General features: G+C 36.9%; 6 protein-coding genes across 6 annotated transcripts; 2 read left to right on the top strand and 4 right to left on the bottom strand.

Moving 5' to 3' along the window:
- Window positions 1-4,252: 4,252 nt before the first annotated feature.
- Window positions 4,253-11,018, top strand: LOC140158553 (uncharacterized). Its single transcript, XM_072181686.1, has 2 exons — window positions 4,253-5,297; window positions 8,566-11,018. The coding sequence occupies exons 1-2, from the start codon at window positions 4,709-4,711 to the stop codon at window positions 9,039-9,041; spliced, it is 1,065 nt and encodes a 354-aa protein (XP_072037787.1). The 5' UTR covers window positions 4,253-4,708; the 3' UTR covers window positions 9,042-11,018.
- Window positions 11,019-41,567: 30,549 nt separating this feature from the next.
- On the bottom strand, window positions 41,568-42,059 carry LOC140164542 (uncharacterized). Its single transcript, XM_072187848.1, has one exon. The coding sequence runs from the start codon at window positions 42,057-42,059 to the stop codon at window positions 41,568-41,570; it is 492 nt and encodes a 163-aa protein (XP_072043949.1).
- Window positions 42,060-95,857: 53,798 nt separating this feature from the next.
- LOC140164532 (kappa-type opioid receptor-like) lies at window positions 95,858-97,117 on the bottom strand. The gene has a single exon (XM_072187836.1). It carries the CDS (start codon window positions 97,115-97,117, stop codon window positions 95,858-95,860), a length of 1,260 nt encoding a protein of 419 aa, XP_072043937.1.
- A 2,306-nt stretch (window positions 97,118-99,423) lies between these two features.
- Window positions 99,424-104,591, bottom strand: LOC140164522 (uncharacterized). The gene is made up of 2 exons (XM_072187824.1): window positions 104,353-104,591; window positions 99,424-103,011 (listed from the first exon to the last, which is right to left on the bottom strand). Exon 2 carries the CDS (start codon window positions 102,628-102,630, stop codon window positions 99,424-99,426), a length of 3,207 nt encoding a protein of 1,068 aa, XP_072043925.1. The 5' UTR covers window positions 102,631-103,011; window positions 104,353-104,591.
- Window positions 104,592-112,474: 7,883 nt separating this feature from the next.
- Window positions 112,475-120,491, top strand: LOC140158516 (protein MAK16 homolog). Its single transcript, XM_072181639.1, has 7 exons — window positions 112,475-112,562; window positions 114,455-114,611; window positions 115,068-115,284; window positions 116,301-116,430; window positions 117,285-117,407; window positions 119,035-119,118; window positions 119,858-120,491. Exons 1-7 carry the CDS (start codon window positions 112,548-112,550, stop codon window positions 120,047-120,049), a joined length of 918 nt encoding a protein of 305 aa, XP_072037740.1. The 5' UTR covers window positions 112,475-112,547; the 3' UTR covers window positions 120,050-120,491.
- A 9,636-nt stretch (window positions 120,492-130,127) lies between these two features.
- LOC140164514 (calpain-A-like) lies at window positions 130,128-143,457 on the bottom strand. Its single transcript, XM_072187812.1, has 12 exons — window positions 143,373-143,457; window positions 141,792-142,074; window positions 141,193-141,330; window positions 140,193-140,324; window positions 136,023-136,219; window positions 135,257-135,431; window positions 134,861-135,033; window positions 134,266-134,343; window positions 133,188-133,288; window positions 132,174-132,296; window positions 131,223-131,359; window positions 130,128-130,409 (listed from the first exon to the last, which is right to left on the bottom strand). The coding sequence occupies exons 2-12, from the start codon at window positions 141,954-141,956 to the stop codon at window positions 130,128-130,130; spliced, it is 1,701 nt and encodes a 566-aa protein (XP_072043913.1). The 5' UTR covers window positions 141,957-142,074; window positions 143,373-143,457.
- Between the last annotated feature and the right edge of the window lie 722 nt (window positions 143,458-144,179).

Genomic DNA, 144,179 nt, shown 5'->3' with positions numbered 1-144,179 from the left:
TTTGCCTCACTGAAAACCCACCTATCGAAACACAATCGCTAATAAAAATTCCCTTTAAAAGGGAAGGCCAGCGTCAATGCAGAAGAGGTCTTGTAAATAGTTTGGGTCACCGTGAAAGGCATTTTTAGGATCACGCTTACATCCATGTTACATGACAGTTCACCAAACCATCAATGGTGAGAACATGCACACTGAAACAGCAAAACACATTAACTCCTATAACTCCTGTCAACTCTTTAATTCATTACTCCAAATTGTTCTGTATTTTTGTCTTTACTGCTTTTTACCCATGCTTATTATAAAAATCAAGAAATACACTGCAGTTGTTAGTTAATTCGCTATGTTAACTCAACTTACATGCACATTTTATTTTAAAATAATTTCATATTATTTCGCAATGTATAGTTTACTATAAAGTAGATAGTGGCAAGCACATGATAAAGGACTGATCGATCATTCACTACAATCTTCACTTTTAAACTGTATTTTTTGAATGTGTTGATTGTTAGTCCGAAACTCCTGCAAAGCTATGGACATGGCATCTTACCTACTCCATTCTGTAGTCTGCATTGTGTGTTTTCTCAGTCTTCAATCATTTTGTTGAATGTAATTTTATGAGTCAAATAAAAAAGATAGAAATTGGCCTCACTTTAGTTATGTGTCATTTTACAGTATTTATCATTTATAAAGTAAGACAATAATTTATTTATTTTCTATAAGTGCATGTCAAAATATGGGATATATTGTTCAATATTATAGCTAGCCCTAAAAACTTTATTTTCAATCGGATTTTTCCGTTGAAAAGACAAAACTGATGTTAAAGATAGCAATAATATCATCAATAACATTTTGAGTCAATTTTATCCATAAAACGATACAGGATAGGATAGATAATTACTTTGACTTCAATGTGGTCCATATAATGAAGATTTTGATTCCACAACATTATTAGATCTGTTATCAACATATCAATTATGCACTCACAGGCAACCAAACATCATGCTATGTTCAGTAGTCCACTGATATGACCTCGTGATCATTCCCCCGCTTTGACTACCTCCATGCTTTGACCATGTCATTTTTTTTTGATATGCTGATTGCTGAACAAGTTTATGTTTATATGTGTAGGCCTAACCTATGATAACTTTTAAGTCATAATTAATTCAAACATAACTTTGGCAATACTCAATCGTTTTCGTTCGTTGAAACGGCAAAGCATACCTTCTTTTCCTTGCAAATCGAATTAGCAGACATCAAAAACATTTCCACCACGAGAAGTAAAAAAAATAATTCATACCAATAGAAGAAGGCTATAATCTTAGCTAATCTTTAGTGTACACAAACCCCATCTCAGAATTAGGTACCAGCGCCCTATGCGCTGGCGAAAAGGTGTCCCAAACCGTGGCACAGCCCGGATACCTTCTGCACGGGGAGATGATCCTCCGGGGTGGGGGGGCTAAAATTATCCTTGATGAAGCGCCCGGACTATTCATGCTATTCTATAAATTTGCTCAGTCCATGCATATCAGAATAATACCGTACTAATAGTAGAGATAAAATCTGGATGTTGCTATTGCTTTCTGGGTTATTCGGCTATTACGTCTTCAGGGTAAATAATGTTGCAGACTGCATGCTCTGAGGTCATCTGAGGTCAATGTTTTACAACATAGTTCATCGTCAAGTTTATTTTACATAATTGGCATATTATGTGAAAACAGGTGCATATCCTCATAACTTGCCGATCATGATAAAAGAAAGGCGTTTTCTCCAAACTTTACTTATCATATATAGTCATGCTTAAAACAATGGGCTTTGGTGATGTAGTTTGACAATAGAATTCATCTATATACCTGTACCCTATTATAGCTAAAATACTCGAGAAAGTATAGGCTTTTCCAACCATTGACCAATACTAAATTAGCAAATACTGATGCAATGTATAATATTAGTAACCTAATTAGTATGCCTAATTAGCATATGGCCTAATTATCCCGCGATTCGCACCCCCGTGTAATTCGAACATTTACGTTTACGCCAGTGCCACGCATAGCCTCCAAATTTCTTCAAATGAAATAAAAAGAGAAAAAATTATCAATCAGCATGATCAATTAGATAAACAATCAATCAATCAATCAATCTATTGATCAATCAATGAATAAATCATTCAATATCAAAGTAGCAAATGTTTATGATTGTAATGTATACATGTACCTCCAATAAACAGGATTAGTTCTCGTACGTGGACGCGGTATGGTATGTGTGACGTCAAATTGATGATTCGAGCACAACAAAGTCAGGGTGACGTCACGCGTTTCCCACATTCCACGTACGGAATCCTGACATAGCCCCTCTCCACTGAACTCCATGAAACTCCCTACTTGTTTTATTGGTTGAAGGGGATGTGCAACATTTTTGGGGTTACCTTTTCAGCAATTTTGGTATATAAATAGTGGGATTTCAGTGGAGACCAATGCGCCCAATTGGGCGCATTTGGGGAAAGTGCCCTATGCTTTATTTGAGCAAATCAGTGTGCTCTCTGTGAAAAATTGGTATACTGACAAGTTACAAAAACAGCACACAGTACATAACTACATTGCAAAAATATTTTACTCAACATTGAGTAAAAAGGTCACAACTCAACAGTTGAGTAAAAGTTGAGTATTTTTTTACTCAACTGTTGAGTTGTGACCTTTTTACTCAATGTTGAGTAAAATATTTTTGCAGTGTAGGTAGAGAAAGTCAGCATCAAAAATTGTGCGAAGGCCCCCCCCCTACCATTAATAATCAGGCCCGTACGCAGGGGGGGGGGGGGGGCTTCCAAGTGGACATTTTTCGATGATGAAAAATAGTTTTCTTTAAAAGTGGCCTGAACCCTCTTGAAATCTAATTCAAACACAGTCGCGTGTCCAAATGGTTGCACAGAGAAAACAAGAGTTCCACCGCCGACCGGTACCAAAAAGGGGCAAAAAATCATTTGAATACGAAAACTGCCAATCAGAAGAGCCACTTCACACAACAGCATCGACCTATCCACATGACATCTGCACTCTCTCATCAGCTGTTTCTGCAACAAACTTGTGGTGCAATTTTGCGCGCCACCAGCCAATAATAAAATTGACACATTTTGTGTGTACCTCAAAGAATAATGTAAGAGTTGCTATATGATTAAATCAAGCGTATAACTTAATTAGGCGTCCATAGGTGATTCTAATCATTTCATAAACTGATTAAGGAAACTCTTCACACTTTTTAAATCGCCAAGTGATTGCTACAAGATTAAAGCACGTGACCCCTGCAGTGTAATATATTTACTCAGCAAACAAAGCGAACAATACATATTGCTTCAAGTCAATTAAGCAAGTTTTACTTGACAGGTACCATACTTTGCAACAACTCACACACAACCAAAAACTGTTCCTCTTATCCCTTTTTAATTTAAATAAAGAATTATGGTATATTGTGTGTATATAAAAGTGAGGTTGAAATAGGGGACAGTTTAAAGCTGTTGGGATTTATGTAGACTCGATTGTGAGATTAGCTCTAATCCCAATATTTTCCAGAGAGAAGCGGACCTGCTTGTTCATATCCTTGGGGTAGTAAGGGAAGCAGGCTACTTTTCGCAGTACCTATTCTTCGCGGGGAGAACTGTTTCAAATTGTAAGCCGTAGGCCGCCTTTGATCGTACCGTATCTGGCGCCTATAAACAACATAAGTTGTCTACTCGTTGAATACCATGACAAATAATGACGGATAGTTTTTCCTCACAATTAGCTCGTTCATAGTCTGAGGGTAATTGATCGCTCATATGGGAGTGTTCTTACTGCAAATGACTTTTTCATCAACATGAATACAAATTTTACGAGGGTATTCAAAAAGTGTTCCACCCCGCCAAACTTCTATAGGACTCTATTCAATACACTCAAAAAAATCTTTTGCCTGGTAATAGAGACTAACAAAAGATGAGCGGCTACTGGCTATTGCGCGTATGTACACTATATAATTGCATTTAGATTGCTCGATCGATAGGATCCTTAAAATTGGATTAAAGCTACACTCAAAGTTTTCTTACCATGCGACTTTCGGCTACGCATACCAAACGAAATTAGACGCCACGAACTCCAGTGACCAATTTTTATTGTGCGGTATGATTTTTATTATAACCAAACGCTAGCCGGAGTATTATGCTGCTGAAGGGGGCGGTGCATGCACGATATTGCTGTATTACTATTGGGCCAGCGTCGGTGACAGAAAGTGCCCGAGGAGGTTAAGTGGCGTATGTATACTTACTGCACTGACAATTGATTACTGACAGATTAGTTGAGCCTGTTAGTATACAAAGTCATCTTGTAAAACGCATGCTTCTTATTGATGTACTCACTCTTCACCAAGATAGTTAGCACACTTCTTCTCAAGTAAGCCGAGAGCTAACACACCACTGATCAGAGAGGAAATCCTCATCTGCAGCATCAACAAACCATCTCTATTTCAATGTTTATGTTTGCACATAACAGTCTCAACAAGTGATACTGATCTTGTATACTTGTAACTTGTTCACTAAAGCGTGTTTATACACACAATTGCAACTGGGACCAGTCTATGTTTACCCTGTGTATATGATTACACACTTGTGGATTTGATACACACAGTACACGTGTGTACTGACTGCTGCTGCTGACTGTGAAATATATCTATCTTGGTGCACATAGTCATGTCGAGTTCGACTCTGACTATTAGTACCAATTCAGCATTCTCCAAACCATTACATATTACTACTACCACTACCACTACTACCAGCAACATGCCTGAAAGTGCAAGAACTGAATGCAAGGAAAACTTATCCTTTAGTGTTGAATCACTTGTTTCACCAAAATCAAGACATGAACAATCGCCTGTTTCACCGTGTATCAAAGAAGCCACCTGCATGTCGCCCGGCGTATGTTCACCAGGCTGTATCCCGCCGCCAACTCAGCTCCCCATCTCACCTTCTGCTGGCAGTACGACACCTACAAGTCCACCGTCATTTTCTTATACAAGTCACAGCGTAGAAGGAATTCTTGCCAAACCAAGTAGTCATCTCCAACATCACCATCCATTACAACACCATCCGCATCACCCGCACCATCCCCATTCTCCACCAGTACCGGTTCATCATCAACACCATCCACATGACCACGAACATGATCATGATGAAGACCAGGCTAACTTGAAGTCCCCTTCATCTCCAACATCCAAAACATATACATGGAGTTCAGCTAGTTTTCCGTGGATGCAAGGAGCAAGATTATCTCCAACTCATGGTAAGTTGAAGAGTCGTTATTTTTTGGTATAGATTCCTCTCAGAAAATGAGAAAGAAAGAGATCGCTCAGCTTTGACTTTTGTGATCAACAAGATCAAACGCTTTCTCATCTTCTAAGCCATGTTGCTAAGTTCCATAGTTAAAACATTTTTTTCAGGGACATGTTGAATGTCTATATGCCATAAAAGCACTTTCATGAGAGTAGATAGCATTGTAAGCATTTGATCATGTTGATTGTAAAGTAAAATCTTAAGGTAAAATCTTATTAAAGGATAAAACTAGTTTTTTATAAATTTGAAAAGAGCCCAAGCAAGTATTTAAATGCAACATTAATATAATTTATAAACGCATAAGCAGTGAATGCATCTAAAACAAGAGTAAGTTGCTCTTCTTCAGCTGAAAGTTGCATCGTGTTCATTCAGCAGTTTGATTCTGAAATGTTTGGTAAATTTTAACATGAATACTGCTAAGTGATATAAAGCAATATTTACAAGTACTATAAAACATTACCTGAATGCAAGTTGTAAGGAAAATAATACTGTTTGTGTAATATTATTAGGTTCAACCTCCTGTTTTGAAAAGCATGTTTTACGTTTGAAGTGGTTTGACTTAACTTTGTGGGTACCATTTTCCTATTCAGCATTATGTGGGTACATAATTTGCACAAATTCTTCAGAACTTAGTAAGAGAACTTAGTAGTAGCTGCGAGCTGCGGTAAAGAAAATATTTAACTTAATTGTAGTTCTTTGAACACCATTTTAAAGAGTGTGAAATAGTAACAGTATAGGCAAGGTCCATGGCCGTGTGGTCATAAAGTTTTACCAATTCATGTCTCCGTTTTACTGATCATTTGGTTAATTCCCAAGATTTAATGACAATACATATCATAACTTTCAAAAGCCTCAAACGATTGTGCCGATTGCCTTTGAAAGACTGCCATTAAAAAGAGATTAGGACTTTCATCTATAAAAAAATGTCTGCGAGTGAAACATTTGCCAACTTTTTCTTCATAAATTGTCCACGTTCTTGTTCTTCAAAACAATCTGTGGTTCTGTCTTTATAAATATCTTTAGTAAATACTACAATGTAGTATACCACAACAGCAATTTCTCCTATTCCTGCACATGGTTGCTTTAGATGAGCCAATCTGAAGGCATGCACAATCTGCAAGTTGGTCATTTGAGTTAAAAATTATTGCATAATTTAGTGATTGCTGAATTCAATGACAATAAATTAGGCATGGAACTATATACTAGGCCCAATACCAACACACAACCCCAAATTATAACATCATCGTAAAACATCATGAGTTTGCAATCATGGTGTGTATTGTGTGTCAGTGCATTTGTTTGAGCAAAAAAAAAGTACTCGTACACCATTACTTTTGCAGGAGTAGTAATCGGGACTGTTACATGCATTATTTGGTGCAATAATCATGTCAGTCTATATGGCGACAGCAATAGAATTGCCATTGACTCTATCACGGATCTGCAATCATGCATTTTATTAAGCTCCCTAGAGAACAGCTATCAATCGCTCTCTGGTTACACCGGGGTTATTTCCCCATCTTCAGTGTGTGTTTTGGTAGATACGGAGACCCGATCAGTTCAGTTCTGGTGTCTTACTTGTACTTGACTCTGGATTTTCTTTGGTATGTTGTTGGCTTTTATGGATTTATTGAAGTATTGTAAACCTTGCCACTTCAAGAAGCATTATTTTTCCAAATGTACGTTATTGTGAAAAATGAGGTTGCCAAAAGCCTTCATGATATCCTCATTAAAATCTCATTTCGGTGAACCTTTGGTCATGGACCAGAATCGAATCCAAAAAGAATCCAACTGCAGTACAAAATTGATTGGCTAATCACCAAATGACCACTTGAATTTACAATGACATTCCGCTGTAAACTGTTGCAGACAAATAAAACTGGCCTTTATAAACTCTGTATGGAGTTATTAATTTGTCAAAACAAGGATTAAACCAATTGGCTTTTAACATACCAAAACAATTGTTAGGTAAAGTTCAAATGAAGGCCATGTATAAAAACCGTTTAGAATGGAGAGTCCAGTCCAAACTTTCTTTGAAAGTTAACACAGGATACTGCTGGTATGAATAAATTCTCAACAAGCGCAAGACAGGGTAGTAACTTAATAAATGGACGTTGAATTGCAAATATATTATTAGGCTATGTATTTTGAAATTACATATATAGGTGAAAAAGTACCGTGGATATCATCCCCTGTTACCATGGTTACTTCTCTCCATAAATAATATTATCAATCAAAAATAAACAAGATGAAAAGATAAACATAAGTTAACCTATCACTCACTCGGAGAATAATCGGTCTTATTTCAAAAAACCATCCGAACACATCAATTAAATTTGTTATTCCGAGTGCTAATTGATCTGCAAGTGAAATGAAACGAGATATTGTTAATGTAATTGCCCAACTTGTCAATACTGCCACATATATGTCACCATTGCATTTGATGTAACATTCATCATCAGCATACAAACTATATCTATTTATACCACAATGTATTAAATTCAATAAGATCATTTTATATACATATACATAGGAAGCGAATTGAACATCATTGTTAACGTACTAAATCATAAATTGAAAATTAGGAAAATGGATTAATGCAGTTTGTAGTGTAGTGTATGATGTGTTTATTTATTATTTTCAAATTTGTTCATAAACGTTAAAAGTCCAAAGAATTTGAATCCTGATATTCACACCCATACCTTACTAGCTGATATATAGAGTGAAAACTCGCTCTAGAGGCAGAAGAGTGAAAAATATATCATATACCTTGGTAGAGTGGTTTCCAACTTTCCACTTCTTTTATGTGTGGTTTTCACTCTTTTATAATGAGTGATTTTCTCTCTTTTCACTTTTCTCACGCTTTTGGAGAGTGGGGTTTTCACTCTTTTTCATTAGAGAGTGTTTTACCATAATTGAGCAAGAATATATCAAGTTCAAGAGATAATTAACATGAGAAGTCTAGACAAGATGAAGGAAACTCGGGAATCACGTTTGATAGAAATTTTGTTATTGGAAAGTAAATTGGAAGAAATTATTAAATGCTCCTGACCCAGATGCTCCTGACCATGCTGACTGAATGAATGTTCCTGATTCTGTTTTTGTATATGTATTGTGCTAACTATTAATATAATTTACTTTGGTTGTTCTATAATTTTAGACTATAATTTATTAAACATCTAATGGTTTTTCCTCCTTTCTTTCTTTCTTTTTTTGTCCAGGTCCAGGAGATTCTCCACGCTCGTCCTACGGTGGACCCAAAGTGCAATGTACACTTCGTAAGCATAAAACCAACCGTAAACCCAGAACTCCATTTACAACGTCCCAACTTCTTGCATTAGAAAGAAAATTCCGCCAGAAACAGTATTTATCCATCGCAGAAAGAGCAGAATTCTCAGCATCATTAAATCTGACAGAAACACAAGTGAAGATCTGGTTTCAAAATAGAAGAGCAAAAGCAAAACGTCTCCAAGAAGCTGAACTTGAAAAACTGAAAATGGCAGCAAAGCCTATGTTACCGGCAGCGTTTGGCATGCATTTTCCCGCCGCCGCAGCAGCGTACTACTCAGCCGGGTTGAGCCCGTTACATCGACCTCAAGTTCCCGGTGTTCTACAGCCCTTTCATTTTGCACCGTATGCGTACCTACCTACCTCATCACAGCCTGCACCTGGTACTAGTTTAGTATTTCCATATTAAACATCAAGCAACTTCTGACCAATCAGAAGATGATGGAGAAGAAATGACTTTTCTTTTTCTGTGTAACCAGACAATTCACCGTGGACTTATGTTTTGTGACATTATTATACCATCAATTGTGTAACCATGGTGCCCTTGACAGTTTGTCAATACTGGTATAAAAGAAACCCACCGTTTTCATGTCTTGTTATTTTTTTAATGGTGCTATCAATATTTTGGGAACATTTGTTATAGCTGATAAATAGTTTGAAAAATATTAGCGAAAACTTATACAACTGTTTCCTCTATGAAAAACTGTGTTCAACTGTGATTGGTAAATGTTTTTATTAATGCAATTAAATAAACTGGTATGAATTAATGTTTTGCAAACTTTGAAACAAAAAAATGCCAAGTGTGACAGCAACAAGCGAAGTAGAACCTTACATGTGACCCCATCACCTTCAGAAACAGCGATGTTGAATTATGTTGAATCAAAAATCTCTGCATGATCAGTGAGCTGGTTGATCTAACTTGGCATTTCAATTTTGTATGAATATTTGTATTTCTACACTCAATACAAGTTTGACAATTTGTATTGAAATAATTTGATCATTTATCATCTTGTATAAGAAAGAAAAATCCATAAAACAGAATTGAAACTAAATCTCACTGTTTGTGTTGGTCTCAAGTGCAAATTAGTTTTTGTGAAATTTGATTGAATCAATGATCAAATAGACAGCATTTTGCCAAGTAATTTGTCCCAATTTGAAAATCGTAACAGTAAACTGTGCTCTTGATGTTTGAAAAGTAATCATTTATCATGTTTATTCATTTGTGTGTAAATCTGTAACTTGCATGGTGGTTTTGACAAAAATATTTTATATGCCGTGTCTGGTAGTCGAAACAATGTGACAGCCAAGTCCAAACAGCAATTAGCCTATAGGAAACTCATTTCAATTTCGTATGTTTTACAATGCATCATTAAAAGTTACTTTTGAAGCAAAAGGAGAAGAAAGTTGTGTTTTAAAAGCAAACATTAGAACATTTTGCTCGTTCAGCTGCTGTCGGAAGCTTTTGATTGAGGCTTCATTTGAAAGGAGATGGAAAAACCCATTAATATAGCCAATTATGAATTTGAATCATTTAGATATAAAATAACCATTACGCCTAATTAAAAAACGTTCATTCAGCTGGTAATTGTTTGAAACCATTAATGATATATGCTGGTATACTCACGCTAAACATTTCGCTATTTATAGCGTCAACAAAGCTGTAAAACATGTAAGAAACAAATGCATGTCAGTAAAATGCAAAGTGGCTTGTATCTATAGCAATTTGAACATCAATGGTAAATTTTACGATAACATGTTTTTGATATAAAGGTGCAACTCATTTCAGCTTTTAAATGACAACAATTGTCAATAATACAGATTGAAAAACCGGGTTTTAATCATGATTATGTTTTATACGTGAATGTTTGATATCATTAGACATGACTATATTTTTGCAGGCTGACGTTGTACCTGAATGCATGAAGTCATTTTGATGTCACCTCAACATGTCAATGCTGCAACCAATGGACACTCTTGAATCACATCACTATGGCGTCATGCGTGCACATCCCGCTTTCACGTGCGAAAATCTAATCCTGTGTGTACGTTGACTTCCACGTGTTTGTCAAAAGGAAAATCATGTGTAACATTAATACATGTACAAGAATATATGCTGAACTTGGAATGTTTGCTCAAAATGTTGAAAGTTAAAACACCGAGTGTTCACCAAGTTGTAAAGAAAGATAGGCCTACTAGTAACTTATAGGCCTACTTATAGTTAGTGGTCACACGCGTGGCCTTTTCAGGGGGTATCGTGGGGTAAGCTATGGGCCATGCATGGGGGCATGGACCCACCAGATTATCACCATGATCACGGTGAACTGCACTTATTTCATACATTTTCCGAAACAGATCCAAAATGATAAATCCCTGTTTCCAAAGACACTGAAATGTTAGATAATTTTAAGGAAGACTATACGATCTATCAGTACTTCGAGGTTTTTGAAGGTACATGTATAAGAAATGTCAAATTTGCCACATCGTCATATGAAAGATCGTTTACGAACAGTACTAAACACATGCTGACAGACAAACTGAATCAGTCTTTGCAGAAAGCCTGTCCACCTAACCACTTAATGTTCAAGTCATAACATTGACAAATAAATGGAAGAACTTGATGATGAACAATTCTACTTTTAAAACACAACCATTTGATCAGTTTGATCAATTTTTCACAGCTCAAGCATTGTCAATACTGCAAAAACAGTGAGAAATTGAGGACAGGTTGGTGTTTAGAAAGTCAAATGCCTGGCATTTAAACACTTTAATGTTTAGATCCTAAACACATTTCATATGATTATGTGTTTAGATGTTTAAAATCTGAACATTAAAGCGTTTAAATGCTAGACATTAAACTTTTCTAAACACCAAATCTGTCCTCGATTTCTAAACACTGTTTTTGCAGTGACGTGTCGAAACATCAAAGCCATCCTAAAGAATCTGATGACAAAATTTAGGTCTTAAAAATGATGATGATCCCAACTAAATTGAAAACAAATTTTGCTGATAGCAATTATATTAAATAGATGACCAAAAGTTGGGTGAAACTACATTGATCTAAACACTGAACTATTTACGCTGTTTAAAAGTATGGTTTAAACGTCGCTGTTTTACGGGTGCACTGAACAACCAGTTGAAAATTATCGCGGGTTGTTTTAAATCCGTAAATAATCTAAATCTGCTAAGCACCTACCTATGGTTGTTCAGTTCAACCGTTAAACTGGGATGTTTAAAACTTTTAAGCGTTTTGATAGTGATGTATACATACGAAAAACATGAGAATGGTATTATTGTGTTTCTATTTTGTGAATTCTAATGTGTAATTTATTTGTACAGAATGACATACAACAGAGAATATTATAAGATGATGATTTGTAAAAAATGTCCGTATTAATTTGGATGATGTTCTTATTCTTGAATAAAAAGAGATGAACATAATCGATATATGAAAAAGTATCGCTTCACTATTGTCTTCATTAGTGTTCATTGCTTTAAAACATTTTGTTCTAATTATGACAAAGTATGATTGTGGAACAAGTTGAAAACTTAAAGATGCATAAGACAGTATAACTTTATTGTCTTTCTCTTATACCCATACGGCCATACCACACCCAACGTGCATGCAAATTGTAACGCCCTTCAGACTAGTGATGATCAGAGTATGTTTTTTAGATGAATTGAGCTTCTTTTCTTATCAAATCACCACACCTACAACATATCTTTCTGTCACACACCATCTGTCACCACCCCCTATATACACTGTACGCTACACCCACACATTAGCGCCAATCTAGCTTGAAAGGGGTGTGTGGGGGAGGGTTTTGGGGGAGGAGGCAATTGGCCTGAATTGTCAAAAAGTGACTGAAAAAAACAAAAAAAGGATTTTGCCGAAAGGTGGGGGACACGTCCCCGTCTGCCCCCTTCCCCGGATTGACGCATATGCCCCCACACAACCCTCACTCCACCCACACAATGACATGCAGCGTTACACCAATGTTGCAAGTAATGTGCGTTTTCCAGATTAAGGGTCTGCTTGACAATAAACTATACACATCCACAAACATTTCACTGTGCTTACAATGCATGCTTGTCTGTCTTTCATGTCTCTCTCTGTATAATGTCTCCGGTGTCTTTGCATTTGTCTCTCTTTTTTGTCAGTCTGTCTGTATATGTATGTATGTATGTTCTCTATCTTTCTCATTTGCACAGATGGTTAATTTGGTTATGCATGCAGTTTGCAGTACATGTTAATTGTTATTGTGTAATTTATGATTGCCGAATTTCAGTCACATTTTTAACGTATACCAGGTTCACATTATAATATAATGATCGTATATTTATATTTTTTCATTTTTGAGGATTTTATTTTTATTTAAATCAAATGTTAACTAGTATTCTAATCTTTTTCTGTAAATTAAAAGTGCTACGCCTATTTCACATTTGCTCCATCCAATTACGACCTATTTTTACCATCGTCCTTTGTATAACATTAACAATACACATAATCGTAATAAAAAGCCTACAAAATGCTAATCATATTCCATACATGAATAAAGAAACAGTTAAACTTGAACATTAAAATCATACATGAATTGGCTCTACACACTTCGTATGGCTAATTTCATTTACAATAACAATAACACAAATCTAATAATGAAAAGCCAAAATATTATTACATGCTCTATCGGTCATGCGTAACTTGAGTCATTCAAGTTTACCAGATTGAATTGAAGTCGATCCTTATCATCATATTATTATACACAGAGCGGGCTTAATATTTTGTGTATAATTATTACAATTCCGTATTAGCCTAGAAAATTGAAAACCTAATATGATTACATGCATGACGGCACTGTTATTGGTTTTTGACTTGTATAGACGCATAATTATGCATTTTAAGCAACTGATTTTCTATTCAGTTGTCAATTATACAATGTAGGCCTACCAGAATAATTAATGTATCATGTGTATGGGTCGTAAAACGAGCAACAAAGTACACATGATAGACCTATGTGCGCCAAATTTCGCCACAAAAGTAGGCCTGTTATACCAATATAGGGCCTACTTGTATATAGTTTGAACGGTGGAAACTTTATCCAAGAATATAAACTAATTAATATTCTGCAACAAAAGAGTGATGTTTCACCCAACAAACATGACAAAAGGGGTTTCATAGGGCATGATAGGGCACACAATATAAATATTGGGTAAAGTTTTACTCAACCGTTCTAACAGTACATAATATATTATTCTTGAATAACTTGACAATGTGCCTTGCTCCCACCATGCCGATGCTCCCACAAAACTCGGAACATCTTGACAGATGTATACTTTATATAAAACTTTTTTTCATGAAGAAATTAAAGATCATTCGGTTATAGGTCGGTAGTCCTAAATCATTAGTCCGGAAACGCAATGACTTGGTTATAAACCCTAATCCTTACCCTAACCCTAATGTAAACGTCACCATAACCCTAATAAGCCATGTAGCTCAGAGTAACTGTCATTCAGAGAAATATTGTTATCAAAGTATTGTGTGTTATTATTGTTGCCCATGCTAAATGGAGCATTGTTTTTACTGAGACGAAATAATTGAATCAAAGATGCATGAAGTGCATTTAATAAACTACGGTGTATGTCAACGACACTTTGACAACAATAAAAACGTTACACACAACTGAATAACGAGTGAACTGAACAACTGTTTTTACCAATTAATTTATTAATTTATCAATTATTATTTATTTATTTATTTATTTATTTATTTATTTATTTATTTATCTATTTATTAATTAATTAATTTATTTATTTATATATATTTATTAATTAATTACTTTATTTATTTATTTATTTATTTATTTATTTATTTATTTATTTATTTATTTATTTAATTATTTATTTATTTATTTATTTATTTATTTATTTATTTATATTTATTTATCTATTTAGGCCTATATATTTATTAATTAATTACTTTATTTATTTATTTATTTATTTATTTATTTATTTATTTATTTATTTATTTATTTATTTATTTATCTATCTATCTATCTACTTTTAAACTTCAGTCAATCGTCGAAAGGTTGGGATGTGGGTGTGCAGCATTAAAAATTTATTAAATAATTTATGTAAAACAATTCATAATTTTTGGTGATTTTTAGAATCCTATTTGTCACACGTCCCCGGTGCAAAGAAGGCCCTGCATAGGCCTATGCCCAAATCATGTATCTGTATCATCGTTTTGAAGAACTTCGTGACCTCCAGTCTTCATTGCTCTGTTTAATTCCTTTGTAATTTGTTCAAATTTTCATTTGAACAACTATAATAACTGGTGTTCTTTTGTCCAGTTCTACTACCACTCTACCCTGCCGGCCACGCAACTACTGGAAATTAGGTTTTGGATTTAGCAAAGTTTTCAAATCAAACTCAAAGCGTGTGCAGGATCAAGACGTCATTTGTGACCACGAGATACGTCTACACGATAAGGATATTTTATTGAAACCTTTCACAAACTTCTTAAAGATTTGCCCCATTACCATTGCTTTCAAATTGGATACAGAGTTGAAACTTAAATGTTCCTTGTAATAACCCTCAGTTGGTGATGAAAAAACTATAAGTCCTAGAGGTGGATAAGCGCCATGTCGGCAATGGGGCGTGGATGATAATTTCACGGCAGAAATAAGCAAACCCTGCAGTCAGAGTCGGCATGATCGGTCGGCAGGTTACACCCTTAGGATACCCATACCCTCTAGGTACCCTCATTTTCACTACTACCATCTGTTGGTAACTGTTGCAAATTTCTAAACAGATTTTAACACTTGATATGCTACAGGCCTTTCCAGGGTCTATGCCTTTTCTCGATGTTCCGATGGCTGTGACAGGTAACACTCCGGTAAGGCCGATAAAATATTGGGGAGCCCAAGGGCCTGGCCCAATTTATTTAGGGGCCCATGTGGGAGTCTATATGGTATTTGCCCCTGACCACCAAAATTATCCCCTCCCCCCGGTTTCCGGAACCACTGTAAAATGCTATTGTTCAGAGTTTATTATTATTACTGGACGAACCAATCGTCCAGTGCAGATAGTTCATCAATAGTTACGTCAGCAGTAGAAAGCGTCTTGTGCAGCATCTGTGAGTGCAGATAGTTCATCAATAGGAGTGTCAGCAGTAGACGTAATTAAATATGGTAGTATCGCACACGGTTTGTACGTTATATCTACTACCATTGGCTCGAACTGGAATAAGTCTTTCTTTGAATAAATTGTTATATTGTATCATTTTTTTATGAAAAAAATAATTTCACCGTGACGCTATAGAATGGAGTATCCAAATGGTTAGTAGCGAGCGAGTCTGTGAATGCAGTACACAGATTCAGTTGTCTGATGGCTCGATTCAAGATACGATCTATGTGATTGAGAAGTTCGTTGTTCCATCTAGGCAAATCTACAAGGCTGGTGGATTTCAGGGCGCCGTGGGTACTGGCGCCCCTTGGACCGGTCGGGACTCTCTTTTTGGTTAAGGGGTAGTAACTTAGATAGTCAGATGGTTAATATGTCACATGTTATGTCTGGTTTTTGTTATGTTTCAAGGGTTGTGGGAGGAAATATCATATCAAAGACATGAAAAATAATTCCGGTGTCTTTGAGAAAATAATCTATAGCAATGTTTAGTTGAAAGCCTCTTCACATTGGTTCCAGTAATTCTGTTGCTTTTTGGTTTTGCAGTTTTGAGTATAATTGCTTATGTTAATATGATGTTCATTATAATATGTGATCGAGCATGTACATCAGCTCTTGGTCGGCTTGAACAAATGATAAATAAGTTAAAGGTCATTTTAAGACAATAGACATGATGATAGACATGACGAACTGTGTTCAAAATCAAAGCTTTCGTTCAAAGGCAGTTTTGGGCTAAATCCAATCTGATTATCTGATAGACCACAGTCTTCTCTCTTTTCATTAAGATCCAGAACACATTCATATGCTGATAAATCAACGGGACTATATGAACTTCTATAAATTTCTCAAATTATGTACAACCTGTTAAGGATGAGTTGTATATCTTTTATTAAGTTGTAGTGGTGATGGTCATCAGCGGGCATTTCAATCCGCCTCCATAGATCATGTCTCCCACAACAGTCACGCAGCTCTTGATAAAAGCAATGCTGATTTACCAGATTTTTTGTCGGTTCATTTCTTATAGCATTAACTTTCATAGTTTCTCATAAAGTTTAAAGAAAAGACTATAGATCAGTAGATTTGTTTTCCCAATTCTACGGATTCAATTAATTTTGTGATCGAAATAAAAGATCACAACCGCTAGGGAAACTATTACTTAACTTTTAAACAAGTGCGCAAAATCCTGCAAAGAATTCAAATCCCTGTGCCGCTCCTAGCTGCTTGCTAAATTGATCTAAAACATTTAGCACTATTTTCACTATTCGCCGCTGACGCAAAATAGATTAAAGCAAAAAAACATCAAACCTCCTTTTCAAGACAAACAAATTGATGGTCTAGAGTGGAATCCTCGGCAATGATTGTACTTCAATTTGCTACTAATTTGAAATCGTTAACAAGACGATTATACAGTCGTCGCGTCGACGCCGCGATCTACTACAAATTTCACATACATTGTATTTCAATTTATTGTATGGTTAGGCCATTAAATCTTGCCACAGAGTGTCACAGTGAATTTACACATTCGAAGAACGATTCTAAAGCGTTTTGCAAATCTTTCAATGCTTGATTATATCCTCGTCTTACAGAGATTATTTCCGGATTTTCATAGTATTGATATTAAATTACAATGTCTAATTAACTAATTATTTTAACCAGGGAGTAATAATGCATGGGAGTTGTTGAAATTCAAAACATGCGCTTTTTTGCTTTCATGGAATGTAGAGTGATTGATGTACAGCGTAGACTCGCAGAATTATCAAAGTTTGTTTGCAAAGATAGTAGTAGCCTAAAGTTTACCGGTATCACTCATACTGCGACTTTTGAAGACGCCATCATTTTGTTTATGGTATTATCTGATTATCTGATCAAGTAAAACTTGAGGCGACAGAGTCATTCAGATCTGCTCATTATTATACTCATCCCATGGAAACTCTTGGAAAGGACTCGGGCAACTTTGATATTCCAATCTCCTGCAATGGTGTGTGCATGTAAAGCTGCATCATACTACAAATCCTGGAACTCCAATGCTCCGATTAGTCAGGTAGTTGCTGGTCCTCTGCTGATGATGCTAGCGCAGATGATTTCACAAGAGGACTCGAATGATTTACTGATATTCTAGACATCACATACAGTATCCTTGTCTAGCCTTATTCGTCCAGTTGGTCAAAACAAAAACAAAAAAATAATCTAATACTGGCAACTTAATACTCGTTTCGTTGACAAGACATTGCGTCCGATACTATCGTACATCGTCAGGTGACTCATTATCGTGCACAATCGTACTGAAACAATCACCCGACGATGTTTAACGGTATCGGACGCAATGTCATGTCAATGAAACATTTTTTTACTTCAATTTCTTTTTTTTATCGCTTTCAGTCCTCCAATCTTCGTATAGGCTGTTTTCGTTTTTGTGCGAATCAGTTTCGTAACGGTATCACTTCGTCAATTAATAATACCCACCAATTATGAAACTGATTCGTCGTGACCAATGTTACGCAATCTGATGATGAATCTGATGATTGGATAATGCCATGAACATGGTGGAGGCCTGTAATATCATGTAACAGTCCACGATGTTCATGATGACGCAACAAATTAGACAATTCGTCATTCATTTAGCGCCAAAAGAATCAAATTGATAATACCCGGTCTCTTTTATGTTAAAAAAACAAAATCGCATACAACTTGATACAAGCAATACGTAGCTCTTTATCCCTGTATATTTACCGTAAGTGTTCTCTTAGTTTTTTACTTAATGAATATTGCCGGGTTTACTATATCCATATTATTTATACAGTAGTTTAGACTTTCATCAGCATTCCCAAAGGGTGGTTTAGTAGTCAATGAATTTTTAACTTGATGTTAATTGGTTCACCATCGCACCACACGTCCTTCATCGTGTAATCCTATGGATTTCTACCACAAATACCTGCTAAATCTGACGGAATAGGACACGACTAATTCTTAGTGTAATACTTGGAATTATTCATTAACTGATGATAGGTTAACACATTAGATGCTAATTGGTTATTGGTTTGCAAGTTGTAAACAAAAATAAACTACCATTGTAGCGTATTATGAAGTACAACTTTTACCTTTTGTAAGTTTTAACAGATGACCTTGAAAAGATGCCACAAGTGATTTCTAAAGCGTAAGCGAGTTCAGATCATTGTCTGATTTTATATGTTTGTTTGCTTTACTATGTTTTGTTTTTGATGTAAACACAAACATATTTATAATTATGCGTGCTTCAAATCAAATGTTATATAAGCCAGTAAACTTGACAATCTATTCCGTCATTATATATTACCTGAGTGGTTCAACGGGTGACCATAATCATGGTAATCACAACCAAATTATGTCTCCATTTCATTTGGTTATATTGGCTATTTAAATTATGATTGTGAAACAGCAACCCAAATCTTGAAGACAATGTGATCAATTCCTTTAACAAGTAAGACCATTTCTTAGATACTAATCATTCTTGTATTGAAATTTAAAAGACTCATCACATGTCAACTATTGACGGAAATGTGCGTTTGTGTAAACTGAACGTTGATACTTCGGTTAAGGAGCTGGCAATTGCAAATTGAAACAAAAAAGCAGATAAACAAATCTATTTACGTGAATGGCGCTGTAATAAAGTGGTTCTGATTGCCTTCAAACTAAGGTTCTTAACTTAGAAATTCTGAAAACAAAAGGCAAGGGTTAAAGAACTCAAACACTATCAAATGATAAGATATAAGGAAATCTAAAGTCATGAAAAGTAATGAATAATGCGGAACTCCCGATGGCGTTGACTAAGCAGCAATTAACATGCACGTTGAAACAACTTTATTGGAAAACCTGCCCTACTAATGCATGGCATCTCATATCTCGTATAGTACAGGGAGGCTTATGCTAGATCTTCTCGCATCGGCCGATTCAAAAGGAGGAAAGTCAAGATGAAAATCCACCTCTTTTCTTCTCCATTGACAATCGGTATATGCAATCCGTGAATTACCAAGCAAATTTATATGGATGAGACAAGAGTGTTTGCCCGTTGTTGGCGGATGTTTGGACCATTTTGGTCGTCTCAGTGGAAAACTTGGATATCGATTTGAAATTGTAATTAGACTATAATGTAGAGATTGCTGAAAAAATTATACAGTTTAATAATGTTTTGTGTTTTTTTAAAAGGGTATTTTGTGGCTGTTTTTCTCACAAGCGTACCCAAGGGAACGCAGGGAAACGTATAGGAGGTGGTCAGGTTGGTTGGGCACCAATTATGCCAGATCAAAATTCAAGAAAAAGTTATCCTTCAGGTTTTGATTTTAAAGTTAAACATCATTTTCTCTGCCAAGAATTATGTTCGGTTTATTTCGGATGATAACGGTCAGGCTCTTTCAACTTGAACGCTAGACTTTCAAATGTTATCACTGAATTTGGAAATGCTACGTAATGATTCCAATGGCTGACATAGCGCAAACAAAGTGTCTAGTGGTTCTTGAGATTTAATTCTAATTCTATAGCATTTTTCGGAACATTTTCTGTCCAATCTGCTATTAATCTTGCTCTGAATTGATGCTAGCTATGCTAATAAAACAATAATAAAAATGGAATCTTCTCATCCACCAGATGCGAATATCCAAATTGTTGCTACAATCCATGAAAAAAAGGTTGGCACACTTTGCCTGTCTTTTGGTATATCTCTTCCCTCGTCCCCCCCCAATTCAATGTTGGACCAAGCCATGTTGCCAATTTGGATAGGGCACGCATTTCCATTGTTTAGTGCAAGTGTGCCAACTATTTTTTTCCTGGATTGTAGATTACCATGACTTTACCACATTTTTCTAAGCAATATGCTTGCAATGGGACTTTTATTTTCTATAATACTAAAACCAATGTTCATAAATAATTGTCGACAATGTTGCGCTTATAAAGGTTGTGCTCTGGGTTTACACAACCATAGCATCAATCATTGTCCGACCAGCTCTAGTATGTCCGACCAAGTGTCAGCCAATTTACGTCTACTGCTGACGAAACTATTGATGACCTATCTGCATATTTGGACGCTTCGGACAATGCCGGCAAAATGAATGTGTGGTCACTTTCAATCGTGGGATACTTTTAGCTTATTAAAAATGCTAATTAGGTTTGATTTAATATCCGCACTTATCAATTCCGAACTGGCATGGATAGGGCAATCAAAATTCATGGGGTAATTAGATAATGTTAGTAGCAAAGAAAAGTCAATACTCGTCATGAAACGTTTAATTTAAAGCTTGTGAACTTCTGAGCAGACTTTGTTTTGAATTTACATTAATAAATTAATGGGACTATTTCTTCTCATTGTGAGTGTTTGTTTGCGCGTAATGGCGCTTTTGTGTTTGAGTGATGTGCAATAAACACGATAACTGTCAATTTACCAGTTTCAGGAGCTCCGTCAATGAAATACCACCTTAACAATTGCGTTGAGTTGTTAGTGCATTAAACTGTAGGGGTGGGTGGGCAGGTGTGTGGGGGGTTGGGGTGTGTGGGGTACGTGTGTAAACGCGTACGATGTCCGTGGACCCACTGTATGTGCCAAAGCAGAGACATGCATCTTTAATACGTATGAACATGAAGACCCCTTAACCCAGCTTCATAAATTTGCAAGTAAGTTCTACATTCTGGATCGTTTCTTTGTTTGCTGTGCGTTTGTAACTGTGTGATATGTGCGGTTTGGGCAAGTTCTGAGAGTGGTAGGTGTTGTGTGTTTTGTTTTTTGTGCGGAGGGATGATGGTGTGTGCAGTATGTTTATGTGACGGTGTGCGATGCCTGCTGTTTTCTGTCAAGCATTTGTATTTTTATGGAAAATTTTAACAGCTTTTCGCAACTTTTCGATCAAGTTGCATTACCATGATTACACTTATATGCTTACTTTCTGATAATATCTCAGATGAAATTGTATTATGGTATAAATATAGAGTTGAGGCTTGTTGTTAGCGATGTTATCGTCGGTTTGTTGAGGCCTATTGTATCATGTGACCCACACAATAGACATGGTAGATATCAACATGCATCTTACAAACACTTCAGATAATTCAGATTTCCCAGCATCACAAACATTTGTTGTTTTCCATCATTATCGTCGTATAACAATAAGCATGGCCTATATATTAGACTAGAACATCTGCTTCGTGTCTATTACACACCCAATTTAGGTCAATTAGAACTAACCAAACCAAAGGCGGCTACTGAAATCAATGACTTGTAAATAGCATTGAATTAATCAAGTAATTAAAAAACATAATTAGGCTTGCATGTATTGTATCCGTACACAATCCGATCAACGTCCAGTAACTGAGCTTCTTTATGAATAAAAATTAATTCTCCCATCGTAAAATAGACTGAAAAGATAATTTACTTAATATAATTAATATTCAGATTCACTGAATTAATTGAGCATAAGTAGCCCTATAAAGTAGTTAAGTCCAGTCATGTCAATTGATTTTTGTGTTCTGAGACCACCAATATTCTTCCTCCGCCTGTTGTGTGTGTGTGTGAAAATGATATACCCGCAACTTCACTGCAGACAATAGGATGGTATATTATTTACATTGATTATGTCAATTACCATTAGTAGTAATGGTGATCTATTTACAAATGCTCTTTTTTATCAACGCTAATTAACCTACGCAACTACTCGTAAAATTAGGCTGCCCATCTAGGGTTGCAGATTCCCAATGAAATTTTCGAGTAACGATGACGCCGTAGCGCTTGGAAGGTTTTCAATACCTATTTGGGTTTGCTTATTTCATGCACTCTGACTCGAGTGAATTCTGTCGCCAGACACGGTATATTAAGAGATAGCGATAAAGTGCGAATGCTTTATTTGCGGAAAATGAATGGTTTTTAAAAACACGTTAAATGCGATGGGTATTTAATGATCCGTGTTATTAAACCATGTGCAAATACATTTTGTTCTTTTAACTTTCTTTACTTTATTTTGATTCATTACACCTGTTGAGAAAGGAGCCAAAATAATCAACATCTCTATTATGAAGCAATTGAAAACCACCGTGTAATTAATGCTTTGATTCAGTCCAACAAGTAAATGAGACAGATGACACATGCAGATAACACCATTGAAATTTGAAAGCGGGGGCAGCGATGGTATACATGGTATATAGTGTATAAGCAACAAGTATAGAAACATCTATACATGCAAATATTCGATCCTGTCTTTTAAACAAATTAAGAAATCATGGCCCATTCCATAATTTTATTTAATGTGTGCATTGCCAATGGCGAATTTTAGCTACAGGGTGTCCCAAAAAAAAGAGGCCCCACATTGCGCCCTCTTTTTCTACTATTAATGACAAGTTGATTAAATATATTTTGGTATGTAAAGAAACCATTGATCGTTAGCTTTAATAAACCAAAACAATTATTTCAATCGACTCACAACTTTTGAAGATATGCCCTTTTGAATAAAAGTACCCGTTTTTCACTCTGTCCACGGATAGCAAACAGAGTGGTTGGGATGGCTCATGCTGTGGAGTGGCCTGCACGATCACCAGACCTCACACCACTTGATTTTTTCCTTTGTGGCAAAATCCAAGATCTTCGCAAACGTATTACTGAATGTATTTGCAAGTATCCGGCGAACAAAGATGGTATGCAACGCAATTGATGCAATGAGGACCAGGGCTTAAACCTGAATTCGCCAAGGAGGCAACCAGGTAGAGGGCAGAGCAGCACAGTAAACTCACTTCAGAAGAACCAGAGACAAACCAAACAGCCTTGTAGGGCTACTTTTTATCCTAAAAAGAGAAACGACTTATGTTGTAAATAAAAAAGAAGGCAAGAAACAACAAAGTAAGAAAAAAAGAAACACAATAAAACAAAAAGGCATAAATAACCAAGAAAAAATAGTAATTGCAAGTAAAGCAAAAGAAGTCCCATTCGGCATCCATTTTACCCACAAATTAGTGACACAAAATCCATTGCCCATAAACCCACCGGTAAAGCCCATTCCATAAATAAAGTTATTTTATAAAGTTATCATTGAGAAATGTTTGATATTCATGCATGGTTGTGTACTCCTTTTCAATCTTTGAAGTAGCCAAACCTCCTCCGTGGAAAGAGTGAAAAACGGGTACATTTCTTTAAAAGAGCATATCTTCAAAAGTTGTGAGCCGATTGATATAATTGTTTTGGTTTATTATAGCTAACGACTTGAGGTTTTTTTACATACCAAAATATATTTGATCAACTTTTTAGAAATAGGAGAAAAAGAGGGCGCAATGAGGGGCCTCTTTTTTTTGGGACACCCTGTACATTCAACTTCGGATCCCACAATGGCCCGTTCCTTTTTATCAATTAATAATGTAGTTCAAAATAATAATGTGTTTATATTGCGTGTGACGATATGTTGGTAGTCAGAAGTAGTCCTGGTGATAAAACTTGTATTGGACTGTTACTTTAAACAGCAAGAATTATGAATTATAGAAACAATTGGTAAATCGTCTATTAGGAACAGGTTCTTTGCGTAGATGCGTTGTTGCATTGAATATAATGGGGTCATTTTTGTGGGTGTGTGTGGATATTGTGGGGTGTGTTTGTTTTCAACAACTTTATGTGTATTCATCAGTTTTAATACATGTTATTCAATGTACACCCCACCCACACACCCACAAACACCCCCCCACACACACACCCCACCCACATAATCTACATTATATTCTGAATGCAACACTGAATCTACGACAAAAACCTGTTGCTTCGACGTTTGTAAATTGGATACAAAATGATTGGTACCCATGCATCAGGTTATTTGAAAACAAACACACATCACACTCCCACACTACACACCCCGCGGTACATTCTTGCACCATGGGTACAAATCATTTTGATATTATTACATTGAATATTACATTGAATATAATGTAGTGCTTGTGTGGGGTGTGTTTGTTTTCAATAATGTACCCAATTACTTATGCAGTATGGTAATACAAATTAATGTCTAAGCAACAAGGTTTTTGTCTTAGATTCATTTGTGCATTGAATATAATGCAGCCTAGTGCTTAAGTTTGGGGGTGTTTGTTTTCAATAACTTTATGGATACATGTACCAATCATTTTGATACATAGGTTATCCAATGTACCCAATTACTTATGCTGTATGGTAATACAAATTAATGTCTAAGCAGATTTTTGTCTTAGATTCATTGTTGCATTGAATATAATGTAGTGCTTGTGGTTGGGGTGTGTTTGTTTCCAATAACTTTATGGATACCAATCATTTGATACATCCAATGTACCCAATTACATATTCAGTATGGTGATACAAATTCATGTCTAAGCAACAGGTTTTTGTCTTAGATTCATTTGTTGCATTGAATATAATGCCTAGTGCTTAAGTTTGGGGGTGTTTGTTTTCAATAACTTTATGGATACATGTACCAATCATTTTGATACATAGGTTATCCAATGTACCCAATTACTTATGCTGTATGGTAATACAAATTAATGTCTAAGCAACAGATTTTTGTCTTAGATTCATTGTTGCATTGAATATAATGTAGTGCTTGTGGTTGGGGTGTGTTTGTTTCCAATAACTTTATGGGTACCAATCATTTTGATACATCCAATGTACCCAATTACTTTATTGAATATAATGTAATGTAGTGCTTGTGTTTAGGGGTGTGTTTGTTTTCAATAACTTGATGTGTACCAATCATTTTGATACATAAGTTATTCAATGTACCCAATTACTTATGCAGTATGGTAATACAAATTCATGTATAAGCAACAGGTTTTTGTCTTAGATTCATTGTTGCATTGAATATAATGTAGTGCTTGTGGTTGGGGTGTGTTTGTTTTCAATAACTTTATGGGTACCAATCATTTTTTGATACATCCAATGTACCCAATTACTTTATGCAATATGGTAATACAAATTAATGTCTAAGCAACAGGTTTTTGTCTTAGATTCATTGTTGCATTGGATATAATGCCCAGTGCTTGTGTTTGGGGGGGGTGTTTGTTCTCAATAACTTTATGGATACATGTACCAATCATTTTGATACATAGGTTATCCAATGTACCCAATTACTTATGCTGTATGGTAATACAAATTCATGTCTAAGCAACAGATTTTTGTCTTAGATTCATTGTTGCATTGAATATAATGTAGTGCTTGTGGTTGGGGGTGTTTGTGTGCAATAACGTTATGGGTACCAATCATTTTGATACATCCAATGTACCCAATTTCTTATGCAGTATGGTAATACAAATTCATGTCTAAGCAACAGGTTTTTGTCTTAGATTCATTGTTGCATTGAATATAATGTAGTGCTTGTGGTTGGGGGTGTTTGTGTGCAATAACGTTATGGGTACCAATCATTTTGATACATCCAATGTACCCAATTACTTATGCAGTATGGTAATACAAATTCATGAATAAGCAACAGGTTTTTGTCTTAGATTCATTGTTGCATTGAATATAATGCCTAGTGCTTAAGTTTGAGGGTGTTTGTTTTCAATAACTTTATGGATACAAGTACCAATCATTTTGATACATAGGTTATCCAATGTACCCAATTACTTATGCTGTATGGTAATACAAATTCATGTCTAAGCAACAGATTTTTGTCTTAGATTCATTGTTGCATTGAATATAATGTAGTGCTTGTGGTTGGGGGTGTTTGTGTGCAATAACGTTATGGGTACCAATCATTTTGATACATCCAATGTACCCAATTTCTTATGCAGTATGGTAATACAAATTCATGTCTAAGCAACAGGTTTTTGTCTTAGATTCATTGTTGCATTGAATATAATGTATAGTGCTTGTGGTTGGGGGTGTTTGTGTGCAATAACGTTATGGGTACCAATCATTTTGATACATCCAATGTACCCAATTACTTATGCAGTATGGTAATACAAATTCATGAATAAGCAACAGGTTTTTGTCTTAGATTCATTGTTGCATTGAATATAATGCCTAGTGCTTAAGTTTGAGGGTGTTTGTTTTCAATAACTTTATGGATACAAGTACCAATCATTTTGATACATATGTTATCCAATGTACCCAATTACTTATGCAGTATGGTAATACAAATTCATGTTTAAAGGGGAATGTTGGAATGTCATCTTTCCCTGGGTAAGATCTGACAACAAGCCAGACCATGGCCAGAGGGTAACATGAGTATAGGTTTGTTTCAGCTTGAAGGCAAGGATAGTCTTGCAAATATGGGCTAACTTTCCCTGGGCCATCCAATATGCATGAATTAGTAGGACTAAACTGGTATCTGCTGGTCAGTTTATACTCCTATTTCCACATCTGTTATTTTTATGTACGCCTTTAAGCAACAGGTTTTTGTCTTAGATTCATTGTTGCATTGAATATAATGTAGTGCTTGTGGTTGGGGTGTGGTTTTTTCAATAACTTTATGGGTACCAATCATTTTGATACATCCAATGTACCCAATTACTTATGCAGTATGGTAATACAAATTAATGTCTAAGCAACAGTTTTTGTCTTAGATTCATTGTTACATTGAATATAATGTATATAGTGCTTGTGTGGGGTATGTTTGTTTTCAATAACCTTATGGATACAATGTACCAATCATTTTGATACATAAGTTATCCAATGTACCCAATTACTTTATGCAATATGGTAATACAAATTAATGTCTAAGCAACAGGTTTTTGTCTTAGATTCATTGTTGAATTGGATATAATGCCCAGTGCTTGTGTTTGGGGGTGTTTGTTTTCAATAATTTTATGGATACATGTACCAATCATTTTGATACATAGGTTATCCAATGTACCCAATTACTTATGCAGTATGGTAATACAAATTCATGTCTAAGCAACAGGTTTTTGTCTTAGATTCATTGTTGCATTGAATATAATGTAGTGCTTGTGGTTGGGGGTGTTTGTGTGCAATAATGTTATGGGTACCAATCATTTTGATACATCCAATGTACCCAATTACTTATGCAGTATGGTAATACAAATTCATGAATAAGCAACAGGTTTTTGTCTTAGATTCATTGTTGCATTGAATATAATGCCTAGTGCTTAAGTTTGAGGGTGTTTGTTTTCAATAACTTTATGGATACATGTACCAATCATTTTGATACATAGGTTATCCAATGTACCCAATTACTTATGCAGTATGGTAATACAAATTCATGTTTAAAGGGGAATGTTGGAATGTCATCTTTCCCTGGGTAAGATCTGACAACAAGCCAGACCATGGCCAGAGGGTAACATGAGTATAGGTTTGTTTCAGCTTGAAGGCAAGGATAGTCTTGCAAATATGGGCTAACTTTCCCCTGGGCCATCCAATATGCATGAATTAGTAGAACTACAACTGGTATCTGCTGGTCAGTTTATACTCCTATTTCCACATCTGTTATTTTTATGTACGCCTTTAAGCAACAGGTTTTTGTCTTAGATTCATTGTTGCATTGAATATAATGTAGTGCTTGTGGTTGGGGTGTGGTTTTTTTCAATAACTTTATGGGTACCAATCATTTTGATACATCCAATGTACCCAATTACTTATGCAGTATGGTAATACAAATTAATGTCTAAGCAACAGTTTTTGTCTTAGATTCATTGTTACATTGAATATAATATATAGAGTGCTTGTGTGGGGTATGTTTGTTTTCAATAACTTTATGGATACAATGTACCAATCATTTTGATACATAGGTTATCCAATGTACCCAATTACTTATGCAGTATGGTAATACAAATTCATGTATAAGCAACAGGTTTTTGTCTTAGATTCATTGTTGCATTGAATATAATGTAGTGCTTGTGGTTGGGGTGTGTTTGTTTTCAATAACTTTATGGGTACCAATCATTTTGATACATCCAATGTACCCAATTACTTTATGCAATATGGTAATACAAATTAATGTCTAAGCAACAGGTTTTTGTCTTAGATTCATTGTTGCATTGGATATAATGCCCAGTGCTTGTGTTTGGGGGTGTTTGTTTTCAATAACTTTATGGATACATGTACCAATCATTTTGATACATAGGTTATCCAATGTACCCAATTACTTATGCAGTATGGTAATACAAATTCATGTCTAAGCAACATGTTTTTGTCTTAGATTCATTGTTGCTTTGAATATAATGTAGTGCTTGTGGTTGGGGGTGTTTGTGTGCAATAACGTTATGGGTACCAATCATTTTGATACATCCAATGTACCCAATTACTTATGCAGTATGGTAATACAAATTCATGAATAAGCAACAGGTTTTTGTCTTAGATTCATTGTTGCATTGAATATAATGCCTAGTGCTTAAGTTTGAGGGTGTTTGTTTTCAATAACTTTATGGATACATGTACCAATCATTTTGATACATAGGTTATCCAATGTACCCAATTACTTATGCAGTATGGTAATACAAATTCATGTTTAAAGGGGAATGGTGGAATGTCATCTTTCCCTGGGTAAGATCTGACAACAAGCCAGACCATGGCCAGAGGGTAACATGAGTATAGGTTTGTTTCAGCTTGAAGGCAAGGATAGTCTTGCAAATATGGGCTAACTTTCCCCTGGGCCATCCAATATGCATGAATTAGTAGGACTAAACTGGTATCTGCTGGTCAGTTTATACTCCTATTTCCACATCTGTTATTTTTATGTACGCCTTTAAGCAACAGGTTTTTGTCTTAGATTCATTGTTGCATTGAATATAATGTAGTGCTTGTGGTTGGGGTGTGGTTTTTTTCAATAACTTATGGGTACCAATCATTTTGATACATCCAATGTACCCAATTACTTATGCAGTATGGTAATACAAATTAATGTCTAAGCAACAGTTTTTGTCTTAGATTCATTGTTACATTGAATATAATGTATATACCGTAGTGCTTGTGTGGGGTATGTTTGTTTTCAATAACCTTATGGATACAATGTACCAATCATTTTGATACATAAGTTATCCAATGTACCCAATTACTTTATGCAATATGGTAATACAAATTAATGTCTAAGCAACAGGTTTTTGTCTTATATTCATTGTTGCATTGAATATAATGGAGCCTAGTGCTTAAGTTTGGGGGTGTTTGTTTTCAATAACTTTGTGGATACATGTACCAATCATGTTGATACATATGTTATCCAATGTACCCAATTTCTTATGCAGTATGGTAATACAAATTCATGCCTAAGCAACAGGTTTTTGTCTCAGATTCATTGTTGCAGTGAACAGAATGTAGTGCGTGTGTTTGGAGCCGTGTGTATGTTTTCAATAACGTTATGGGTACCAATCATTTTGATACATCCAATGTACCCAATTACTTATGCAGTATGGTAATACAAAATCATGTATAAGCAACAGGTTTTGTCTAGCATTACATTGAATATAATGTAGTGCTTGTGTGGGGTGTGTTTGTTTTCAATAACTTTATGGATACATGTACCAATCATTTGATACATACATGTAGGTTATCCAATGTACCCAATTACTTATGCAGTATGGTAATACAAATTCATGTCTAAGCAACAGATTTTTGTCTTAGATTCATTGTTGCATTGAATATGATGCCCAGTGCTTGTGTTTGGGGGTGTTTGTTTTCAATAACTTTATGGATACATGTACCAATCATTTTGATACATAGGTTATCCAATGTACGCAATGACTTCATGCAGTATGGTAATACAAATTAATGTCTAAGCAACAGGTTTTTGTCTTAGATTCATTGTTGCATTGAATATAATGTAGTGCTTGTGTTTGGGGCTGTGTTTGTTTTCAATAACTTTATGGATACCAATCATTTTGATACATAGGTTATCCAATGTACCCAATTACTTTATGCTGTATGGTAATACAAATTAATGTCTAAGCAACAGGTTTTTGTCTTAGATTCATTGAATATAATGTAGTGCTTGTGTTTGTGATGTGTTTGTTTTCATTAACTTTATGGGTATACCAATCATTTTGATACATAGGTTATCCAATGTACCCAATTACTTGTGAAGTATGGTAATACAAATTAATGTGTAAGCAACAGATTTTTTGTCTTAGATTCATTGTTGTATTGAATATAATGTAGTGCCTGTGTTTGGGGGTGTATTTGTTTTCAATAACTTTATGGGTACCAATCATTTTGATACATAGGTTATTCAATGTACCCAATTACTAATATGCATTAAATTACTAATACTAATAAATTAATGTCTAAGCAACAGGTTTTTGTCTTAGATTCATTGGTGCATTGAATATAATGTAGTGCTTGTGTTTAGGGCGTGTTTATTTTCAATAACTTTATGTGTACCAATCATTTTGATACATAAGTTATCCAATGTACCCAATTACTTGTGCAGTATGGTAATACAAATTAATGTCTAAGCAACAGGTTTTTGTCTTAGATTCATTGTTGCATTGAATATAATGTAATGTAGTGCTTGTGTTTAGGGGTGTGTTTGTTTTCAATAACTTGATGTGTACCAATCATTTTGATACATAGATTATCCAATGTACCCAATTACTTGTGCAGTATGGTAATACAAATTAATGTCTAAGCAACAGGTTTTTGTCTTAGATTCATTGTTGCATTGAATATAATGTAATGTAGTGCTTGTGTTTAGGGGTGTGTTTGTTTTCAATAACTTGATGTGTACCAATCATTTTGATACATAGATTATCCAATGTACCCAATTACTTATGCAGTATGGTAATACAAATTCATGTATAAGCAACAGGTTTTGTCTTAGATTCATTGTTACATTGAATATAATGTAGTGCTTGTGTTTGAGGTGTGTTTGTTTTCAATAACTTTATGGATACCAATCATTTTGATGTATAGGTTATTCCAATTGTACCCAATTACTTATGCAGTATTATGGTAATACAAACGCCTGAGTAATTTCAGGTAATGTTCGTGTATAGAGGCATTTATGCATTGAATATAATGTAGTGGGGGTGTACGTGTGTGTGTGGGGTGGGGGTATGTTGTTTTCGATAACCTGGCGGTAACCCATCATTTTTATACATAGGTTATCCAATGTATCCAATAGAGAGTTCCCGTGTTTTGGGTTACCCGCCATCTTGGAGGGAAACCTAAACTCCGTTTACAATTTTCAGAATACCAACACTCGCGCAATAATTAGCAAATGTTATTTTGTAGAATGTAGCACCAATAGGGTCATTGACCAAATCAAAGGAATGAGGAATACGGCGGTGCGAATCACGTTATAAACACTATTGTAGTCCGTTCCGCTTGAAAACACGGGAACTCTCTATTAATACAAACGTCTAAGCAACTGAGGTTTGGTCGCCACTCGCCACTGTTGCATTGAATAGGATGTATAGGGGTATGTGTGGCACGTTATAATGGGTTATTGAAAAAACAACAGATGAAATGGTGTCCTCTTTTGGGGGGGGGGTCGCGTTCCGTTTCTTTCAGGGACACTGGGTTAATTACTTGTTTAGTTACGGTATGGTGGTGTGGTTAATATTGGGACGTACAGTGAATATTTAATTGAAATGAAATGCCATATTGCAAGACGAGTGTGGGTTGATTGGCCGGCTACAGCTATAGCCAGCACTGTCAGCAGAAAACCATGCGTTACGGGCCTGCTGTGACCAATGTTTTTGTAACTTATTGGACTAATCACTGTATAAATAATCGAGACAAATATGAATATAATTGGCCGTTTGATGTATAGCGAAAGTGTTAGTTTCGAGTAACAAGTGTCGTAAGTTAGATTCTCAGGTGTGGATACCTTCGAGTGCAGGTGGACTAAAAACCTTGGTAAATGGTATACAGAATCGCAGCAAATTGGTATAAACAAGCTCATCCGACGAGGCACAGTTCCCCAACCCCAGTATGTTTATGCACCAATAGAATGACACTTCCAGTATCATGAGTATGCTAGGTATAAAACCTCATTCACGAGTTGAGATCAACGTTTGAGGTAGGGTTACCCATAATGAAATTGACTTGATTGAACTTTGCCTTATGTATGAGACCATTGTAGCTCCTGAAGTGCTGCTCAACTGAATTTTGATCAAGATTAAGGATGAAGATTTAATTTTAAGTGAAGTTTTACCTGTATCTGGATCGCTGCACCTTTTTCACGTTTTTTTTTTTTTTTGTAAAGGGGCTTAAAGTCCCAAACATATAATTTCAGTTACAAGTAATATGAGCTTCGCAATATCATTTTCATGAGCCAGAGGGTTCCTACCACTATGTGTTTCCAATTAAATATTGTATGGGACCAGAGAGGAGACAGAGATTCAATGCTAAGTTTATAAAAAAAAATGCCTCAAGTAAATATCGCGGCAACGTATCACCCTCAACAGTTTCTAATTAGTTGGAATAACACAACAGACTGGGAAATTGTTTGATGTCTAGTTTTCAATGCGCTAAATCTAAACGCATCTTGACGTTGGCGTATATGGCGAACCTTGGTCCCCCTTGTTAGCCAGTGTTAACCGGCAAATTATCTGTGACGCCATGAGTCTTCTACGCAAGGCTGTAAAAGCACTCAGGGGGAAGCGGCCACAAACACTTGCCCCATCGTTATTCAACCGTCATTTATTTTCCCCCTATTTAATGATGATTAAATGGCTTCATTGTTGGCTCTACATGTGTATGGGGAAATACTCGGCAAGTCTGATTGATACTCAACACAGTAAAAGTACAGCCTGGAAATTGTTGACTGTATTAAACGATAGGTCTGGGTTGTATATCTTATTTCAAGAAATTGGATCTATATTAATCTTCTCCCGTATCTTTACGTTTTTACCATATCATGAACACGAATGATCATCTGAAAACAAAGATTTATCATGTTTATGGGTGTATAATGTGTTGAATCTTTTTGTTGAAGCATTTTCGGTATTTGAGTCTGGTAAGTTTAGGTCATGTGCAAATATTAAAAATAATCAGTTTTGCGTATTTAATAAGCCCAATCGCCATTCTAACTTCCGGTTTTTGAGAGCAGTTTTGGGACACTTTGACCTCTGACATATCGGGAAAATTGACGTAATTATTATAAAGTTTCTTATTATTGTCATATTGTTGATCATTAAAATACTAAATAATTAATTTATAAAATACTAATTTTTTTATATTTGTTTTAATTATTGTAAAACATTTAAGATTATATTTTGTACATACAAAAACCGAATATTTCTGAATTTTCTGATAGGTCAAAGGACAAAGTGTCCCAAAACTGCAAAAACTGTCCTACAATGCATTGCAAACTTCCAATGCCGATTTGACTTATTGCTATCGATATTTTCAGTTTGTTTGCATTAATTATACATGTAGACTGTGGTAGATACACCCTGAGTATGGAAAACGCACCTTACTATCAGCAGGCTTTAAGTAGCGTGACGCACCGAATGGGTGTGGTAGAGGAGTGGATGGGGATGTTGTATCGGGTGGGTATGGGGGTGCAGGGGGGATGCGGAGTGAGTTGTTTGTTTTTGGCATGTGTACGGTGGGGTGCGGGGTGTTAACATTGGTATTTGAATACAATCAAATAATGAAATCATCTTTAAAATAATTGTATATACCTAATTGCCAATAAATTAATCAAGTCTGTAAGACCATATGCACCGAAGCAGAAACACATTGATGTACGCCTATAAACAATACGATTTTTTTTTTCATTTTTATTCACCTGTACTTGGGCCTGGTGGAAGGGAAAAAGTTCATACAGACATGGTCCACCAGACCCCAGAACAATACGATTTCTACTCAGACAGAAAGGAACAAAAAGTACATGGGAAAACTTTGAGACCTCTTTAAAAGTTAAAACTGAGTTGTCTAAATTCGGCAGCTAACAAGGCGTCTGCTGACATACTCGCCGTTTATCCGGTCACTGCAATAGGGAAATTTCTTCTTTAGCGGTTCAGTTGTTGTCATGTATCAAAACTGTCATATATCGTATTTCTGCACCTCAATGAAAAGGAAAAAAAGAGGTTGGCTCCAATAGTTGTAAAAGACAAAATCGATTTTGGTTGAGGAATCCCCCAACGTGTAATTAGTAAATGGTTGTTTTTGTGGGGATTTATGAGGCAAAGCCAAACGCTAATACGAATACTTTGTTGTCCTCATCCATTTGGGAATTACTTATTACCTCGCAAATCGCGCGTGTATAACCATTGACACGATGTCAATAACAAATCGGACTGTTTTGTTATGCATTTAAAAACTATATTAAAGGTACTTTATTTGCACTAAAAATTAAAGTACATGGAACTTGGGTTCTTGTTAAATAATGATAATAATAATAATAATAATAATAATAATAATAATAATAATAATAATAATAATAATAATAATAATAATAATAATAATAATAATAATAATAATAATAATAATTATATAAATTAATCTTTCAACAAAAGCGGGAATTACCATTTTTGCTTCATAAACTCAAAATACATTTTAGAAGAAAGTATCTTGTTTAATGTTGTGCTGCATAAAACAAAAACCCAACAGCAACAGTCTGGCATAGGCCTATAAATGTGCTGGTATTTAATAATGCCAGAAAGTTTAAGACACGGTAAGTTGTCCAAAGCGTGCACAGTGCATATTAATAATAGTTCATTAATAGTTACGTCAGCAGTAGACGTAAACTGTTAAGCAGTTGGTCGGGCACTGTGTTCAAAGCGTTAATTACACCAAGGACACGCAGGAAGCGAGAAAAGCACCTTTGCACAGGAAAGGAATCTTTAGTTACCAGATAACTTTTAAGTTACAACGCGTCGTACCTGTTCAGTGTATAGCTATTCTTAACATCTAAATCCTGTATTACAAGTGAAATCAAAATATATTCTGTTGAACTTTAACAGATAAAACCATCAAAATAACTTCAGGAAAGATTCTTTTCCCGTCGCGAATTTTGACGTATTCGTGCGTGATCCTGGATACCAGTAACTGTTTCTAAACCACCGTGGCCGGTCGGGGAGGTAAAAAGGTAAATAAAATCACCACAGCTGGACTCTTCTTCAAAGCTCTGCGCCCAAAATACGAGCTGCAAGACTAATAGAACATAATTACGTAAAGGGCCTGTCAGTGATTGAAGTATTCCGAGCAACAACCAGCAGGAGAAGAGGACCGCGCGCGGCGCATTAAAGCAATTCGTAATTTCTCATCCTAATATTTATTGCCAATATTAATGCACAATATATTGAGCATATCATGCTGAGGTGTTTCGGCTCAACAAACTTGATGGAGTATGAAAAAAAAAGTTACTATTATATTTTTGATGTCTTCAACTTTCAGCCCAATTGAACCAATGGTTTCAGAAGCAGGCATCGATATGATGATGTATACTAGGTAAACTTACCTTTTTTGCTGAGCCCTTTTTACAAGCGTTCGTATAATACGTGTAGTTTGATATATGATACCTTAACATGAAAGTAATACTATTATTAAAAGTAATTGTATTATATCTTTATTGGTACTTTGCTAGGGAGATCTTTTTGCTAGTAGCCAAATATTTTGGGCATACAAAATCCACATGGCGAATCCTGTAGAGTAGCGTAGAACGAATACGAGGCGCCGTTGCTCATACCTCGGGGAAGCAATTCAACCTCGCCAATACTTGGTTCCAGACAATCTTATAATAAGTTTTGATACACTTACAATTATAGCGGTTTCTTTTAATGTACCGACTTTACATGCTCCAACGTATATACTTTGGCTTGTTAACCGACCGGGTTTAGCTCGGCTGGCCTATAGTTAGTCCTGCCGTGTTGGGACAAATATGAGCATACCTAACTCTGCGGTATCGGTTTTTACAGAAAGCATAGGCGTGTGGATTACCTACTGTGAACGTCCAATGTTGGCATATCGAGATGGGATGCGGCGGCTTACGGTTGTAGCGGCTCTTAATACATTTTCAAAACGGTAAACATTGATGTAGAAGTTGCCGCTAATTTACGCCAATTCGGTGTTCATGTGACGAAAATGATTACAGTTCACTCAGCTGTTTACTAACTCATTTGTTCAATCGTACTGCTACGACATTCTGCGCTAACGAGTCATTCTCGGACGAGTGCTGTGCTTATGAAGAACTTATACCCATCAGCCCTATGCTAAAATGATTTTCATACTCGAAATACTTACATAGTGATTACTGATATTAGAGAAATTATCTACAGTACACAAATTTCAATTCGGAAGTTGAAATTAATTGACCTAAGCGACTTACATCTCTTGAAAAATAAAAGCCCAATAACAGCTGATGCCTTATCGGTAAATGAAGTTATTTTCTTGTGATAGAAAACATCGTAAATCTTTCGAGCCACTAAATGTTGCAAATTTGTTCTACACCGAACCACAAGAGGTCGTTACCCTAACAAGCATGCAATCACTAGATTTATTTTGTTCGAAAGTTTATTTGACGGAAGTGTCTTCTTTAGACTTGTCAGGCATGTATAATTAATCACAATTCGCATTAGGGCAATGTATACAGTTGTAAAGAAATATTTTATTTTAATTGACTCGTTTTTCCCGTTTTATTTTTGATTTATGTTAAAATAAACAACATTGAAGGGTGCATAATTCGTTCAAATGTCTTAATCTGTTGACTTTCTATGCACATTCAATTGTGTCCAACCAAAGAACATCCAATTCTAAATAAATAAGAGCAATTGGTAAGACTGAGTCGCCAGGAAGTGGTAAAACAACTTTGTAATGTCTGTGTACACAGCCTAAAGTCAAACATTCCTCTTCGCCTCATCTTCCATCATCAATCTCATCATTATCAGATATCTTCTTCAATTTCTACTCCATCTCCAAAAATTAAGACACCAATACTACTGTTTCCTTCATTCAGTTTGTTTAGAAATGTTCTTCCTTCGCTTTCTTGTCCATGTTGTTGAATTACAACCCAAAACTCAATCATAAAGAGACTTTACAGCTATAATTTGATATCAAAGTTTGCTATCAAGTGCTATCAGAATCCTTCAGAAGGAATGTTCTACGCGTGTCCTTGGTGTGTAATTAACGCATTCAATGGTGTCTAACCAACTACTCCCCAGTTTACGTCTACTGTTGACGCAACTTTTAATGAACTATCGGCACTGATGGACGCACAGATTATAGAAGTGTCTGTGCTGGACGTTTGGACACTGTTAACCCAGGGCAGTTTGTTTAACCGTGCATCTTTAACTATGTGGCGATATGCCAAACTCTAGCCGCTATAGGTTTTTGTTTTACGATTATGACTGCCTCTACAAATTGAGAGAAACGGTCAACATTTAAAAAAAAAAGTCTCCATTTGCATAATTTCGTTCAGGACTCGTCGTGAATGTTGATAGATATTTTAATTGATGAGACCATTTATTTGTATGTATTCATTCATGTACCATTGTAAACCTATATCACTCAGCCAGCCAATATCCATCATGTGCCTCTTTCGTTTTCATGCTTCGCGATACCGGGGGCTTCAGGCAATTTTCAATCGAACCCAGTCGTGACGAGAAGCGAACAAGTGGTGAGTGATTTGGTACAAAAGAGACTGAGGAACGATCATGTTAAAGGGTTCACCCTTAGCTTAATGCTACATAAGCGCCCAATCAACAACTTTAAGCATCGTGAAATGTCTTGCAACCTGAAAAAAATCATGTCAAATTATGATATTTGACATGCATGCTTGGCAGTTGAACATGTTGTTTAAAATATCTCTTACCAGAATGTTGTTTGCAATTGTTGGGGATAAAACTACGATGTCCCATACCATGGCTGTCGAATTCCTGGCTACCGAAGCTTGTTACGATCACCACTCGTCACTGATATCGATGAATTACCTTCCTGATTTGAGCCTTAATTATGAGTAATACACTCACCACAGACGCCAATAACACTCTCAGATGAAACTTGGATCTATGTTCTTGCTCCTTTATATAAAAGTAACTCAAACGACGACTTTAAACTTGATTTAACGATATGATGATGTACAAAAAACTTTAGGCTTCCGAGGGAATCCGCAACCCCATTGCACACAAAAATATCACTCCATGTCACTCCAAAACATGTATGCTCACCACCACTGAGGGCGTACATCACAGATTGCAGTGGGAAGGCTGACTCAATGCCATCGGATTCCTAAAAATATCAATTAATCTACTCAATCCAATAATTATGAAACACTTGAGGAAATGGCACTAACATTCCGGCGCCTTAATTTATGCTGCCTGCATACAATTACCTATCAATAAACCTAAAGTGCCATTTACTCGGGCATTTACTATCTATCACATGAAACTCAATAATGAACTCAATTTTTAGATAACAACTCTACTTTTGAAAACTCTAAAAACTAAAGCAAATCTGACATTTCACCTGGAAGTGTCCATGAATCAACTTGAAATTTGACAAAAATATGTTAATTACTACAAAATTAGCCTGAACAATAATATTGATTCAATCAAGTTTGGAAAATTATCCACAAGCTTTGTACCAATTGGCTTATTTGGCTTCAAATAAAGTATATTGATCATGACTGAACATGTAACTTAACGTACATGTAATTATCTCAGAACTGTCTGTGAAATAAAAACAAAACTAAGTGATAAATCTCACTGACCTTTCTTTTGTGTGTGAGACTACAAGTGTGTTTCTGAAATACTGAGCAATGTCTCAAATTTTGAATTTCAAAACAACTTTGATGACTGAAAAGGCTAATAAAAGCACAATATGACTGTTTGAATGAAACAAACTTGACTTTTACAGCTTGAACTAAAATTCCTTTAAATGTGAACTTATGAAGAAATATAGCACACACTGACACTAATGTTGTTTATCAATTTAGCTCCTGATAAATACTGCAAATTATACTTGAAATTAAACAAATTTACACATAGAACTGCCTGGGTACAGCCATTGCAGCCTTATGGTCTCAAATACTAATGTAGTAACTATGGTCATTTATCCACTTGGAAAGTTGGCATGTGCAAATTGTGTTGGAATTTATCCAATAATGGCCCAAAACTGCAAAACATTAATTTTGGATTCCATGTGAAAGTGGTTGCTCACTCCAAATTGTAAAATTTCAAATCCTAAGGCAGGTCACGTGGTAAATGTGGCACTTAATGTTCCTTTGTGGTGATGCAGGTACTAATAGATTGCAGCGCTTCCATGTTGGTCACATCCTGAACAGCACATTATCTGGGCACAACCATGATAATATATTTTGAAACTATTTTGGAGCGTATACATGTAAAATGCTTAGTGTATCACCTGTGCACAACCATAGTGACACCTTTTCACAATGAAGCATACAATGCTAACAAAATTACCTGTGCACAACCATGGTAACTTTGAATTATCACCTGTGCACAACCATGATGATAAATTATTGCATTTAATTTCCAACTTTGCACATTTTGCCAACAAAAATGGGCCTTTTTCATTCCACTTAAAATAATAATAGCTGATCCTTTTTTACACGTTTAGTTTCATGCAGTCACTTCTGCAAATATAAATCAGCTATGTCCTTGTGTTGAAAATCTTGGTTCGAATCCAGTTGTAACTACCAACGCTGAAAATTTCAGTTCCTGACACAATCTAGCCATGCTGGTCACTGCTACCCTCGGTGTCGATCATCACACATGCTATCTGTTGAGCTACAGTTGAAATCTCTGGATTTCTCTTGGGGCTTCTGCACACGAGTGATTGATGCCTGATGAACCTCGATGACTGCTGGTTAACTGGAATCCAAACTGCTGGATGATAACTTCAGATTTTGAGAATTTCATTTCTCCTTCCTGTGAGTTGGCCTTTTGCCAAGTGTGAAGTACTGCAAGTGTTTATGGGACATTTGCTTCCCAAAGGACATCCGTCCAGGAGGTTACCAGGCGCCTCAGCTCGCCTTATCTAAAAAATCACACTGCTAGAGCAGAAACTTCACAATTTAACATTTGGCTCCACTCACATAATTGGTAATTGTCATATAGTGTTCACTTCATTTGTGCATGAGTTTTGTCACAGTTGAGATTGTAACAATAAAATTGTCACATAGACTTTCTTTCAGTTCATCATCTCAACTTCATCTCAAACATGCTGTGACACTTATTTGCTTTCATTCGCTGTTTGCAGCGTCTTTGTTTCTGGGTACTCTGCTTCAAGTAACAGGCACAATTTAGCCACTGGTCTGACTAATGTTGTAGATCTTGTCTTAATTTCCACCTGTCTAACAAATCCATTCTTGTCTGGTCTGGTTGCTGTCACCTTTCCCATTGGCCACATATTCCTAGGTTTGGATCCATCTACTACTAGTACGATGTCACCGACCTTAAGATTGCTCTTTGGAAAGAGCCACTTCTGGCGCTCTTGCTGCTGTACAAGGTATTCAGATGTCCAACGCTTCCAAAACAAATCAGACATGTATTGTACTTGTCGCCATCTCTTTTTGGCATACTGATCTGTTTTTTCTGTCAAAGTTGGTGGAAGTGTCGGTTTGCCTTTAAGCAAAAGCAGGTGATTGGGGTAAGTGCTTCAAGATCTCCCGCATCACTTGAGACTTTAGTAATGGGTCTGCTGTTTACTACTGCTTCAGCTTCACAAAAGAGTGTTTGCAGAGCTTCATCAGTCAACATCTGCTCCTTGGACACAGACATCATCACCTTTCTGATGGTCCTGATCATTCTCTCCCAAACACCTCCAAAGTGAGACCCTGCGGGTGGATTAAATCTCCAATCTACATGATCTTGTAGAAGCTCACTGTGAATCTGTGCTTGATTCCACTTGCGTATTTGTTCTTGTAGCTCCTTTTAGCACCTACTAAATTTGTGCCGTTGTCTGACCATACTTCCTTGACTTGGCTCTCCTTGCAATAAAGCGGCGTATTGCACAGATACAAGAATCTGTTTCAAGTGTGTCAGCCTTTTCAATGTGGATAGCTCTAACAGCTAGGCAGGTGAAGACCATGCCGTATCTCTTGACTACACTTCGTCCTCTCTTTACTTCTACTGGTCCGAAATAATCAACACCAACTCTAGTAAATGGTGCTTCTTCTGGGTTCACTCTGGATCTTGGAAGATCTGCCATTTGTTGTTCGGCGTCCTTTGCTCTCTGTTTTCTGCAAGTAACACAACTTCCAATTATCCTTCTGGCAGTTGAATTTGCGCTCACTATCCAGAACCTCCTTTGTAAGCGTGACAGCATATGATTACGTCCTCCATGTCCTGTAACTTCATGGATCTCACGCATTACCAGATCAGTTATACAGCTCTCCTTTGGCAAAATCACAGGGAATTTCTCATCTTCTGGCATAGCAGCTCTGGCAAGACGACCACCGACTCTTAGTAAGCCATCTTTCACAAAAGGGTTCAACTTGGATATTGAACTTATCTTCTTCAACTTCACACCGTCTTTACCTCTTCTGCTACCAGGACTACTAGTCTTGCTTTTCAAGATCGCTATCTCTTGTGGAAATGCTTTTCTCTGTGCAATTCCAATAGCTGCCTTTTCAGCGTCTTGCATGTCAGACACTGTGAGTGGCTGGATACAACCCTTTGAGTTTTCTGCTCCTGATCTTTGTCTGATGGTTGGCTGGCATTAGAGTCCTTTGTGCTCAAATGAGCTTTCTTTCTTTCTCTGCTCCTCTGAATGAGTTGTTTCTTCACCTTCAGGATCCAAGCGATTGCTTTCTTCAGGCGGTACCATGATGAAAAGTGTTTCATCAGCATTTCCACTCCATTCATTTCATCTTCAACTCTATCCTTCACCTTCTTACCTTTCACTTCATCATCATCCTTCACGTTCACAACAGTCTCTTCCTTCTGACTCTTTGTCTCTTTGCCATCTTGTACCATCATCACATTCACCTTCTTCACTTCCATATCATCTTCCTGAACACCCTGGCCAATATCTTGACATGCTGGCCATTCTTCTTCTCCACTCCAGAGAAACTTAGGACCTTTCAACCAACGATCAGTTGTGAGGAGTTGGTCAATTGAGAGTCCTCTTGAACTATCATCAGCAGGGTTGTCTTTAGTCGGGACATACCTCCACTGTGATGCATGTGAGCCATCATGGATCACTCCAAGTCTATTGGCTACAAATGTCTTGAAGCGTGCAGCCTCATTGTTGATGTATCTCAAAACTGTCATACTGTCAGTCCAGAAGACTGTCTTGTTGATTGGAATATCAAGTTCATGCTGGATCATAGTGTTCACTCTCACTGCAACTGTTGAAGCATTGAGTTCTAGCCTGGGTACTGTTACTTGTTTCACCGGTGCAACTCTTGCTTTGGCAATAACTAAAGCACAGTGAATATCGCCATCTTCATTCTCAGTTCTCAAATAACTCACAGTACCATAGCCCTTCAAGCTGGCATCCGCGAAGTGATGCAATTGTGTTGAGTTCACCTTGCCAAAATGTGGTGGCTTATAACATCTGTCAACTGTTAGATGTTCCAACTTTGGTAACTCTGCTATCCACTGTTGCCACATTCTGAGGTGTGCTCCAGGAATTTCTTCATCCCATCCAATCTTGAGCTTACATAATTCTTGCATCAGTTGCTTTGCTGGTAAGATTGCTGGACTGATGAATCCCAGCGGGTCGTACACAGAACTGACCACTGATAGTATTCCTCTTCAGTAGGTGGGCGGTCTTTCACTGTTATTTGATATCCAAATTTGTCAGCTTCAGGGGACCACAACATTCCTAGCACTCTTTCTGTGGGTAGATTTTCAGTGTCCAAATCTACGAGTGCCATGTCCTTGGATCTATCTTCCTCAGGTATAGACTGAAGCACTGTGCGGCTGTTGCTTGTCCACTTAGTCAAGTTGAACCCGCCGTCTTTACAAGCCTTCTTTAGATCACTCACAAGATCAACAGCTTTCTCTTCAGATTTAACTGATCTGAGCATGTCATCTACATAGAAATTATGTAGCATAGAACTTGTAACTACTTTGTCGTACTTGACTCCAGCTTCTTCTGCTGTTCTTCTGAGAGCATAGTTCGCACAAGATGGCGACGAGGTGGCTCCAAATAAATGGACCTTCATGCGATAAGTCTGCAAGGGTTTATCTACTTCTCCTTCCGGCCACCAAAGGAAACGCAGTAAGTTGCGATCACTTTCCGGTACCTGAACCTGGTGAAACATACTTTCAATGTCTGCTGTCACGGCAATGCATTCTTGTCTAAATCGCAGCATCACTCCTACTAATGAACTAGTAAGATCGGGGCCTTGTAACAACTCCTTGTTGAGTGAATGTCCCATATAGTTGACTGCACAATCATAAACAACACGCAATTTGTTCTTTCTGGGGTGGTACAACCCATGAGGTGGAATGTACCACGTTCTGCCAGATTCACCTATTTCTTCTTCTTCAGGCACCTTCTGGGCGTATTCCTTGTTTATCATGTCATTTACTACAGACTTGTAATCTGCATGAAACTCAGGGTTCTTGGAAAACCTCTTCTTCAGATGCGCTGCTCTCACTTCTGCTTGCTGTCTATTGTTGGGAAATTTCTTGTTGTGATCTTTGAGGGGTAATCCTATCTGGTAGTGACCTTCAATGAGTCTAGTTGTGTTGTTTACATCAGCTAGAAACTGTTGGTCATTCAAACTCTTCTCTGGTAGGTCTTCAGTGATGCGCTCTGTGAAATCATGGTTGAATAACTTCACCAGCTGGTGGTCGAGCGTTTCTTCCACTCTTGTTCTTGTTATGGTAAGCGGTGACGATGATTTATTGTTCATCCCATACACCGTCCAGCCAAGCAAAGTTCTGCATGCATATGGACCATCATTGCTGCTATGTATCACTTCCCAGGGTTCGAAGACTTGTGGCACATTATTCCCGATGAGCAGACCTATGTGTGCATTTGCTTCATCTTCCAATCTGGTTAGACACACTTTCTCTAAATATGGCCAGCTTGAAATCTGCTCCTGAGTGACAACATGATCCATACGTGCAGGAATTTCCTCCTTGGTGTATACCTTTGGCAGCATCACACTGTTTTTCGTGTCCATGTCATAAATTTCTAGTCCCTGTAGGATTCTACTATTGACCTTCCTGCTTCCAGTCATGGTCTGAATATCTAACGTAGTAGACCTTCCTTTAAGATTGAGTTGCTGGCTTAAATTCTTAGTACAAAATGTAGCATCGCTACCCGAGTCTAAGTATGCATAAGTTTCCACAGTGATTCCTGTAGAACTTGATCTGATTTTTACAGGAATGATGCACGGCGATGAATTATCTCCGGCGCCTGTATGATGACAATGACATACACCAGCATTTGTCACCTTTTCTTCTTTATCCTTGGGTGCTGTGTCTTGCTTCTTGGATGCTGTGTCTAGCCTTTCTAGGTGAAGCACTGTTGGGTGATTTTATTACACTTGTTGCATGATAATTTATTCGTGCACGCTTTACTGATGTGCTTTGCCTTTTTAAGGCAGCCAAAGCACATACCTTGCTCTTTCAGATACTTCAGCTTTTGCTCCGCTGGTAACTTCATTAATTTGAAGCAGTTGTCCAAATTATGGTTCTCTTTCTCACAGTAGTTGCAGGATTTTTATCTGCCTTCTGGTCTGCAGCAGTATTTGCAGCAAAACTTTCATCTGTACTTGTAGCAAAGTTCCTCTTCACTTTAGGCTTGCTATTTGCACCTTTATAATTATTATTACCTTCTCTATCACTTATTTTCCCAAATGCAGCATTGTTCTGGATTCTTGCTTGTTTCTCAACAAAGAGGAAAAATCCTCAAACCTAACCGGACGACCCACATCTTCTTCAATATAGTCTACTCTTTGACGCCATCTGTCCTTCATCTTGTAAGGAAGTTTGCCAACAAGCAGTCTAATATTCGCAGTGCTGTGCAGCTCACTAGTATAGCCAAGAGACTCCATGGTATTTTTACATTCCATCAAAAACAAGGACATCTCTTGTAAGCCTGATGAGTCTTCATTGGTGATATTAGGCCACGCCCTCATTTTTGAGAGATATGCTTCCGCAATGCGATGTACATTACCAAATCTCTTCTGAAGCAGCTTCTTAGCCTCTTGATATCCGGTATCATCTTTCATCTGCAAGCAACTTTTTACCAAACTGTTGGCTTCTCCTCTGGTAAACTGCTCCAGAAATAGTAAACAATCTTGACTGTTGGTTCCTCTGTTTTCAATAGTGTACTCAAAGTTCCTTATGAAGGAAGTGAACTGCAGGGGTCGTTTGTAAACGGCTGCAATGTTCGTTTTGGAAGGCTAGATCTCACATGTTGTTCTAGCAGCATCTTGGTAACCACATTGTTGTCAACTTGACTGTCTATTGTCCAATCTTGCTTGCCAGAAATAGGCCTCAATTGCAATGGTGTTGAAGTAGCAATCGGTGGTGCTGGAATTTCTTGTTGTTGACCTCTTGTCAGATCCGGCCTGCTTGGTGCTGGATTTATATGTTGTTTGCTTTTACTATACTGATTGCCAGTAAAGGGCCTTGCTTGCAATGGTCTTGTCGTTAAATTATCATGACGATTTCCATTGTCTGTTATTGAACCGTCAGCTTGCCTAGTGTTGGGTGGTGCTGACCGTACTGGATTTTCAAGTTGTTGACCTGGCTGGGGTGGTTGGTGTATTTCAACTTTTACCTCTTTCTTCGTGAGCGTAGGGCTAGGTGCTGTATTGTTTTCACTGCGGTTGCAATCCAACCATTCTTGTACCAAGTCCTTGGATTTCTTACCCTCATCCAGTGATTCTTCTAGACAACTACTACGTTTGTCCTCAGTTTCATATTTCTCCAACGCAAATAATTTGGCGTTTTCAACGTTTATTTCTGTACGCAACTCCAATACCTGACGTTGCTGTTCTAATTCTTTCATCTTGAGTCTTATACCCTCTTCATTTCTTTGAATTTTCTCCTGCAGCTTGTATTCTTCCATCTCAAGTGCTAACCTTTTTTGTAATGCTTCTTCTCTAGCTTCCATTTCTGCTTTCCTGGTAGCTGCAGCAATAATAGCACTTTCCATACTTATTGCTCTGCTTTTTATTGATCTGGAAAATGTGCTCTTTGAGCCTTTTGAGCTCCTATTTGTTGCCATTTTGACTCTTGCTTTTGTTGACGAGTCCTTTATTTTATAAATTCAGATGATGTTACCACAGCAAATCGAGTCTGGTACCGTCTGGCTTGCGTACTACATGACCTGTGACCTCAATCACAACGTGGGCAGCTGTAGGCTGCGTGACACATACGTGACAAAATGACACGAAGTTCTAAAATTGTTCTAATTTCACTTGGTGTGCTTCAAAGTTAAATCTAATCTGATACTCAGTTGCCTTATAGCTTATAGCTTCTTGTTGAATATCTTCGAGCATCCTATAACAGTTTTTGTACTAAAATGTTGGGGATAAAACTACGATGTCCCATACCATGGCTGTCGAATTCCTGGCTACCGAAGCTTGTTACGATCACCACTCGTCACTGATATCGATGAATTACCTTCCTGATTTGAGCCTTAATTATGAGTAATACACTCACCACAGACGCCAATAACACTCTCAGATGAAACTTGGATCTATGTTCTTGCTCCTTTATATAAAAGTAACTCAAACGACGACTTTAAACTTGATTTAACGATATGATGATGTACAAAAACTTTAGGCTTCCGAGGAATCCGCAACCCCATTGCACACAAAAATATCACTCCATGTCACTCCAAAACATGTATGCTCACCACCACTGAGGGCGTACATCACAGATTGCAGTGGGAAGGCTGACTCAATGCCATCGGATTCCTAAAAATATCAATTAATCTACTCAATCCAATAATTATGAAACACTTGAGGAAATGGCACTAACAGCAATATTTGTTGAAAACCAGATTTTCTCCACTTTTTTGACATATTGATCTCACGGATTTATGCGAAGCCACGATGTTCGGATGTTGGGTCAGGGCTAACCCTTCCATGAATAACAAGAACCTTTAAAATAATACGTTATCTTTTTTTACTCAACAAAAACACCGTCAATAGCAACAATACCGCCAGAAAGTTAGACACACATTTAATAGTCTGACATGTCCGAAGTGTCCAGTACAGACAGTTCATTGGTAGTTATTACGTCAACATTAGACTGGACTGGTATAACAAGTATAACAAGCCGGTCGGACACAGGATGATAGACGTTTACGAAGGATACGAAGAAAGCCCCCCCCCCCCTCCCCTACTTGCGTGTTTAAAAACTGGTGTTTTTGTATTGATCTTTATTAAATTCTGTGGTAAATCGTGCCTGTTGAGGCCATGGTTAATTTTTTTGTATTCAGGTTTAATTGCCAAAGCGTTCAGTGCAGATACTAGTAGTTGATTAGTTACGTCACCAGTTTATAGACTTAAAATGTTAAGCAGTATGTCGGACACTGTTGAATGCACTTTCAATGCGTTATTTAAACCAAAGACACGAGAAATCTAAGTAGGCCCTACATTTCCGAAGGAAATCATAGTAATAACGATAATGGGAACCAAGGGAGAACAGTGCCAGTGCATTGATTGGTCACCCCAGGTTAAATAAGAAATAAATAAATAAATAAATAAATAAATAAATGGTATTTGGTGTTTGTAATGTTTGGTTTTTGTAAAAGAGAACTTGTACAGCTCAGTCATATACTCGTTCCTCTGTTTAGTTAATATGGGTACTGTTATACCCAGCAAAATACAAAACGTTTTTAAAACGTTTTAAAGGGGTTATATTTTGGTAAAAACATTTTAATGACATGGTATGAAAACGTTTTGTACGAAAACACACTCGAGAACACTTTAAAATATTGTCAAAATGTTATCTAAAACATTGGTTGCAAACATTTTTTGCCAAATATTTCGTCAATACTTAAATAACATTATGTTAGAATATTTTGCAGTTCAGTTTTCAAAAATGTTTTTGAATGTTATGAACACGTTCTATAGCCCGACATTTAAAAGTTTTCTGACAACCTTTTATAACCTTTAATTTTGCAAATTATGTCAAAATCGTTTTGTGTTTGTTGGGTAGTAATAAGAATTGAGAATGAGAAAATAAAAGAATGGAGAATGAGTAAAAGAAGAATATGAAGGAATGTTGTGAGAAGAAGAAGAGGAGGATGAGGAAAAAGAAGAAGAAACAACAGCAGAAGAAGGGAGAAAATAATCATGATGACAATATACACGTTCAATTAAGTTCGCTAACCTTTGTGGTCCGCGGGCTGGTCAGACGAATATTTGCAATTTTTTACCAATACCAAATTTATATTTAAACATGACATCACAATATCAAAATGTCCTTATGTAAGAACTCATAGAGTTTATAATGGCGTTAATTTTGGGGTAATCTACAGGTCAGGAATCCCTGCTTAGCCAGTACCCAAAATCAAAAGACGGCACGCTTTTAATCTCGGCAAGCTCTGTGCTTCGTGTCATGCAATTTTAATATACTTACCATAAAATATCACTTTCTGATGATGCCAATCTAACCAAATTTAACGGTTTAATGCATGAATGCCGCAGATTTCATCATTGTGATTCATTATACCTGATAGACCGATCAACGTACTCTGCAACAGTTAATTAACGATCATTAATGCTTTCATTTGACATTTAAATTTTGAGACAAATCGTAAGATTTGAAATAATACTATCGATAATAATAATCACACTAACAAAATACTACGTCAACTTTCATGCTGGAGAAAAATAATTACGTCTCGAAATATTCAAGTGATGAAATCACTATCATTTTACTATCATTTTTATATTTATTTATTTATTCTATTTTTAGTTTTCAGTTATTCACTCTATCACCATGATCACAAACTGACAAACGGCGGCGTAGGAAAAAGGTGGATACGGTAAATAACACACGGGTTCGCAATGTAAATATTTTGCTCATGCACTGTAGAAAGTTATGCTTTAGTAAAGTTTGACTCCGTTAAGGTGACGGATGGCAACGTTTGCACAGTTTTTGTGGGACATCAAACAGCATCAGACACACCAAATTGCATTCTGAATACGAGGAATGTCTTTCTGTTTTTTAATTCTCGATATAATACAAAATTAATGGCAAAATATTAAATATTGATATTTTTGACATAAACTATAAATCTAATGATATGTACATAAGTGTAGTTGAAAATTTTGACCTTTGGTATTGAAGATACACATTCGTTTTTCCTAAAAGACCTACAATTTTTAGGAATGTCACCTTGTGTCTCATATGCGGTGGACACTTACTTGGTTTGAGAGAGAGGTTTGTCCAATCGCGATATCCGCAAAGGTTCGAGGCCTTCTGAAGGTGTTCCGGTTCCTTCGCGTCCTTGTTTGACGAAATCGTGTCCGCTCTATGAAATAGAGTTCGTATTACCCCCAGCTTATGTATTAGCGGATGGTGCGAATCAAATAACAGGTACTGACCTGTGTGTGTGTCCTTTCTGCATGTTCTGCATACATCGATTTCCACTATAACCATGGAAACTAAACAGTCCAAAAAGGTAAGTTTGCCTTCCTTGGGCTCTTCCTGTATCAACTTTTTTAATATGATCGTTGACGCTATTGCGTATTTTCACCAAAGTGTCGTCGACATATCGCAACTAGTACGTAGGGGAGTGCCGGTATACGATGCAAAAGCCAGCTGTTCAAACTGTTCTATAAATAGGCTTACAACAATCGGTGAAACCGACGATCCCATCGCGCATCCATGACGTTGTCTGTAACTTTTGCCATCGTAGACAAAATAGGTGGTGTTGAGACAAAGTTCTAGAAGTTCAAAAACTTGGTCTGGACTTATTTTCGTGCGCGCCTTCAAGGTGTTATCCCTTAAAATACGAACACATTCAATCGCTTTCTTAGGTGGTACACACGTGAACAAAGCTGGCACATCATATAGGAGGTTACAGTCTCATTATCAATCGCGAACTTTGTTTACGAAATCCTGGGAGTTTATGATGTTTCGATTTCCCAACCAAGGCGCTGGCAGCGGTCCAATGGAGCGTGCGATTTGGATCTTTGGGAAGATCATACAATTTGGGTATACCGACTCACCAGGGTACATTTGGTGGGTACAGGATACGATCGATAACTTCCGATTTCTCAAGTTCTTGAAGACACTCTATGCAATAATATAGACAATCTTCACAATAATATAGTCAATGCTATCTACGGTATATATATAGCAACTGATGACAATATAGCTAATGCCATCTACGATAGATAGAAAAGATTAGCAATTTAGCCAATGTTATGTACGGTAGGCCTAGATACCAATGATTGACAATAAAGCCAATGCTATCTGTGGTAGATAGCAAAGTTTAGCAATATATCCAATGCTATCTACGGTAGATAGCAAAGATTGGCGATATATCCAATGCTATTTACGGTAGATAGTAATGATTGACAATAAAGACAAAGCTATCTGTGGTAGATAGCAAAGTTGAGCAATATGGCCAATATTATCTGTGGTAGATAGCAAAGACTAGCAAAATAGTCAATGATATCAACGAAAGATAGCAAAGATTGGCAATAATTTATCCAATGCTATTTACGGTAGATAGTAATGATTGACAATATTGCCAATGCTATCTACGGTAGATAGCAAAGATGAGCAACTTAGTTTTTACTATCACATGGCATGAAAAGAAACCATGTGATTCATGATATAAAACAAATATTACATGCCAATATTCGTGTAATAGTAAAAATATATCATTGGGTCAAATTTTGACTGATCTATTTCATATAGTCAATGCTATCTACGGTATATATATAGCAACTGATGACAATATAGCTAATGCCATCTACGATAGATAGAAAAGATTAGCAATTTAGCCAATGTTATGTACGGTAGGCCTAGATACCAATGATTGACAATAAAGCCAATGCTATCTGTGGTAGATAGCAAAGTTTAGCAATATATCCAATGCTATCTACGGTAGATAGCAAAGATTGGCGATATATCCAATGCTATTTACGGTAGATAGTAATGATTGACAATAAAGACAAAGCTATCTGTGGTAGATAGCAAAGTTGAGCAATATGGCCAATATTATCTGTGGTAGATAGCAAAGACTAGCAAAATAGTCAATGATATCAACGAAAGATAGCAAAGATTGGCAATAATTTATCCAATGCTATTTACGGTAGATAGTAATGATTGACAATATTGCCAATGCTATCTACGGTAGATAGCAAAGATGAGCAACTTAGTTTTTACTATCACATGGCATGAAAAGAAACCATGTGATTCATGATATAAAACAAATATTACATGCCAATATTCGTGTAATAGTAAAAATATATCATTGGGTCAAATTTTGACTGATCTATTTCACTCGGCTACGCCTCGTGAAATAGAAAGTTCAAAATTTGACCTCATGATATATTTTGTACTATCACACTCATAGGCATGTAATATTTGTATATTATCTGCGGCAAATAAAATACAAGGATTGCAAAGTATGATCAATGTCAAGATGTATAAAGATGGAAGATGCTATATCTACGGAAGATTGAGAAGATTCTGATATAACAAAATGTTATCTATGGTAGATAGCAAGGGTTGCCAAAATAGCCAATGTTATCTACGTAAGATAGCATAGATAGGATGTTATTACGGTCAATATATAGCAAATATTGACAATAAATGGTAGCCAAGTTGTATCTGCGGAAGATGGCAAAGATATACAGATAATGTTTGGAAATAACAAATGTCAGTAACTTGGGTTGTCAAAATATCCAATGGATATATCCAACGGAAGATAGCTAATTTTGAGAATACATCCTGTGCTGTCTACGGTAGATAGCACAGATTGGGAACATAACCTATGCTATCAACGGTAGATATAGCAAAGATTAGGTATATATCCAGTGTGCTATCTACGGTAGATAGCAGAGATTAGGAATATAACCTGTGCTATCTACGGTAGATATAGCAAAGATTAGGAATATAACATGTGCTATCTGCGGTAGATAGCAGAGAATAGGAATATAACCCATGATATATCCAGTGTGCTATCTACGGTAGATAGCAAAGATTAGGAATATAACCCATGCTATCTACGGTAGATAGCAAAGATTAGGAATATAACCTGTGCTATCTACGGTAGATAGCAAATATTAGGAATATAACATATGCTATATACCAAAGATTAGGAATATTATACCCTGTGCTATCTACGGTAGATAGCAATAGCAAAGATTAGGAATATAACCTATGGTATCTACGGTAGATAGCAAAGATAAGGGATATATCCAGTGTGCGATCTACGGTAGATAGCAAAGATTATGAATATATCCTGTGCTATCTACGGTAGATATAGCAAAGATTAGGAATGTTATACCATGTGCTATCTACGGTAGATAGCAATAGCAAAGATTAAGAATATAACATATGGTATCTACGGTAGATAGCACAGATTATGGGGATATATCCAGTGTGCTATCTACGGTAGATAGCAAAGATTAGGAGCCAAGATTAGTAATATAACCTGTGTTATCTACGGTAGATAGCAAATATTAGGAATATAACATATGCTATATACCAAAGATTAGGAATATTATACCCTGTGCTATCTACGGTAGATAGCAATAGCAAAGATTAGGAATATAACCTATGGTATCTACGGTAGATAGCAAAGATAAGGGATATATCCAGTGTGCGATCTACGGTAGATAGCAAAGATTATGAATATATCCTGTGCTATCTACGGTAGATATAGCAAAGATTAGGAATGTTATACCATGTGCTATCTACGGTAGATAGCAATAGCAAAGATTAAGAATATAACATATGGTATCTACGGTAGATAGCACAGATTATGGGGATATATCCAGTGTGCTATCTACGGTAGATAGCAAAGATTAGGAATATAACCCATGCTATCTACGGTAGATAGCAAAGATTAGGAATATAACCTGTGCTATCTACGGTAGATAGCAAAGATTAGGAGCCAAGATTAGTAATATAACCTGTGTTATCTACGGTGGATAGCAAATATTAGGAATATAACATATGCTATATACCAAAGATTAGGAATATTATACCCTGTGCTATCCGTACGGTAGATAGCAATATCAAAGATTAGGAATATAACCTATGGTATCTACGGTAGATAGCAAAGATTAGGGATATATCCCGTGTGCGATCTACGGTAGATAGCAAAGATTATGAATATATCCTGTGCTATCTACGGTAGATATAGCAAAGATTAGGTATAAAAGCTGTGCTATCTACGGTAGATATAGAAATATTAGGAATATAACCTGTGTTATATACGGTAGATAGCAAAGATTAGGAACATAACCTGTGCTATCTACGGTAGATATAACAAAGATTAGGAATATAACCCGTGCTATCTACGGCAGATATAGCAAAGATTAGGAATATAACATGTGCTATCTACGGTAGATAGCAAAGATAGATAGCAAAGATTAGGAATATAACCTGTGCTATCTACGGTAGATAGCAAAGATTAGGAATATAACATGTGCTATCTAAAAAGGAAGGTTTTTATTTCAAACTCTAATCGTGACCCGCAGGTCAAATTGCTAGAATTGTACATTAAACACACCTAAACAGACACAATGCAATTTGCAGGCAGCAGCTTAATCAGCGCCAATATTGCAACATTGAAACAAACAACTATTCAAACATCCAATCCATCCCAACCACATCCCCAAGTAGGCAATGAGGATAAAGTGCCTTGCCCAAGGACACAACACGTTGGCACGAGCGGGGCTCGAACTCACAACTTATGTATTATGAGTCGGGCGCCTTATCCACTCGGCCACACGTGCTCCTCAAAATCTACGGTAGATATAGCAAAGATTATGAATATAACATGTGCTATCTACGGTAGATAGCAAAGATTAGGAATATAACCCGTGCTATCTACGGTAGATAGCAAAGATTAGGAATATAACCTATGCTATCTACGGCAGATAGCAAAGATTAGGAGCAAAGATTAGGAATATAACCTTTGATATCTACAGTAGATAGCAAATATTAGGAATATAACCTGTGCTATCTACGGTAGATAGCAAAGATTAAGAATATAACCCGTGCTATCTACGGTAGATAGCAAAGATTAGGAATATAACCTATGCTATCTACGGTAGATAGCAAAGATTAGGAGCAAAGATTAGGAATATAACCTTTGATATCTACAGTAGATAGCAAATATTAGGAATATAACCTGTGCTATCTACGGTAGATAGCAAAGATTAGGAATATAACATGTGCTATCTACGGTAGATAGCAAAGATTAGGAATATAATCTGTGCTATCTACGGTAGATAGCAAAGATTAGGAATATTAAACCTGTGCTATCTACGGTAGATAGCAGATTTTAGGAATATGAGTGCTATCTTCGGTAGATATCACAGATTAGGAAACCAGTGCTATCTACGGTATATATAAAGATTAGGAATATAACATGTGCTATCTACGGTAGATATCAGAGATTAGGAATATAACATGTGCTATCTACGGTAGACAGCAAAGATTAGGAATATAACCTACTAGTATGCTATCTACGGTAGAGAGCAAAGATTAGGAATATAACATGTGCTATCTACGGTAGATAGCAAAGATTAGGAATATAATCTGTGCTATCTACGGTAGACAGCAAAGATTAGGAATATAACCTATGCTATCTACGGTAGATAGCAGAGATTAGGAATATAATCTATGCTATCTACGGTAGACAGCAAAGATTAGGAATATAATTTGTGCTATCTACGATAGATATCAAAGATTAGGAATATAACATGTGCTATCTACGGTAGACAGCAAAGATTAGGAATATAACCTATATGCTATCTACGGTAGATAGCACAGATTAGGAATATAACATGTGCTATCTACGGTAGATAGCAGAGATTAGAATATAACATGTGCTATCTACGGTAGACAGCAAAGATTAGGAATATAACCTATGCTATCTACGGTAGATAGCAAAGATTAGGATATAACATGTGCTATCTACGGTAGATATAGCAAAGATTAGGAATATAACCTATGCTATCTACGGTAGATAGCAAAGATTAGGAATATAACATGTGCTATCTACGGTAGATAGCAGAGATTAGGAATATAACATGTGCTATCTACGGTAGACAGCAAAGATTAGGAATATAACCTATGCTATCTACGGTAGATAGCAAAGATTAGGAATATAACATGTGCTATCTACGGTAGATAGCAAAGATTAGGAATATAATCTGTGCTATCTACGGTAGATAGCAAAGATTAGGAATATAACCTATGCTATCTACGGTAGATAGCAGAGATTAGGAATATAACATGTGCTATCTACGGTAGACAGCAAAGATTAGGAATATAACCTATGCTATCTACGATAGAGAACAAAGATTAGGAATATAACATGTGCTATCTACGGTAGATAGCAAAGATTAGGAATATAATATGGGCTATCTACGGTAGATAGCAAAGATTAGGAATATAACCTATGCTATCTACGGTAGATAGCAAAGATTAGGAATATAACATGTGCTATCTACGGTAGACAGCAAAGATTAGGAATATAACATGTGCTATCTACGGTAGATAGCAGAGATTAGGAATATAACATGTGCTATCTACGGTAGATATAGCAAAGATTAGGAATATAACCTATGCTATCTACGGTAGATAGCAAAGATTAGGAATATAATCTATGCTATCTACGGTAGACAGCAAAGATTAGGAATATAATCTGTGCTATCTACGGTAGATAGCAAAGATTAGGAATATAACATGTGCTATCTACGGTAGATAGCAGAGATTAGGAATATAACATGTGCTATCTACGGTAGACAGCAAAGATTAGGAATATAACATATGCTATCTACGGTAGATAGCAAAGATTAGGAATATAACATGTGCTATCTACGGTAGATATAGCAAAGATTAGGAATATAACCTATGCTATCTACGGTAGATAGCAAAGATAAGGAATATAACATGTGCTATCTACGGTAGATAGCAGAGATTAGGAATATAACAGATAGCAGAGATTAGAAATATAACATGTGCTATCTACGGTAGACAGCAAAGATTAGGAATATAACCTATGCTATCTACGGTAGAGAGCAAAGATTAGGAATATAACATGTGCTATCTACGGTAGATAGCAAAGATTAGGAATATAATCTGTGCTATCTACGGTAGACAGCAAAGATTAGGAATATAACCTATGTTATCTACGGTAGATAGCAGAGATTAGGAATATAACATGTGCTATCTACGGTAGACAGCAAAGATTAGGAATATAACCTATGCTATCTACGATAGAGAACAAAGATTAGGAATATAACGTGTGCTATCTACGGTAGATAGCAAAGATTAGGAATATAATATGTGCTATCTACGGTAGACAGCAAAGAGAATATAACCAGCAAAGATTAGGAATATAACCTATGCTATCTACGGTAGATAGCAAAGATTAGGAATATAACATGTGCTATCTACGGTAGATAGCAGAGATTAGGAATATAACATGTGCTATCTACGGTAGATATAGCAAAGATTAGGAATATAACCTATGCTATCTACGGTAGATAGCAAAGATTAGGAATATAATCTGCTATCTACGGTAGACAGCAATGATTAGAATATAACATGTGCTATCTACGGTAGATAGCAGAGATTAGAATATAACATGTGCTATCTACGGTAGACAGCAAAGATTAGGAATATAACATGTGCTATCTACGGTAGATAGCAGAGATTAGGAATATAACATGTGCTATCTACGGTAGATAGCAGAGATTAGGAATATAACATGTCCTATCTACGGTAGATATAGCAAAGATTAGGAATATAACCTATGCTATCTCTACGGTAGATAGCAAAAGATTAGGAATATAACATGTGCTATCTACGGTAGATAGCAGATATTAGGAATATAACATGTGCTATCTACGGTAGATAGCAAAGATTAGGAATATAATCTGTGCTATCTGCGGTAGATAACAAAGATTGGGAATATAACATGTGCTATCTACGGTAGATAGCAAAGATTAGGAATATAACCTATATGCTATCTACGGTAGATAGCAAAGATTAGGAATATAACATGTGCTATCTACGGTAGATAGCAGATATTAGGAATATAACATGTGCTATCTACGGTAGACAGCAAAGATTAGGAATATAATCTATGCTATCTGCGGTAGATAACAAAGATTGGGAATATAACATGTGCTATCTACGGTAGATAGCAAAGATTAGAATATAACCTATATGCTATCTACGGTAGATAGCAAAGATTAGAATATAACATGTGCTATCTACGGTAGATAGCAGAGATTAGGACTATCCAGTGTGCTATCTACGGTAGACAGGAAAGATTAGGAATATAATCTGTGCTATCTACGATAGATATCAAAGATTAGGAATATAACATGTGCTATCTACGGTAGATAGCAAAGATTAGGAATATAACATGTGCTATCTACGGTAGACAGCAAGGATTAGGAATATAATCTATGCTATCTACGGTATATAGCAAAGATTAGGAATATAACATGTGCTATCTACGGTAGATAGATGAGATTAGGAATATAACATGTGCTATCTACGGTAGACAGCAACGATTAGGAATATAACCTATGCTATCTACGGTAGATAGCAAAGATTAGGAATATAATCTATGCTATCTACGGTATATAGCAAAGATTAGGAATATAATATGTGCTATCTACGGTAGATAGCAAAGATTAGGAATATAGCATGTGCTATCTACGGTAGATAGCAAAGATTAGGAATATTACATGTGCTATCTACGGTAGATAGCAAAGATTAGGAATATAATCTGTGCTATCTACGGTAGATAGCAAAGATTAGGAATATAATCTATGCTATCTACGGTAGACAGCAAAGATTAGGAATCATAATCTGATGTTATCTATGGTAGATAGTTCAACGCGATGTGCTATCTACGGTAGACAGCAAAGATTAGGAATATAACCTATGCTATCTACGGTAGATAGCAAAGATTAGGAATATAACATGTGCTATCTACGGTAGATAGCAGAGATTAGGAATATAACATGTGCTATCTACGGTAGACAGCAAATATTAGGAATATAACCTATGCTATCTACGGTAGATAGCAAAGATTAGGAATATAACATGTGCTATCTGCGGTAGATAGCAGAGAATAGGAATATTAAACCTGTGCTATCTACGATAGATAGCAAAGATTAGGGATATAACATGTGCTATCTACGGTAGATAGCAAAGATTAGGAATATAATCTATGCTATCTACGGTAGACAGCAAAGATTAGTAATATAATCTATGCTATCTACGGTAGATAGCAAAGATTAGGAATATAACATGTGCTATCTACGGTAGATAGCAGAGATTAGGAATATAATCTGTGCTATCTGCGGTAGATAACAAAGATTAGGAATATAATCTATGCTATCTACGGTAGACAGCAAAGATTAGGAATATAATCTGTGCTATCTACGATAGATATCAAAGATTAGGAATATAACATGTGCTATCTACGGTAGATAGCAAAGATTAGGAATATAATCTGTGCTATCTGCGGTAGATAACAAAGATTAGGAATATAATCTATGCTATCTACGGTAGACAGCAAAGATTAGGAATATAATCTGTGCTATCTACGATAGATATCAAAGATTAGGAATATAACATGTGCTATCTACGGTAGACAGCAAAGATTAGGAATATAACCTATGCTATCTACGGTAGATAGCAAAGATAAGAATATAACATGTGCTATCTACGGTAGATAGCAGAGAATAGGAATATTAAACCTGTGCTATCTACGATAGATAGCAAAGATTAGGAATATAACATGTGCTATCTACGGTAGATAGCAAAGATTAGGAATATAATCTATGCTATCTACGGTAGACAGCAAAGATTAGGAATATAATCTGTGCTATCTACGGTAGATAACAAAGATTAGGAATATAATCTATGCTATCTACGGTAGACAGCAAAGATTAGGAATATAATCTGTGCTATCTATGGTAGATAGCAAAGATTAGGAATATAACATGTGCTATCTACGGTAGACAGCAAAGATTAGGAATATAACCTATGCTATCTACGGTAGATAGCAAAGATTAGGAATATAACATGTGCTATCTACGGTAGATAGCAGAGATTAAATATAACATGTGCTATCTACGGTAGACAGCAAAGATTAGGAATATAACCTATGCTATCTACGGTAGATAGCAAAGATTAGGAATATAACATGTGCTATCTACGGTAGACAGCAAAGATTAGGAATATAACATGTCCTATCTACGGTAGATAGCAGAGATTAGGAATATAACATGTGCTATCTACGGTAGATATAGCAAAGATTAGGAATATAACCTATGCTATCTACGGTAGATAGCAAAGATTAGGAATATAATCTGCTATCTACGGTAGACAGCAATGATTAGGAATATAACATGTGCTATCTACGGTAGATAGCAGAGATTAGGAATATAACATGGGCTAGCTACGGTAGACAGCAAAGATTAGGAATATAACATGTGCTATCTACGGTAGATAGCAAAGATTAGGAATATAACATGTGCTATCTACGGTAGATATAGCAAAGATTAGGAATATAACCTATGCTATCTACGGTAGATAGCAAAGATTAGGAATATAACATGTGCTATCTACGGTAGATAGCAGATATTAGGAATATAACATGTGCTATCTACGGTAGATAGCAAAGATTAGGAATATAATATGTGCTATCTACGGTAGATAGCAAAGATTAGGAATATAATCTATGCTATCTGCGGTAGATAACAAAGATTGGGAATATAACATGTGCTATCTACGGTAGATAGCAAAGATTAGGAATATAACCTATATGCTATCTACGGTAGATAGCAAAGATTAGGAATATAACATGTGCTATCTACGGTAGATAGCAGAGATTAGGACTATCCAGTGTGCTATCTACGGTAGACAGGAAAGATTAGGAATATAATCTGTGCTATCTACGATAGATATCAAAGATTAGGAATATAACATGTGCTATCTACGGTAGATAGCAAAGATTAGGAATATAACATGTGCTATCTACGGTAGACAGCAAGGATTAGGAATATAATCTATGCTATCTACGGTATATAGCAAAGATTAGGAATATAATATGTGCTATCTACGGTAGATAGCAAAGATTAGGAATATAATCTGTGCTATCTACGGTAGATAGCAAAGATTAGGAATATAATCTATGCTATCTGCGGTAGATAACAAAGATTGGGAATATAACATGTGCTATCTACGGTAGATAGCAAAGATTAGGAATATAACCTATATGCTATCTACGGTAGATAGCAAAGATTAGGAATATAACATGTGCTATCTACGGTAGATAGCAGAGATTAGGACTATCCAGTGTGCTATCTACGGTAGACAGGAAAGATTAGGAATATAATCTGTGCTATCTACGATAGATATCAAAGATTAGGAATATAACATGTGCTATCTACGGTAGATAGATGAGATTAGGAATATAACATGTGCTATCTACGGTAGACAGCAAAGATTAGGAATATAACCTATGCTATCTACGGTAGATAGCAAAGATTAGGAATATAACATGTGCTATCTACGGTAGATAGCAAAGATTAGGAATATAATCTGTGCTATCTATGGTAGATAGCAAAGATTAGTAATATAACATGTGCTATCTACGGTAGACAGCAAAGATTTGGAATATAACCTGTGCTATCTACGGTAGATAGCAAAGATTAGGAATATAACATGTGCTATCTACGGTAGATAGCAGAGATTAGGAATATAGCATGTGCTATCTACGGTAGACAGCAAATATTAGGAATATAACCTATGCTATCTACGGTAGATAGCAAAGATTAGGAATATAACATGTGCTATCTGCGGTAGATAGCAGAGAATAGGAATATTAAACCTGTGCTATCTACGATAGATAGCAAAGATTAAGAATATAACATGTGCTATCTACGGTAGATAGCAAAGATTAGGAATATAATCTATGCTATCTACGGTAGACAGCAAAGATTAGTAATATAATCTATGCTATCTACGGTAGATATCAAAGATTAGGAATATAACATGTGCTATCTATGGTAGATAGCAGAGATTAGGAATATAATCTGTGCTATCTGCGGTAGATAACAAAGATTAGGAATATAATCTATGCTATCTACGGTAGACAGCAAAGATTAGGAATATAATCTGTGCTATCTACGATAGATATCAAAGATTAGGAATATAACATGTGCTATCTACGGTAGATAGCAAAGATTAGAAATATAATCTGTGCTATCTGCGGTAGATAACAAAGATTAGGAATATAATCTATGCTATCTACGGTAGACAGCAAAGATTAGGAATATAATCTGTGCTATCTACGATAGATATCAAAGATTAGGAATATAACATGTGCTATCTACGGTAGACAGCAAAGATTAGGAATATAACCTATGCTATCTACGGTAGATAGCAAAGATAAGAATATAACATGTGCTATCTACGGTAGATAGATGAGATTAGGAATATAACATGTGCTATCTACGGTAGACAGCCACGATTAGGAATATAACCTATGCTATCTACGGTAGGTAGCAAAGATTAGGAATATAACATGTGCTATCTACGGTAGATAGCAGAGATTAGGAATATAACATGTGCTATCTACGGTAGACAGCAAAGATTAGGAATATTACATGTGCTATCTACGGTAGATAGCAAAGATTAGGAATATAATCTGTGCTATATATGGTAGATAGCAAAGATTAGGAATATAACATGTGCTATCTACGGTAGACAGCAAAGATTAGGAATATAACCTATGCTATCTACGGTAGATAGCAAAGATTAGAATATAACATGTGCTATCTACGGTAGATAGCAGAGATTAGGAATATAATCTGTGCTATCTACGGTAGACAGCAAAGATTAGTAATATAATCTATGCTATCTACGGTAGATAGCAAAGATTAGGAATATAACATGTGCTATCTACGGTAGATAGCAGAGATTAGGAATATAATCTGTGCTAAAGATTAGGAATATAATCTATGCTATCTACGGTAGACAGCAAAGATTAGGAATATAATCTGTGCTATCTACGATAGATATCAAAGATTAGGAATATAACATGTGCTATCTACGGTAGATAGCAAAGATTAGGAATATAATATGTGCTATCTGCGGTAGATAACAACGATTAGGAATATAATCTATGCTATCTACGGTAGACAGCAAAGATTAGGAATATAATCTGTGCTATCTACGATAGATATCAAAGATTAGGAATATAACCTATGCTATCTACGGTAGATAGCAAAGATAAGAATATAACATGTGCTATCTACGGTAGATAGCAGAGAATAGGAATATTAAACCTGTGCTATCTATGATAGATAGCAAAGATTAGGAATATAACAGATAGCAGAGATTAGAAATATAACATGTGCTATCTACGGTAGACAGCAAAGATTAGGAATATAACCTATGCTATCTACGGCTATCTACGGTAGATAGCAAAGATTAGGAATATAACATGTGCTATCTACGGTAGATAGCAAAGATTAGGAATATAACCTATGCTATCTACGGTAGATAGCAGAGATTAGGAATATAACATGTGCTATCTACGGTAGACAGCAAAGATTAGGAATATAACCTATGCTATCTACGATAGAGAACAAAGATTAGGAATATAACGTGTGCTATCTACGGTAGATAGCAAAGATTAGGAATATAATATATATGTGCTATCTACGGTAGATAGCAAAGATTAGGAATATAACATGTGCTATCTACGATAGACAGCAAAGATTAGGAATATAACATGTGCTATCTACGGTAGATAGCAGAGATTAGGAATATAACATGTGCTATCTACGGTAGATATAGCAAAGATTAGGAATATAACCTATGCTATCTACGGTAGATAGCAAAGATTAGGAATATAATCTGCTATCTACGGTAGACAGCAATGATTAGGAATATAACATGTGCTATCTACGGTAGATAGCAGAGATTAGGAATATAACATGTGCTATCTACGGTAGACAGCAAAGATTAGGAATATAACATGTGCTATCTACGGTAGATAGATGAGATTAGGAATATAACATGTGCTATCTACGGTAGACAGCAACGATTAGGAATATAACCTATGCTATCTACGGTAGGTAGCAAAGATTAGGAATATAACATGTGCTATCTACGGTAGATAGCAAAGATTAGGAATATAATCTGTGCTATCTATGGTAGATAGCAAAGATTAGTAATATAACATGTGCTATCTACGGTAGACAGCAAAGATTAGGAATATAACCTATGCTATCTACGGTAGATAGCAAAGATTAGGAATATAACATGTGCTATCTACGGTAGATAGCAGAGATTAGGAATATAGCATGTGCTATCTACGGTAGACAGCAAATATTAGGAATATAACCTATGCTATCTACGGTAGATAGCAAAGATTAGGAATATAACATGTGCTATCTGCGGTAGATAGCAGAGAATAGGAATATTAAACCTGTGCTATCTACGATAGATAGCAAAGATTAGGGATATAACATGTGCTATCTACGGTAGATAGCAAAGATTAGGAATATAATCTATGCTATCTACGGTAGACAGCAAAGATTAGGAATATAACATGTGCTATCTACGGTAGACAGCAAAGATTAGGAATATAACATGTGCTATCTACGGTAGACAGCAAAGATTAGTAATATAATCTATGCTATCTACGGTAGATATCAAAGATTAGGAATATAACATGTGCTATCTATGGTAGATAGCAGAGATTAGGAATATAATCTGTGCTATCTGCGGTAGATAACAAAGATTAGGAATATAATCTATGCTATCTACGGTAGACAGCAAAGATTAGGAATATAATCTGTGCTATCTACGATAGATATCAAAGATTAGGAATATAACATGTGCTATCTACGGTAGATAGCAAAGATTAGAAATATAATCTGTGCTATCTGCGGTAGATAGCAGATTAGGAATATAACATGCATGCTATCTACGGTAGACAGCAAAGATTAGGAATATAACCTGTGCTATCTGCGGTAGATAGCAGCGATTAGGAATATAACATGCATGCTATCTACGGTAGACAGCAAAGATTAGGAATATAATCTATGCTATCTACGGTAGACAGCAAAGATTAGGAATATAATCTGTGCTATCTACGGTAGATAGCAAAGATTAGGAATATAACATGTGCTATCTACGGTAGATAGCAAAAATTAGGAATATAACATGTGCTATCTACGGTAGATATAGCAAAGATTAGGAATATAACATGTGCTATCTACGGTAGGTAGGAGATTGACTTTTACAAATATAGCACATTGATATAGAAGAGATAGAGATAGATAGCAAATATTGAATACTATATGCAAGCATTGGATATCAATGTGTTATCTATCATGTCTATGGGTGCATACAATCGAGACTTCAGCGATAATGTTACTTATATTATACCGTTTGTCAAAATCCATTGACAATTTAGGATGAATAATAAGTGATTTCAGTTATGTCAGTTGCTGATTAAAATAATCTATTCTAATCTATTAATAATAGACAAAATAAGCTGATTTAGTGAGCTTTAATACGTCTACAAATCGAAGTTCAGTTTCAAACAAAGTTTTCACTATTATTTAACGTATACAGACAAACCAATTTAGTTTGTTACGAAGACCTGAAAGTTTGTAACTATTAAACAGTGAAAAATGATCCTTTTTGCCGACCACGCGGCACAAAATTATTGTAATTTAGCAGAAATGGCCCATAATGTTCCTCATAAATATCTGGTGCGTGTTTGTGATGAGCAAGTTTCTGGTTTCTAATAGTTATTTATTGTATCATTTTCTTTAAACGAACTTGAGTAAAAGAGGGTCGATGGACCATTTTTGATTGAAAATTATAGGTTAATGAACGATCTTTTGGTTTAGTGCACTAAACAGACTGCCATTTATGACAACGAGCGCCTTTTTATCAAAAAGCAAGAGGAAAATTTGGAAAACACTTAAGTAGCTTGTCAATTGATGCCTCACTGTAATTACAAAACACTTATACCGAGCATTGCTTTCAGAAAAAGCCCATTTTGTTGCCATTTCGCTGTCTCATCATTTATTAAGAACCATAATAGCCAATCTACAAACGAGTCCTATGCTCTTCTACTAGGATCAACCAGTCAAGAACAATCAATTTCAATTTCGCCGTATAGGAGGAACGTGTGCGGGGTTGAACTCATTACAAGGGCCATGCATACACAAGATTGGAGCTGAACAAGTCCGCAATTTTCTAACGGAAAGCATTATCAAAGCTGAATTACCCCGGAGCCGTCGATGTGATAGAGCCACAAGAAGGGATATATGCAACACGGGGATTTAGCGGGGAATAATCATGACATTAGCGCAAATATAAGCAACTAGTTATCGGGGCAAAATTGCCAGATATCTTTTAGCCTGAGGCAGTTCATCAGCGCTGGGAGTTTAGTAAATTTAGCATCGGTTTTTTTACTTGACGACATATAACGAGTAGCCGTTAAAACAAGCTATTAAAATAGTGTGATTAGCTTTTTCTACCGCTTGTAGTCTGCATTAGAGGTGGTTTGCAATAAAACTTGAATACAACCTTAATAAACCCTGTGCATGCTGATAGGCTAAATCTTCACTGTGATGGTTTTTAAGTTTGTTCAAATTTTATTTTATTTTTATTCTTAGCAGGATCGTTTGTATCTGGAACAAACCAGGCTAATCCCCGGGGCTAATCCAACAAGAACAAACATTGCTAGCATTTGATCTGTGTTTTGTCATTTTTTACTCTTTTGGGGGGGGGGTAATATCAGCATCGGGACTAGCACGACACAGTCAGTGTGCAGAGGTTAGACGTATAAGATAGGGACGATCACTTACATGATAGAGGCCTAGAAGTGGGCCTAGAAGAAAAAATATTAAATAGAGGAGAGGACAGGAGATGCGAGGCGAGGCGAGGGGAGGGGAGGGGAGGAGAGGGGAGGGGAGGAGAGGAGAGGAGAGGAGAGGAGAGGAGAGGAGAGGAGTAGAGGAGACACATCTTTGCGAATAACGATATGTGGTTGACTTGATCATGTTGATCGGATCGTGTTGAACATACTGCATCGCATGAAACAATCACCTCGGATATAGATAAAATATTAATGTGTATATGTAGGGGAGGAGAGGAGAGGAGAGGGAGAGGGAAGAGGGGAGGGGAGGGGAGAGGAGAGGAGAGGAGAGGAGAGGAGAGGAGAGGAGGGGAGGGAGAGAAGAGGAGAGGGGAGGAGAGGCGAGGAGAGAGGAGAGGAGAAGAGAGGAGGGGGAGAGGAGAGTAGAGGAGACATCTTTGCGAATAACGATATGTGGTTGACTTGATCATGTTGATCGTGTTGAACATACTGCATCGCATGAAACAATCACCTCGGATATAGATAAAATATTAATGTGTATATGTAGGGAGGAGAGGAGAGGAGAGGAGAGGCGAGGCGAGGCGAGGCGAGGCGAGGCGAAGAGGGGAGGGGAGAGGGAAGGCGAGGCGAGGAGGGGAGAGGAGAGGGGAGTAGATGCGAGTCGAGGCGAGGAGGGAAGAAGAGAGGAGAAAAGAGGGGAGGAGGAGAGTGGTGAGGAGAGGAGAGGAGAGGAGGGGAGGGGAGAGAAGAGGAGAGGAGAGGCGAGGGGAGGAGAGAGGAGAGGAGGGGAGAGGAGAGGAGGGGGAGAGGAGAGTAGAGGAGACATATCTTTGCGAATAACGATATGTGGTTGACTTGATCATGTTGATCGTGTTGAACATACTGCATCGCATGAAACAATCACCTCGGATATAGATAAAATATTAATGTGTATTATAAAATCCTTTTAGCATTAACGATAAGCATACATTTGAGAGAATTAAATCGTTCTCAATTTGAAAATAACAGTTTAAGTGGGTTATTTAATGAATAGAGACAATTAATCATGAGTAGATTAGATTGTCAGCAATAATAATGAGAATTGATGGCTTTGTTTGCCACCAACCAGTCACGTACACCACTACTCCTTTAGTTAAGGGTGATGAATTCGACACTTAACGAACAGCTTAAAGCGATTTAATTACCGCCTTTTACGAGAAAAGTTACAAATTTAAATCTGTCTACTTTATTTTTATTGTTTTCGCTGCCTGACTTATTTTGATCTTATTCTCTTAAACAATGGCACATTTATATGTAAAGAATTGTAAAGAAACAAGGTATAATTTTGTGATTTTTAAATCGCGGGCGCAATTGTCTTTTCTACGTGTACAAATCGGTCGAGTTTTATTGTGTGTTTCTTTCTTTGTTTGCGTGATAATATAGGTCATTTGATTTTATCAGATAACCCTTTTTACTTCAGTGAACCGTCGCTCTCTCTCCCGTGAACCGTCGCTGCTTCTCTCTCATTGCCATTACTTTATGCTTAATGCTTAATGCTTACTCATACGTTTCTCCTTAGGAATATTTTACAGCCAATTTTATCTACGCTATATAGATAGTAAGATTGACAAGACAGTCGATGTTATCTTCAGAAGATAGCAAAGATTGCCATGCCAATAAAACAATCTACAGTAGATAGCAAAGTGTAACCGAAGTCATCTTCAGAAGATAGCAAAAAGTTGCAAATTGTATCTGCAGTAGATTGCCAAGAGAGCGAATTTTACCTACGCTAGATGGTACGATTGGCAATATAATCGATGTGATATAGAAGATTGACAATAAAGACTGACAAATTATCTACTGTAGATAGCAAAGATTGACAATGTAAAAGAATTCATCTTCAGAATATAGCAAAGATTGGACAATTTTCCTACGGCAGATGGCAAGAATAGACAAGATACACAGTTTTATACGCTAGATAGTCAAATTGACGTTAACCGACGTTATCTTCAGAAGATAGCAAAGATTGACAATAAATACGATAATATTTATCTACGGTACAACAAATTGCAATGTAACTGATGTCATCTTAAGCATGTTCAGAAGATACGGTAAATAGCAAAGATTGGCAAGACGGCCAATTCATATACGCTAGAAAGTAAGATTATCATACCGATGTAAGATATAGCAATGACCAATTTTATCTACGGTAAATACAGACAGTAAGGGAATTAAGGTACCAGTTATGTTAACCCTGTACATATCCTAAACAAGGGCAGATATATGTCATACGTAGAACCAACAGCCAATAGCTGCATCTTTCAGCTCGGATTTAAGACCTCATTCGTTGAAATCGGTTAAGAAATAAAGACACGGTGATCCAAAATCACAAGGTACAAATACAAAAGTTGCAGATTGCTCCATTGAAGGCCCTACCGATTTTTATAATCAAAGCGTTCGAAAGGGAACTAGCGCCGTGCTTATGATTTCGTTCCTTCCTCGAGTTTTCGATCACCATATCTTTAATTAATTACAGGGGGTGAACATAACTGGTACGGGGGGAGGGGCTTTGAGTGCTGAAGGCTCCCGCACTTTGTTAAAAATCATGTAAAATCAGCTGGTTTTTTTGGCGATTAAAAGCCCCCCGCATAACTCTGAAAGCCCCTCTGGGCACCCCGCAGGAAACGATCCTGGACACGGCGGTATCTTAATTCTTTTGCAATATAATTAAAGTAAAGCAGGGTCTAATGGTTGAAATTATTACAATTAACAGTTGTAACTATTAAAAGCCAATGGTCATGATGGGCCAAAGAAGACCATATTTGCATAACGTCCCCAGCAATATACCAGATTACCATGATTACTCTCTAAATGTAAAAGAGTGAAAAACTCACTCCCCCAAAAGAGTGATTCACTTATAAAACCACTCAAAAATGAGTGATTTGTGTTTTTTAAACTTTAAAACCACTCAAAAAAGAATGAAAACCACTCTAAAAGAGTGAATTTCAACTCGTTCAAGGAAGGACAACACATTTTTAAAGTTGTCCTTCATTTAACTCCTACCTGCTACCTATACCGGTATGCCTCTGATGATGATCAGTTTATAGCATCAGAAGTGTGCAAGATAATTTCAAAATATATTTTTATAACAACATAAACGTTTATGTATTATGTCATTTCGATAGGATTTTTAGACGTCAGCACGATCGATTCGAGTGGTGTAATCCAATTTCATTTCGTCCTAGTTTTCACCCGTGTCATAAGAATTTTACAATTTTATAGACCTGATCTAAATTCTGCAAGGACGCTACCATATACCTGTTATAAAGGGCGTTATTCTGGATTAAGGAAAAGGGCTGTTATTCCGAATTGAGCAAAAGGGCCGTTATCCCGAATTGAGCAAAACCCTAAGAACATCCCTAACACATACCTGTACCCTAACTACACTTTGAGAATATAACCATACGAGGACTGGCGCAAATATGGGAGACTCATTTTCGAGCCTTTGGTGCTTACACCCATTTTCTAGGTCAACTTGGGTTTTAAAATGGCTTTTTGGTTTATTCAAATTTGTCGAAATGTACCCCAAATTTCAAAATCAGGCCCTCATGTATAAAAACGGGTCCAATTTGTTTGGAAAGTTAATTGGTATTAAGGATACACGAAGTATTTTGGTCGAAGCAACCAAAATCGATTTTCATTATCAAAATCAACATGTTATTGAAAAATAACACTTTAATGTTTTGCAAAAGTTCATTATACAAATCATATACTTTGACATCTTGCTTGATTTATTTTTAATGAGTTATGTACGTTTTACAAAAGTGTTGTTGTTTCCGCCCTCTTTATAACATAACTCAAGAACCACAGGGTTTACAAAAGTATAGTAGCCCCTGTGATATTTGAATTCTTTCTCTCGCTATGAATTAATAAAAGCAAATTTTGCCAAAGCTCACTACCATTCGCAAAATGCTGTGAACTACCCAATCGCAACAGTTTAAAATAGTTGCTTTAAGGTATGTCCCTATATGGTCGAATCCAACCAAAAGTGTCCACGGGCCAAAAATAAAAGTCCGAAATAAAAATGTCTCCACAATTTTTTCCTTTTGCCCATTGATTGATGACATATTGGCCTTATAGGAACCAAAAGTGCCATTACTAATCTTGAAAAATAAATCCAGGACGTGTGATAGTAAATGTGGCATCAAAACCCAATGTTACCTACGAATACCACTAGGATGCTTTCACTATCGCAATACTAATAAACCTAAAACAAATGGAATATTCCCATTAACGCTTTTTTCGTGTAATGTAGACCACAGGGTGTTAGGAAAATGCTAGCTCAACCAGAAAATATTTGTTTTTATTTTTATAACGCGATCAATATGATCTTAGTCAATTTATGCTAGTTTATTTTTGAAAATGAAGTTTAGGTCAGTTTCTGTATTTTATTTATCAAATGAGTATGAATCAATTTACACATTGTATAAGAACGAGTACGATATATGTTTTCAAGAATATTAGGAATTATACGCATACACCTAACGCTTTATACAATGAAAAGGTGAAGAAACCCGGGTATTCGTAGGTAACATGAGCGATTTAACAATATCTATATTGAGTTTAGAGGTTTAAATGTTGCTATTATGGTAATGAATTAATAAAATGGTCGTTTTTAGATCTCTTTCAGATGGTACGTCCAAATGAATAAATGCTATTACCTTAGATCAAAATTTTTTGGATGCTTTTAGCAAGATTTTGACCACTTCATTTTGATATACAAGTAGTTAATCAGCAATTTACATAATAAATAATTGTTGAATGAATCCGTATATGGGTAATAATTGTGTCCTGGGGTACCGCTTAAAGTTTTTGACAATTAATTTCCATTGGTAGGGACACTTCATTACAAATGTCATGTATTATGCTGTATTCGTAAGTAACATTTCAGTATTTGTAGGTAAGAATTAGACTTTTGGTGGATATCGGAATCAAAACTTCATTTTATAAAGCACTTTGAATGTATTATTTTCTTTATGTGCGTTTATTGATACTTTAGACCCTATCACGTATTAATAATGTCGGTTCACAGCGGTTGAAAGAGGATTGAAGTAAGAAACAAAGGCACTAAAGTGACTTTAATTTGCTTAATTGCACACAAATCGCTTAAAACCGTTATTGCAGACTTGTGAAGTCCATCTTGGAGTCAGTTACGTCTTGTGGCCTTTCGTTTGAGGGCAACTACAATTAGCTTTATACCAGGGTCCATCACTGTGTTGTCTAGATCATGAGACAATGAGAACAGTCGTTTTTTCCATGGTATTCGTAGGTAACCTGAGCGAAAACGTCAAAAGTTACCTTCGAATAAATCAATTTGGACACAAATTACTCAGAAACCAGAAGGTCGGTAAACATTTAAAATGAAGCACACATGACAGTTGACAAATCCAAGTATATATCCCCTTCTAATCTTCTTTGAATCTGATTTTTCTTTTAAATGAGCAGACCGTCGTCTATTTCAGTATATATTTTTCAACAATTAAGCCGTATTCACTTTTGCATGGTGGGCATGTATGTGAATTCGCAACTTTCATTGACATATGATTTGATAGCAAACATACAGGCCTTCGTTATGTACCAATATGGGCATTGGCATGAATGGCGGTGTTTCACAATACTGTCATGATGTCAAATTGTATTCGTAGGTAACATTCGGTTACCGAAATTTACCTACGAATACTTGCTTTTATTGTTGACATCTCAGAAATATTTAAACGCAGGCTATTGAAACTTGGTAGAAATAAAGAGTGTATTACCCTGCACCTATTGCTTAACTATTGTTTACTGCATTCTCTCACTTTGTGGAAATGACACAGCTTTTAACATGTATTCGGAGGTAATGCATATTTTTTACCAAACCTACCTTTGTGCCATTTAGAATTTCTGGCAGCTAAACACAATAATAAAGATGTCCGAATGCAATGCATTTCAGTATTTGACATATCAAAGCTTGTATCAATTGCGCATTTATTAGTGATTTCCATTTTTTAAAGATATATCTAGTGCTATGAAAAATTGTATTCGTAGGTAATGTAAAAAATACCACTCAAAAATTATCACAAAAATTCATAATTATGTACAAATATGTGAAAAATTGAACAGGCAATCTTTGAATACACACCTTTCAGGAAATCAATTTAGATTCAATGCAATGACTTCTTTTCATAACTGATTTAGATGTTTTTAAAAATACCTTAAGAAATATTATGAAAAATGGGTAAAAATAGCATGTTTTGGGGTCTCTGTGTCTAAGTTTTTCACAGAAGGGGGTCTTATTATATATGGCGCGAAGCGTATGATCAAGGCGAATAAACACAACACAAAAACGAATGCCAATTGATTAATACTTTTAAGTTATGGCCCTGAACATGCCGTGTACACTTTTGGTTGGATTCGACCATATATACTCAAACCAAACTTGAGCACCCCAGCGAGTCAACCGAACAGATGCAATCCTATCTTGAATAAGGACAATTTCTACCATGAACTTTTCGTTTTGCTTCATGATTCTGCTCACTAAATGCACGTGGTTGATTAACTTAAACATGTTAACAATATCATTGAAAAATTAGGTGAAAAGTGTAATTATAGTTATTATCTTTCTGAAAATTAATTTATTTCACGGCTCCGCAATTGCACACACAAATAAAAAATACAAAGGTTTCTTCACTAACGATAGGTTTCAAAAAAGAAGGGCGCCAACAATTAATTGGTTGACCGCTTGTAATAGTACAGTGTACAAATAAATAAAGGCAAAATAATTACAATCTTTAAAAAAATTGATCAAAGTTGATGTATCGTTATAATAATGGTGTCATGGCCGGCTGATAAAGCAAAATTGGTGAAATTAACCCAAAACCCAATATGAATACTGTTAATGCTAGCTGTACGTCCGACCTACCCTCATTGTAACTTTTTGAATAACTAATGTGTTTAGCTTCGGGTTGTAATTTGTAATAGAGCCTCGAGTGGGGTGGGGAGAGGGGAGGGGTGGGGTGGGTATGGTATGTGTGTGGTGGTGGCAGGGGGTGGTGAGCCGGGGTGGTGAGTACTAGAGCTTGTAAATGTTCTGTGCGTATAGTGTTCACATCATATAAGTCATTGCAACTTTTTATTGATCTCTGTTGAGAGAAGACGCAGGATCTGGAAAACGGACATTTTCATCAACAGTGTTTTATTCTATATTAGGGCTGTGCAATAATTATCCGGGGTGGGGGAAGAAGGGGAAAGCAATTGTTGGCAGGGCAAAAGGGAGGAAAGCAATCTTAGGCGGTCGAAAGGAGGTGGCAAGAGAATTTGGCAAGCTAAGAGATTTATGGCATGCATTCATGGGATACATTTTAAAAAGGTTTAGGAAAACTGTGGAAACGTTCTAATAAATTATGTAAAATTTCCTACTCGTCACGCTCGCATTATAAAAAAATATGCCTATATCTAGACCATTTAGTCAGGGTTTGCAACTGGGTTCCCAAAAATTTGGCATGTATAAAAGGGCAGTGATTTTTTGGCAGGCCGAGAGATGATGAGGGCAAGCATTTTAAACAGAATATTTTGAAATTTGTCTCCGTTCCCGGGACAGATAATTATTGCAAGCCCCTTCTATAATCATAATGTCTGCAAATGCCGGTACTACAAGTACAATCAAGTGAAGCCATGTTTGGCTCACAAATGCGCCAACAGACAAGTCTTTTGCAATGCAATATAGTTGGCTGAACCATGGTACATGCAAACAGGTTGGTTGACAATCATCGTGGATTTTAACCTAAGGATGATTTTTGGCTCACACGAATCACCTCAGGCCTCCGGACAAGAGGGACCGGAGGAGGCAGAAAACCGCCAAACCCCTTGTGTCTGCTTCCCATGTTCATCCTTATTTCACTGTCGCCAGAAATGGCATGAAATAGACGATATTAGGGGTAAAATGGTATAGCGTGTCAGGCTGGGATGGAGAGAGGAGATGTCACCGTAGCTCACCCCCTGGTATACTCTATCATCTGATGCCTCAATCACCTTCAATCAATCGAGACTCAATTACTTGGTCATTTCACATCAGCGGGTCAAGTTCCCGTATTTTCCTTGAAGGGATATTTGCTATCTTTAGAATACTAATATTATCGCACGGATTTAAGGGTTTTTATAAATAAATAAGGAAAATATGTCGTTGTGAATTCGATATGATTATTCTGTAGCTGAATCTTGCTGATATAAAGAAGCGATCACTTATCACTATGGGACAAAACATTCGCATTTCCACAGGCGCAGTTTGATGGCCTACATTACACAGTTATAACTCAAAAATGACCTATATGTTGCGTGTACACTCCACACACTCAAAGTTCATTTTATGATTGTACAAAATGATATTTCGGTTCAATGAGTGATTGGACGGTGTCCCGAAAGATGCGCATGTTTGAGTTGCATGCCTAGGTTGCTCAATAGGGAGGGTCGTATCGTTATTGCAAAGGACCGAAGGGACGCTATTCCAAAGGGTCATGCACCGAATTTAAAATAAAGCTCGTTATTCCGAAGGTTCGTTATTCCAAAGGTCGGCGTTATTCTGAATTTTGTATTAATCCGAAGTGTTACTAGTATTACTGGTTTGTTATTCCGAAGGGTCATCAGTGACTCCGAATTTACATTAACGAACATTGCCAAACCTTCGGATATAACGACCCTTCGGTTTGGTCAATAACGAACCGTCACCTCTTAATTTGGTGCATGGGTTGCTTGAGAATGAGATGCTAGTGATTGCCTACCCCGGATTTAAAATAAGGCACTTTATTCAGAAGGTTCGTTATTCCGATTGTCGTCGTTATTCTGAATTTTATATATAGATAAAGGTTCGTTAATCCGAAGGGCTATCACTGGTTTGTTATTCCGAAGGGTCATCGCATGTATTCACAACAAGTTTTATTTGGCGGCTTACACATCAATATGCGTTGTTGTATTTCCTTATTTCGTTTTTGGTTTGTGGCATTGCTTGCCAAATAGCATTGCCGTTTTCGACAACTTTAGCATATCCGAAATGTCATGGCAGCCGTAGATTTTAACAATGATCGCTTCAATCACATGCCACAGAATCGCCGAGAAATGCCGCATTTATTGTGAAAAAAATCTGGCAAATCTTGTCTAAAATGGCGGCACCGATTGAACCTTTAGCTGTTTTAGTGTATATATGGCCACCATAACATAGTAAACCATTTCCAAACTTATGATAGCTTATGATGGGCAGACAGTGGGTATACGATTTCGAACATTCCTTCGCACGTTCGAAGAGTCAAACATGATCATAGAAAACGGAACCAAAAAACGTTTCGAAAGACTTTAATACTGAAGTTACAACCAACATGTTAGGTCTTTTTGGTAGTCCTTTTTCGGTATTTCGGTATTTAAACGTCGTCAAACTTCTGTCAAAGTTGAAGAACCTATAAGAATATACGAAAAGATCAATTAAAGCTCAGGTGAAAACCTTTGAAAGGCAGAGACAAAATTCTTGTAAAATCTGTTAAAAACCTATCATTTTCTTTACCTATAGATATAATTAGTTAATTGAAAATATTATGTTCCAGCTTCTTTTCATTGCTTTGATCTTTTTCTCATGTCCCGGTTTATATATCAAGCCGGTTTTTACATGGGTTTGACTGGCGCCAAGGATGCTCTATATTCACACAAACTTTAATGTAACATGTGATTACTACTTAATTTCTTAACTATTTCTTTTCATCAGTTTAAGAACAAATCAAAGCCTAAACTGCCTGTCGTAAATCGTTAACGACTGTCTGTCTCCCTTTGGCCAATTAGAACTCCGTTGTCAATATCTACTGACCGTGAAATCACACCGAAAGGGGGCAGTCTTCAATTGTGATGAATAACGGCTTCATTAGTCACTTTCTATAACAATTTTCGGCTGGTTTTGACTTTCTCTTTTTGATATTTTTTCAATCGAATCACCCTGAAGGTTCAAAATATTAGCATGATTATTAGGTAGACTTAACGTTTTATTTTCTCAACCATTTATTATGGTCATTTGTACTTTTGTTGGCGGTCAATAGACCGGACTGTGGTGAAAGAAAATCTCTTTTAAGGGGCATTTCTTTTCTTGTCAATGTGTCATTTCTTTTGCTATGAGCCCTATTAGTCCAATGAGCTGTGCAAAAGTTGATTCAGATAGTATTTTATAGTGAGTTTTCAACAGCTAATTGGAATCAATAGGATCTTTCTATAGAATTTTCATGCTTATTAGCTTTACTCAGGGTTTCAAATTTGGATGTTTAGAGCATCAAATTACCAGTGAAACGCTCAAACCACAGATCAATATTTATTTGATTAAAAAGATAAATATTTGCAATAGATACCCATTTGATGCCAGCCTATTCGATTGTTGCAGAATATTAGGCGCTATAGGCCTATTATGACACTAGACTGTGGACTTTTGTACCACCTGGAAGTTGGAAGACAACGTCTGCAGAGTTTTGTTTTTCTTCTTGAAAGTAGGCCTATTGTAGGCCAATACAGTAGGCTATTATTACCATCAGTGATGTTTAGGCTTAGGCTACAACCTTTTTTTTAAGCCTATGCACTTCTACTCAAAGAGTAGTTTACAGGGAAATGGGGTTTTAACGGGAACACATGGCAGTAGGCCTTTTTGTGCAGTACAGAACCCTGCTGCAAATTTTGATCTTCTTGTCTTTTCACTTTGATCATGTGCAGATGGAAAGAAACGTGTGGAATAGCCCAGACCTGAAAACTGTCTGATACTTTGCAATTTATATAATAACTTCGTGTGAGCCCGCGCTTCGCGCGGCGTCGAGGGCCACGAGTTGCGCTAGTTCTAGGCCACCGTTCCATACCTATATTTATTAAAATTAGTCAGTCTTTCAGCCTTTCTCACTCTGTTCAACTTCAGTATTAATTTTGCAGTTTTCGTGGATACGGACGATAAATGAAATCGTTGGGTTTGTGAACCTGCAACATATCCTGAGGATAGCCGATAGCCGCGATATTCAACAATGAATTGGAAAAATTGTACAAAAATACTATTATTCAACAACAAAACGGAAGCTCACGTAATTCTGATATGAATGAACTTTGTGACCGAACATTCATCAAAAAGTCCATAACATGTTTGAAACCCAAAGGTATAAAACGATCGTTCACTAGCATCTCTATTGTGTACTTTAAGGAAAAGTTTAAGACATACGCAAAATCAGCCCTAGCCAATGATAATCTATAGCTGTTGAACCGCTACAATTAAGTAATAAATTGTTCAAATTATAGCCTCAACTGAATTCTAAGCAACTTACGGGACCAACATTGCGAAGCCCGACCGCGCCACTCTGGCACCAGTTTTTCATACAAGTTTTGTCTGTAAATTCTCCATAGACCTTTGCTGCGGGCAGCGCTATAAAGGATTGACGAGAAAACTCCGCCTATGATTAGCATGTAAACTGGCCTAGCAATTGGATTTAAATAATACCGCGGCCGCAGGGGAGTAATTGATACACGCACGGGGAAAAAGTACTTCTTCTCAACCAGCAAATTACTGTTAATTGATATAATGTGTCACGGACTCTATACCAGTACCCTGACAGCAAAGAAAACTAATAAAAGAAGGATAAATACCTATTTTGAACAAATCATAAAATTGTATACTGGTGGATTTGATTTTATTGCCATAGTAAATTTTAATATATTATTCGTAAACAGGTCAGATTGTGGCGTTAAAAATAATATTGGGAATTGCAATGAAAATGAAAATATACCTGGTGACTGGTAGGTAAAAGTTTAATCTGAACTTGTTTAGGCCTATGTCTCTCTTTTAGTCCTAGTTTAACGAAAATATGTAAACATACAAAAGGTGTTGTTCTTAAACCCTGTTAAGAATTGTCGGGGTTCTTTTGTTCTCGGCTACTAACATTGTTTAACAACTGAAAATCCCAATGCCAATTGCAAAATCGAAACATATTACAACATAGGGCTAATGGCTAATGGCTATTCATTCTTATCTCTCCCTTTCTATACTTTGGTTAATTTTAATACAAGATCATTTTTCTTTCCGTCGAGTTTTTAACAACCATCCAACCCGGGAACCAGGGCTGGAACATTATAACCAGAGTCAGTTTGAACCATTCTCGTTTAACTAAAAGTTTGTAGCTTTACCGTGTTTGGAAAGAGGGCGCAAATGTGAATTCATATTTTTCTTGAATGTCAAGTAGTAACCGACACGCTGTTACACGATAGTCAAATATATTTGAAAGAACAAGACATGTGACCGTGTAACTCATAACGCATGTGCATGGACAACGAATTCAATATAAACTTATCAGCAATAGATGGCTGATGAAGTAGTGTGCTGTCAGCAGTAGATAACTGATGAGTAGTTTGCTATCAGGAGTAGATAGCCGATGAAGTTGTGTCGGAAGTAGGTATATTGTATCCGGGATTGTAGTAGATAGGCCTAGCTGGTGAAGTAGTTTGCTATCAGGAGTAGATAGCCGATGAAGTAGTTTGCTATCAGGAGTAGATAGCTGGTGTATAGTAGTTTGCTATCAGGAGTAGATAGCTGATGAAGTATATAGTGTGCTATCAGAAGTAGGTATAATGATGAAATAGTTTACTATCAGCAGTATATTCACTGATGAAGTAATTTTCTATCAGGAGTAGATAGCTAATTAAGTATAGTGTGATATCAGGAGTATAGGTATTTGATGAAATAGTTTGCTATCTGGAGTAGGCCTATAGATAGCTGATGAAGTAGTTTGCTATCAGGAGTAGATCTAGATAGTTGATGATGTATAGTTTTCTATCAGGAGTAGATAGCTGATGAAGTAGTTTGATATCAGGAGTAGATAGCTGATGAAGTAGTTTGCTATCTGGAGTAGATAGCTGATGAAGTAGCCTGCTATCAAGAGTAGATGGCTGACGAAGTAGTTTGCTATCAGGAGTAGATAGCTGATGAAGTAGTTTGCTATCAGGAGTAGATAGCTGATGAAGTAGTTTGCTATCAGGAGTAGATAGCTGGTGAAGTAGTTTGCTATCAGGAGTAGATAGCCGATGAAGTATAGTTTGCTATCAGGAGTAGATAGCTGATGAAGTAGCCTGCTATCAGGAGTAGATAGCCGATGAAGTAGTTTGCTATCAGGAGTAGATAGCTGGTGTAGTAGTTTGCTATCAGGAGTAGATAGCTGATGAAGTAGTTTGCTATCAGAGTAAATAGTTGATGAAGAAGTTTGATATCAGGAGTAGATAGCTGATGCAATAGTTTGCTATCAGGAGTAGATAGCTGATGAAGTAGCTTGCTATCAGGACTAGATAGCCGATGAAGTAGTTTGCTATCAAGAGTAAACAGCTGAAGAGGTAGTGCCCAGGTGCTATCACCAGTAGATAACTGATGAGGTAGTTTGCTATCAGCAGTATATTCACTGATGAAGTAATTTTCTATCAGGAGTAGACACCTGAGGAAGTAGTTTGCTACCAATAGTAGATAGCTAATTACGTAGTGTGCTATCAGGAGTAGGTATTTGATGAAATAGTTTGCTATCTGGAGTAGATAGCTGACGAAGTAGTGTGCTACCAGGAGTAGATAGCTAATTACGTAGTGTGCTATCAGGAGTAGGTATTTGATGAAATAGTTTGCTATCTGGAGTAGATAGCTGACGAAGTAGTGTGCTATCAGGAGTAGATAGTTGATGAAGTAGTTTGCTATCAGCAGTTGATTAACTGCTAAAGTAGTTTGCTATCATGAGTGGATTAACAAATGAAGTAAGTTGCTATCAGGAGTAGATAGCTGATGAAGTAGTTCGCTATCAGGAGTAGATAGCTGATGAAATAGTTTGCTATCAGGAGTAGATAGCTGATGAAGTAGTTTGCTATCAGGAGTAGATAGCTGATGAAGTTGTTTGATATCAGGAGTAGATAGCTGATGAAGTAGTTTGCTATCAGGAGTAGATAGCTGATGAAGTAGTTTGCTATTAGGAGTAGATACGTAAGGAAATAGTTTGCTATCAGGAGTAGATAGCGGCTGAAGTAGTTTGCTATCAGGAGTAGATAGCGGCTGAAGTAGTTTGCTATCAGGAGTAGATAGCTGATGAAGTAGTTTGCTATCAGGAGTAGATAGTTGATGAAGTAGTTAGTTATCAGGAGTAGACAGCTGGTGAAGTAGTTTTCTATTAGGAGTAGATAGCCGACGAAGTAGTTTGCTATCAGGAGTAGATATCTGGTAAAGTAGTTTGATATCAGGAGTAGATAGTTGATGAAGTAGTTTGCTATCAGGAGTAGATACCTGGTGAAGCAGTTTTTCTATCAGGAATAGAAGGCTGATGAAGTAGTTTGCTACCAGGAGTAGATAGCTTATGAAGTAGTTTGCTATCAGGAGTAGATAGTTGATGAAGTAGTTTGCTATCAGGAGTAGATAGCTGATGAAGTAGTTAGCTATCAGAGTAGATAGCTGATGAAGTAGTTAGCGATGAAGTAGTTTGATATCAGGAGTAGATAGCTGATGAAGTAGTTTGCTATCAGGAGTAGATAGCTGATGAAGTAGTTTGATATCAGGAGTAGATAGCTGATGAAGTAGTTTGCTATCTGGAGTAGATAGCTGATGAAGTAGCCTGCTATCAAGAGTAGATGGCTGACGAAGTAGTTTGCTATCAGGAGTAGATAGCTGATGAAGTAGTTTGCTATCAGGAGTAGATAGCTGATGAAGTAGTTTGCTATCAGGAGTAGATAGCTGGTGAAGTAGTTTGCTATCAGGAGTAGATAGCCGATGAAGTATAGTTTGCTATCAGGAGAAGATAGCTGACGAAGTACCCTGCTATAAGGAGTAGATAGCCGATGAAGTAGTTTGCTATCAGGAGTAGATAGCTGGTGTAGTAGTTTGCTATCAGGAGTAGATAGCTGATGAAGTAGTTTGCTATCAGAGTAAATAGTTGATGAAGAAGTTTGATATCAGGAGTAGATAGCTGATGCAATAGTTTGCTATCAGGAGTAGATAGCTGATGAAGTAGCTTGCTATCAGGACTAGATAGCCGATGAAGTAGTTTGCTATCAAGAGTAAACAGCTGAAGAGGTAGTGCCCAGGTGCTATCACCAGTAGATAACTGATGAGGTAGTTTGCTATCAGCAGTATATTCACTGATGAAGTAATTTTCTATCAGGAGTAGACACCTGAGGAAGTAGTTTGCTACCAATAGTAGATAGCTAATTACGTAGTGTGCTATCAGGAGTAGGTATTTGATGAAATAGTTTGCTATCTGGAGTAGATAGCTGACGAAGTAGTGTGCTACCAGGAGTAGATAGCTAATTACGTAGTGTGCTATCAGGAGTAGGTATTTGATGAAATAGTTTGCTATCTGGAGTAGATAGCTGACGAAGTAGTGTGCTATCAGGAGTAGATAGTTGATGAAGTAGTTTGCTATCAGCAGTTGATTAACTGCTAAAGTAGTTTGCTATCATGAGTGGATTAACAAATGAAGTAAGTTGCTATCAGGAGTAGATAGCTGATGAAGTAGTTCGCTATCAGGAGTAGATAGCTGATGAAATAGTTTGCTATCAGGAGTAGATAGCTGATGAAGTAGTTTGCTATCAGGAGTAGATAGCTGATGAAGTTGTTTGATATCAGGAGTAGATAGCTGATGAAGTAGTTTGCTATCAGGAGTAGATAGCTGATGAAGTAGTTTGCTATTAGGAGTAGATACGTAAGGAAATAGTTTGCTATCAGGAGTAGATAGCGGCTGAAGTAGTTTGCTATCAGGAGTAGATAGCGGCTGAAGTAGTTTGCTATCAGGAGTAGATAGCTGATGAAGTAGTTTGCTATCAGGAGTAGATAGTTGATGAAGTAGTTAGTTATCAGGAGTAGACAGCTGGTGAAGTAGTTTTTCTATTAGGAGTAGATAGCCGACGAAGTAGTTTGCTATCAGGAGTAGATATCTGGTAAAGTAGTTTGATATCAGGAGTAGATAGTTGATGAAGTAGTTTGCTATCAGGAGTAGATACCTGGTGAAGCAGTTTTTCTATCAGGAATAGAAGGCTGATGAAGTAGTTTGCTACCAGGAGTAGATAGCTTATGAAGTAGTTTGCTATCAGGAGTAGATAGTTGATGAAGTAGTTTGCTATCAGGAGTAGATAGCTGATGAAGTAGTTAGCTATCAGGAGTAGATAGCTGATGAAGTAGTTAGCTATCAGGAGTAGATAGCCGATGAAGTAGTTTGATATCAGGAGTAGATAGCTGATGAAGTAGTTTGCTATCAGGAGTAGATAGCTGATGAAGTAGTTTGATATCAGGAGTAGATAGCTGATGAAGTAGTTTGATATCAGGAGTAGATAGCTGATGAAGTAGTTTGCTATCAGGAGTAGATAGCTGATGAAGTAGTTAGCTATCAGGAGTAGATAACTGATGAAGTAGTTTGATATCAGGAGTAGATAGCTGATGAAGTAGTTAGCTATCAGGAGTAGATAGCTGATGAAGTAGTTAGCTATCAGGAGTAGATAGCTGATGAAGTAGTTAGCTATCAGGAGTAGATAGCTGATGAAGTAGTTAGCTATCAGGAGTAGATAGCTGATGAAGTAGTTAGCTATCAGGAGTAGTTAGCTGATGAAGTAGTTTGATATCAGGAGTAGATAGCTGATGAAGTAGTTTGCTATCAGGAGTAGATAGCTGATGAAGTAGTTTGCTATCAGGAGTAGATAGCTGATGAAGTAGTTTGCTATCAGGAGTAGATAGCTGATGAAGTAGTTAGCTATCAGGAGTAGATAGCTGATGAAGTAGTTAGCTATCAGGAGTAGATAGCTGATGAAGTAGTTTGATATCAGGAGTAGATAGCTGATGAAGTAGTTAGCTATCAGGAGTAGATAGCTGATGAAGTAGTTTGATATCAGGAGTAGATAGCTGATGAAGTAGTTTGATATCAGGAGTAGATAGCTGATGCAGTAGTTTGATATCAGGAGTAGATAGCTGATGAAGTAGTTAGCTATCAGGAGTAGATAGCTGATGAAGTAGTTTGCTATCAGGAGTAGATAGCTGATGAAGTAGTTAGCTATCAGGAGTAGATAGCTGATGAAGTAGTTAGCTATCAGGAGTAGATAGCTGATGAAGTAGTTTGATATCAGGAGTAGATAGCTGATGAAGTAGTTTGATATCAGGAGTAGATAGCTGATGAAGTAGTTAGCTATCAGGAGTAGATAGCTGATGAAGTAGTTAGCTATCAGGAGTAGATAGCTGATGAAGTAGTTTGATATCAGGAGTAGATAGCTGATGAAGTAGTTAGCTATCAGGAGTAGAGAGCTGATGAAGTAGTTTGATATCAGGAGTAGATAGCTGATGAAGTAGTTAGCTATCAGGAGTAGATAGCTGATGAAGTAGTTAGCTATCAGGAGTAGATAGCTGATGAAGTAGTTAGCTATCAGGAGTAGATAGCTGATGAAGTAGTTTGATATCAGGAGTAGATAGCTGATGAAGTAGTTAGCTATCAGGAGTAGATAGCTGATGAAGTAGTTTGATATCAGGAGTAGATAGCTGATGAAGTAGTTTGATATCAGGAGTAGATAGCTGATGAAGTAGTTTGATATCAGGAGTAGATAGCTGATGAAGTAGTTTGATATCAGGAGTAGATAGCTGATGAAGTAGTTAGCTATCAGGAGTAGATAGCTGATGAAGTAGTTAGCTATCAGGAGTAGATAGCTGATGAAGTAGTTAGCTATCAGGAGTAGATAGCTGATGAAGTAGTTTGATATCAGGAGTAGATAGCTGATGAAGTAGTTTGATATCAGGAGTAGATAGCTGATGAAGTAGTTTGCTATCAGGAGTAGATAGCTGATGAAGTAGTTAGCTATCAGGAGTAGATAGCTGATGAAGTAGTTAGCTATCAGGAGTAGATAGCTGATGAAGTAGTTTGATATCAGGAGTAGATAGCTGATGAAGTAGTTAGCTATCAGGAGTAGAGAGCTGATGAAGTAGTTTGATATCAGGAGTAGATAGCTGATAAAGTAGTTAGCTATCAGGAGTAGATAGCTGATGAAGTAGTTAGCTATCAGGAGTAGATAGCTGATGAAGTAGTTAGCTATCAGGAGTAGATAGCTGATGAAGTAGTTTGATATCAGGAGTAGATAGCTGATGAAGTAGTTAGCTATCAGGAGTAGATAGCTGATGAAGTAGTTTGATATCAGGAGTAGATAGCTGATGAAGTAGTTTGATATCAGGAGTAGATAGCTGATGAAGTAGTTTGATATCAGGAGTAGATAGCTGATGAAGTAGTTTGATATCAGGAGTAGATAGCTGATGAAGTAGTTAGCTATCAGGAGTAGATAGCTGATGAAGTAGTTAGCTATCAGGAGTAGATAGCTGATGAAGTAGTTAGCTATCAGGAGTAGATAGCTGATGAAGTAGTTTGATATCAGGAGTAGATAGCTGATGCAGTAGTTAGCTATCAGGAGTAGATAGCTGATGCAGTAGTTTGATATCAGGAGTAGATAGCTGATGAAGTAGTTTGATATCAGGAGTAGATAGCTGATGAAGTAGTTAGCTATCAGGAGTAGATAGCTGATGAAGTAGTTAGCTATCAGGAGTAGATAGCTGATGAAGTAGTTAGCTATCAGGAGTAGATAGCTGATGAAGTAGTTTGATATCAGGAGTAGATAGCTGATGAAGTAGTTTGATATCAGGAGTAGATAGCTGATGAAGTAGTTTGCTATCAGGAGTAGATAGCTGATGAAGTAGTTAGCTATCAGGAGTAGATAGCTGATGAAGTAGTTTGCTATCAGGAGTAGATAGCTGATGAAGTAGTTTGATACCAGGAGTAGATAGCTGATGAAGTAGTTTTGTATCAGGAGTAGACAGCTGATGAAGTAGTTAGCTATCAGGAGTAGAGAGCTGACGAAGTAGTTTGCTATCAGGAATAGATAGCTGATGAAATAGTTTGCTATCTGGAGTAGATAGCTGATGATTTAGTTTGTTATCAGGAGTAGATTGTTGTTGAAGTAGCTTGATATGAAGTAGTTTGCTATCAGGAGTAGATAGCTGATGACGAAGCTTGCTATCAGCAGTAGATTAACTGGTGAAGTAGTTTGCCATCAGGAGCAGATAGTTGACGAAGTAATTTGCGATCAGAAGTAGATAGCTGTCAAGTAGTGTGCTATCAGCAGTAGATCAACTGATTTAGTATCGCGCTATCAGGAGTAGATAGCTTATGTAGTTTGCTATCAGGAGTAGGTAGATGGTGAAGTAGTTTGCTATCAGGAGTAGATAGCTAATGATGTAGTTTGCTATCAGAAGTAGATAGCTGATGAAGTAGTTTTCTATCAGAAGTAGATAGCTGATGAAGTAGTTTGCTATCAGAAGTAGATAGCTGATGAAGTAGTTTTCTATCAGAAGTAGATAGCTGATGAAGTAGTTTGCTATCAGGAGTAGATAGCTGATAGATAGCCGAGTGGTTTGCTATAAGGAGTAGATAGCTGATGCAGTAGTTTGATATCAGGAGTAGATAGCTGATGAAGTAGTTTGCTATCAGGAGTAGATAGCTGATGAAGTAGTTTTCTATCAGGAGTAGATAGCTGATGAAGTAGTTTGCTATCAGGAGTAGATAGCTGATAGATAGCCGATGGGGTAGTTTGCTATCAGGAGTAGATAGCTGATGCAGTAGTTTGATATCAGGAGTAGATAGCTGATGAAGTAGTTTGCTATCAGGAGTAGATAGCTGATGAAGTAGTTTTCTATCAGGAGTAGATAGCTGATGAAGTAGTTTGCTATCAGGAGTAGATAGCTGATAGATAGCCGATGGGGTAGTTTGCTATCAGGAGTAGATAGCTGATGTAGTAGTTTGCTATCAGGAGTAGATAGCTGATGAAGTAGTTTGCTATCAGGAGTAGATAGCTGATGAAACAGTTTGCTATCAGGAGTAGATAGCCGATGAAGTAGTTTGCTATCAGGAGTAGATAGCTGATGAAGTAGTTTGATATCAGGAGTAGATAGCTGATGAAGTAGTTAGCTATCAGGAGTAGATAGCTGATGAAGTAGTTTGATATCAGGAGTAGATAGCTGATGAAGTAGTTTGATATCAGGAGTAGATAGCTGATGAAGTAGTTTGATATCAGGAGTAGATAGCTGATGAAGTAGTTTGATATCAGGAGTAGATAGCTGATGAAGTAGTTAGCTATCAGGAGTAGATAGCTGATGAAGTAGTTAGCTATCAGGAGTAGATAGCTGATGAAGTAGTTAGCTATCAGGAGTAGATAGCTGATGAAGTAGTTTGATATCAGGAGTAGATAGCTGATGCAGTAGTTAGCTATCAGGAGTAGATAGCTGATGCAGTAGTTTGATATCAGGAGTAGATAGCTGATGAAGTAGTTTGATATCAGGAGTAGATAGCTGATGAAGTAGTTAGCTATCAGAGTAGATAGCTGATGAAGTAGTTAGCTATCAGGAGTAGATAGCTGATGAAGTAGTTAGCTATCAGGAGTAGATAGCTGATGAAGTAGTTTGATATCAGGAGTAGATAGCTGATGAAGTAGTTTGATATCAGGAGTAGATAGCTGATGAAGTAGTTTGCTATCAGGAGTAGATAGCTGATGAAGTAGTTAGCTATCAGGAGTAGATAGCTGATGAAGTAGTTTGCTATCAGGAGTAGATAGCTGATGAAGTAGTTTGATACCAGGAGTAGATAGCTGATGAAGTAGTTTTGTATCAGGAGTAGACAGCTGATGAAGTAGTTAGCTATCAGGAGTAGAGAGCTGACGAAGTAGTTTGCTATCAGGAATAGATAGCTGATGAAATAGTTTGCTATCTGGAGTAGATAGCTGATGATTTAGTTTGTTATCAGGAGTAGATTGTTGTTGAAGTAGCTTGATATGAAGTAGTTTGCTATCAGGAGTAGATAGCTGATGACGAAGCTTGCTATCAGCAGTAGATTAACTGGTGAAGTAGTTTGCCATCAGGAGCAGATAGTTGACGAAGTAATTTGCGATCAGAAGTAGATAGCTGTCAAGTAGTGTGCTATCAGCAGTAGATCAACTGATTTAGTATCGCGCTATCAGGAGTAGATAGCTTATGTAGTTTGCTATCAGGAGTAGGTAGATGGTGAAGTAGTTTGCTATCAGGAGTAGATAGCTAATGATGTAGTTTGCTATCAGAAGTAGATAGCTGATGAAGTAGTTTTCTATCAGAAGTAGATAGCTGATGAAGTAGTTTGCTATCAGGAGTAGATAGCTGATAGATAGCCGATGGGGTAGTTTGCTATCAGGAGTAGATAGCTGATGCAGTAGTTTGATATCAGGAGTAGATAGCTGATGAAGTAGTTTGCTATCAGGAGTAGATAGCTGATGAAGTAGTTTTCTATCAGGAGTAGATAGCTGATGAAGTAGTTTGCTATCAGGAGTAGATAGCTGATAGATAGCCGATGGGGTAGTTTGCTATCAGGAGTAGATAGCTGATGCAGTAGTTTGATATCAGGAGTAGATAGCTGATGAAGTAGTTTGCTATCAGGAGTAGATAGCTGATGAAGTAGTTTTCTATCAGGAGTAGATAGCTGATGAAGTAGTTTGCTATCAGGAGTAGATAGCTGATAGATAGCCGATGGGGTAGTTTGCTATCAGGAGTAGATAGCTGATGTAGTAGTTTGCTATCAGGAGTAGATAGCTGATGAAGTAGTTTGCTATCAGGAGTAGATAGCTGATGAAACAGTTTGCTATCAGGAGTAGATAGCCGATGAAGTAGTTTGCTATCAGGAGTAGATAGCCGATGAAGTAGTTTGCTATCAGGAGTAGATAGCTGATGTAGTAGTTTGCTATCAGGAGTAGATTCATTCATTCATTCATTCATCTTTATTTCATTCAAATATAAAATATAACAGCACAACAATTAAACACATACATTGAATGAGGAGGTTCTCGAAAGGCCGGATGGCCTGTATTAAGAACCCCCTCTCCTAACAACAACAAAAAGTAACATAGCTGATACATTCATGACAGTAGTTTGCTATCAGGAGTAGAGAGCTGATGATGCAGTAGTTTGAAGTAGTTTGCTGTCAGGATTAGATACGGTAGTAGTTTGCTATCAGGAATAGATAGCTGATGCAGTAGTTTCTTATCAGGATTAGATCATGAGATAGTTGATGAAGTAGTTTGCCATCAGCAGTATATTCACTGATGAAGTAATTTTCTATCAGGAGTAGATACCTGAGGAAGTAGTGCTATCAGGAGTAGATAGCCGATGAAGTAGTTTGCTATCAGGAGTAGATAGCTGAAGAGGTAGTGTGCAGGTGCTATCACCAGTAGATAACTGATGAGGTAGTTTGCTATCCGCAGTATATTCACTGATGGAGTAATTTTCTATCAGGAGTAGATACCTAATGAAGTAGTTTGCTATCAGGAGTAGATAGCTGATGAAGTAGTTAGCTATCAGGAGTAGATAGCTGATGAAGTAGTTTGCTATCAGGAGTAGATAGTTGATGAAGTAGTTTTGTATTAGGAGTAGATAGCTGATGAAGTAGTTTGCTATCAGGAGTAGATAGCTGATGAAGTAGTTTGCTATCAGGAGTAGATAGCTGATGAAGTAGTTTGCTATCAGGAGTAGATAGCTGACGAAGTAGTTTGCTATGAGGAGTAGATAGCTGACGAAGTAGTGTGCTATCAGGAGTAGATACGTAAGGAAATAGTTTGCTATCAGGAGTAGGTAGCTGATGAAGTAGTTTGCTATCAGGAGTAGATAGCGGATGAAGTAGTTTGCTATCAGGAGTAGATAGCTGATGAAGTAGTTAGCTATCAGGAGTAGATAGCTGATGAAGTAGTTTGCTATCAGGAGTAGATAGTTGATGAAGTAGTTTTTTATTAGGAGTAGATAGCTGATGAAGTAGTTTGCTATCAGGAGTAGATAGCTGATGAAGTAGTTTGCTATCAGGAGTAGATAGCTGATGATGCAGTAGTTTGAAGTAGTTTGCTGTCAGGATTAGATACGGTAGTAGTTTGCTATCAGGAATAGATAGCTGATGCAGTAGTTTCTTATCAGGATTAGATCATGAGATAGTTGATGAAGTAGTTTGCCATCAGCAGTATATTCACTGATGAAGTAATTTTCTATCAGGAGTAGATACCTGAGGAAGTAGTGCTATCAGGAGTAGATAGCCGATGAAGTAGTTTGCTATCAGGAGTAGATAGCTGAAGAGGTAGTGTGCAGGTGCTATCACCAGTAGATAACTGATGAGGTAGTTTGCTATCCGCAGTATATTCACTGATGGAGTAATTTTCTATCAGGAGTAGATACCTAAGGAAATAGTTTGATATCAGAAGTAGAGGGCTGATGAAGTAGTTTGCTATCAGGAGTAGATAGCTAATGAAGTAGTTTGCTATCAGGAGTAGATAGCTGATGAAGTAGTTACTATCAGGAGTAGATAGCTGATGAAGTAGTTTGCTATCAGGAGGAGTAGATAGTTGATGAAGTAGTTTTGTATTAGGAGTAGATAGCTGATGAAGTAGTTTGCTATCAGGAGTAGATAGCTGATGAAGTAGTTTGCTATCAGGAGTAGATAGCTGATGAAGTAGTTTGCTATCAGGAGTAGATAGCTGACGAAGTAGTTTGCTATCAGGAGTAGATAGCTGACGAAGTAGTGTGCTATCAGGAGTAGATACGTAAGGAAATAGTTTGCTATCAGGAGTAGGTAGCTGATGAAGTAGTTTGCTATCAGGAGTAGATAGCGGATGAAGTAGTTTGCTATCAGGAGTAGATAGCTGATGAAGTAGTTAGCTATCAGGAGTAGATAGCTGATGAAGTAGTTTGCTATCAGGAGTAGATAGTTGAGGAGTAGATAGCTGATGAAGTAGTTTGCTATCAGGAGTAGATAGCTGATGAAGTAGTTTGCTATCAGGAGTAGATAGCTGATGAAGTAGTTTGCTATCAGGAGTAGATAGCTGACGAAGTAGTTTGCTATCAGGAGTAGATAGCTGACGAAGTAGTGTGCTATCAGGAGTAGATAGTTGAAGTAGTTTTATATCATGAGTAGAGAGCTGATGCAGTAGGTTGCTATCAGGAGTAGATAGCTGATGAAGTAGTTTGCTATGATGAGTAGATAGCTGGTGAAGTAGTTTGCTATCAGGATAGATAGCTGATGAAGTAGTTTGCTATCAATTCAATTTTTCAATTCAATTTTCAATTCAATTCAATTCAATTCAATTCAATTTTATGTGTTGTGAACAGAAGTTCAATTCTTCATTTTATTTGATTATCAACACAGAAGACGATAGCAGCAGGCGATAGCAGAACTTCAATTTCAAAACCAAAACTTATGATCACGTAAGACACGGAACAAGAACCAAACTATAATCTTAGATATTACTATAGGCAAAGAGGTTATAGATAAGACGTATGTAAATTGTACTTTTCTTTTTAAAAGTAGACTGACTTTAGAACACAAGTAAAACGGAGTGCCTGTTATATTTCTTTACAGCTAGTGCCCTTTTTATTTGACCATGTTGGCAGGGCACAGAGACAAAATCGTCTCGACTACTCCATGATGACGCCTGCTTGCACCAAAGTGTTAATATTACTGAATTAGTCGTAGAGATAACATGAAGTTAATAGAGTTAGTTATAAATTAATGATTGTTAGTCGGTAGTAAGTGACTGTACATTAGCCAGTGATTATAGAGAAATCGGCCTAGAGGGACAAGGCTTGATCACCGTGACCGTATCAACCAATTTAAATGCTATTAGAAAGCGTCCAAAATCAACTCAATTTCACGCTGGCTAAATGATAGTTGAAACGAGAAATAGATTAAAAAGCAAAATGCTCAGAGGTCTGGCGTCAAACGATTCCGGAGAGGTTACATTGGACGCAAACAGTCCGGTTAATGTGCTTGGAAGGGGTCGATGTAAACATGTAGATCAAGGAACTATCAAAAAATACATTTCTTAAAGACCAATGTTTAATAATCTTGATTTGTTGACACATTTCTGGCAGAGAATGTACTGCTCCCATGTAACTATATAAGGAAGGCACAGTTAATAAAGAAATTGTTTATGGTATTAAATGTGTACTCTGTTATAGCATAGAGTATAATATTGTCAGCCATTATTATTTCTCACTCGTTTCCGCATCCGCAACACCGGATACATAAAGACGAGGTTATGGTCATCTTTTTTAAATACAATTACTATTTTTAGTAATTCAGTGTCACTTTCACAAAGAAAACTAGTCGTCTTGGGTAGGCCTAAGTCTTGCGTAAAACTTACATGCAGCAGAAAAATGGCGACTGGATTATTCTGTATACTGTTAGGACTATAGCAATCAAATTATTAGTAGATGTATACCATATTTATACGGCAAAGAATGTTGGATGAGAATGAAATCATTAGAAAACAAATATAGTCCCACTTTACTATATACAAAAGTATACCGGACGTGAACACTGTCTCGACACTACTTGCTTTGAGCTATCTTCGGTAGATAGCATCATTAACTCAATCCTAATAAGTTATCTTAATGAAGGAGAAAAAAATTGCAGCGAGCATTTAATATAAGCTATCTTCATAAGATAGCAACAAACACGATAGCAAAAATGTCTGAAATGCGCTCAGAGAGTTGTGTGAGAACTAGGAGTCTATACAATGATTACTATTTTTGATGCACGAACGCATACACAAATTACACTAATTACTGTACACGGTTTATTTCAGTTATCTTCAGTAGATAGCACTATTGAAACGAGACTCAGACTGAAAGAGTATTATTCATGCAGCATGAAACAAATATGTCAGGATTCTGGCATTGTAATGTGAGGTATCTTCAGAAGATAGCACAAAACATGAAACTAAAATATACCTAAGACACTGGGCTGCTTCATTGGATGGTCCAGTCTGACTGACTTTGGTGACCGGACGAGAACCGGTGCATATTCAAAGTGGTATGGCGTAGACATCTGATGAGGTTGTGATTTAGCTTGCTTATATCTCAGAATGCTTGTTCACATTTGTTTCAAATTGTTTCCATTTTGAGCAATGATTCGTTGCTCTTCGTAAAACTAAATGGAATAGTGCATTATTTGGTTGAGATCTCAGTCTGTTCATTTCAGGAACTATTATAATAATCACGTGTTGGAGTCCACTCGGCGTAGGTTTTCAGTGCCACTACTTTAGCTGGTCGTATCGGCCACAGTTTGCGTAAAACTAAAATGCAGCGGACTCCGACTGATTTTATTCTTGTAATATTATTGACTAGTTCAACACACTGATGTAAGCTTAAAGGGAACATCAGTCCGATAGATTATTAGTCCGGATTCCGGAAATGGTTAAAGTTCAGCAGGTTGATGGTATTTTAAGTTAGGGTTAAGATTAGGATTGGGGTTAGGTTTAGTGTTACGATATGGTTAGGGTCAGAGTTAGGATTAGAGTCAGGGCTATATTTAGGGTTTGGGTTGGGATTAGGGCGTGTGTAATAACTTATGGTTAGGATTATGAATGAGGATCAGGGTTTATAATAATTTTATTGGGTTTTTGGACAAATGCCCCATCGGACTCTCAACCTGTAACCATTTCATTCTCAGCTATCCCGATAGTCAGTACTGGTCAAACTTTATAGATACAGCACGTGAAACTTGGTCTGTACACCACTTGCTTTGAACTTTTGATGGGTAAGCGCAAGAAGGTGACATCTGCAATAGCTGCCCTGCAGGTGTCGTGATATTTTAGATGTGTACAATAGGCATATAGAATGTATTAGATATTGTCAAACGTGTATACGGCAGCTATTGCAGATAGCGCGCACTCATCCTCGATATGATTGTGATGTAACGTTTTCCTCTCCTATCTAAACATAAGCCGCGGGCTTGTGTTATTTTTTGCCACCTCGTAAATTATGAGTGAGGAACAATATAACGAGTTCTTTGATTGGTTGGGTGATAAACGTTCATTTCAGGAAACACGAAGGAGCACAAAATACACCAATGGGAAACATCTTATTAAGCGGAAGTCGAATAAAGTTGCTATGCTGACGCTATTTGGACCAATATTCTAAATTTGGCTTAAACACTTAGTTACTTTTAAAGACTGCAAAAAGATAATTTTTATTCCCAGTAAATTTAGACACGTTTTACTTCAAAAAAGTAAAATCCACACAATCCAAAAGGAAAATTTTGACTTTCAACCTGTAAAGTGTGTTGAGGCTTGTGGCTCAACGTCTATAGGCGTTGTGCCTGTGCGTAGCGCATAAATCACTGCGATTTTTGAAAGTTTGAAGCTTTCTATCTCAGTTTTGCGATTTCCCCCATAATTTCCCGATATTATTGAAGATGTAAAATGTTGGAACGGGGTAAAAATATGAAGTATGAATTTTCCATTTTAAATAAGTTATATTTTGGCTTTTGGTTTAGGTAAAAACGTTTTAATAACATTAAAATGTCAGGTTATATTAAGAGCATGATAACGTTTTAAAACGTTTTGTATGGAAACACACTACAACAATATTTTTAAATGTTTTCAAAAAATGTTATTGTAAACTATTTTTGCAAACATTTTTGCCAAATATTGTGTCAATACTTAAAATATTTGAACCCAGCAAACATAGAAATGTCCTTAAAATGTTTTTTACAAAACCTTTTAATAACATTTAAATGTCGGGTTATATAAAGGTCATAAAAACGTTTTTAAAACGTTATTGAAAATATTTTGGGCAAACATTTTTCGCAAAATATTTTTTCAACCCCAAAATAACATTCTGTTTAGAATGTTTTGTATCAAGTTTTCAAGAATGTTTTTGGAATGTTATTAAAACGTTTTTATACCCTTTATATAACCCGACATTTAAACATTTTCTGTAAAACATTTTTGTTTGCTGAGCAGTAGATTTTCAAAAAATGTTTCTAAGGTTATGAAAACGTTTTATACTCTTAATATAGGCCTACCCTTTATATAACCCGACATTTAAACGTTTTCTGACAACCTTTTATAACCTTTTGCGAATGATGTCGAAAACGTTTTGTGTTTGCTGGGTTGACATTGAAATTTCACATTTTATTTTTTTTCCTTCAAACATTCACCCGAGAGATTTTTGTTTCGTAAGAAATAACATATTATATTTAGAAATTTTATATGCATTATTTCTGACCCATCTCGCAATAAATCAATGCTGATTTTCATTTTTGTATCTTTAACATACATTTTTATTTCTGACTCTCACCCCGTAATGCATGCTGCTTTACATTTAAAAAATAGGTTTACCGTAATCTCTAAAAGCTTTTACACTGCTGCGTAATTATATAATAGCACAATTGATATTTAATTCAAAAGCTACCTGAGATACGACGATGAGATTTTTAAAAGGTGTGCTCTAAACTAGAATTAATTTCAGGCAATGTAAGGCAAAACCACTTATGATTCTTCTACATGGTTTTCACTAAAGAATAAACCAAATTCTAAAAGCATTTTATCTGCAATATGTCACAAAACCATATTTAATTTTGTAGATAAAACCTGGATCGTAACAATAATGTGCTCTGAACTGGACTTAATTTCAGACAATATCAATTCACAATATTAAAATCTTCTCTATACTTGTAGGTTTACGACCTTGATAAAATTTGAACAAGAGATGTTTTATTTAATGTCATCTTTTTAATGAACTCTCAACTTGATGAATGCTAACAGCTGATAGCCTTTCCCTCTATCTCTCTCTCTTTCTCTCTCCCCCTCCCGCCTCTCTCTCTCCCCCTCTCTCCCTCCCTCTTTCTTTAGCTCTCCTTTTCTTTCTTTCTCTCTCTTTCTTTCTGTCAAACACACATACACCAGCACCCCATGCACTACTACGTACATGTAATATTTCCGAGGACCAGAAAATGACGAAATGTTAAGTTCAAATGTCCTAGGTGTGTCGATGTGTTGTCATGTTAAGTGCTCAATACCGAACACAAGTGTTGAAACGGCTAACGCTACGAGGACCGTGCATTTATTATACTGCTGGTAATGTGCGTTTTCCACATTCCGGGTCTTCTTTTACAAAAGTTACAGGTTCGATCGATCATTGAATAAATTGTCAATATTTTTCTTATGGTCATATTAATAAAAGTGGCCGATTTGAAGATTTAACAATCATAATAATTATTAATAATAATGTAAATCATAACAACTATCAGTATTTTACTTTTTGATAATGTATCTCATCCGGCTAACCACCTCCGCATCGCATTGTACTTTCTGCCATAAAACCCTCTGATTTTTGCATTTGTCATTGCATACAGAATTGGATTCAATGCGCTATTAAGGTACAAAATCCCGTAGAAGTATCCCGTAGTTATATAGTCATAACAATCTGGACAGATATTGAGTGTATAAAACAAATACACATATACAGGTAGGGTACATCCAGAAAGTGATATTACCAAGACAACGTAAGTCAAGACTGGTTTGATATAGCGATTTTGCTGGGCTCGAGCCTTCTTGATCGTTGTCTTCGTATGTACTCCAGTGGGGCAATGCGATGGTTTTGATGTTAGAGACTGATTTCCGGAATTCTTGCTTGTCAAAGTTTGTTTCCGTTCTGTTTCAACGTCAGTTGTTCCAGCATCGTTGACGCTGCTTCCTGGGTTTCCACGCTGGTCCGCGAGTTTTGCGGATGACATGGCATTGTCACCCGTGCGGCTCCCTGGTACAGGTTTGACTTCAAATGATGCTGTCTTCGTACACGATTCGGACCCTGAACCTTCATCATATCCCACCCGTTTCCAAAGCATTAGACGTTTTCGTAATTTCACCAAAATCAGTGACCCTAATGTAATGATAGCGATTATTGGCAAAAAAGAAAATACTATCGCACAAAGCACCATGGGCGTCAAAGCTTTCATGGACGGGCAATCGCACTCCTTGTCATAGTTGGAACGATATTTTTCGGGAGTTGCTGCAATGGTGACGTCCCAGATGGCAGCTTCGTAAACTGCTTGCAAGGTTGCAACAACCCATGTCAAAAGTATGACTATCTTAAGACGTTTGCTGCTTTGCTTTTTTAGGTAGTCCGAATACTGCAGTGCTAACATGAGATAGCGATCCCAACTCATGAGCATTATGAAGAGTACTCCTGCAAACATCAGAACCATTGAAATGTTGAGGAGAACGCGACATGGTACTTCTCCCCATGGCCAATATCCATATGCTCCAACCATTAACTGAAATATAGGAATGGTAAACAATGCCATCCCGAGATCGGCAATCGCTAAATTGAAGATAATCAAGTCACTCGCTTTTGTGCTTAAACTGGGCTCTGTATAAAACACAATAATCGTGCCCAAATTGCCGCAAAATGCACCAATAAAGGTAGGAATGCCCAATATGAGATACCATACTTCCATTTGTGAAGCTTCGTCTTCATGAATGTAGCTTGTATCATTCAGATTTTGCTCTGCTGTACCAGTTGAAACCGCCATCGTGACATAAAATAGTAATTAAGTTGTAATGAATGTTTGCAAATATCACCAATAAGCAGACGATCGATTTGTGTCGTTATCGTTATTTTCTCAGTTTCCCATAATGCATCATTTAGCAAGTCATCGCATCGTGATGATACAAGGAGCATAAATGCATGCATGGTAACAAGTATTTCATGTTTACCTTTTAATAAAGAGATTTCGTGTGATGAAACAATCGCAATTTTACAGCATTTTGAAAAGAGGAGTGTTATAAAAAGGGATGAAAATACGTTATGACCTCAGCATTAACAGAAATCAAGTAGTCTAATGGAGATATATAATGTTATATTCATGGCATATGATGGATGGAATAGCAGATTACATTTGGCAATTATTTAGTATTATTTTTAAACCTGTAAAATTTTGCAAATGTTATTTACGGTGACCAAAGATGAATTGATTAACAGTTACTTTTTTCTTGCTACAAATAACACACTAAAAAGTTGCAATTATTTTCTTCAATTCATACTCTAAACCTTGGCTATTTGTGATATACAAGCTAGTTGTCAAGCAGTGTTTTTACAACGATAAAAATCAATTCAATACAACAAGACATAAAAAGATACAAACACGATATGGTGGAAATGGCTGGAAGACCAAAAAGGCCTGAAAGTTAGCCTTTCCCTAAAATCAAATAAAATTATCAAACCAAGGCAACTTGATGCATAACATAACCAAAAGACAAGACAAGGTAATTAGGGAGAGTGCTCGTCGAAAGATTAATTATAATAACATCTTCAATGCTAAACTGCTATTTCCAATTGGTATTTTTGACCAAGTTTGCGTAAACATTATGTAACTGACCAGCCTATTACCGATTTTCAGTATTTTTGAATTGTTTTTTCTCTTACAGTATTTTGTTAGATTATAATTTGCTGTATACATTGATACCATTCGTTTACATTTTGAAAATGTACAGATCAGATAATTATACCAAGGTAACACGAACCACATGGATTTTATCATGTTTTCCAAATATAAAATTAATTTTGAAAGTAAATTGTTTAAAGAAATAGAAATGATGTTCATAAAGTGAGTAGAATGTCTCAAGATGCCTGATTTGAAATTTTAAGGCAATAATGAGTCTAGTCAGCGTAAGTTTACCAAATTCAGTGCCACTATACTATCATCATGAGGTATAGTGGTCGTCTGTGGCAAATCTTGTGAAAAAAATTAAAACTAAATACAGCCGATAGTACTAGCAATTCGACTGCAGTGTAATATTTCGGTCAAACTTGGTTACGGCACCATTTGCTTCGAGCTATCTTAAATAGATATATAGTAAAAATGATTTCATATTATATATCCAACATCGCTTCTGCAGACTAAATATTTTGGGTTAAAATCAGTATTTCGTTTGTTGTTGTTTTTGTAGCTTCATAGAAAATATCTATCTCGTCAAAAGACTGAGTAAAAACTTACAAGAGAGAAGGACTCGAACTGCGTTCTAAGAATATATTAAAAGTTCAATCATAACGGGTTTTTGATGCACATGCAGGTAAACCCACTTATATCTTTAGTAATCTTACACAACTTTTTGAGTTAGTTATCTTCAGTAGATAGCATCTCGTCAAAAGACTGAGTATACGAGAAATGGCCTTCTGATATCAAATAAATTTTTGAAAAGACCTACAATTTTTAGGTCTTTTAGGGAAAAAATGTATAACTTCAATACGAAAAGTTATAATTTTCAAACGATGGACGGCGTTCTAAGAATATATTAAAGGTTCGATCATAACATGATTTTGATGCACAGGCACGCCCACTTATATCTTTAATAATCTTACACAGCTTTTTGAGTTAGTTATCTTCAGTAGATAGCATCTCGTCAAAAGACTGAGTAAAAACTTACTATAGATAGAAAGACTCGAACTGCGTTCTAAGAATATATTAAAAGTTCAATCATAACGGGTTTTTGATGCACAGACACACCCACTTATATCTTTAATAAACTTACACAACTTTTTGAGTTAGTTATCTTCAGTAGATAGCATCATTATTAAAACGAAGCTAAATGTTGCAGACCTTTGCATGGAAACAAATATAACAACATGCATACAAATATATGAGCAATCTTCAGAAGATAGCACAAAACAGGAAAATCAAACAAAATATATAGGCATATCCAAAAGACTCCAAATACGTTCAATATTAATACAATTAGAGTTGTAGTTTATACAACACCTCTACATTGTTCACGCTTCTTTTCGGTATCTTTTGGCCTCTGAAATTCACTTCCCGCCGGAATACAAAATTTGGTAAGCTTAATTAACTGGCCCAAGGGGGATCTCACCATCTATTTCAAGCCCATTATTTGGCATTTCTCGCGCCAATTTACGATGGAAATTTCTGTCATCTTCAGGTGTATACCGAATACAAAAATGTCCATCTATATAACGCTTCATTAACCTATTCATGCATTTCCTATCTACCGGTCTTTCTTCTAATCTTTGTTGTTCTCCAAAGCGAGCATCAAAAGCATGCTCTAGAAGCACCACGATTGGTCTTTCTGACAAATAATGAGCATTATTGAAGGCGTACATACACCATTCGTTGGTCACAAATTTTGATGATACAACGGCAAGTACACGTCGGCTATCGTTGATAGCTTCAATAATCGTGTTGGATTGGATTCCGCCTGGTATAAAATCACGCTCTTGCACGTAGAATCTTCTACCACGAACTTCTAAATTGGGCAGAAGTTCCTTCATTACAAAGTCAGTATCATATATACTGTGCGTAATAAACACGTCATACTTTCGCAAGTCAACCGATTTAGTCCCTTTGGTAAGTTTCTCAAATCGGGCAATAAAAGAAACCCTTTCTCGGTCGATTCGAATCTTTAAATAATGTCGCTTCTTGAAAATAATCGTCATAGAGACAAAGATTATCAACATGAAAGAGCCAAGCCCCGCAAGTCCATATATTTGTTCCTTACGAATTTTCACGATTTGTGGGGGCACTGCAGTTGTAATTTGCATGCATTTTGAAGTATCCATGTTGTCAATTGTTCCTGTGGTATCATTGTCATAACTACACGGTATATTTCCAGTCGAAGGTGGAGGTGTTTCAAAGCATATTCCAACGGTGACAAAGCTGACCTGTCCGCTTCCAGATTGGATCCATCTGAATACATGTGGACACAATATTTCTTTTGTGGTTTTGTTAAGATGAATCCAATCTCTAAACCACGCTAAGGAACAATTACTACAACTCAATGGATTGTTGTGAAGACTTGCAATAAAAACGTTGTTCAAAGTCCCTTCCTCTAGAGTTTCTATATAGTTATTGCTAAGATCTAGAAACACTTCCTTTAAATTGTGGGCTTTATCGAATGCATCCACTGATATAGATTGTATGTTATTGTGATGAAGATAAAATACAGCAAAACCGTTAAATTCAGGGAACCACTGAGGTATTATGTTACTATTCACTTCAGTTAACGAGTTGAACGACAGATCCAGGATATACAATTGTTCCATTCCAACAAAAGAGTCGTCGTCTACTGATTCGATTGAATTGTGACTGACATTCAATTTGAGCAATTCGTTCAAATGTGAGGTGAATTTTATCTCGGTGATATTATTATACTGCAGATAAAGATTGGTGGTTTTGTTAGATATGTTACTAGGCACATTCGTTAGTCCTAAATTGGTACAATTGGTCAAAAATCGCTTTTCGGCCATAGTGTCTGAGTCGGCAGCCGCGGCATTCCGTAGACAAGAGCAGTTCGAAGGACAGGAATCGGTGTGGCAGAAAAAGTACCGGCTATTAACTTTCTCTGTGTTGTAAGTAGTTGTAAAGATCATAGGAAATGGATACGTATGATATGGACGAAATAATATCGGGCCAAATTCAGCGGTGATGTTCACTGAAATATATGGGTTAGTGAAATTTATGTCGTTGATATCTTTGAAATTCTGGTTAACAAATGTGTAGGTCAAAGGCCATTTGGTTCCAATCTTTTTTTGTTTGTTCACGTCATCTTCTGTCAGATGTGCATACATATTACAGTCGCAAACCAAAGGATTTCCGGACATATACACGGATACAGGAGTGAATTTACTTGTGCTGTCTTTGTCAGTATCTTTATTATCTGGCCTCGGTAAATTTGATAATTTTTGGAAGTAGGTGAAATTGTTGCTTTGGAGAAACAGCGTCCTAAGTTTCTTTGTTTCTAATCCGAATGCATCCGAGGAGATATGAGTAAGTTGATTATCGTTGAGGTGAAGTTTGGAGAGATCTTTTAAACCTCTGAATGCATTGCTTGGAATAACGTGCAGGTCATTAAAAGACAGATCGAGTGTATGCAGATTACTTGCGTCGCTGAAATCAAAATGAAAAGCATCACTGAAGCTGTTGTGACTCAAGTAAAGTTCTTGGATAGTTCCTCGAAGAATCTTGTGCCAAATACTTCTGATAGAGTTGTGAGAAATATCTAAGATCCGGATCTTTTGAAGATCGAACGAATGAGGTAGATCCGATAAGTTGTTGTGGGAAAGATCCAAGACTTGTAACGTAGGAGACATGAGTTTGATTGGCATAACGGTCACCTGTGCTAATCGGGACAGGTTTAATGTCAGCAAAGGCAGGTGAATCAAGGTCGATTCGGGAATGGACATCAGAAGCTTATTTCCAGAAAGATCAAGATATTTCAGATCGGTCAAGTTCCCTAACTGACTATCAGATATTTCGGCAAAGGAGCAATCATGAAGGGAGAGGTTTTGTAATTTGGGCATTGGAAGTAGAGGTAATTTTGTCATCGGGTTATTGCCTAAGAAGAGGTTTCCCAAAAGAATCAGAGGTTCAAATATGTCATCGTGAAGTCGTGTCAAGTTATTTCCTTCCAAGTTTAAAGTGTGAAGATTGGTCAAATTGGAAAAGAAGCCAGTTTGGACGTGATTCAAGGTATTGTCCTTCAGGATAAGGGTTGTGAGGTTTTGGAATGGTTCGTCACATTGTGAGCCGTTGCTACCATTGTTATGGTTTATAATACTCGTCAGGTCAGGGTTATTAGTTAGGGTCAGTGTTTCCAATCTGCAAAGGTTGGATCCTAGATCATACACGTTGATAGACGATAAAGAAGTCTCAGACGCACTAAACTCACGTAATCTTTCTAACCTATTCAAATCTTCTGCGTCAATATCTCGTATGTTGCACGAATCAAAGGATAAACTGTCCAAACTCGTAGTCGATAGCCGTTGCGTGACTTCCTTCACGACATCCTGACTGTTGCTTGAAGCATTGCATGTAATAACCAGTTTATGTACTTCTGGTAGCTCGATGCTGTCTGTGGTAAGTGTTTCATAGGAACATGACATCGATAACGCATCTGGATTGCAGATGCAGCCATGGGGACATTGTACCGGCGTCGGATTAGGCGAAGCGAATAATGATAGAAACAGCAGAATTAAGATCAATGCGTTGCTAATTTTGGTACCAATGGTGAAATAATTCCAGCATTGATACATTTTGATAAGATTTGAAAGTCAATGAAGACAATTCAAAGTGAAATTTCGTAGTTGGTATAAAAATGGTCAGCCTGATAAAATTCTATTAAGCATAAGAACTGTTCACCTTCATTTGATATTAATTCTTCTAGCTTCTTCGGTTATTGATGTCGTAATTGTCTTCGGTGTCAGAATTGTCTTCGGTGTCAGAATGACAGTGGAGAAGAGGAGATGACGAGATATAAGCGAATTGGTATCATCGCTTGGCTTTATCTATCAATCTTACACCACCATCTGCCTTCCTCATTCTTCCAACATTGAGTTAGTGGTTGTCTTGAGTAAAAACTGGGTCCAGTATATTTGGCGTGTTTAAGTTGTAGCTTGGTATACTTGAATTTGGCTCTGAAAATAATAATAATAATAATAATAATAATAATAATAATAATAATAATAATAATAATAATAATAATAATAATAATAATAACACTAATAATAATAATAATAAAAATAATAACAACAACAACAACAACAACAACAACAACAATAATAATAATAATAAAACCTTCAAATATATGTTTTACGTAAACAATTTTGGCAACTTGATTTTTTTTTATCACCGAATTCAACACGTATACACACACTACACTGCAAATGTTCCCGAACACGTGACGCCTCTCATACGCGTCCGAGGTGTTCATAATTGTCTCTTTAGAACACTAGTGTATTTGAAAATATGATAAGCCTTGCACATTAGTGTTCTTTTAGTATAATGTAGAACACATCGTATTGATCAGACATGTCACAAGTGTTCTGAATGATTATATTGAATACTGGTATTCAAAAATGGAACGGATGAGCAGATAGAGGCGTTGGAGAGCTGCGACGTGTCAGCGAGAAATACACGGTGCTCCTTTGAAGGAGGGATATAAGTTACAACAACAATGGCGATGAAACGTGGAAACGCTTCCGGGAAACGCTATAACAAACTGTCTTTTCCAAGACAAATGGGATGATAGTGAGAGTAAATTCGAAGGATTTAGAGAAGAATGAAATTCAGGGCAACTTTGGGAGCGACTCGGAGCCCGTATATCTGTGGACAGCGCGGCGATGAACAAGCATAGGAGAGACACAAGAGGGTGACTATGGCCGAGCGATTTTAATCGCAGGAAAATCGCATTGAAATGCGTTGCGCTGTCAGCCGGGAGATACGATCGGCGAGGGTTCGAGCCTTGGGCTTGCCTTAGGTGAAAACTCTCTGATTTCATCTCTCGGAATTCTTCGGAACACCGCCATTATCTTGTTTATACTACCATGTATTTGTTTATTGTCGAGTAATGAGATTTTGAAAATGTATACATAAAGGTTGAACACCAGCATTCTGAAAATCAATGTTTGAACACGTGTCATGTGTTAAAAAACTGTTACATTTCTTTCATGTGTCCGAGGTGTTCATAGATAGTAATTTTGAACACCAGAGTTTAAAGGATTAGAACATGTTACACTAGTGTTCTGAGGTAATAACACCTGTGTTCTCTACATTAACACTAGTGTTCTCTAAATAAGTTGAACACGTGTCATGTGTTAAAAAACTGTTACATTAATGAACGCGTTCCATGTGTTCTGGCCAATTTACAGTGTACATGTATTGAGTACAAGAAATACAAAATGACATATATTTTTGCAGGCTTTGAACATTTAAATACGCATCAAACTAAATAATATATTGAATAAAGAGCTAATTACCTTTATTTCCTAAACGTTTCAGTCTTAATGCACCATGCTGTTTGCCGATTCACTGCATAACTGTCAAAACATGTCAAAGTGGAGTCAAAATAAAGCACATGAATACATGTACTTCCAATACTGGTACCGATGAAAAATAAACGATTTCATGCACCCGATTCCACGAAGTACTTTGTTATCAACATTTATTCTGAGTTATTAAATGTATGGTCAACACAAACTTTAAGATTGACAAAAATTAATGAGCAAATAGATTCACAGACTATGTATTTTAACAAACAGTCAGTTCGATTGCAATTCCATAATCACAACACTTTTCCAATCTCAAGGTAGATCCGGTTTCTATTTGAATGATTTTTGTGAATAAAATTGCATTTTTGTTTTCTTTGAGGTCAGGTCACCTGTTTTGCAGTCGTCAGATATGTGACCATGTACTGCACGTATATGGGCTGTAATGCCGACAGAGTTTGAGCTAGTTTGATATAAAATTGGATCGATTGAGCCCATATTTATTGGTCGAGCTATGACTGAGTTTTAAAATATTGGACGTAAAAAACATGGCCAGAAAACAGGTTGCCCGTACATTCAAATATATATTAATTTTCAATTTGCAATCTATTGGTGATATTTTTAATCACTTTGTTACTGTACTTCGAAGGTCTAAAGTCGTACAACGAAAATACGCTTCTTCACATTTATTTCAATGGGACAATGTTTTGGTGGTGTGCGCCCTTACTTCCAAATAAAAACTCATTTAAAAGGGAATGGGCGTCCAGTAGGAAATTTATGTGACGGGCTATGACGTTATGTCATTTTCTACGGCCCATGAAATATTATAAAATGTATAAGGCTTATCTCTTGCACCTGGAAAGGTGTAGAATGCTATGCAAAACGATTGGTTGCAAATAAAGTTGTAAAGCTTGGCCAGTTTCGGTTGAGTTGCTGGCGCCCCCCCCCCCACCTCAAAGGAAAGGATAGAAGAGAGGTGTTTATGGGAATTATGGTCACTACATGCAGTACGAAGTAGCGTAGCCAGCGGAGGGCAAGGGGCAGAGTGCCCCCCTGACAAAAAATGAAAGAAAAAAGTGCCCTCTGACAAAAAATCAAAAAGAAAATTTAGAAGGCAAAAGAAAAGAAAAAGGGCGAGGTCCTTTTCCACCAAAATTCACCCCAATCATGGGCCAAAATAGTGTGAAATACAAAATATTTTCGGGCTGCGCGCACACATTGTCGTAAGAGCGCCCTTTTTTATCCTGAAAATGGGCGAAAATAGTGTAAAATACACTTTTTTTCGCGCTACGAGCGCACACTACCCCCAAATAAAGCCTTAGTTTACGGGGGCCGAGCTCGAAGATATGTACCGGGTACAGTCTTTATCAAAAACAAAACCGGCATATGTAATTGTATGATACAACTACATTTTTTTTTTGCCCCCGAAATTTTATTTTGCCACCCCTGACCATAAAATCATAATAGGCCATATAGCACAAAACATGAAATAATTATTTTCTGCTCCTTCACAATTAGGGAGTGTTCATTAATACTTTGGTAGGGGGGGCTGGTCTCCCTCAAATTTTTCGCTTTAAAACTTTTTGACCCCCCCCCTCGATGGACCGCTAAACTTTTTTGACCCCCCTCTTTTGACAGACAAAACTTTTTTGACCCACCCCCTATTATCGTATAACAAACATTATACTTAATAGTGTTGTTTCCAGTGGTGTGGTATCTGGGTCACATGTCATCTATCTGTATCTGTATCTTTCGTTACACGTACAATCACCATCTCTGGTTGTCGCATACATGGGGGGGGTCATGTATGACAAGGGTGAGGCAAATGTTTGAAACATTCCCGGTGAGACAGAGAATTGCGCATGAAATACAAGCACAAGAAAATTTTCATTATACTTAATTTAGATTTGTCCCAAATCAGGGTGTTTATCTGATTTAACAGGGATAAATGAAATAGAAATTTGTTTGGAGGTTCATAGGCACATCAGCGTAACTTGGATCCGTGGCTGTATGATAGTACAAATGTGCGCGAACCGCGCAAAACATTTGGCCATATTGAAGCTTGAATGGTCAAATATTGTTAAAATTGGAACTAATTTATGCAAAAAGCTAAAATGGTCAAATAAAATATGAGATTAATTTGGTTACGCAAATGCACAGGATATCAGGTTTGGCCCCCACACCGTGGCACCTGGGCCTGTGCCCACTCTGCCCTATATGGTCAATCTACCCTTGGGCCTATGTGTACAAAGTAATTTTGCAATGAGAAATAGTAAACTGCAAAGAAATCCAATTTATTTCTAATATTTATTAGTTGTATCAGATTGGTACATTATCATGTTATCATACTTTGAAGAGATATAAAATTCTATGATAAAAAGTGCCAGTATTTCTTAGACCAACCCAGATGTTTAATGTTATATTAATTTTAAAATTAATAGATATGTGTACACTAAGTGCCATAATTTTTTCAAACAAAAGCAATGAAATCCCCAACTTGCCCATGTTAAAAGTGATATAGAGGGTCTCAATGAGCGCGAAGCGCGAGAAAATTGGGTTCTAAAGCGGAAAACTTTTTTGGCCCCCCCCCCCCTTTCCTACCACCTAAAACTTTTTGGTCACCCCCTCCCTTTTTCCCAACTCCCCCACCAAAGTATTTCTGAACACTCCCTTAAAACCGGTAACAGCGTTTTAAGGGCTGGGGTATGAACGTTTGGACAGTATTTATTTTGGGACATTAGAGCACACCAGACATATCGAATTGCATTCTGAATACGAAGAATGTCATTTAGTCCAGGACCTGGCTACAACCTGGCTTACAACTCATCCGCCAGAGATTTTGAAAGTTGATTTGTGTTGGTGGATCACTCACTTTTAAGAATCACACAGGTGGATTTTTGAAAGCCCTTGCGAAAATGGAAATCCAAGATGAGCCGCCGGCGGCCATATTAAAAATATAAATTTTCAGCCTCTAACCACAGGAGTATGTGTAATACCTCATTTTAGGGGTTTTGCATGCGAGGAATCCATTTCTGGCATCATTTTTATGATTGGAGGTCAAGGTCACGTGATAGGATCAAGTTCAAGGTCCAAATCTAAGATGGCCGCCAGTAGCCATATGGAAAAGTGCGATTTCCCACCACTTTTGTAATACCTTGTTTTTTTGTTTTATCTCTGACATTCTTTTCAAGAGTTAAGGTCAAGATAAAGTCAATAAATCTAATACAGCACAAGATTGCGCACACAGGAGCTTACAGAGAAGCTAACTAGGTACATGTAGTTCAACCATGTAGTTTTGGGTGGTACCCATGCCCTGATTACAACGACCAAGGTTCCACTGATGAGAGTTGGTTTTCTTCCTGTTATCCCATCTCCAGTGACAGAATATGCCACAGTCCGTAAGGCACTGACTAACTTTCAGGCATGCCGAGAGCAGTTGAATCAAGAAGCGATGGCTATAGTTTCTGATGAGGGTGTGTATCACACTGTAGTTGATATAGTCATGAATGAACCAGGCACTTTTGATGACCTATTTCCCATGTTGGGAATGTTTCACTTTGCCAAAGTCTTCCTGCGATGTGCAGGAAAGTACCTCATTGGCAGTGGTATCGAAAGTGAAGTGTTTGGGCCGAAAACTGTTTCTACGGTTCTATCTGGTGGTCACTATGTCAGGTCTTTGAAAGGAATGCTTATCGTTTCAGAGGTCCTTGACTCGCTCATGTGGAGTGCATTCTGGCAGTCCAATGACCATGCATCTGTTCCCATTGTCAAGTCAACTATTGAGCTCAAGAATATGTTGCAAATCAAGAAGCGTCAGGAATGTGTCACCAAGTTTGAGCAGGTATCTGTTGCTGCTGCTGCTCTCCGTCAACAATTTGAAGCATTTGCCCTAGAGTGTCAGGAGAAATCAGAATTATGCAAGTATTTCATGAATTTTCGCAAGATCGTTTCTCTCATCAAGCAGCTGATTGTTGCAGACCGAGATGGCAACTGGCCGTTGCATGTTGGTACAGTTGAAGCTTCCATGGGGATCCTACGTGAGTTTGATGCCATAAACTAACTGCGGTATGCATCATGGTATTTGGAGAGGATTCAGGTTCTGGAGGTCACCTACCCCACCCTCTACTGCCGGTTCTGTATGGGGTATTTTGTTGTGAAGGACCGAGCTGATGCCGTATTCACTGATGTGGCAGGGGACTTAAAGCTGGAACAGTCCCAGAACAGATTCTCACAGGGACCAGGTGGACATGTGATTGTTGAAAGCTCTGGAGATTCTGCTGTTGTGGCCGAGTTTGGACTTCTATTTCATGAGATCCTTGCAATCAGCAATCTTCTCCAGTTACTCACCACTGCTCGACTCATGGATCATTTGGAAACATCCATACAGCATGAGATTGGTGGACGCAAGGGTCTTATCTTCGACCAAAATGTGGCACGGCTTCTAGACTTCGTAAAGGCACGGGAAAATGCCTTCATAATGGGGGAAGCTGCTGTACCACTTTACAGCTGGAGAATGGTGACGCAGCATATCTGAACTTTCGTGATGAGCGTTACGTACGCAGATCCAAGAAGCTGAGTGACAAAATATCCAGGGTGAATCTTCCAGCCTTCAACTCACAGGGTAAACCCAGCAATGAAACAACTAAGACCAATGTTTCTAAGAAGGACATCGCATCTGCACAGAGGGAGGCAGAGATTGCTATACTACGTGGACTTGCTCCAGAAGAGCTATATGCACACGACCTCCTCCAGTCTAGCCCGATATATTTTTTTGGGGGGGGGATTCACAACAAAGCCTGACAAAGCGCAATTGGTTGCTGAGCTTGAAAGTAATCTCACCCTGGAGACTACCAATTCAAGAGGGATGATAATCAAACAACACATGTTGTGATTGACTTTATGTCGAAAATACGACAATTCTCCAATCTCCGATCTTCGTATGCAAACTTTGGTGGAGTCATTCAAGAAGTATTCCAGAGTGCCCACCGAGTTTGTACATCACTGCCAGTGACTCACATAGTACTTGACAGCTACAGAGATCAGATCATTAAGGAGGGAGAGCGGTTCCGTAGAGCTGGTGAGAATAGCGCTGTTGATTTGGCCGTCATTAATGAGTCTCTGCCTATTCCATTGCAGCTGGACAAGTTCTGGGCATTTAGTCAGAACAAACAGAATCTACAACTGCTAGCAAGAGACGTAGCAGAACGAGATCTAGAGGACATAGTTATGAGTGGAATGGCGGTGAATGAAGAGCTGTTATCTGCAAGAATGAAGTTGAATGGATCAGTTGCGAATGATCTAACAATCCTTGACAACTGGCAAGAGGAGGCAGACTACCGTATAATACCTCACGTGCATTGGGCAGTTGAAAATGGATGCGAGCGAGACGTTGTTGTGTCTAATGACACAGATGTACTATTATCCTTCTTCGCTACATTGGCTTGTTCAAGGAGAATGGCTTGCAGGAGCTTTGGGTTCAGTTTGCGACAGGAGAGAAGAGACGCATGATCCCACTTCATCTGCTGCATCTCAAGCTAGGAGACGAATTGTGTCGGGTTCTCATCAAGGCCCGTGTCTTGACAGGGGATGATGCATTCAGCAAGATAGGAACGAAACATGCAGCAATCGTACATAGTCCAGTAAGGTTCCTCTTCAATTTGGGAGAATCGGCTGTTCCCTCAGAAGCAGACATGCAGCAAGCAGAAGCATACCTTGTTCTTGTGTGGGTCGGTGCTGAAGTAAAACTCCAGCAGCTACATTTGACATCTTGAGACTTGAAGTCCATAGGAATTCAATTGTTAGGCTAGAGGACCTGCCACCAACATCCTGTGTCATTCAGGGACATTTGAAGAGGGCATTCTATTTGGTACGGAATGATACCACCTTGCTGGATAATACTAGTCAGCTTGACCACATACACTTTGGTTGGATCAACAACGATGGTACACTCATGCCCCTTACGTGTCTGAAACCAATACCTGCCGAAATTCTTAGTCTGTGTAGCTGTTCCTGCAAAGTAGCAGATATTAAGTGTGTAATCTACTGCCACAAAAGGGTCAATGAGTCCGCCTGCGAAAATAAATGAGTAAGAGCCAAGTCCCAAAATTACCTTTCTTGTCTGGGAATCTCAACCATTCAGAATTAGAAAAAAGGTTACAATGTGCAACATGTATGCAGAGTGCTATATTCAACCCAGCTACTCTTGACTCGAGCACTGCAGCAGGCACACTCAAACAGCATTTGCAGGCCTCAGACAAAGAGTAGTTTCATTGGAAAAGATGCTCTGAATACACCTGTAAATCTGAACCTATTATTGTATGCTGTAACAGTTTATAAAGTGACCAATGCACGATCAATCACATTGATCAATATAAATGACCCTAGATACATAATGTACAATTAAGCAATACTATCAAAAATATTTCCGACACATTATTGTAACGTCAATGAATATCAAACTATATTGGATTTATTCAATGTATTGCTCAATATCGTAGGTATACGATCGCACGATTAAATGGTAGATTATGTATCTGGGGACTTTGATGGACTGCTTAATACTGGGCCTCTGGTATTGTGATCCAAACAAGAAGGATTAAGGTTAAAAGAGTAGACAATAATATGAATCAAATTCTGGACTCACCAACGATTTTTTTTCCAGTAATGTTGCGACCCGTTCACCGGGTCTTCATCAGACTGCGCAGTTACTTCTTTACTTGACTGATGGTTTGGTACTCGTGATGGTAGTTTCACGGTGGGGTCCCAGGCGTGTGATAGCACTTCCTCGCCGATTACCATCACATGACCAAACCATCAGTCAAGTCTCTGCGCAGTCTGATGAAGACCCGGTGAATGGGTCGCAACGTTACTGAAAAATCGTTGGTAATGCGAGTCCAGAATTTGATTCATATTGTGTATTTTATACTACTGGATGACTCAAAACATTCATAATCTTGTTAAGTTGAAAAGAAGTACTAAAGTTGAAATAAAAGATGACCTGGGGTTGCAAAACATTTAATTCTATCTCTGACTAAAAGAGAACTTTTAGTTATTTTGCGGATTCCTTGACCACCCATTATGACGTAAGAAATATTTTTTCTCCGCACCTAAACTCAGAAAAGGGGTACTATGCATTCTTCTATGGCGAATGGTTGAAAATGAAGATTTTCATGTAGTTACTGGCGGCCATCTTGAATTTTGATATATAACTTGATCTTATCACGTGACCTTGACCTCTAATCATTAAAATGATGTCATAAATGGATTCCCCACATGCCAAAACCCATAAAAAGAGGTATTACACATACTCCAGTGGTTAGAGGCTGAAATTTTATATTTTCAATATGGCCGTTGGCGGCCATCTTGGATTTCCGTTTTCGCAAGGGCTTTGAAAAATCCACCTGTGTGATTCTTAAAAATGAGTGGTCCACCAACACAAATCAACTTTCAAAATCTCTGGCGGATGAGTTGTAAGCCAACTTGCAGCCAGGTCCAGGACTAATTCTGATATCAAATAATTTTGGTTTTTGAAATTCGCAATTTAATACACATTTTATGGCAAATCATTAAAATTGATATTTTTGATATTTAACAGTACTCGAAGTAAACTTTATAAATCTGATGATTTATACTTAACGTGTATGTAGGTGGGATGAAAATTTTGACCTTTCGTATTGAAGATATGGATTTTTTCCCCAAAACACCAAAAAAATTAGGTCTTTTTGGGAAAAAATCTATATCTTCAATATGAAAGGTCAAAATTTTCAATTGACCGTCGGCTTTTCCTCCCTGCTACATACACTTTAAGAATATATCATTAGATTTATATAATTTACTTCGAGGAGTGTTATATATCAAAATTTGAAAAATATCAAATTTTTATAATTTGTCATAAAATTTGTATTATATTGTGATTTTCAAAAATGAAAATTATTTGATATCAGAAAGACATGCTTCGTATTTAGAATGCAATTCGATAGGTCTGAGGTGCTCTCATGTCCCACAAAAAATACTGTCGAAACGCAATAAACGCTCATTTTAGATCCCTTAAACAGCCTATTGAAAAATAGTGGTGTGTGCCCCTAAGTGAATGAACAGCTCGTGGTCAATTATCGCCATTTTGTTGATTGCAGATTTCGGAACATATTACACACGTGGTAGTGAAATTTTGCTATTAATTCTTCACCATGCAGCACGATGATGTACGTATTATAGTGTTAATGTAACGGTAATTTTTTTGTTGAAAATCATGAATTTGATCTTGTGATGAATCATCTGTTATGGTATCAATTCTGCTGTTGCACACACAGTGTCAGCAGTGCATCATAGTCATAGTTTTAGAGTGATGCATGTCTGATCAGTGATCATGAAGAAAGCTTAAAGCTTACATATTATGGAAAAAAATGCTTTTTTAGTCAAGGTTGGTGTTGCTCTAGTTCGCAACGCAAACTTAAAAAACCGGGCAAAACAGACACGTCATTTATCGGTATGACATTTTTGTAATTGGTGCTGCCCTATTTAATAGCAGAGCCTGAGGCTGAGCTAAGTACGGTATGGGTTCCTCGTACTAGTGATAGAAGTGTTGCTCGAGAAGTCTAGCCAAGAGTATGCTCAGCGATAGCTTCACATTCTAATGGGGGGGGGGTGGTAAATATATTACGTTCATGACGTTAGCTTTACCGTTTATCAGGGTCATGGCATGGGGGTCGCATGTCGTAAGTTGGGTACAATTTCCAAGGGTCAAAAATGACAAAAATTTTATTTTTGATATGTTGTATATACCGTAACCACCCGGGTATAAGCCCACCCCCCTAGATGGGCGATTTCACTCAAAAATGGGGGTGGGCTTATACCCGGGGAGGGGCTAGTATTATAAAGTATATGAAATTTTTTTTTTTTTAAATTTAAAAAAAGTGATAATAAAGTTATCAAGTCAAGCAAAACATGCAGTGTCATTGTATCAGCAGTCATACACAGACCACAATCCCCCCCCCCCCACCACCACTTACGCCAGTATCAAAAGCTAAACCCCATTTGTGCTATGCATGTACCAGTACATGTACAATAAAATGTTTTCAATTATGCTCCCCAGACCACTTTTTCCCAGACCTGAGAAGACCCCTGTAGACAGACTACGAGGCCCGGGTATAAGTGCCCAGGGTTTATAGTGAGAATTCCAATTGAATGAACGCAGCTTTCAATAGCGTGACGATGTTTTGCTTACACCGCGCGATGTACGCCAGCGTGTGCAACTTTGCGTGAGTAACGCAGTAGTGAATCCAACCATGCCAACACACTCCTGATTGGTTAGCATGCCATTGTATCCAAGGTCGTGCGTTCGTGTTGTAGTTTGAAATACGCGATATACGATAGTGGTTGTATCGAGTACGGCTGTTGAAAGCTGCGTTCATTCAATTGGAATTCTTACTATAGCTATGTCCACGTGCTTATACCATGCAGCCCAGCCAATCTGACGTTTTAGTGGGTGGAGCATATAGTGATGGACAAGAAGCACATGTGTAAACACATATTCACGTGCTCAGACCATGCAGCCCGGCTATTCAGCCTATCAATACTCGGGAGGGTTACTGGGCGGAGCATTAGAAGCATGAACCTGTAAATCAGTCTGGGAAATCAGTAGCCAATTAGAGAATAGGTCATTGATATGCAAAACATTGAAGTAATAACAAAACATTGCCAATTGATTAAATGGAGCAAATCCAGGTGCATGAGTAAACAAACACATGGACAAACTTTTTCTTGTTTTCTTAAACATTCTTTTTAGTTAAAAAGGATAATTAAAAAAAATAGACCTGCTACCGCCATAAATATTTTTGTGTACTTTCTGCTTTTTTGGTCAAACAAAACAATTTGTACAGCTATCGAATCTACCCTATCACGATCAAACGTACCTGTATGTAAAAAGTGTCCATAAACACTGGACATCGCCAATATATTTATGATGGGTTTAATTTTCCTGTCATATTTTTTCGTGAGTGGTGAGGAGACTTCTTTTGTTTTGAACATTTATTAACATTTTTAACATCAAGTTAATTGTGTGATATATACATTCTATTCTTCTTTGATATTACAGGTAATATGGTCCATTATCAACACCTCGTTTTGTTCCTTCAAAGTGAAAGCTACAACACATCATTTCTGTCGCAATGAGTACAATTTGACAGGGTTGTGTAACAGATCTGCTTGTCCGCTAGCAAACAGCCAGTATGCTACAATCAGGGAAGAAAATGGTGAGACATACATCGTTAGTGATTGTAATAAAAATGTTTTATAATTAAAACATTTCTAAGAAACCTTCAGTGTTTCAAACAGAAATCTTTAAAACTACCTCCTAATGATGTCATTATTTTGAAATAGTTCCATCACTCGAAAAAAAAACCCCAAGCCTTGTTATTTATGTAAATGGTGCCGGATATATTTTTAAGGTCATCATACAGATTGCTGAGATTACCCATAACTGGAATTGGACCCCTCTATTACGGTATAAACATACAAGTTTAAATGACAGATTAAACCCAGACTATTATAAGAAAAGCCAGAATTAATGAAACCCATCAGCAGCTGAAGAGTAAAACTCCGCAAGGCTTGTACTTGGTTAGTATCGTGTAAATGGAAAGCAGCACCTACATGTAGTATGCAATACTTTTATTGCTTGACATTTTATATTTATTTTTATCATTTCACAGGCATTTGCTATCTGTACATGAAAACCATTGAACGTGCAGCTTTCCCAAACAGATTATGGGAGAAAGTGAAGTTATCTAAAAATTACGAGAAAGCGTTGCAACAAATCGACACACACCTCATCTACTGGTCACCATGGATTATACACAAATGCAAACAACGATTTACAAAGATAACACAGTATCTTATTCGTATGAGAAGACTTGTACTGCGCAGAAGGTAAGACTACTTGTCATGTATAATCAGTATTTGACCCTTTGCATGGTCATCTCAAAAGGAGGTTCTACCGGCACAGTATGTGTTGTATATGCTTTTATTACCGCATACAGCTGCCTTTGTAAAAGCCTTCAGGCACGTTGCTAGAAAGGTGTGAAAACCAAAATGATTTTTTTGTGCATGCGGTGGCAGGGAGAACATCGTTTTTTGGTGGCAAGATGGCAGATCCTTACAATTATCAAAGAAATTAGACAAGCCCTTGGGAAGAACAACACTGATTCCAATAAAGCTACAGATAAAACCATGGGGCATTAGCCATGTATTAGATTGACGGTCACTAATGGGGACCAACATTATGAGTGTTCCAGTGGCATTTTTGTTGGTGGAGGAAGTTGTTCCAAGGGTTATTAATTCTTAGGGTTAAAACGAGCATATATCTAAGTTATTTGAAACAATAAAATAACTCGGGTAACTCATCCCATCTGACAGAATGGAAGAAAGGGTTACAAACTTGTGAAACAGACCATAGTTTATTGAAATATAGGCTACCCAAGCTAGAGCCATGAGTGTTCTACTTTTGAAATTCTGTTTCGTCAATATGTCACTTTCCACATTTTTCTGTCCTTTTCTTGTGGTTTTCTGTGCTTTGTCCGTTTTACCATGTTTTGTCTATTTCACAAGAAGTTTAATAAAGATATTACAAACTTAACCACACTTTTTACACATTTATTTACAACAACACACACACATTTATTGGGTTTTTTTTTCTTTATATTTTATTCACTTTTTTCAATTATTAAAATGTTATTTTTCCAACTAGACATGAAATCCTGGACATTTTACATTTCATATCTCTGATTATGTGAGATTTGTCTGTTTTCATCCGGATCACAGAAAACTTATGGCTCTAACCTAAACTATCATTATCTTTCGAGTATGCCAGAAGTACTTTAGATGTCATAAAAATCAAATCCTTAAACTTTGATTTTTGACTTTAATCATTGTTGTTTTCTTTGCAGACGGAAACTGGTGTCAATTAGCAGAAAACAAGAAGTGAGAGAAAACAGACGAGAAAAGAAAGCCCTGATAGCGGCAAGATTAGATACAGCTATTGAAAAAGAACTGTTAGAGAGATTAAAGAAAGGAACAGTAAGTACTGGAAAGCTGTAAAACAATAATTGGATGTGAGATGCTAAGACACAGAAAATAAATATGCCATTGTATGCTTGTCTGCAGGTACCCTTCATTCATTCATTTCATTTATCAATTCAACAGTTTTGATATTCCTTCTAAATGTTTCATTGGATTCTCCTGAAATAACCACAATTTATGACATTTTATCTTTGATCATGTCACATTTGGATTTGGGCTTCTGAAATAAACTAAACAACTTCAAATGCAAAGCACACAAATTGTCCCATTGTGCTATTATCACTTGGTCCAACTCAAGGGCTTATGCAGCCTAGTTTTGCACACCTAAATTTGTAAATACATACCCAGTTTTTGCCCATATGGCCTATACTATTTATACACAAATCTTTAATTTACACACCCAGGCTTTTGAATTTACACACCCAGGTTTTTGAATTTACACACCCAGGTTTTTGAATTTACACACCCAAACCTTCAAATCCTACCTAAGACCTTGGTCCAACTGCAGTGAATGTTAACATCATGTACTTGCATGTAATGTTGGTTTCTTCATGCTCAGTATTAGAAATAAGCCAAAATTTTCCAAGGGCCATGGGGGATTGAGAGCCCTTAGCTATGAAAATCTATTGACCGTAGTCAGTCTCTACGGGCCCAGAACTGACATGTAAGGGTTTGTTGAAAGAATTCAGCATATCTCATGATAATTTATTCCTGGCAGTGTTGGAACCTCAAGCCAAAGTATGTAAATTCATCAAGTTTGAATGGATTTTGGCCCAAGGGGCCTTATTTCTGACACTTGTTTGTGCATTACCCTCAACCGACTCACATTCTTATTTCCTCTTTTCTTTCAGTATGGTGATATTTATAATTTCCCAGTCCATGCCTTTGAGTCTGCTTTAGACCAGGAAGATGAGGAAGAAGATGAAGAAACAGCCTCCTCCAAAGTAGAAGGAGAAGAAGAAGATGAAGATGAGGTAAGAAAAGGGACTATTCCAGTTGTAATCCATACATGCCCTGTGGAAGAGGTGACCTTAATCTTCCACACAGGGAGTGTGAATTATAAATTAGGTTACCAGAATTGGTGACTCCAATTGAAATCTATACCCCCATGTGTGGGAGATTAAGGTCATGTCTTCCATATAGGAGGTGTGTGGATTTCAACTGGAATAGCCCAATGGTGGTAGAATGGGCTTGACATGCACCAGAGGAAGGCTCAGGGATTCCTTGAATTCCCTGCCTGTGAGAAAACCATAAATTGGATTATAAGTACTCTTGATATACCCATACCATGAAAGGAAGAATTCTTAACTCATAAAAGATGGGTATTTCTGTCACCTTTCAAGCCCAATGTCAAAATGGATGGATTGAGTAAAATTGAGCTATGAGTTCGTAAAATATTGGGTGAAGCAAAGTTGAGCACAATATTTTAGAAAACTTATGTTTTTAACTTAATAGCAAGACCAATGGCTTTGTGAATTGGTCATGGAAAAATCCATCAAATTTTATCATTATTATGTTTTGAGAATAGCCTCTCTGAGTATGCAAATGAGGCACTTGTCCAAGTGGTGAAATGGTTGGACAGCTAGGCTATGTAGTATGTAGTCAGGTATAGGATACAAGAATCTAAAAACGTGTGGTATCTACCATTTGGATCAGTGGTAATTGTGAACAAGTCGTGTGTTGCAGGTTTTTGGAAAATTTGTGGTACAATTTATTCAATTCTAGAAACATAATTCACAGCAAGACTTTAATCTGCATTTCAATGTCTTTTGTCATAGCCACTGCTTGAAACAATAGATGTGAAAATTGTGGTGTTAGGTACTATTATTTAGAGAATAAATGATAGGATTTTGTCTTTTGCCTATCCAATATCGTGTCATAATGGATGGGCTGGCCAATATTTTGAGTAGTGGATGCCGGCGCAGTCGGCATCCACATTCTTATTCAGTTTTAATGTAATTTTTGCACGAAAAACTGCCTTTTTTCAGAAAAAAATAAAGTTACTTTTGTGAGGACATCCCCGTTGTTTTAAATGAACGAAACCGTCACGAACATCTAAGCCGCCGAATCGTGTTCTTAGTTCTCGCACGTGTATTACGCGAACGCATTATCGCGCAATCATTGATGAGCAACAAGCGTGCCGCCGTTGCGTGGCGGCGCACGCCCTGACTAATATCACTATCAACTATTGCGAGATATTATACACCAGAAAACCAATCACATTACGTGAATTCTTTACAAGACGCACCCATTGAATAAGAATTGGGTATGGAGCTCCATGCTGACACTTGTTGTCAATGGTGTCAAACCATTTCCATGGGAATTGAGAAGTTTCAAGCAGTGGCTGCAGTTTTACAGTCAATTATTCATTGAAATAAGTTCTCCAGTGTATTTCCTGTTACATATTATGCTCCTTGTATACAAGCATCAGGGCTGCAAATTCAACGAGTTTGTAAAAATCAGAATGATTCTCCTACAATCGTTATCTGATAGCTTATGATTCTTGATAGATAAACTTTGATTCACAAAATGTTCCCATAGACATGTAATTTACTGCATAGTTTTTTTATAATTCTAATATTCCAATATTTGCATCTGTAGGATGAAGATGAAGAGGAGGAGGAAGCCGAAGTGGAGTATGTGGCCGATGAGGACTTTGAAGAAAGCGACCTTAGTGACTTTGAGGTGAACATAAACTTTTGGAACTTTATTCCATGTTTTCCAACTTTTACTTTGAAAAGGAATTTGTGAATAAGGGGTTCATTCATATATGTTCGTGACTAAACGGTTGTTTGTTTGCAGCCCGAGGGCATAAACAACCGTTTAGTCATGAAAATATATGAGTGAACCCCGTTCATACATAACAGAACATTTTGTATTTCTAATTTCATTAAAATAATAACAAAAAACTACCAGTAACATTATTAAAAAAAACATGATTTTCCTTCCTGTTCCTTACCCGGCGATCTCACATCCGGGCCACCGGGCAAAAACATTGTTTATGCCCGGTTCTCAACCAATCACACACGCTGTTACATAGCGTGTATGTATGAATGAACAATATTGCATGAAAACAAGAGACTCCAAGCATGCAGTGTGCATTGTAATTGTGTGAAGTAATGGAGCATGTAGAAACTTCAAGAACTTGATTCCCTGGTTATAATTTTTAGATGGTACTTTGGCCTACTTGATCGAAGTCCACAAAATATTCAGGTGACTAAATTTGGATGTGGTTTTTAGAAGTTATGAATAAATAAAACTTCCAGTAGTCAATGAGTCTGAGTAAATTCAAGGTTAAAAAGGTTATGACCTGACGCAGATCTGTAATACTGGTGAAAGATGTCATCTGAGAATTTTGATGTAGGATTACAATGTGTTTAGATTATTATATAATTCCATATCTGCAAATTTCATTGTTATCCAGGATATGGACAAGTACAACCCGGATGGTTTGGATAAATCAGGAAGCAGTAGCAGCTCTTCATCAGATGACGACGACGGCACAAAAACAACCAGGAGGAAAAGACAGCTAAGAAAAAAGAGGGCACACATTGAGATTGAGTATGAGGAAGAGACTGAACAAGCATCCACCTCAAAACAAACAATCAAGTCATGATGGAAGGACACACATTGACAAGTTTATTTTTATCATTACTGGCTGTAACTTATGCTATACTTTGTTAACCTCATAACAGGCAAAATTGATGTGTTACTGCTCGTTTCAATAAAGTTCCAACTTAACATGTGCTCGTTAATTTACGAAAAGCACATACTATGCAAATTGTATATCAATCAAACAATGTTATGACTATGAGTCTCGCCTATTATGAGTTGAACAAATTATAGGCAGTTGGACTAGTAATTCAAAAAAGTTACCAGCCCTACTACAAACGTTCCAACATTTGGGTAACTAGTGTTGTATCTAGAATTGTAAGCCGCCAGACAGAAGTGAGTGCTTTTGAAACTTGATCTGTCTGACTGCAAAAATGACCTGCTCCCATGCATGTAGGCAGGTGCTAAGGTACATAGATGCTGCCAAATAGTACTAAAGAATACATATAATGAATACTGAAAATGCTAAAGAAAAACCCTTTTGGTACATAAAAATACTGATTTTGTATGGAAAATGCTGATTGTAAGTGTTGAGAATACTGAAAAGGTGTGTTAGGAAGGTGGCAGCTCTAGGTACAGCTATTCTACTTCTCATTTTACAAGCATGCTCGAGGAGCATGGTGGGCTAAGGGCAAGATCGACTCGTGGTCACGAAGTTATGGGTTTGAACCCTGCCCAGTGCCCAGGTGTATAATAGGGAGCTGTTAGGGATAGTTTTCATTCTTAAATACTTAAGAAAGTTCCTGCAATCTTGTTGGTTCTTAGCCATGTGATATGACATGATATAACACACTTTTGCATGTGCGAGTCGACACGATACTCGTACACACTATTTGAACCAATCAGTGGTGTATAGCAACAACAGGACTAATCGATTCTAAGCCCTAGGTAATTCCTTGTAAAATGTAGGATTTAATTGGATTAAAATTTGGTATACTTATGATTACTATATTTATTTGAATTGAAGAGTTTAAGAATGAGAATAAAGGTGGTGTTTTTAGCCACTGTCATTCCTCCTTTCAACTCATATAACATGCGACATCATTATTTTTGGCGTAAAACAACTCAGCTTTACCTTATTGTTTTACTTAAAGTAATGATGTCACCTGTGTTATATGAGACGATAAGATGCACAAAAATAATACCTTTATTCTCCAATTCGCAGATTTCCTAGTGGCAGAGGAATAAATGTAAAGCACTTTGAGAAAATTGAAAAGGCGCTATATAAATGCCGACATTTACTTTATGTAGTGTTTATTTACTACAAGTGTTCAGTGTTGCCAAATCTTTTCAGCGTCAAGGCGCGGCGCATTGACTCGCCAGGCCGCGGTAAAGGATTCTCAAGTAGCCCAATTTTTCAGCTTCAAAAAACGCCTAATACCGGATATTTGGGCGGATTTACACAAATTTAGAACGCAAAACACCCAATTGGGCGGAAAAGCACTTGACTTTAAAACTTCCGGTACTTACTGGGAAGTTACTGGCCGATCAATAAATGGTCACAAAACCCATTGTAATTTCTATTTGGAGCTTCAAAGATTCAAAACCTTTATAAATCGGCTAAATTGAAAGGAAAATACATCAAATTAGTGCCGCGGCCTGAGACTGGCAAAAGTAGCCCAATTTTAGACCAGTAGCGGCATGCTTTTTTGAGAAGCGGCAAGTAATCGCCAAGTAGCCCAATTGTGTGCCTAAGGCGCGGCGTTGGCATCACTGCAAGTGTTGTATTAATCCTTTTGCACTAGTTTGTTCTGCCGTTGCGACTCAATCAGCCAGTTGGTATCCCTTTCAATGCAATACCTTGCTAAATAATGCAACCAATTTCTTGAGAGACCTGTGTACTACATCATAGTTGGTACCACTGTTGTTGAGGTGACGAAAAAAAAACCCCAACCTGTTTTACGGCGGATGGACTTTTCAAGTAGGGTCGGTCGGTCGGGTTTTTCTTTTAAATATATACTTATTTCATCAGTTGGACTGTCACCTCTAAGTATTTATAGAATTCTGCTAAAACTATGAAAGGGCGATTACATACATACATACATATTGAGCATTTATAAAGCGCTGCTACATTAAGAGCGTAGCGCTACACACAATATTGAAGGTGGCAAAAGGCCAAAATATAAACACAAGCAAAATATATATACAGAGCAACAGAACAATTAGGAAGATTTATACAAATGTGTCTTTAGAGCCTTCTTAAAAACAGCAAGTGATGCAGATTCACGGATATTGATCGGTAGAGCGATTCCACATTCTGGGAGCATTATAGTAGAAGGCCCAGCGCTCAGCAGACTTCAGCAATTTAGATGTATTGTGCTCTGTCAGTCGTGTGGTGTCAGATGCTGAGCGCAGTCCAGCTCTACCAGGTTGATTGAGAGTGATACAAGAGGAGATGTAATTGGGAGCCATATGATTCAGGCATTTGTAAACAAATAAAAGTACTTTAAACACAATTTTTTTTCCACAGGCAACCAATGCAGTTCTTCCAAACATGGAGTTGCATGATCTTGTTTAGGCCCAAAAAAAAAAAAAGGTTCGTCTCAAAGCTGACGCGCGAGTTTGTAAAATCGAGCATGATTTGACAAAAAACAAATGCGGAAATTTTTTTTATTTCAAATTTTTTTTTTTTTTTTATAGTTTTTTCCAGAAAAAATCGGCGAAAATCAGACTTTTTTCTCAAAATTTTCTAGCCGTGATTCTAAACCAACTATCTCGCTTATAAAATTGTTGCTTTATGCCATAAAAGTCCGCCAAATTCAATAAAATGCAGTTCCAACATCGCCAAAGTGCAGAATTCAACAGCATTGCAAGCACATGGATGAGTGTAAAACTCAATAAAAACTGACATTTCATTTCAAATGAGTTCAAGTTTAGGCCAAATATCATTATATTAATCGAATTAGTGGAATATTTTGACTATAAAACATAATTCATGGTCAAATTTTTGTCACTTTTTCTTCGACTCACGCCGGGCCGGCAGTTCAGTGAGTTGTTCACAAATTACATGACAATTAGCTCGAGATACTCTAGCTAAAATACAGGTTTACATTTACTATCTTACATTATCTTGCTGTATTTCAGCTAGAGCTCCAAACGACAAGCTTCCGGGTTTTTTGGAGAACAATACTGTTACGTAAGATGAAGAAGAAACCCGCCTCGGAGCCCGCCCTACTCATTATTTCATTGTACTTATTGCAATTTGCCTCCACACATTACGTAATCAACACAAAGCTTTTGTGAGGATTAGTGAGTGGATAAGAAATTGACAGTGGAGGATACGAAGGACACGCCGATTGTTAGCTGTCAATTATGAATTGACGCAACGTAGTAATATTTTACTGCATGGCATTCCGCAAACACCAAGACAAATTATGCCGCATTTTTCCAAAGATCATCTCATATGAAGTAAGCTGAATGCGATCTGTACTTTTGTAACATTCCGATCGCTGTTGATCACCTATTATCGGCGAATTTGCTTGAAAACATGTGAGTTCATGTTGGGTAAACATAATTAGCATAGACACAAATGAAATTACGATGCAATACAATGCAATTTGAATGCGCAGCAGATCTATAGAAATAACGTTGCCCGGTTTTATGCAGAATTAGACCCTGTCAATCTAAACTGCCCTAATCTGATCAACAGAGGGCCAGGTAGGCAATATTTTTTTATATTTTTTTATTATTTTCGTATTTTCGGGCGTTTTTAAAGCTTCTTGTGCCATTTTTCGGGGAAAATCTCGCTTTTCAAAATTTTGGATCTCGTTTTTTGCCGGGGCCTACAAAATACCATGAAAAAAAGTCGGGAATAAAAAAAAAAAAAAAAAAAATCGCATTTCGCATTTGTTTTTAAATTTCTCGTCAGCTTTGAGACAAACCTTTTTTTTTTTTTTTGGCCTTACGGACTTGACATATCATCTTCGCAGCCCAGTTCTGGATGCGTTGAATACGCTGAATGTCAGTTTTATTTGACCCTAGGAGCAGTCCATTGCCATAGTCTATTTTAGACCAGATGAGGGCACGGATGACAAGATGGCAAGTATCATGATCAAGACACCTCGGATCCTAGAAAGGTTTGAAGATGATATGTCAAGCTACAGCAAAGGTTTGTAATATGAGCAGAAAATTACATGGAAGAATCAAATATAATACCTAAATTGCGGATGTTATCAGATGGATTGATTAACATATCACCAACACACAATGACACAGGACCCACAATATGTTTCAGGTGGGACGGAGTGGCTACAAAGAATGTCTTGCTGTCGTTGAGTTTAAGCATATTCCTCCTCATCCATTTTCTGAGAGCATCAACACAGCATTCATGTAACATATTCCAGAAAAATACAGCACTAATATTTTTGGATTAAAGAAACATAGATGAATCCAAATCCTGTAGTTAGTTCTAACTGGCAATACAATCAAATATTTGGGCTTGATTGTTGCAGCATACAAAAATGCCCTAAAACTCATGTTTTTAGGCTTTATTTTAAAAATTAGACTTTGATTGAACTAAATATTTTTAGCTATGTTTCATTTTTTTTAAACTATGATTTAGCTTTTGTTTCATTCACAATAACAGAATAATATTTTTTTAATCCAAGAAAAATAGTGCTGTATTTTTCTGGAATAGGGAGTAGTTTCATTGTCATGTGGTTCTTTTAATCTCTGAGTGAAAGATTTAAAGATGTAATCAGTAATCTTGAAAATATGTATATTGTAAGTCCAAACTGTAAATGCCAAACACCCTATGTAACAATCTACAATAGATTTTTATCAGTTGGACTGTGTCCCTCTAATATCACATCACATTGGATATAAAGTCTGCACAAAAAGTAACGCAGCTGTTATAAATACGCCTATAGCTTCAGAACTAATAATTGTTTTCACAATATTTCAACATAAAGAGGAGGAGGATTTATTTACGCGCATTTTGATACCCCATTTTAACAACACAGTAGTGCTTTTAAAGAAAAATACCCGAATTTAAAAGTTGTAGTTTGCAGCGATCAATGGTTATTACGCAACTATTGTGGCACGTACAACTATTTTATTGTCACGCTGACTTCAAGCCAATACAAATAACAGCAACTTTCAAAACACTGCTGTGTTGTTCATTATTGAACAAAATGGACAAATGGTGTATCAAAATGCGAGTAAATAAATCATCCTTCTTTTTATGCTGAAATATTGTGAAAACAATGATTAGTTCTGAAGCTATAGGCGTATTTATAACAGCTGCGTTACTTTTTGTGCAGACTTTATATCATTCAGTGGCAGAGGTTTGTGTAACTGAATTGAATTGCTAATTGGAGATTGGGCTTTGCCATTTGAAATTCATTTCCCTATGGAGTGTGAATTTCAAATGGGGTATGGGCGACTCTATTTAAATCTACACCCTCTGTGTGGGAGATTAAGGTCATGTCTTCCATAGGGGATGTATGGATTACAACTGGAACAGCCCAATGTTCCAAAACATTTTATTCTTGAATGTTAACGTGTTTTGTGGAGGGAAAAAAGTTATTCTTGAATGTAAAAATATGTGGAAAATAATAATAAAGTGCTGATGTGAAAGTTTGCACATCTAAGATCTTGAAAGAAATATATCAAGAAAATAATAGTCTTGTTCATTTGTTTTTCACCTTTGGAAACACCTTGAAAGAGAAAGTCCCCACAAGTTTGGGTGTCATAACTGTGAGCTGAGCACAATTAATAATTAAAAAGCAATAGAATTGATGTGAGCGAGTGGAAAATGTTGAAATCAGAATGATCAAGGAATTTGAAATTTAATGAAACCTGGTAGCAATTTGAAGAGTTGCAACATCTCATACTCTGTAAAAGGATGCACTTTAAAAATAAGTTGGCACATGGAAACTAAGAAAATCACACCTGTGTAATTGTTTTGTTTTCAATCATTTTAATAAAAACTTGTACAAATTCATGTTTGTAGTTACACCAAATAAGATTATCATTATTTACAAAGACTCATTTTGCTTGATTGCATAACATATATTACAAATTATTAAATTAAACAATAAAAAACAATGCAGACACTTATATGTGACTTGCTACCACGAAATCAGCGTAAAGTCGCAAGGTGTTAGTCACTGAAAACGCCCTGGATACTGCATTGCTGTTAAAGCCACTAAGTATATCTGTATGTCCTTTGTGAATGGGGGCACAATGGGCCATTCACAAAGGATAATACTACTGGCTTGTACAGGCCACGGCAAACAAAAAACGTCAACTTAGTCAGACCAAATATCTCGAAACTACCAACTCAACAAAATGAGCATGAAGTCGCGGCGACTTTACACTGATTTCGTGGTAACAGGTCACATATGAAGTTCAAGATGCGAAAGTTATATTACATACATGTATAGAAATAGAAAATATAAATTAAATATATAACAGTAGGCCTACATATACTTCACATTTAATTTTCAAGTTGTGAAAGATATATTACAAGATATAAAAATAAGAAAAAAATGTGCCAGATACTAGTACATTGCATGACGTCAAGCATTATATTACACTACACACTTACTAAAATAATACATAATATTAGTGTTCAAGAAAAATACTGTATCAAGGTGGGAGCCTAATGGTAGTTTGTATGCAGAAGTGTCTCGGAAAAATAGCACTCAACCATTTTACCAAGGTATATTATATGGGAGAAGTTTCAAAATAATTCCCAACAGGTCCATAGACACACTGGATGGCCAAAACATATTTAACCTTTTTTTAGTAGCTAGCTCATCTTGCATATGCATGCAATGATGAATTAAAATCAAACTCTCTTTTTCTGAAAACACAAGCCCTATAAATTAAAAGACAAAACAAAAAAATAACCTTGATTTGGGAGTTCTATTTGTCCGAGATATTTTGCATACACCCAATTAAATACAAAATTTATCCATATAATTTACAAAGCACAACAAAATATCACTCATTTCCTATGTTTCCTTTTGGTAACATGAGTCAATATGTACATCATAGTAAATTAGCACCCACTTTCTCCACCACCCCAACCACAAACCAATGAGGTTGAGGATTTTATATTTACAGAACAAAAATAATTTCTCTCTTTGTTGGTTCAGTGGCACAAAGACGTATGTCCATGAGCTGCAGTATAAAAGAATTCTGTGATACGTACATGTACATTATGTACTTCTATACAGAACATGTGCAGGGATGCCAGTGGTCAGAAGTGACTTTGCAGGAAAAGCCTGAAAAAGTGTAAAAATTTGGGGTAAAAAGCTTCATAACAGGCTGGAAATAAATAAAAGTGCAAAAATTTGGAGTAACAAAAAGTAGTAAATTGGGCAATTGCCTGCATGCAACTGTGAATAATTATACATATGAAAAACAATCATACATACAGCAGCTTAATGGATATAGGTCTTTATTCCGCTGAGCCAGCACACTTCAATTGTCTCGGTCCCAGTCGGTTTGTGTTCCTCCGTCACTAACAAACCATCTGGCGACAACCCGAAATGACAGTCGCTGATTGGTTAATGAATTTCCAAATAAAACTGTTTTCAATTGGCTATACGACGTGACTTGTGTAGGTGACACTAAACATCCTAGACCCTCCACTATTTGTAGATACCGCAAACGCAAAATGTATGCTAGCTTTAGCAGCCACTGAGGCGCAGATCGTCTGATATTGCCTTTCATGAACATGACTTGCAGCGCGTACTCGCATACATTGTGTGTATTTATGTAACCGCATAGCTATCAATCAACCGCTGCATGCTTTGAAGCCCGGGACTGATTGACAGCAATTCTCAATCAGAAGATTTTCTTCTGTCGATGATTGGCCAATCAGAAAAGACGTACTATGAGGTTTTCGCCAGACGGTTTGTTTAGTGACGAAGGAGCACAAATCGGCTGGGACCGAGATTACAACTTCAATTGCATAATAAATGCAACAATTCTGCCACATGTCGACTTATTACTCTATCATCTTAAAATATATACATTCATTAATGACATATGGGTGACAGTTACACCACACCATTGCACAACAACAAAATGGACGGAATCAATGAAAAGCTAATTAACTACAAACTGGTATCAGCCATTTCATTATGGCTTTATAAATATACATAGTAAAGATGAATAGGCTAATGTATTGTTTTTCAAAAATGTTTGCAAAGGAGTGATGTGTCTAAGCAGTAAAATACTAAATACCTCAATAAGTCAATTTTTTCATATCGTCAGCCTACTACGCTAATTGCCCAAGTCATTTTTTGTTATTTTGAGAACAAAGTACAAAATGTGGTTCAAGCATGCATCAGTTACAAAATTACCCTAATTATTTCAGATTATTCCCTTCAATTTGTATCATTATCATATGTTCTTGTGCAAAGATTGGTGAATTAATATATGTAAGTGCATGATTGAACCACATTTTGTACTTTGTTCTCAAAATTACAAAAAATGACTTGGGCAATTAGTGTAACAGGCTGACGATATACAACAATTGATTTTACAGCAATATATACCTTGCCAAACACAATTTGATTATTACGCATGCAGATTAACCAAATATTATTATTTAGTTAATCTGCATGCGTAATAATCAAATGGTGTTTGGCAAGGTATATATAAATTAATATTTCAGGAGAGCTACGGGAATAAGAAAGCTCTACTCAAAATTTCAAGTGCTCAATGTATTGAAATGTGTATTGTCTACTGGGCTATTGTGAATTAATCAAAATCTATATAATTCAATGTTCTGTTTTCTATCTTACATTGAGGTAGGTATTGTTGGTCGAAGCAACCTAAAAATCAACTTTCATTATGTAGATCAATATATTATTGAAAATTAACACCTTGATGTTTTGCAAAAGTTCATTCTACAAATCGTATACTTTGCAAATTTGCTTTATTTATTGTTGTTAATGAGTTATGTACGTTTTACAAAAGTGTTGTTGTTTCAGCCCTCTTTACAACGTAACTCAAAAACCGCAGCACCTATAAAAGTATATCTGTGATATTTTAATTCTTCTACAAGCTCGCTATGAATTGAGCAATGCAGTTTGTGCCAAAGCCTACTACCATTCGTAAGATGCTGTGAACTACCAAATCACAACAGTTTAAAATAATTAATAACCTTAAAACAATATGTTTCAAAATTTTAAATATTTCAAATATATAAAACATGTATCAAGGTGACGTGACCATTCAACTTTGCAACAAATAAATATTGTAATTTGATCTATATGCTGTGATCTGCACACACAAGTAATGTGCATAATCATCTTTGGTTTCTTTTCAAGATTTACATTCATTTTGATATTCATAAAATCTCTTGTGCAGGGGTGAGAGAGTGCCTCTTTTCAGCTGATTTCCTGTTTTTTTGTTGCCCAAATTTATGTGTTTTCTTTTACTCTCAGCCCATATTTGGCAATATTGCCCCAGTTTTATGCTGTTTTTCAGCTTTTTTGAGTAATTTTCCTCTTTTTGGTCTGTGGCCTCTCGCACCCCTGCTTGTGGTTTCATAATGAAATGACTAACTTTCACATGAAATTTTATTTTTGTCAAACAAGGTACATACTACATATTGACAATATAATATATGCTGATTAAGACTACATAGTAATACTACTCTGATGGTTACCTACAACCCATGTTTATAGCATGCTCTAATTCTTTAGACTCTCATTTGAACCAGTGATCCAAATATTTCAGGATCTCTGGTTGAACCATGCACCAATTTCATTACATTTAAGCTAAAACTGGTTATGTTCTGTTTTTATTCAATGAAATATTTCTCAGTATAGGGCATTTTGCTCCTGTTCCTATGCTCGAGTTCCTAACTACACTACCTGATTCCTACTGCTGCTGACCCCAAAGGTACACTGATGCCCAGCTACTCTGTGGCTACTCCAGAGTACCAGTTCAGTACCCATGGGTACCAACAAAGTAGTTGGGCAGCAGTGTACCTCTGGTAGTGTATTTATAATTTATTTCTTTGGTATGTAAATTTCTTCAAAAAATCTTATTGCACTCGCATTCAGGTAAGCTGTATGTTGTACACATGGCCATGGCACATATGCCGCACAATGACACTAATGATATTGGCCCAAGTTCATTGGTTTATTGAGACAAAACTGCACCTTGTGTACACTGGCAAAACTCTTGCACATGATAGGCTTTTCACTAAATATCCTCAATATAAATGAGCATTCCTTGTCAGGGTCAAAGGTTGTTGGTAAGACAACATAATGTCCTGGTTCCAGCAGACATCTTAATTGGACTTCCCTGTGGTTTATATACAAGCCTGAGTTACCAATGCCTCCATAGTTCTTCTTCAACCAATCCTGGGATACTCGCTGGTTGGCTGTATTTGTCTGCAAATGAAAAATAAAGAGAGATACTGATTTAAGAAGAAAAAAAATCAAGCTTAAAAATATATAAGGCTGGGATGCACCTTTGCATACAAACATGCCATGCACATCAGTGATAGTATTGATGCTGGGTATGTAGTAAAGTTTCTTTATCCTAAAGTCCCAAGTGCTTTTTGATGGAAGGAAGGGAAAGGAATACAAAAGAGAGAAAATGAACAAAGAAGTTGTTTTGATCGGGATTTAAACCTGAGACTTCTTGCATGCCACGCTGGCCCGGCCGACGAAACCTTGCGTATATATCACTTAAGTTGATTGCACAATGCATATATCACATAGTATTTTAGAATATGAAAGTTTTAGGGTTAAAGTACCCCCCCCCCCTTTTCTGGTGGGTAACATTTGCATATCATTGTGAGTAATCTAAATGTTGTGCTGCTAATTTTTATTTCCTCTTAAATCAGGCATTTCCATGTGTCACAATTTTAACCCATTTGGGTTGCGAGCCCAAAATGTGAGGCTGTGAAACTACCCAGGAACAGCATGGGACATGCAATCAAAATTTTGAAATGGGTTTGCAAGTGGTCTGTCTTGAAAAAAGGTTGGGAACTCTTTCCCTAAATCTTCTGTCATAAATAAGTAGATAGGCTTTCTCGACAGGAATTCATAATAAGTTGATATCCTGTAAGTATGTCCTGATGAAGTCAGATACACATCTGACGAAAGCTCAACCACTCACACAGTGACTGGCTGCAACGGTAATGTGATAACCTACGGAATACTTGTAGAAACACTATAATGTTACATTTTCTGTCATACCTTGTAGAGAGTAAATCCAATCTTCTCTCTGATCGGTTTGATATTCTGTCTTGTTCGTCTGTATTCCTGCATCAATGCTATCACAACAGAACACTTGCCATGCTTCATGGCAGGATCTCTCCATGGGTCAAAATCATCTAAAAAATGAATTGAAATAAAAAATGTCAATATCTTACAGGCTTTGAACTTCTTCTATAGTCCATTTGGCGTCCTCGAGAGAGTGACATCAGTGTGTGCTGCAGTGCATATAGTATTAAATCGCTCCAGTTGACTAAAAAAACTGATGCGTGTTACACGCACGATCAAAGGCAGTACATCTGTACATGCGCAAAGTAACTCCAACAAAGTACTGATGTCAATCTCTCGAGGAAGCCAAATGGGCTATAATCCATTAATTCTTCATGAATATTTAAAAACATTGCACTTCTTTAATCAGCTTTTCTCTACAATTATCAACAAGCAGATTGATGAAGATACTATAATAATGTTTGGATCACTTGATTGAGTGAAGAGCCAGCAGGTGTTGACTAAGAGTTGTAGGTTAATGAACACGTATTACTTGTTAGGAGAGAAATTGGTCAAAATAATGCACACACCCTGATGTTGATGTATCTAATGCACAAGCCCTGAAGGAGGGGTGCATTAGATGCATCAACATTAGTGCAAGTGCATTATTTTGTCTTATTTATCTCCCAACAAGTAATACATGTTCATAGGACCCAAGTCCAATATTTTAAGGTAAAGGAGACGGTCCTGTATAAACAGTGATCGGAGTGCCCATCTCTCTTTCATTGGCGATTGGGTCAGACTCCTCCATGTAATGTTGCTATAGGGGAATCGCTACACCTCCTCCACAGTGAGTCTGTTGCCTTCCTTTACCTTTACCTTACCAATATTTTAAAACTCCAACAAATATGGGCTCAATCGATCCAATTTTATATCAAAGCTTACCTGGTTGTGATATTGTGAAGACAAACTGTGGGTTAATACCATAGGTCTTATGATTAGCACACCCTCCTGCATTCACTCCTTCAACCCAGCTCCCATGGACCATCAACAACTCAATACTGCCAACTGAAAGAAAGTAATATTACAATAAAAATCAATGAACATGCCATGATAAGTATAACATGTAATCAAGTAAAAGGAAATGCTGGTTTACAATTGAATCTTTCTTCAATACAGTGAGCCTAAAGGAATATTTAAAATCATCATATTAATTCCAAGTCAGTAAAAGATAAACAACAATTTGAAGCTAGTAAACTTTAAAATTCTTGAAAGACCTTGTCTTTATGCAAGTTTCTCCTTGATCTTTTTGGTAAACCCCCTGATCAGTGCCCATATGTATCTGCAAGTAGGCATGCTCCTTGGCGAACTCTGAAAACACACACACATTTTGCACACGTTTTCAGGGGCGTTTTCTGAGTGATTTTGCGAATTTTGTGCCCTTCAACAATGCCCCCTTTTTTGCTAAAACACTGATGAAATTTCTAGCATATCCCTTTCTGACAGTGATTCATAAATGAAGAATTATGAAACTGCAATGATTGATCTCTTCATACATGTGCTTCATAATTGAAGAACACCCTCTTTTTACAAATTAACAAGTGTGTAGTTTGAAAAATGACCCCATTTTGTGTTTCTTCATCTGAAAGCATCCCATGTTTCATGAAATATCTGACGAGCATACCTATCCGCAGATACACAGAGTGTGTGGGCACTTTGATCAGAGTATCAATTTCGTATGTTTTTGAAAGATTTTAGTTATTTTGAATCCTATTTATGAACTTTGAAGAATATATTTTTTCTTATTTTTTCTCATAGAAACCTAATCCCAGTGAGTTGCTACATGTATATCTGGTATTGTTCACATCCCTCATAATGTTAAACCTTTATGGTATCTCAGTGCTGGTTTACTCTCAGGTGGTATCAAACAACCTGCTTTGCTCATCTTCTTTATCTTACCTCTAGTGGTTACATCAGCAGTGCCATCACCATCAAAATCTGGTCCAACAGTACAAGTTATCACTTTGTTAAATTGTTGCAGAAAATCATTTAAACTCATCCTATATAGAATAAATTATAAACAAATGATAGTAGTTTTTTTCCCATTATTTATATCCATACACCTTGAAACCATATTTCTTTAAAAAGTATAAAAATCATCAGTCACTTACTTAAAATGCATTGCACATATCTACGTAATACATTCTATGAGCTTGCAGGCTCACTTATACAAAGGTGTTTATTAATCTTGGTCATAAATACATTTAAGTTAACCTTTCTTTTTCTTAAAGGTAAAATTTGATTGTTTTGAGTAGCCTGTTGAACAGGACAGGCCATAAATTCTAAAACATCATTTGCATTTTATTTACATTGTTCTAAAACAAATCCAGTATAAAATAGGCGATGTTGACATATCTCAATGACGTTTCACCACCTATTTTATACTGGATTTGTTTTAGAACAATGTAAATAATTTTCAATGGACAATCCTGATGAATCTATTTGCGGATCATTTGCACCTTTTTAAAAGCAGTCAAAGCAGTTAAATTAGCTCAATCAGTAGACTAAGTTCTTAGACTCCGGTGCATTGTGTCAGTTACCCGTATGAGAATTCTGATAGCTGATCCTTGCTGCAATGGTTTATTGTGGTTTGAATAAGATGTGCTCCTGATTGTTGCTTAATGGTTCACATGATGTGTCTTGGGCAATCATCACCGTAGATTGCTTTCATTTCATCATAGATTTTCTGAGCATTGTAGGCCTAACCCTACAAATGCAGGAACTTAATCACGCTGCGTGCCTCAATTTTCACCAACTTGCAGGTTGTGCGCCTACTGCCCATCTACCGCCACCTGTAAAAAAAACATACTTACGAGACCATTTTTGGACCATGATGTACATAAGGACCAGTGATTACACTGACAAAATTTCATCGGTATAGCTCTTTCACTTTTGGATACCCCCTCGTATTGTGCAGAGCATGGACTGAGACAGTTTTGGAAAAGCATATCGTGCATATTTTACTATTGTAACTTACCAAAATTCTCCATCTGTGTCTAGCCTCAATTTCAGCTTGGCTTTCTCCTGGTCTGAGACATAGTCCCAAAGCTGTGACCTGTAGATTCAAATAATTAAGACCAAGTTAAGCATTTGTTTCATAGGGCATCCAAGTATGATGTATACTTTCATAATCTCATGAAGCCTATGAAAGAAAACATTGAAATAACAATACTAATTGTAAAATCTCACAAGCTTACTCATACTGTTTAAGGTATTTGTCTTTGTTGTGAGAAGTCCCGGATTCAAAATTTCTGCAGGACAAAAATAATCAATCCATTCTCCCAATGGCTCATCTGGAAAACGCTTGGCAGATGACCCATGATAAAGACCTTGTTCTAGTCATGACAATTCCCAATTGTCAGCTACACTTGTCTGTCCTGCAAAAATGCTCCAACCCACTATCTACAGCAACCCAAGTCACTTGGCCTGGCTGAAGTTTCGTAATGCCGTAATCTTCCCAATTACAGCAGTTAATGCCTAGATAGGCTTGTGACATAAAAAATTTAAAAAGTCAAAAAACAACAATATTTGCTATTGGTTACCATGCAAAAACTTGGCATGTTTGTACTTACGTGTCACTCCAATCTCCATTCCATTCTGTATCATTAGCCCATGGGTTACGTATTCTCAGTAACTGGACATATTGACCATTACTGGTCTGTATAACTTGGACATCGGTGACCGTATATGAATGACCAGACACTATTCCATTCTCATCTGCTTCTACATCCCACCATTTGGAATTCTGTGGATTTAAAATGACAAAATTTGTTTTAACTGTGGGATGGAATTAAACATGACAACAACAAAAAAACACCCCAAAACATGCTAGTTTGAGAAGTTACAATTCTTAACATGATTGATTATGAACATTGAAATTGATATGTACGTGCTGAGAATTTGTTCCCTTGAGTTTGATACCTCACTTATGCATAATTCCAAATCATCAAAATGATATGTTATCCTACCTTTCTTGAGCATGTCATGAAAGCACCAGTTCGAGCACCACGGAATAAGATGCCAAACAAGTCTTGTGGAGTGTCTCCATTGCTGTAATCATATGTTTCTGAAAGACCACTAGTAAGATCAACAAATGCATCCATTGCCATACCACCTGCTAAGCCCTGGTAACCACCATGTAACCTGAAAAAAATGAGGACAGAGATGAGTGATGTTATATGCTAAGCAATTGGTAATTTTGTCTCAAACATGTGATTGTGACCTGCCTTAAAAAGGGATGCTGTTGTGGGTAGTGATATACAGCTGCTCTCATACATCCTAGCTAAACATATTGTGACCAAATATATTGTGCAGAACATGGACAAGCAGTCATCAATTAGATTTACTACCAGTTCTGTATAATAAAATAAAATGAAAGAAACAAAAATTTTATGTACCACTGTGAAATAATTGATTTTTGGTGTAAAAAAATCATTGTGCCACAGCACCAAATTCCAAATTGTGACATCCATTTGAGATATACTTGAATTGCTAGCTGGAGGCAATCACCTCACCACCGGCTACAACCTTAATAAGACATCACAGATGATGTCAACTTTCTATTCAACTAACCACGTTTTCATTGAATAAGTGACACAATCTGAAGTAAACCCTAACTCTTAAATCGTATCACAATCTGAAAACTCAATCCTAATTCTTATCCTAAAATGAAACTTTAATCCTAACCTACTTGAATGGCAGCAATTATAATCAATTCTTGCCCTTTCAACTTACTTAGCATATGCCTTCTCCAAAAGCGCTGGCCAGAACTCATCCTGATCACTTGACCTCGCAAACAACAGCTGCCCATTAGGTTTAACAGGTAACCTATCATCAATGACAACCTCCACCCAACGACCAAACCGCCAGAAACGGAAATAAACCATACCGAGATAGTCTGGTCCAGAGAGGGGTTGTTTGGAAGGTATTACCTGCAAAAGATATTGAAATCAAATGAAAACACGCTAAATGATAGAGTTATCAGTAGTTATATTAGATGAAGAAAATCTGCTGCAGTTCTGTGTGGAACAGCTTTATACTAAAGTTTGTTCGGCTAATATAAGGCGGAAATTATTCGGCTTTTGTTACTGCAAGCATCAATAAAGTCCCAACTCACGCTCATGTAAATTCACATAAGCGTGCGCCAGTCATGCATTACGTAACGCACAACTAGCGTAAGCATTGTGCTCAACTGCGTGCATGCCATTCTATATCAATACATGAGTTAATAATAATAATAATAATAATAATGGAGGGTTCTTATTAGGCGCACAATCTTCAAAAGAACTCAAGGCGCACAAACAATAAAGACAAACAAGTTACATATGTGAATCCGGAAAAGCACGAAGAAAAAGATGAGTTTTAAGTTGCTTTTTGAACTGCGTAGCGAATGTGTATTCTGGAGGCTGTTTGGAAGCGAGTTCCAAACAGCGGGCAGCGAAATGAAAGGAGCGTTCACCAGCCGATTTTAGATTTACACGGGAGATTTCAATAATCTTTCAGTAGAAGATCGAAGTGATCGAGCTGGTTTATACGTCTGCAGAGCGTAGCAGACAGATAAGTTGGTAAAGTATCTTCAAAGTGCCGAAAAGCAAAAAACAGCTAACTTATACTGAATCCGAAATTCTAATGGCAGCCAGTGAAGCTCATATATGACGGGGTGATATGCTCATACTTCCTTTTCTTCATGATTAAGCGGGCGCGCAATTTTGTATTCTTTGAAGTCTGTTAAGTTGGTCAGTGGTGATACCAGTCAAGGACGAGTTACAGAAGTCAAGGCGTGATGTAATAATTGAATTGACAAGACATGATGTAGCTTTATCAGACAGATAAGGCCGAATACACCCAATACGTCTTAAAGACAAAAATGCTTACCGGCAAACTTCACTGATGTGACTGGACATGGATAACGTTTGATCTAATCTCACCCCAAGGTACTTAACAGACTCCTGTATTTTGATATCAGAATTCAAAATTGTGATGGAATTACTAGCAACCTGCTTAACACGCGAAGTGGTGCCCACAATCATAACCTCGGTCTTATCTGTGTTTAGCATTAGCTTATTGCTGTCCATCCAACATAAAATGTCACTGATACATTCTTGAATTGCGATCTTAGTTACCTCAAACTTCTCAGGAGGACCACTTTGAAATACAACGGTATCATCGGCATACTTATGGAAAGAGCAATTGTGAAGATTGATGACATCTGGATAGGGATTGGGAATATAATGTAAACAAAACTGGCCCCAATACAGAGCCCTGTGGAACCCCGTACAAAAGTGGGCACGGATTTGAAGTAGAACCATTAACAATGACAGATTGGAATCTTTGTGACACATATGAATGAAACCATTTAAGAACATTGCCACTGATACCGAAAGTGATTTCAAAGGCGTCTAAGAAGAATTGAGTGGTCAAGCGTATCAAAGCGCAGCACTGAGGTCAAGGAGGGCAACGAGTGAGACAAATTTCTCATCAGCGTTTTTGAGCAGGCGGTCCATGACACTCAGTACTGCGGTTTCAACACTATGACCCTTCCTATACGCAGATTGATTTATTTCCAATAGGTTATTGTCAAAAAGGTGTTGCTGCAATTGACGAAGAACCACTCTTTCTAGAAGTTTTGAGATAAACGGTAGATTGGATACCGGTCTGAAGTTCTTTAGATTATTACAGTCAAGTCCATGTTTCTTAAGAATTGGAACTACAACAGCCTCTTTAAGTTTAGATGGAACAAAACCTAATAGAAGAGACTCGTTAATGATACGAGTGATTAGAGGAATCAGGCTCTCGGCACATTGTTTGACAATATATGTTGGAAGTGGGTCCAGGATGCAGGTTTTATTGGGCATTTCCTTCATCATAGCAACAATATCCTCTTCACAAACCGGAGAAAAATTATCAAACACTGGACCATCATAAATAGCAAAGCATGGAGGTTGGCAATGCCGAGAATCTAATTCCTCTCTTAGGCCTGTTATTTTGTCAGAGAAGAATTGGCAAAACTTGTCTGGCAATTCATCTACAGGAATATTAGATGGGAGGGCACGAGATTTTGATTTGCCCAGAAGCTCATTTGACACATTGAAAAGTTGTTTGGTGGAAAAACCGACAGAGTCTATTTTACTTCCATAGTAGTCTTTCTTTGCGGCAGTAACATGCTTGATAGTATCGTTCCTAGCATTAATATACAACTCTTCGTGAACAGACAGTTTTGTCTTGCGCCAGAGTCGTTCGCACGCCGACGCCCTCGTCGCGCATTCCTGACTTCTGTGGTGAGCCAGGGGCGGATGGTCTATCCTTAACACTGCGAGTGGTCAGCGGAGCATGCTGATCGAGTGTCTGTCGGAGGGTATCATTATAGGTATCAAGAAGACTATCGACAGTCAAGTTATTCATGCTAAGGGACATCACAGACAAGTCCTCTTTCAGTTGATCTGTATCAATTGCCCTCAGATTTCAGCGAGGTCACAACACGTTTAGCAGGAGCAGGTCTTAAGATGATAATCTGTCCTAAAATAGCAAAATGATCCGATATCCCACGATAAATACGAACATCATTAAAAGTTATAAGAGATCTTTCATTCCGCATTACGCCCAATCGAGAATATGATTCTTAATATGGGTAGGTTTATCTACAAGTTGCAAGAGTTGAAAGTCGGATAACACAGCATTAACGCGTTTCACACAAGATTCATCAGGCTCATCGAAGTGCAGGTTAAAGTCACCAATGAATGACAAATCACTGTTTGAATCAGCGTATGAGGAAAGTATATCGACAAAGTCGCACATGAAACCATTAAAAGTTACATTATTCTTCTTGGTATGATGGATTCTATATAAACAAATGCATGTAACTGAAAGTTGGTTAACACACAACTTCATTTCAACACTTTCAAAGGAAGAGTAGTTCAGCGGAGTAAATTTGACATATCTGGATAAGTTGGATCTAATGATGAAAGCAATTCCACCTCCTCTTTTTCCGCACCGTGGGAAAGAGTAAGACTTGTAACCATGTGGGGTCATTGTACTTTCATATGCCTCATCACCTTCAGCATATAGCCACGTTTCAGTTAACATTAAGATGTCTAGGTCATTATCGAGGATAATTTCAGAAATGTCAGTAGCTACATCGCGACATGATTGAGTATTAAAACACATCCATTTCAGATGATCACGATTAATTTCCATAGGCTTACCATTTTTGCGGTGGTAACGTTTACGTGGTAGGCCAGTGCCAATTTCTAGCGATCGAAGTTTGGAAGCCAAATCTTTAGTCAAGCGTGCAGGTTGAATAGCGATCAATTGATCACGATTGTACGATATTCGTTGCTCACGATCAATGATGGATGTCAAATTACTCGGCCTTGGTTCAGCTTGTTGGTCTGGCATGTATAATGGCGTATGCAATATAGGTATGCATCGCGAAGAAAATAACACTGCCAGAACCAAGAGATGGTATCGTGCTAGAACCATAAAAGATGACCAGGAGAATGAGATCGCCATGGCAAACCATATATATCCAAAATTCACAGAGCAACACAGAGTACAAACACCAAAAATAAACGCAAACAGGCGGAGCATGAGATCGCTCAAACCTCGCGGCAAGCGACCCAATGACCCATTTACACATGTTATGAGTCTTATTTTTCTGCCTTATATAAACCGAACAAACTTTAGATCAGAAATGTTGAGAGCACTGGTTCAATCCTCAAAGGATCTGATTATATGGCTTTTCATCAAATGCTTTGCCCAAACTTCAATTTTTGTTTTATCAAGTTAAAAAGTGTTCACATCCTTGGTAGCCAGCCATAGAATTGAAGATAACAACTGTTGCTAAGCAATGTGTTTAGAAATTTAAAATACAAAAGATTCCAACTGGAATATCCCATTGTTTCTTACCCTTCCAATATGTTCCTTATGACATGCCAGTGCAGCACACGGTGCAAGAAACCAACAATCTGCTAATATTCCTTGTATAATATCATCACGACTGATGCCATCTACCAACATACGAGGATTGGAAGAAATATCCTGCAAATATAAAACAAGTTGACATTTATTAAACATTACATTATATGAGATATTGTATAACAGTTTTGTGGTTTCATTTATAAGCAGTTTGAAAAAGCTATTATATTGAAGCCTATGGGTTTTTCACATGGTTTTATGCACAGTTTACATGGAGACTCTATTGCTGGAAATTTATTTCCAGCAAGGGAAAGTCCCCGTGTATATTGGTAATTTTGCCAGGCAATGCTCCTGGACCTCTGACCTTTCATAGTTTCCTCAAAATAGAACCGGGGCTATTTTTTCAAGACAGTACTACACTCTCCCGAGAGTTTCTCTGGAATGTTGATGGCTTTTGCACACTTTTGTTTTGTATTTACCTGGTTATGGTTTTATAGGTCACATAGGGGGCCCCAGATATAGTTGATTCAGATCATATTGCTGGAAACAAATGTCCCCATGTAAATTGCATCGCCAGTGCAAGTCATCCATCAAAATAAAATTTATGGTTATTATGTAGGCAAGGGTAAAGTCCCCATGTAAATAGCGCTTTAACCATGAAAAGTGCCAAAATTGAACCCCACAAAAATGTCCTGTTTTACAGTAATGCAAATGGTCATGTTGTGTTTTTGTATTTCATTAAACTCTCAATTGTCAAGTGCCAAATTTGAGCCCTGGTCTATTGGTATTACATTTTCAAAAAGGATTTTTTAAAAACATTTTCTGATTCTGTAAAGCTCTGTAACAAAATCCTCCCAGAATAAAAGGAGCATATTTTGCTGAGAAGTGTCACATTTCAGCCAATCAGCCTGGTAGATGAGCTACATTGCACATTGTACCAAGCCCACATGGGTTGAGAGTTTCATGGCACACTTGTGCGATCCATACTCACACATGGTCGAAGCCAATTGATGTCACTATTATCTCTCTTAGCTACTAAGGAGGATTCATTGGTAGGGAAGTCAGGATCTTCAAACAGAGCACCATCACCTGATACGGCTTGGAATGTCAACTGGAATGAGTCATAACTCTGAGAAAAAAGAAGAAAACATCACAGGTTAAATTTCATACCAGTTTTCTCATGTTGCAGCACCAAAAAGTTTATTTTTGGATCAATGCATGTCGGGCATAAAATTGAGCTACTATTCAGTCAGTTTGGGCTATGAATATGACCAGGTTGATTGATGTCAAAAATAGTTGAACATCACACAGTGTTTGATTTTACCGTGGTGTTTTAAATCAAGGAAGTAGCAACTTGTTCCAATTGTTCTAGAATTTCCAGAAAAAGAGTGCAATAACTTGTACTCCTTTCAGAATGTCTTTGTTAAAAACCGTTTCTGTGCATAAAATATTAGATTGGTGTTATTTGGGTTTCAGTTGAGCATATCGGTTGGTTTACTCTCAATTGTCAAATCCTAAAAACATATCATTATGTTTGTTTCAATACATATCAGTTATATCAAAATATAAAAAGAAAGTACATATTCCTACCTCAGACAACACTAGATGTCCATCAGGATGTGAATTCATTTGCTCACTACCATACCCATGTGTAATATGGATACCTGGGGGTGCTCCTCCTGTGATGTCACTGTTGTAGGCATCTGTAGGTGCACTCTGTATGGTTGGTGGACCTGCTGATGATGCACACCCCATGCTATTCAGATATGTTGTAAGCGACCTCGCTACGTCCACATATTAACAAATGGCCATGTGTCACAACTCATATCCAGCTCCAATTAGTTTGGTTGTGTTTTCTCTCTTACATTGTGTACTGCAAATTGAAAACATGAAATAGATGGTTTGGTTATGGATATGAGTCAGCCTTTCAAATCTTTGGAAACAAAAGAAAAGATATTTGCATGACTTTACATTTCCCTGGGTTGAACTTCATCTTCCATTATTGTAGGTATGCTAGGTGAATTCAAATTTGCCATCAAACTGCATCATTTTACATATCAAATTAAAGCCCTTGAGTAAAGAAAGCCAAAACTGAAAACATTTTTGTCATAGCACTTTTCATAACAAAGTTACATCTTGCCGAAGATTGACTTTCATCAAAAAGATTCTGCTAGCAAAATTCCCCAAAACAGCATTTAGGGGTGTTTCTAGATCTTAGTCTCATGGCGAAAGCAGCTTTTTTTAATGGAACTGCTATCAAAATACCTCTAAAATTCCATGTGCAAGTAGCTCATCACCATAAAAAATCATATATTTGGGTCAAGTGAAGTATAAAAAACATATTTATGATATTTATGTAGGATTCCTTCACCGACCTGTTCTCGAAAAAAATTCAAATTTCTATATATGTAAATATGCATTGTGTTTGGGCCCCGGTCTAGGCGAATGTCACTGACTAGCAAATGTGTTTATAACTAAGGTTTGCCTGGGATACCTAATTATTGGTCTTCATCTTCAGATTGCCAAAAATTGCTCCCCCCTTGCAAAGTTCCTATATTCGTGAATTTCTGTATTACATACATACTAGTTCCAGTAACTGTAACTCGTTGTACCTAGATTGTACGTTGTACCTGCCGGTTGAACACCTACTTAAACCAAGCCTGCGTCAATCTCGGCATACTCACTCTGATTCATACCAGATCATCACTTGTGCAAAGGATTGTTATAAATATTCATACTTCCCCAAAACTGTAATAGACTGGAACCAACTACCACAATCAATCATCAACATTCAAGACTCAACCAGCTTCAAAGCAGCTGTGCAAGTCCGTAAGTCCGTAAGCTGTGCAAGAATTCCTCAAGCAAGACTAATCACCTACGGGCGCACACCAATTCCTGCTCGTATTGTTCCGCACGGAGCGTTGTGCAGTATCCACACAGATACAGATACAGATCAGGTCAGTAGATGTCATTATATTTATGATAAAGACTGAAGTCTTGCTGGCAGGACTACATACTATACATGAATAGTATAATTTTAAGCTTACCGGCGCGGCGTAAATTCGTATTTTAAATTTAAAATTTTAGTAGTATGTAATTCGAAGTTTATTTTTTTTAAATCAGAAAGATGATAAAAGTATAATTCAGTCACACATATATTATTATAAATACCTGACTATAAATAAAGCAGAACTTGGCCATAAATTCGGATTATTCGGTGCGAACTGCGATGTAGGTATCGATCCACCTGTTGCAGCCAATTATAAATTGTGCTCAGCTAGGGAGCCAATGAGAAATTCCTAATTGAAATTGTTTCTACAATGAATATACCAAAACCTTATTGTTCGATTTTTTACTCTTTTTTTAAATAAATTTTTAAATGAATTTGAAAGTAATAAACTAAATATCATAGAAATAAAGTTATTGAATGCATAGTATTGATAACTTTTCTGAGAAGATTATTTTTTTAGTAAATGTTTTCATATTAAAGAAGCACTGCCATCAACATTCAGCAGCTTAGGGAGGACGTGTTTTGTTTCCACTGGATACGCAACGCTATACTGTAAACGTAACTGTATGAACAGCACAGGGGTCATCAGATCGGCACAGTCAACATTCCTGCCCCCACATGTGCAGATGACATGGTGGTACTGTCTTACTCTCTCACTGATGCACAAGTTGCGCTAGACCTAGTCAACAATTATGCTGACGATCACCGATATAAAATAAATGCATCCAAGAGTGCTACAATCTCCTTCAATGTGAATGTGCAGGCTGACCTAGAAATAGACAGTGAGGTTATTCCTTACAATGATGAAACGGCCCATCTAGGAATTTGCGGAATACTAGTAACACTCTTGATGTTGATGCCAGAGTCCAACTGGCTAGAAGAACTATGTATGCATTAATGGGTGCGGGGCTCCATGGAAGGAATGGCCTTGCACCACATATATCTCACCACATCTGGTCAACTTATGC

Source organism: Amphiura filiformis, chromosome 1, assembly GCF_039555335.1.
Source record: "Amphiura filiformis chromosome 1, Afil_fr2py, whole genome shotgun sequence".
In the NCBI taxonomy this organism is placed as follows: Eukaryota; Metazoa; Echinodermata; class Ophiuroidea; order Amphilepidida; family Amphiuridae; genus Amphiura; species Amphiura filiformis.
The sequence above is the reverse complement of the archived record's forward strand: the minus strand, read 5'-3'. Positions and strand labels throughout refer to the sequence as shown.

Coding starts and splice junctions, on each gene's coding strand:
- LOC140164542 (XM_072187848.1), bottom strand. CDS start 42,059: ATGCCAGAAGATGAGAAATTCCCTGTGATTTTGCCAAAGGAGAGCTGT.
- LOC140164514 (XM_072187812.1), bottom strand. CDS start 141,956: ATGGGGTGTGCATCATCAGCAGGTCCACCAACCATACAGAGTGCACCT. Junction 133,289..134,265: donor GACACAGATGGAGAATTTTG/GTAAGTTACAAT, acceptor TATTCTATATAG/GATGAGTTTAAATGATTTTC. Junction 130,410..131,222: donor TTGGATTTACTCTCTACAAG/GTATGACAGAAA, acceptor TTTCATTTGCAG/ACAAATACAGCCAACCAGCG.
- LOC140164532 (XM_072187836.1), bottom strand. CDS start 97,117: ATGGCGGTTTCAACTGGTACAGCAGAGCAAAATCTGAATGATACAAGC.
- LOC140164522 (XM_072187824.1), bottom strand. CDS start 102,630: ATGTATCAATGCTGGAATTATTTCACCATTGGTACCAAAATTAGCAAC.
- LOC140158553 (XM_072181686.1), top strand. CDS start 4,709: ATGTCGAGTTCGACTCTGACTATTAGTACCAATTCAGCATTCTCCAAA. Junction 5,298..8,565: donor AAGATTATCTCCAACTCATG/GTAAGTTGAAGA, acceptor TTTTTTGTCCAG/GTCCAGGAGATTCTCCACGC.
- LOC140158516 (XM_072181639.1), top strand. Junction 116,431..117,284: donor AGAGATTAAAGAAAGGAACA/GTAAGTACTGGA, acceptor CTTTTCTTTCAG/TATGGTGATATTTATAATTT. Junction 119,119..119,857: donor GCGACCTTAGTGACTTTGAG/GTGAACATAAAC, acceptor ATTGTTATCCAG/GATATGGACAAGTACAACCC.